Source organism: Indicator indicator, chromosome 10 (assembly GCF_027791375.1).
Source record: "Indicator indicator isolate 239-I01 chromosome 10, UM_Iind_1.1, whole genome shotgun sequence".
NCBI classification, from domain to species: domain Eukaryota; kingdom Metazoa; phylum Chordata; class Aves; order Piciformes; family Indicatoridae; genus Indicator; species Indicator indicator.
In genome coordinates, this window is record NC_072019.1 from 34,866,077 (window position 1) to 34,980,805 (window position 114,729).

The 114,729-nt window shown below is 47.7% G+C and overlaps 2 protein-coding genes across 4 annotated transcripts; one reads left to right on the forward strand and one right to left on the reverse strand.

The window, feature by feature from the left end:
* Positions 1-23,398: 23,398 nt before the first annotated feature.
* On the forward strand, positions 23,399-71,097 carry ZFYVE9 (zinc finger FYVE-type containing 9). Of its 2 annotated transcripts, XM_054384031.1 has the most exons (17): positions 23,399-23,468; positions 24,203-26,265; positions 33,928-34,027; positions 37,480-37,656; positions 37,960-38,129; positions 38,768-38,891; positions 40,940-41,062; positions 42,080-42,235; positions 53,746-53,970; positions 58,046-58,128; positions 58,822-58,926; positions 63,938-64,088; positions 65,398-65,478; positions 66,703-66,865; positions 67,692-67,797; positions 69,158-69,334; positions 70,157-71,097. In XM_054384031.1, exons 1-17 carry the CDS (start codon positions 23,399-23,401, stop codon positions 70,316-70,318), a joined length of 4,236 nt encoding a protein of 1,411 aa, XP_054240006.1. In that variant the 3' UTR covers positions 70,319-71,097. The 2 variants fall into 2 exon arrangements, with proteins under 2 accessions (XP_054240006.1, XP_054240007.1); XM_054384032.1 differs by lacking the exon at positions 37,480-37,656.
* Positions 71,098-73,034: 1,937 nt separating this feature from the next.
* Positions 73,035-113,413, reverse strand: CC2D1B (coiled-coil and C2 domain containing 1B). 2 transcript variants are annotated; one of them, XM_054384624.1, is made up of 24 exons: positions 113,325-113,413; positions 110,171-110,312; positions 105,924-106,039; positions 105,071-105,190; positions 103,835-103,972; positions 100,528-100,807; positions 99,453-99,574; positions 99,220-99,295; positions 97,048-97,158; positions 94,990-95,120; positions 92,808-92,880; positions 89,692-89,804; positions 88,778-88,964; positions 86,336-86,508; positions 85,574-85,699; positions 84,994-85,052; positions 84,644-84,760; positions 84,086-84,159; positions 83,383-83,441; positions 81,302-81,353; positions 79,859-79,958; positions 75,585-75,675; positions 74,624-74,754; positions 73,035-73,497 (listed from the first exon to the last, which is right to left on the reverse strand). In XM_054384624.1, exons 1-23 carry the CDS (start codon positions 113,388-113,390, stop codon positions 74,635-74,637), a joined length of 2,646 nt encoding a protein of 881 aa, XP_054240599.1. In that variant the 5' UTR covers positions 113,391-113,413; the 3' UTR covers positions 73,035-73,497; positions 74,624-74,634. The 2 variants fall into 2 exon arrangements, with proteins under 2 accessions (XP_054240599.1, XP_054240600.1); XM_054384625.1 differs by lacking the exons at positions 73,035-73,497; positions 74,624-74,754; positions 75,585-75,675; positions 81,302-81,353 and having other exon boundaries at positions 79,884-79,958.
* Between the last annotated feature and the right edge of the window lie 1,316 nt (positions 113,414-114,729).

Sequence of the window (114,729 nt, forward strand, 5' to 3'; positions counted from 1 at the left end):
CCGTTAGAGTTAGAGGCATTTAGGCATGATCAGAGATACTGGAGCCTTTGCTTGTGGTGAGAAAATCCCTGTTAAGAGAAGAAATTCTGTCTACCAAATTCTCACTATCTGTCCTCATCATGTTTAATTGTGTGTCTTGCTGACTTCTTGTACTTCAGTTTTACCAAAGAGCCATTATGGGCCTGCTTAAAGTGGCAAATGTTAAGTGTATGTCTTGAGTGCCTCTTCTTATGTTTGTGAAGTGGGAGCAGGGAGGAACCTGTATTCCTTCTTCCCAGTGTGCAAAGCATCCAGAGCTCATTTCCTCTCAGGTGATAGTTTGAAATCAGGCCATGCTTCCGTCAGAGATCCACGTGAGCTCTGTCAATGACAGGTGCTGTAGCAGCCCAGTAATACTCATCAGCCTTACTTCTGGATTCTTCCTGTTTGTAAAATTGCTGCAATAGGCAGCAAGGTTTGGGTTACCTCTGTGATCTACTGGTGCCTCTGTCTATAAATAATGGAGCTCAGCCTGCTCCCAGTACAACACCCATATTTGACTCTAAGTTTGAAATTGTATCTGGGCAAGTACTGCAGGTGAAACATGAGGCAGAATTTGCTGAAGCTGATCAGCAGAGGAACATACACTGGTACATCCTTCTGAAAAAAGCATGATGAACTTGAAAGGAGTGGGTAACGTTCAGTGTAAGAAGCAGATCAAAGAGCTTTCTAAACCACATAATAGCTTCTTTATCTGTGAGTGACGTTGCTTATTAGAGGAGCTTTGCTGTCTCCAGATGCAGTTTTGTAGTGTCAAAACTCTACTTTGAACTCGGTGTACATGTTGACTTACCTGCTTGCACTCCCAAGCGTGATCTGGATTCAGTCAGGATGACTGAACTAAAGGCAGAGCCAGCTGAAACTGTGGATTTCTGATGCATGTGTTGTTATAAATATGTATGGCTGGCTCAGACAGCCAAATGTATCCTGGGTTGCATCAAGAGAAGTGTGGCCAGCAGGCCAAGAGAGGTGATGTTCCCCCTCTACACCACTCTGGTGAGACCCCTCCTGGAGTGTTGTGTCCAGTTGTGGAGCCACTATTACAGGAAGGATCTGGAGGTGCTGGAAGGTGTCCAGGGAAGGGCCATGAGGATGAGCAGAGGGCTGGAGCTGCTCTGCTATGGAGACAGACTGAGAGAGTTGGGGTTGTTCAGTCTGGAGAAGAGAAGGCTCTGAGGGGACCTTCTTGTGGCCTTCCAGCATATTAAGGGGGCTACAAGAAAGCTGGGGAGGGACTTTTTAGGGTGTCAGGTAGTGATGGGACTAGGGGGAATGGATCCAGGCTAGAGGAGGGGAGATTTAGATTAGACTTTAGGAGGAAATTCTTCCTCATGAGAGTGGTGAGACACTGGAAGAAGTTGCCCAGGGAAGTGGTGGAATCCTGGAGGATTTTGCAGCCAGGCTGGATGTGGCTCTGAGCAACCTGATTTTGTGTGAGGTGTTCCTGGCCATGGCAGGGGGGTTGGAACTAGACAATCCTTGAGGTCCCTTCCAACCCTGACAGTTCTGTGATTCTGTGCTAAACTCAAGAGGAATTGGCAAATCATGTAAATATACATAAGATGTACTGCTTCATCGTTGGCCAGTCAGATTATTGGAACTTTGGGAGATACTAGAGGACAAACAATGCAGATTGAGATTTTTGTTTCTTAGTTGCTATTTGCTGTTCTTTGCTTGCATTTCTTTTAGCCCAGGCAGTGAAGCTGTTCTCTCATCTGTTTCCTTTGCTTCTTCAACAGCTTTATTTTTTTCATTTTGTTTACTCTCTCTTTTTTTCAGAATTGTTGGATTTTAAGGGGAAGGTTTAAGAATGGTGTCATTAGCAGTAAAATAGGGGGCCCAATTTCAAACTAGAGCAGATTTAGATTGGATGTTATTTCCTATGAGGGTGGTGGAACACTGGAACAAGTTGCCCAGGGAGGTGGTTGAGGCCCATCCCTGGAGATATTCAAGGTAAGACTTGATGAGGTTCTGGGCAACCTGATCTAGCTGGGCATGCCCCTGCTGACTGTGGGGAGGTCAGACTGGATGACCTTTGGAGGTCGCTTCTGGCCTGGACCATTCTGTGAGTCTAGTGATAGAGATTCTGGTCTGTGTTGTGCTCAGACCTCATTCTGATCTTGGGTGTGTTGCACACACACCCAGTGTCTGAAGTAGACTGGTGATGTGCATGGGGGTGACTTTGGGTAATCCCTGCCCCACTGATCTGCTGAAGATGCCTGGCAGAATTAAATGTGTATTCCTGCTTCAAGTCCTGCAGCTCTGAGCTTTGCATATCAGTTTAAACATAATCAAATTATTTTTGTTACTACACCAAATTGGGAAGGGCAGTAACCAAAGAGGGAGCACGTTTGCTTTCCCTGCAGGTGTTGCAGAGGAGGAAGGGCAAATGTGGTTCAGTAATCTCTCACAGAAGGAGGGTAAGCTATGAAAGAGAAGGGCATCCTGGATCTCTCTGTGTGTCACTTCCACTGAGTGTTGAATAGGGATAATGCTTGCTTGTGTTTTTGGGACATCACGTACCCAAGGAGTGTTTTGCTTGAAGTCATGCAAGACAGGACCAAGAACAGGGCTCAGTTAAGTCCCTGCTCAAAAGAGCTGAGTGGTTCTGGGACAAGATCAGTGCAGCCTGCTCTTCTGCTAGTAGAGGAGCTCCCATTGCTCTATCTTGAAGCAGTGGGAGTCTAAATCCAAATCCATTTCTGATGGCCAGGACTTACTTTCCACACATTTCTTTAGAATTTGTGAAAGGTTTTGCATAGTAGCAGGGAAATTCTTACCAGATCTGGAGATGGAGTAAATTATTTTGTTTTGAATTAGAGATGGGTTGACTAAGTTCTTCAGTGTGAATTCTATCTGATACTACATGTGCCCAAGTCCTTTAAGATACTTGACTGGTAAGCATGCTGTTCTACCATCAGTAAAATGAAAGAAGCTTGTTTTTCTGTAGATTTAAATCCTTTTTATCCCACAGTATCTCTCTCCTTCCTCTCCACCCTGCAACAATCCCACCTTTCCCACATAACACCATAATTCTGTTTCTTTTTTTTTTTCCCAGAACTATGTCTTTGTTGCTTGCCCAGCATGTTGCTGCCAGAAGTACACATAACAGCTTGCTTTTACCTCAGAAGACAGTCGTGGGGATTTGGTTTTACTCTGCTGATATAATTTTCATGAATGCTTATTTTCTTGAAAAGGTGAGCATAAAGAATAGTATGTAACTCCTCTTCTTACTTGTCTTATGGAGGCTCTGAATACTGAGTTTTCTTTGAAGAGTGGAGGAGACTCAAAAGTTACATGGTTAAAATATAGCCAGCAAACCAATCATGTCAGTGTCATTTTTAAAAATTCCCTGTCTGCAGTGGAATGCAGATAAATGAACATTTAATATGAAAGTTCCCTCTTTGCCTATTATTTTTTTTTCATTTATCTGGCAGTCTTTTTCAATTGATTGTTCTTCTTCAGTACTGTAGAAATCACAGAATTATTGAGACTGGAAAAGACCTTTGAGGTCATCAAGTCCAGCCTGTGACCTAACAGCACCACATCAGCTAAACCATGCCAGCAAGTGCCACATCCAAGCTTTTCTTAAAGACCTCCAGTGGTGGTGACTCTACCACCTCCCTGGGCAGTCCATCCCAGTGCCTAATCAGCCTTTCTGTCAGGAAGTGCTTCCTGATATCCAACCTAAACCTCCCCTGGCACAGCTTCAGGCCATGCCCTCTTGTCCTGTCACAAGTTGCCTGGGAGAAGAGCCTGACCCCCACCTGACTACAGTTTCCTTTTAGGTAGTTGTAGAGAGTGATAAGGTCCCCCCTGAGTCTCCTCTTCTGCAGGCTGAACACCCCCAGCTCCCTCAGCCTCTCCTCATCAGACTTTCCCTCCAGTCCCTCCCCAGTCTGGTTGCTCTCCTCTGGACCTGCTCCAGCACCTCAAGACCTTTCCTGCAGTGAAGGGCCCAGAGCTGCAGACAGTGCTGGAGGTGAGGCCTCAGCAGTGCTGAGCACAGGGCAGAATTCCATCCCTGCTCCTGCTGGCCACACCATTCCTGATCCAGCCCAGGATGCCATTGGCCTTCTGTGCCCCCTGGGCACACTGCTGGCTCATGTTCAGCTGCTGTCACCCAGCACTGCCAGGTCCCTCTCAAGGTGCTTGTCAGGGATTACCCAAGCTAGAAATAGCTTGCTTGTCATATTTTGTAGAGGAAAGCACAGGGATCTGGTTTACACCTTTTGGGGGTTTATACTTCACCATACAGCAGCTGTTTATTTGCTGGCTGATGCGACGGTTCAGCATCTTGGTTGTCACCATGGTACAGAGTTAAGTTGGAGTGATTCAAAGTGAGTGTTGTAATGACCTCTTCTGTAGTGAATGTGCAAGTAGTGCGAAGCTTACCACTTAGGTGGTATTCTGAACAGATCAGAAAATCATAGAATTGTTACGGTTGGAAGGGACCTCAAGGATCCAGTTCCGACACCCCTGCAATGGGCAGGGACACCTCACACTACAGCAGGTTGCTCAGGGCTTCTACCACCTCCCTGGGCAACTTGTTCCAGTGTCTCATGGTGAAGAATTTCTTCATAACATCCAATCTATCTGAATCTACCCATTTCTAGTTTTGCTCCATTCCCCCCAGTCCTACCACTCCCTGACACCCTAAAAAGTTCCTCTCCAGCTTTCTTGTAGGTCCCCTTCAGATACCGAAAGGCCACAATAAGGTCTCCTTGGAGCTGTCTCTTCTCCAGGCTGAATAGCCTCAGCTCTCTCTGTCTTCATAGGAGAGGAGCTCCAGGCCTCTGATCATCCTCATGCCCCTTCTGTGGACATATTCCAGCACATCATATCCTTCTTGTAATAGGGGCTCCAGAGCTGGATGGAGTACTCCAGGTGGGGTCTCACCAGAGTGGATTGCTTTAAACAGTGCGTGTGTTAAAACAGGCTCTTCACTCTTCATCAGGTTGTGTGCATCCTGTGTTTTTGTATGAATGATGAGGGCTGAGTAAGGCCTCAGCATACTTTGTGTGTTTCACACTTCTTTCTTGTTTCTTTTATAAATGTAAGAGGCCATTCCTTACTTTTAAGCATTAGTCTGTGCACTTTTGTGTGTGTCTATTGTATTTGACTTGTAGTTAACAAGTCACCTGTAAAGAGCACTTCAACATATTGCTGGAATGTGCAATAGTTTGGTTTTTTTTTTTTTCCCACCTGCATAGTCTGGTAGAATAAACGTGGGGTTTTGTGGTTATATTTAATCCTTTTTTTTTTTTCCCTTTTTTTGGCATTAAGCTCTACTTCTGTGCAGATGGCTTGTAGATGCACTTGTACTTTCTTCTGCTTTGAGGAAAGGCAGAACTAGTGGCTCCTATGTAGTTAATAAAAATTGTTTTCACTAGAGGTGCTCTTGTGGCCAAGAAGGCCAATGCTATTCTGGGGTGTATTAGAAGGAAGGACCTCAGGGAGCTGCTTGAAAGAGTCCAGTGCAGAGCCACAAAGATGATGGAGTGGAACATCTTCCTTATGAGGAGAGATTGAGGGACCTGAGGGCTCCTTAGCTTGGAGAGGAGGAGCCTGAGAGGTGACCTCATTGCTGTTGATCAAGATGTGCAGGGTGAGTGCCAAGAGGCTGGAGCCAGGCTCTGCTGGGTGATGCCCAATGACAGCAGAAGGGGCAATGGTGGAAGCTGAGGCACAGGAAGTTCCATGGAAACAGGAGGAATTTTTTTTTTCCCTGTGAGTGTGACAGAAGACTGGAAGAGGCTGCCCAGGGGGGTTGTGGAGTCTCCCTCTCTGGAGATATGCAAAACCTGCCAGGATGCCTTCCTGTGTGATCTGCTCTGGGTGCTCCTGCTCTGGCAGGGGGGTTGGACTGGATGATCTTCTGTGGTCCTTTCCAATGCCTAACATTTTGTGATTCTGTGGGGTTTCAAATATGTAGATGCTTGAGGGAAGCTAATAGCTGTGCTAGTCCTGAATGATGAATGCCTGGTGTGTGTACCTGAAGTGGTATTTCAGTCTGAAAGGTGAGGGTCTAAATGAATTTGTGAAGAGCCATGGTAACAGTAAATATTGACTGGGATAGGCAGAAGGCAGGTGGACAATTGCGGTGATGTCTTATCATTTGACTGTTACTTTGGCCACATTTTTTCCTGATTTGTCTTGAGGCTTTCATTGATGTTTGTGAAGTGTATTTGCTATTGGTTTTGTTCCCACCGTTCCCAGAAGTGAGGAATAAAACTGCATGGTTAATAAGGTTGTTTACACAGGTTTGTACCAGCGGTCTGAGAACAGTGATGTTGAAATATGAGCCTTCTCTCTCTCTCTCTTTTTTTTTTTTTTTCCTTTTGGTCTGAGAAGAAAGGAAGCATGAGTAGAGAGAAAGAAAACGGATGCAGGAGGAGGTTAATGAGGAAGGAATATGTTTGAGAGGGCAAAAGAAGACTGACAGATGAAGAAAACAGAGCATGAGAGCATACTGCAGTCTAAGAATCACAGAAACATCCAGGTTGGAAAAGCCCCTCAGGATCACCAAGTCCAACCCAGAACCCTACTCTACAAGTTCACCCCTAAACCATATTCCCAAGTACCACATCCAAACCACCTTGAAACACATCTAGGGGAGGATGAGAAGAAAGAGAGGTAGAGAATAGAGGCTCAGCAGAACTAACCACCTTATCAGTGGACAGAGGAAGTGACAGATATTTCTCACTTTTGGGCTATCTGAGCAACCTTGCATCTGAGCTGAGTAGGATTTGGTGTTCATAGAGCTCCATAAGATTTCTGAAAACTGTTTTTGACTCCTTAATAAGGAATGCTTCCAAATTTTTAATTTATTGTTTTCTTTTTTAATCTGTTAAGCCTTTATTTCCTGTGAATGCCAACAATTATATGCAATTATAGGCGCTTAGTTTTCTGTCTAAAAATTTTTTGGAGTCTTCCATAAGTGTTAAGTAAACACCCTGATCATTATATTGCACCACTGGAGTGATGGGACAAAAAAAAAAAGCTTTCCAGTTACTGAGAATTTCTGTTGGCTATCACTTAGTCCACTCAGCACTGTTAGAGGGAGCTGAGCATCCATCAGGACCATACTCCCAAGCAGTAGTTTCAATAGATGCTGTTGCCATGGATGTGCTGAGTTAGTAGTTACAGGTAACTTGAGACACAATGCACTGTGAGCATCAGCAGCGTGGTTAGATCATGGTCACAAAGGTGGGAGTGAACCTTGCTACATTTGACCAGACAGCAGTATTCTATAATGTATTGGTGGGGTGTGTGTGTGTATATGTGTAATAAAAGTTGAATTTTGGTTTGGTGAGAACAGAAAGATCAACACAAAATGGGAATTAGAAGTTACTTCCTTTGAGGTAATTGCAGGTTGAAGGGAGTGAGAGATCCAAATTCATGTGTCTCTGACTTTTTCAGGGACGCAAGATAATCTAGCTGTAGATAATTTAGGCTATGAGAAGTGGCATGAAATGTCTTAAAAATGCATATGTGTAAGATTTTAGAGCGCTTATTATGTCTCCTGGCTGTCAGATGAGCAGTGCTGGAAAGAGGGTGTACCCCAGGGTGTTGATAAAGGGAGCTGTAGTAGCTGCCTGCCTGTAGACATTTCAGAGTTTTGTCCTTTCTCTAAAGAGCAGTGCATAAATTGTGTTGCTTCTAGCAGCTTCTCTCCCCAGTGGCTACAACTCAGATTTGATGGGCTACTAAATGGTACCAAGGGGGTGGTTTCCCTCTATGCCTGTTGTGCTTTTCATCTGGCCCATTCTGGTTGCATGACAATTGTGGCTTTTAGAATGAGATGCAAATATTGCTCATGTCACTTGTAAGTATCAGGCCTCTGTGGGTTTCATAATCATAGAATTGTCAGGATTGGAAGGGACCTCAAGGATCATCTAGTTCCAGCCCCGTGCTCTGGGCAGGGACACCTCACACTAGATCAGGTTGCTCAGAGCCACATCCAGCCTGGCCTTAAAAACCTCCAGGGATGAGGCTTCCACCACCGTCCTGAGCAACCTGTGCCAGTGTCTCACCACCCTCATGGGGAAGAATTTCTTCCTAAGGTCTAATCTAAATCTCCCCTCCTCTAGCTTGGGTCCATTCCCCCCAGTCCTATCAGTACCTGACATCTAAACAGTCCCTCCCCAGCTTTCTTGTAGCCCCCTTTAATATGCTGGAAGGTCACAAGAAGGTCTCCTCAGAGCCTTCTCTTCTCCAGACTGAACAACCCCAACTCTCTCAGCCTGTCTCCATAGCAGAGCAGCTCCAGCCCTCTGATCACCCTCGTGCCCCTTCTCTGGAAACATTCCAGCACCTCCAGATCCTTGTAATAGGGGTTCCAGAACTGGATGCAGTACTCCAGGAGGGGTCTCACCAGAGTGGACAGTTCCTTGGCAGTTGTAGGAATTAATTCTAGGGGACCCTAGTCAGTTTTTCCCTCATTGCCTAAATCTAAGGAACATGTGGAGTGATGATCAGTGTATCTGGGATTTGTTCTTCTTTCTACCTTACATTAGAAAGTAGAAAACCCCATAAAGTATTAGAATACAGCATTAACCCATTCTGAGATACATAGTGTATGATTTTATGTAATTTTATTCTTCATATCTGTTAAACATTAACTTCTAATGGTCAAACCTTTATATCTTGGATACAGAAACATAAAAATTCATGTCATAAATCTAGGTATTCTGTATTCAGATGTAGAGTAACAGCTTCAGGATGTTCAATGTAGTGATTTTCTTTTTTAGTGTTACACTGGTGATGCAGAAATTAAGAAACTTGATTTCATATAAAGTTTATGTTTAATGCACTGTGCTTTTATATTTATGTGGTTTACAATGATTAAAATTTGGGAGTTGTGTGAAACAAAGTGTTGTCAGAGGATGTTAGGAGTTGGAAGGTACTTCTGAAGATCTTTGAGTCCAACCCCCCTGCCAGACCATGACCATAGAATCCAGCACAGGTTGTACAGGAACACATCCAGATTAGTCTGGAAAGTCTCCAGAGAAGGAGACTCCACAACCTCTCAGGGGAGCCTGTTCCAATGCTCTGTGGCCCTTACAGTAAAGAAGTTCTTCCTCATGTTGAGGTGGAATCTCCTGTGCTGTAGTTTCCATCCATTGCCCTTTGTCCTACCACAGTGCACCGTGAGCAGAGGCTGTCCCTTCCTTCCTGACCCCCAGCCCTTAGATATTTATAAACATTAATTAAATCCCCTCTCAGTCTTCTCCAGACTAAAAAGCCCCAGGTCTCCAATCCTTTCCTCAATGTAATGTTATAAAACATTAAACTTTGAAGTGAGATCTGTGAGCATAGGAGTAAGCTCAGGACAGGATTTTCTCTTTTTTTTTTTTTTCCTTTTTTTTTTTTTCCTTTTTCTTTTTTTCCCCCAGCTCTACTCCTCTGGAAACACTTGCAGGGAAGGCAGCACTGCAGTTTAAGCCTATCTGTTTGTTCTTCCAGGGAGCTGGGGATGGACACTTCCAGGCAGTTATATAAGCAGGACGCGTGGTTCCTGTCTTCAGGTGCTGAGGGCCCTGCCTCTGCAGCCTGCTGAGGAAGCACTGGCTTTTTGTCAAGACTCTTACTTGTGTCAGGAAAAGAAATACATTTCTTTCTCTTTGAAATAGTAAAAAGGGTAGGAAGTAGAATTGATTCACTCCTGTAAACTGTGCTAAAGCAGGTGGGATGCTTTATCTTATTCCCTAGAGGACAAAGGCTGAGAACCCTCCTATACTTTTCCTTGCCTCCTTGGTACTTTTGACTGTGATACTTTCTATAATGCTTCTTTGAAGTTGCTGCTCTTTTGACTGCCATGCTGCTGCTCTGGCATGTGTGAATGTCTCCTTATGGAAACTTGGCTGGAGACAGAAGTGAAATAATAGCTTTAAAATGGCACGGGCAAAAGTCAAGGGAAGAGATGCAAATACTGGTGAAGTAATTAGAGAGACCATATTCTGTCTGGGTGTTGTCCATCTCTGTTCACTTGACTGGAAAGAAAGACAAAACAAAGCAACATTGGAATATTTGCCTTTTGTCAGCATTCACAGCTAGTGAGCTGGTTGTGATGGTTTGAAACTGTCTTTTTAATTTTTCCTTGCAAAGTTCAGAACAGAGAAAGTGAAAGAATGTAAATAAGTCACTATTGGGTGTAAGAAAGCAAAATAACGATTGTTTTAAACACTTCCATTGGATAGAGAGAAATGTTTAAGAACTATTACCCAAAACAAAGTAGGCATTCTGCACATTCTGCGTTCGGCAGTGGGGGCAGTTGCTGGGCTGTCTGGCTGCTGTTTCTTCTTCTCTTCTGGCTGAAGATAACACACTGACCTTGGCAGCTAAGTTAACAAATTTCTGCTTAACTAACTCTGCTTCTCTGTCCAGGGGGGTCTGGGGGGGGAAGCTCCTGGGAGAGAGAGGCCCCTTTGGGAGGGTCCCCTTGGGGGGAAGCAAAGGGAGATCGATTGTGCTTTTTCTGTTGATTGTATATATTTGTGAATGTTGTATATTTGTACATATTCATTGCATTTCATTGTAGATTTTAGACTCTGCTTGTAAATACAGCTTTTCATTTGCTTCCAGACTGAGCTAGCCTGGTTATTGTTGGTGGGGGGGGAATTTCAGCTCACACCGACACACTGGTACAAAGTGTTGTATTACACAGAAGCAGCCTCTCTACTTTTTGATTGGTTTACTTGGAGTAGTAGGAACATCAGTGAACTATGGGAGATAAACCCAAAGGATACCTGGTCCTCTTGAGCTTTGGGTGCAGGAAGAGGGTTAGCAGCAACTGTGTCTTGTTTGTATGTGTTACATTTAATCTCTTGCTGCTGTGTTTAGTGTTGGTTGTTAAAGAATTTTCTGGTTTTAATGAGATTTTCTAATCCTGAACTGATTCTTAGGCAAAGCATTTTTGAAAAATTCTGTTCTTATTTGATGAGTCTGCTTTCAATAAATAGTTGAAATACTGGTTTAATTTATTAATAGAACAACCTATGTCCAAGTGTTTAATTGAGGCCCAATCCCAAGAGCTTGCCATTGCAGGCATTTTCATGTGTGTGACACAGATACTGCTCCTGTGGTGTCACAACCACTTTAAAATGCCTGCTCTTCCCTTCTTGTGGCACACAGGAGGGAAAAGGAGTCCTGTGCTTTACCTTTGCAGAGAGTGAAGAGTGGTCTGAAAGTCAGTGCAGTGCTCAGGAGAGGCAGGAGCAATGGAGAGTGAAGCTTTCATTCAGGTGGTGTGCAGGACATACCCAATCCATACACATCATGGGTGCTGTGTCCTGAGAGGGGTCTGGAGGGGCAGGAGCAATGGAGAGTGAAGCTTTCATTCAGGTGGTGTGCAGGACAAACCCTGTCCATACAGTTCATGGATCTGGTGTGTGCTGTGTCCTGAGAGGGGTCTGGAGGGCTGCCTTTGTGGCAGGAGCCTTCCTGCATAGCATTTGGGCTTTCTGCTTACATTAATTGTCACAAGATGATACAAACACTTGTTCATGTGAAAATTGACTGAAAGCTGTGAGAGAGGCAAAGAAGGCAGTAGTATAGTGTGACAAAATTGTTGGTCACATTGTCAGATACCATTATTCCAGGTGTTTCCTCACCCCAGTGAAGAGACCTCTACCTTTTCCACTTTGGGAAGATTTAGCTTCAACTGATCAGATAAAATAATTCATTTTGTATGACTGCTGTGTGTCCTGAAACTTTCTACCTGTTCAAGGCCACTTTTTCACTCTTAATGTAGCCTCCTGCTTGTAGTATTTCTTATTGTAGTTCTTAATGCTGTGAAGCTGGGACCTGTCTGTGTCCCACCAATAGCCTCTCTCAATCTCCTATCTGATAGTTGCAGAGTGCAGACAAGCCAGGAAGTTCAGATGCTAGCACTGAAGTCTGGGCTTGCATTTAAGGTAATGCCTGGTTCAACTAATCTAGCAGTAATAAAGTGCCTTAAAATGGCTGCAGATGTATTCCTGCCTACTCAAAGACATCTTCTCACTGATAGCACATTACAGAGGATCTGTAGTGTAGTTAAGTGTTGGACCCTTGCCAGTAGATGGAAGCATTTTTTAGCATCTCTTCATGCTTCGAGCTTTTTCCTCAGTTTTTTAACATAGTATCAAAATTGCTTCTTTTTCAGTCTCTTTCCATTTCTTATTCCAGTTAGTACTAGTTCAGATTACTTCCATTTGACATTGTAAACATTTTTTACATTCTTTCTTTCTTTTTTTTTGTTGGTGGAAGATATTTCTAATTTTTTTTTTTATTTGGAGCTCTTTCCCTCTGTTCTTCCTCCTCTCTTTATTCTGGGCACATCTGTGCCTGACAAATTTCTCTTCCATTTCTGTTTTGCTTTTGCAATAATTGGCAGTTGCCCTCTCAGAACTCCTGAGGGAAATCAGGCATGTAGGGTATAACCGAAGCAGCACCTGAGTGACACCACTGTAGGGGAGGAGGCAGAAGAGCTCAGCCAGCCATCACCAGAAGAGATAAGAACCTGAAGTGCTCCAAGTGAGCACATCGGAACAGCAGAGCCACTGGGCCTCCCTCGGTTACAATGCTCTTAGGTCTCAGTGGGCACGTAAGGTTTAGGTGGAAGTGTATGCACTTTGTGCAGGTGCCTTGGAAGCCTTTTTTAGCAATGTGCTCTTGTGTCCAAGAAGGCAAATGCCATTCTGGGGAGGATTAGAAGGGGTGTGACCAGTAGGTCGAGAGAGATTCTCCTCCCCCTCTACTCTGCACTGGAAGGGCTGCATCTGGAATATTGCGTCCAGTTCTGGGCCCCTCAGTTCAAGAAAGACAGGGAGCTTCTTGAAAAAGTCCAGCACAGAGCCATGAGGATGATGGAGTGGAACATCTTCCTTGTGAGGAGAAACTGAGGGAGCTGGGGCTCTGTAGCTCAGAGAAGAGGAGACTGAGAGGTGACCTCATCAATGTTTATAAAGATGTGCAGGGTGAGTGCCAAGAGGCTCTGCTGGGTGATGCCCAATGACAGCACAAGGGGCAGTGGTGGAAGTTGAGGCATAGGAAGTTCCATCGAAAGATGAGGAAAAATTTTTTCCCTGTGAGGGTGACAGAACACTGGAGCAGGCTGCCCAGGGGGGTTGTGGAGTCTTCCTATCTGGAGATATTCAAAACCCACCTGGATGTGTTCCTGTGTAATCTGGTGTAGGTGACCCTGGTTTGGCAGGGGGGTTGGACTGGATGAGCTTTTGAGGTCCATTCCAGCCCCTGAAATCCTGTGATTCTGTGATGTATATGAGTTGTGCAAAACCTAAGAACCACGAGGTTGTCCATGGCTGTGAATACTCTTGGCTCTTCTTTGGAGTTCCTCTTTTTGGGCTCGATGTTTGGTTTAATACAGTTCTCTTACATTCACTTCTTATTGGAAAAATAACTTGACTCTGTTGCTTTTGTCAGGAAACTCAGACCTTATAACTTACTTTTTGATAATTGCTCTTTACTTCAGGATGTTACATCCATATCTGTAAGCATGCTTTGATTTTTGCATTGAACTTTGTAAGGGGAAATGGCTGCCAAGAGTAAATGTTGAACTGTAAACAGAAAGCCCCAGGACCTGCAGGTGATACCTCTGCAGAGCTTTCGCTAGAGACGGGCAGCAATTGATTGGATCTCTGTTCTTCTGAGCTGAATGGCTACCAACAAAAAGTTATTGCCTGGGAGGAATGGAACCAGGAGAGGGGATAAATGCAATGCATAATAAAGCTGTGCTGTTGCCCTGAATATCCCTTGTTGGCCCAGAGCACTGGTAACAGTACAGCACATCTCAGCCGGAGGGTGCTAGGTCTGGGCCGTTTCCGAAGGGTGAAGACTGAACTTTGCGGTTAATGTATGAGTGAGTGGGTCATGGGAACTGTGTTTGATGTTCATGATGCAGTTGACAGGCTTTGTCATAAATCACAGACAGAGCTGCCATCAATTGATCTACCTTTGCCAAGGGCTCACTGAAACTTCATCACTTTCCTTCACTGAAGGCTGAGAAGGGACATAGTGGTGGTACAGATAACCTCGCCCTGCTGCCACATGTCCTGCACATTCCTTTGAAAAAGCTCTTAAGACTGAAGCCTTTCCGTGGAATTAAATTTCCCTCACCTCCACTTTTGCATACATATGAAGCATCTCTGAAGAACTCTGTAGTATAATAATTTTTACTGTTTCAAAATACCCCAAAGTCCTCTGAACTTGTAGAGGTAGAAATAGACATTGCATCAGAAATTCTGCTTGTGTACAGGAACAGCTCTGTTGGCATGCAAAGCTGTAGGATTTTATTCTGAGTTTGGAAATAGTACCACCAAGAGTCCTACTGTTCAGTTCATTAGTTTCCTGGAATTATTACTATAGCTGATTTCTGAAAAGAATAATAAACAACTCTGGGAAAATGGTAGTGTAGCACTGAGTATGGCTTTCAGGCATGGAGAACTGGTATTTATTTATTTTTTTTTTAGCTCTATTCATTTTGCTCAAATGTTAAGATTCTTTTCTTTGTCTAAAATATGCTGCTGCTTCCTTCAAAATACCACTGAGTATCTCAACAGGTCAAATACCTTAAAACATGAATTTAGCTTACCTCACTCCTTGATCTTGCTGCACTGTTTGTCATAAACTAGTCTCTCTTCTCATGGCTGTGGTGGATTTTTTTGAGCTGTGTTAGGTGCTGGGATGCAGCCTGTGGAAATGAGCCACCTGACCTATAGAAGTGCTGTAATTAGAGGAAGACAATTTCTTCCTATGTTTTTTTATTTTTTTCCTTGGGTCCTGCCAGCTGTTGAAGGTTATGCTATTGTGGTTGTTGAGGAATTGAAAGGAGCCCAGGACTGTAGGGGAAATAATTAAAAGACAAACCCAGTTGTTTAGCTATAACAAAATCAGTGGGAAGCTGCTGAATGCAGTTTACAGAATGCAGAAGGCTGTGAGTTTTTGTTGATTATTAAAGCTGCTAGCTCTTCCTTTTTGAAAGTCTTGTTGTAGTGTAATATAATTAACTTCAGAGGCTAGTTTTATAAATGAAGTGTTACAGTCAAGGTCATCAGGAATACAAGGACAGCTGGAGTTGCTGCCTTACTCTGTGGGTTTACAGTTACATGAAGAATAATAGTAGGTAGTTAGCAATGTTTTGTTAATCAGCTTCTTCTCACCAGAGTATTGTTGTTGTGCACAGATCCCCAAATTTAAAGCTGCAAATGCAGTCCAAATGGTTTGAAGTCTTGCAGAGTTTGCCAAATGTGCCTGTGCTAGCTGCAGTCATGTGCTGAAAAAAACTCCATGGTTTGTGGCAGGATTATCAATCATAAAATACATGTTTATATTTTCTTTCTAGGATCAAGTAGAACACTCTGATTCAGCAGAACTGGCTGGTTGTGCTGCAGTCATCATGAGTAGGCACAGGGTCATTCGTTTCTTAACATATGTGTAAGAGAAAAAGGTAAGAGGCAAGTTCTGCTTTAGAATGTAATGATTCAGGGGTATGCACTTGCAATGCATGGACTGTTATGTGTGCTTGTGGATATGCCAGCTGTGTTCATACACCTAGGGATGCAGATGTGTGGGAGCTGGTGGAGTATTTTGAGCATTTTGGTGGTTTGATTTTTATAGAGAGCAATTGCCTTGTTTTAGAGCAAAGATGTCTTATTTTGTTTGAGGGCGAGGGGGAAGTGCAGACTCTCCTCCTCAGTCTGTGCTGTAGGCAGATCTCATCAGTTGACAACACAACCACTGCTGTGCTCTGAACAAACTGGTCATTGCAGCAGAGGTGCTGGACGTCTTCCTCCCAGGGGCAAATAGTACAAAGATCTCTAAAAGAAGCTGGAACTGTATGTGGACTTGACCATTGTTCCATGAGGTTGAAGGAGGTCCTCAGGAGCACCAGAACCAATACATTAATTTGACCAGTTGATAGGTAATTCCACGTTGTCATGGTATGGGAAGATGGCATTTTCTGGATGTCTGATTTTTATCAGGATGAATGAGCAATATTTGGTTTCAGTTTGATCATGCCCCCTTGTGACCTTCATCTTAGGAGTCTTTCACATCTATTTTTGGTGGTACTACTTGAGTGTTTTGTTCAGTGAGACTTCACTGATGTGTTTCTCTTTGCAGTTTCATACTGAGAAAACAGTCTGCATGGGACAACATGACAGAAAGTCCTGAGACCTTAATGCTGTTTTTTAGGCCTTTGCTATGAGGCTAATAGTTTTATGTTGGTGCTATTTCCTTTTTGTGCATTTTTTTTATTAGAGTGTTTTAATTAGAGCACTTTATGTATTAGTATAACCTTTTAGTGGTCACCCACTGTAGGGGGATTTGAAAGACTTCAAGCTGTCAGTTCAAGTGAAAAAATTATGAGGATGCTTTAGGATGGGCAGTGCAGAAGATCATGGGTGTCCTAGTTTTGCTGGGACAGTATCCTAGGCCAGCCATGGGCTGCAGGACATTGGTCAGCCAAGGCAGCTGACCTGAGCTGGCTACAGGTGTGTATCCCACTCATACTCATTGCAGAGGCAGAGGTTTGCTGAGGATGAGGAGCCTCCTGCCTGGGGTTTCCTGCTTGGGCTCCTCCTGGCTCTGCCCCTCTGCTCTGAACTGCTGTTTCCTGTGACCACAGTACCTTTGCTGGGCTGACTATAACTTTGGATGCTTCATGTTGGCATTGGTGTTAGTCTGGCTGCTTCATTAAATCTGTTTCATTTCAACCCAGGGGTCTTTTCTCCTTTTCCCCATTCCTCTTCTCAGCTGGGGAGGGGTCTCCAAGGTTAAGACTGTTCAGAATAGCATCTAATTCTGAGGAAGGCTTTTCCCACCCTGTACTTCTTCTGTCTCCTACTGTCAAGTTTGTCTTATGTCTGAATGCAGTGATGACTGGGATAGTAATTCTGGATGCACGTGACACACACGTTCTGGTACATGGACCTTTGTATGTAGACATCAGGGGAAAAGGGAGTGTGTAAGCTTGATGAAACATAAGTTCTTAAGATTTAGAGATGAAGATCATAAGTCTGTGCTGTTGTATGAAGAAACTGATAAGTAAACCACAGTTTCTGGATGACACACAGTCACATATGAGAACAATCTGACTGACAGGCTGCATGTTTTCAATAGCTTTTGGCCATGAAAGACAGGAGGGGACTCTGCAATGGCTAACAGGGTTCTGGGCTTACTGTACCAGTGAGAGCCATTGTGTGTTCTTTTCTTTTCCTTTTTTTAATCAGACAAACCATTTGCTATTTAATGTGGGCTTAATTGGTCTTTTCTGCCAAATCTTTGCAGGGAGAATTGCATTTTTAAAAAAGTATCCTATGCTTTTTGCTGGATTGGTGATTTATGTCTCCTTTTCATTGCACTGGCACAATGTCCTCTTCTTCATGCTGTTCATCCCATTATAATAATGTGGAGAGGATTTCCTTTTTGGCAGCATGCAGCTGAACTCACCACTGAAATACGTTCCTCATTTACTTGTGGTTATATTTTCACTTTTTCAGAGTTTTAAGTTGTGTGCTTCTTCGTCAGCTTCTCTCCAGGCCATGACATGAAAGACTCAAGCAATACTAAAAAATTTCACCAATATTGAGGATCCTTTAAAAATGTCTTTTCAACATTTATACCAAGAACAAGTTTGGGACTAGAATAATTAATTCTAAAAGCTATTTGAAGCTTTTATAGTGGTACCTGTGAGTTCCTATCTAACCTTCCAGAGTCCTATAAAGGAGTCATGGAAATGTTCAGGTCAGAAAAGACCCTCAGGATCACCAAGTCCAACCTCTACAAGGTTCACCCCTAAACCATATCCCCAAAGACCACGTCCAAACCCCCTTTAAACACATCCAGGGTTAGTGACTCAGCTTCCTCCCTGGGCAGCACATTCCAATGCCTGACCACTCTTGCTGGGAAAAAATTCTTCCTACTGTCCAGTCTAAATCTACCCAGTGGTAGTTTGAGGCCATTCCCTCTTGTTCTATCACTAATTACCTGTGAGAAGAGATCAGCACCAGCCTCTCCACAATGTCCTTTCAGGTAGTTGTAGAGAGCCATGAGGTCTCCCCTCATCCTCCTCTTCTCCAAACTAAACAGCCCCAGCTCCTTCAGTCACTCTTCATAAGATTTATTCTTCAGAATGTTGCTTTTCATGTTGGGTGTGTCACAAAATACTTAAAATTAACTTCTAAACCACAGGGAAAGCAGCTACCTGATTATTGCAGCATGCTGTGTCAGAGCATTTTGTGTTTTCTGTTTTGATCTTGAGCTGCTGGCTATGCAAAGCTGAAGAATTACATCAAACTGGCAAAAAATAGGAGTTGCTGACAACGTACTGGTCAAGAAGCGTTGCAGGCATCTCCATCAGGGAGAGGGCAGCAAGGACTTCTGTGCGTTTGGCCAGAAGCTTCTGGAAGAGCTTGGGCAAGTTATTGTGTGCTTTTATAGAATGCTGGTAATAATTTGAGATGTTAGACCTGAAGAGTTGCAGCTGACCTGCAAGAGGCAACTGCAAAGTCAGTGAGATCTCCTTTGGAGTGGCTGTAGGCTTAGTGACAGTGTGTTAAAAGATGCTCTGTGAACCTGGTGCATCAGTGAGTGACACAACAGCAACGTCATAAAAGGTCTTCTCTGCCCTCTGCTTAGGTTGTGAACATCCCTTGGTCTGTGTGTTTGTGCACCAGGAGTGGAGCTGCAGAATCCCTATGGGTACATACATTTGCTGACACATAATTTCTCTCTACTCAAAGTTTTAAAGAATATAAGAAAAAAAAGCCTTCTTTCATATTGGACCAAATTTTAACTCACATATACAGGCTCACAGGATGTTAGGGGTTGGAGGGGACCTCCGAGATCATTAAGTCCAATCCCCCAGCCAGAGCAGGACCAGAGAATCTAGCTCAGGTGGGACAGGAACACCTCCAGATCGGTCTTGAAAGTCTCCAGAGAGACTAGATAATACTAGATAAGACAGATGTTAATAAAATAATTATTTCCTAGAGATGCTACATTGGAACTCTAAGGGAGTAGGTCTTTGTGTGCCCTGGTTACTTTTAAACATGTGGTCTCCTAAATCTGAATATTAGTATTTTTCTAATGTTATAAAATGATAGTTAATACCAGATTTCAAAGCCAAACTCTGTCTAAAGTCAATCCAAGTGCTTCTGTTTATTTTGAGCTTCTCACACTGCTGTCTTTGGGTGGTCATGTTTCAGCAGCGATATAATCAGCACAGTATTCCTTCCCCATCAGCTTGCTTGTCAGTAATCATTATCCTCTCTAAAATAAGCAAACTAAAAAAAATCAATGCTTGTAGCCTATTTCTTTGGGGCCAGCCATGCTGCAGAGCCTGTATTTATGTCCTAGGGAGTGCCTTGAATGGATGCCCTTTTCCACTGTGATAGTGCACGGAAATCTGAGCATGGTGCCTTGTGTGACACTTTCCAGTCTTGCAGGGCTCCACTGAAAAATACTCTTTGCATCATTAACCTTAGTAGTAGGAACTTGCCTAGGAATGGTAATATTCACAGCAGCATCAATTGTGTGTTTGATTGGAATGTGATCATTATAATATAAATTAAGTGCATGATAGATGGATGTTGGAATTTTGTACAAAAGAGGCTTAGTGTGGTGACTTAGTTGTGGTTGATGTTTAGAACTCTGAGTGGAAAAAAATGGAAGTGAAATACGAAGTGACCAGGCTGGTGAGGGGGCTGGAGGGAAAGTCTAATGAGGAAAGGCTGAGGGAGCTGGGGGTGTTCAGCCTGGAGAAGAGGAGGCTCAGAGGGGACCTTATCACTCTCTACAGCTACCTAGAAGGAAGTTGTAGTCAGGTGGGGGTCAGGCTCTTCTCCCAGGCAACTTGTGACAGGACAAGAGGGCATGGCCTGAAGCTGTGCCAGGGGAGGGTTAGGTTGGATATTAGGAAGCACTTCCTGACAGAAAGGCTGAGTAGGCACTGGGATGGACTGCCCAGGGAGGTGGTGGAGTCACTACCACTGGAGGTCTTTAAGCAAAGCTTGGATGTGGCACTTGGTGGCATGGTTTAACTGATGTGGTGATGTTAGGTCATAGGCTGGACTTAGTCTCAGAGGTCTTTTCCAGCCTCAATAATTCTGTGATTAATTGGGACAGATGCTAATGAATTTTTCAATATTTTTATTTACTAAGCTGGTAAAGATGCTTCCTATTGAGAAGTTGAAGTGAGGTGGAGAGAAAGGGACAAGAGAACCTCCAAACTCTCACGGTTTGGATGTAGTTGGAATTACTTTAGTATTTGGATTTCTGAGGAGAAGCATCTGCCTGTGAAATCCTTTGGTTTAACTGCAGTATGTGTGTTAAGTGCAATGGCTTCACTTAACAAGGGATGAAAGGTTTTTAATACAGTGACTTGGTGGGCATGTTGGGTAACTGAGGAAGACTCTGCAGTAGGTATCTAAGGGATCAAAGAATATGCTGACACAGAGGTCAGGAGCTGCCTTTTGGTAGAGTATGTCAAGTGTTTGGCTTGTTTAGCTTTCTGAAATGCATCCTTTGCTCAAGCTGGGCAGCTCTTCCATTGCCTATGTTACCATCTCTGTACAGAGGCAGCTGTGTGGCCAGTCATGGGTATCCTTGCAGAAAGAGTTACACTAAAGCTGCGTGCTGAATGGAGGACAAACCTGGGGGTTTGTAAGGTGGCAAATGGACTTCCTTTGGGTGGTACTTCCTGCAGTTTCTGAGTTGCTGTTACACTGTCGTTCACATTTGTGTTATTATGTATCTTTAAAACACAATTTAGTTGATTCTATTAAATAGCAATGTATTTATGTTGTAACATGATCACATTTTAAAAACCATCTGTCAAGTTCAAGGTCAGGCTCAAAAACTTGGAACTCTCCATTTTGTAATACTTCCTTGCATGACTTTTTTGTGCCAGTGATCTAGTTGTAGTGATTGCCCACCCTGACTGTGTCTGAGGTGGTAGTGATTGCCCTCCCTGACTGTGTCTGAGGTGGTAGTGATTGCCCTCTCTGACTGTGTCTATGGTGGTAGTGATTTCCTACCCTGACTGTGTCTGAGGTGGTAGTGATTTCCTACCCTGACTGTGTCTATGGTGGTAGTGATTTCCTACCCTGACTGTGTCTATGGTGGTAGTGATTTCCTACCCTGACTGTGTCTGAGGTGGTAGTGATTGCCCACCCTGACTGTGTCGAGGGTGATAGTCATTGAAATAAAGCTGGTTGGTGTTCTCCTTAGGCCTATGCACTGTGGGGGTAATGTTAAAATAGTTTGAAACTGGAAACTTCCTCCAATGGCTTTGTTTCTTGTGCCTGTTGTCTCTGCAGTGTAAAGGATCCAGTTCTTACCTGAGCTGGAGTCTAGCTGTCAGGTCTAACACTACAGGTTCCCTACAAAGGTACAAAGTTCTCACCCTCTTCTCCCTCATTTTCTTATTTCTCAGCTCTGAAAAGAATGAAGCTGCTTTGGGTAGTGTTCAGAGAGCAGCTCAAGTCAAGGTGTCCCTGTATGGTGCTTGGGTTATGGCACATGTTCCTCAGTGAAAATGTCTCCACTGGTAGGGACTGCTTCTGAAAAAATAATCAAGGTATCTTGTTAGGCTAAGCCTTTGGGAGCAAGAAGACCATATACTGCTGGGGGGAAAATGTTGCTCATTATGTGAAGTTTAAGAAGTTACTTAATGACTTCAGTTGTTCGGTTTTGTTTGTTTTTTTCCTGCCTTGCAATCTTTTTTTCCTAGCCTGAGACTATTATCTTTTGCTGAGACTCTTTCCTTCTGTGCCCTTTGCTAGATTTCCAGTGGCTGCCTTTCAGGGAAACAAGGGTTATTAAAGCAGGGATCTTAAGCGCTAGCACAATTCAAGTAACACCCATTAAGTCCCTTAACAATTTCACAAGTATGAATCTTTGAAGCATCTCTGGGAAATGAGGAGTGACACAGTCCTGCTAGCCTAGTATACATTAAAAATTCAGAAGCGTGGAGAGTTTAAACTACTTGTTCAAAGCTGCACGAGCTAATTGTTGGGAGCATGGAACTGAAAGCCAGACCTTTGGATCACCAGTTGGCCTGCACAGAATCACAGAAACGTTCAGGTTGGAAAAGACCCTCAGGATCACCAAGTCCAATCCAGAACCCTACTCTACAAGGGTCACCCCTAAACCATATCCACAAATACTACATCCAAACCACCTTGAAACACATCCAGACTTGGTGACTCAACTAACTCCCTGTGCAATTCATTCCAGTGCCTGACCACTATTGCCATGAAAAAATTTTTCCTACTGTCCAGTCTAAACCTACCCAGTGGCAGCTTGAGGCCATTCCCTCTTGTTCTATCACTAATTACCTGTGAGAAGAGACCAGCAACAGCCTCTCCACAATGTCCTTTCAGGGAGTTGTAGAGAGCTATCAGGTCTCCCCTCAGCCTCCTCTTTTTCAAACTAAGCAGCCCCAGTTCCTTCAGTTGCTCTTCTTCAGATTTATTCTCCAGGCCCTTCACTGCTTCCTTGCCCTCCTCTGCACTGCCTCCAACACCTCCACATCTCTCTGGGATTGAGGTGCCCAAAACTGGACACGATACTTCAAGGTGTGGCCTCACCAGAGTTGAGTCCCAAGGGACAATCCCCTCCCTGCTCCTACTGGACACAGCATTTCTGATCCCAGCCAGGATGCCTTTGGCTTTCTTGGGCACCTGGGCACACTGCTGGCTCCTATTCAGCTGCTTGTCCATTAGAACCCTCAGACAGCTTTGCAGCCACACTGCCCCAAGCCTGTAGCATTGCTTGGGGTTGTTGTGACCCAAGCGCAGGACTTGGCATTTGGCCTTGTTGAAGCTCATTCCATTAATGCTGGCCATGGATCCAATCTGTCCAAGTCCCTCTGCAGAGCCTCCCTCCCCTGGTGCAGATCAACACTGCACCTAACTTGGTGTCATCTGCACACTTACTGCTGACACACTCTGTGTCTTCATCGAGGTCATCAACACAGATGTTAAGTAGAAGTCTCAATACTGAGTTTTCTGGTCTTCTAGAATGTTATTTTCTGCCTGGTGTTTGAGCAGTTTTGCCCTTAGTTATGTTGATCACATGGTTAGGCTCATCAGTGTGGGAGACTGGTGGTAATATAATGCAAAGAAAGTTTGGGGATGTTTTTAACTCCAAATGGAGCAGGCAGTTTTTATTCCTGGAAAGGACTCTGTGATTTATGTGTGTAATGTATCTACAATCTGATTTACAAGGGCCTGCTTGTCCCCTTAAACCAGGGAAATATGGAGTAGAAAGCTGTGGACTGAAAGGTAGATAACTGCTTGTAATTTGTTCTCTGGCAGGTTCAGACAAGAATCTGGTGGGCTCTCCCTGACAAATGGAGAACTATTTCCAAGCAGAGGCATATAACCTCGACAAGGTTTTAGATGAATTTGAGCAAAACGAAGGTGAGTCATTTGGAACAAGCTCCTAGCTGCACATTAGGTGTGTTCTGCACAGAACACCATTGGAGAGGGAGTCCTGTGCTACCTTCTGGGTTTTGAGTTGCAGATTAACTTCACAACTTGCAAACAAACATCTGTTAATTTTGCATGGCGTGTCTTCACTATTTGTCAGCAGTGTTCTCCTCTGGTTCCATTCATCTTGTTTACTGATTTAACATTTCTCACTCTTTTAATAGAAAATTCTTCATGCGCTTTTTAAGGAAAGGTTTTAAGGGAGCTTGATCTCAGTGGCAATATTTTAATCATTTATTTTGAACAAACCAAGCACAAACTTATTTTAAGCTTCTTTTGCAATTTGGCCAGGCTCAGGCATAGAAATGTTTTGTTAGGCCACAAGTGAGTGAGATAACAAAAATTTACTGTATTTGAAGTATTAAACATTTTCTGTTAGTGGGCATCTTTCTAGGCATTTCTAGCTGTCTAAAGTATATTAATCAATAATTGAAAGTTGCTTGTTGTAAATTCAATCTGATACTACTTGTATCTCTGATCTTAAGTTCCAGAAGCATTGTGCACTGACTCTGTGACTGATGAAAGATGTGGCAGATGTGTTTTACTCTTCTGCCCATATTTGAACATTTCTCTGTATGTATATTTGGGGCATTCAATCCAACAGAGTTAGCAGAACCTGTGACTTGACTAGGGCAGTAAATTCTCTTCTTTAATCCCTTTTTCAGATGCTGCTGTCTCACCTACGCTGTTGGGTGCAAAGTGGAGTCAGATGCTAGACCCACCTTCTTGTCGCCTGCCATTTAACCCGGCCGTGGGCAGTGTGAATGAAGCTACAGCTGCTAATGAATGTCAACAGAGAGGAAAGTCTTTCTCCTTGTCTCCTTCAGTGACTACACCAACAACAGGCGGAGATCACTGTGCTAATGGCAAGGATTTTAGCATAAGCCCAGAGACCCCAGTCATGTGGATTGATGATCAGGCAGCAGCAGACGAGCAGTTGATGAAAAGAAATAGTGATGGGGATGAGCAGTGTAACACTGTGCAAGTGGGAGAAAAGGGGTGTGGGAGCATAGCTTGTTTGCCAGAGGAGAAGAATGTGCTGGTGGTGGCAGTCATGCATAACTGTGACAGCAGAGCACTACAGAGCGGCGACCTGCTGGGTTGTAAGGACTGCACCAGTCAGTCCCTGATGGACAATGTTAGCTTTACACTGGATGCTGAACACCAACAGAGTAACCAGTTTGGCGTTACTGTAAATGGAGCCACAGAAAGGGATGGAGCTCCGGAGAAGCAAGTGCCCAGGCCGTGTGCTGACGGTGACTCTGTAGGTCCTTTGATGAATGCTTCGTCTGAAAGCCTGCCCCTTGCATGCCCCTCCTTGCACTTAAAGGATGATTTTAATGTCAGCAACAATTCACTGTTTTCAGAAGCTCCAGCTGCAGGGATTAATGCAGTGACTCTCTTGCAGAGACCAGTTCCAATGGAAGAAGATTGTGTATCGGTTGAGAATGTTCCTAGCAAAGCCATTCCTCCCAGGATGGAGCCAGAACCTAACAACTCCCCTGCTTCAAGTAATGGAAGCTTCAACGTAGAGCAGGAAACAACCCCACAGTTACAGTGCAGGCTGTCTGGGCTCCCTGAAACCTGCCAGCCTGACGTGGCTGGAGGTGGCAGTTACAGGGAAGGTGGTGCAGAACATTGTGCCCCTGAGGACGCTGGTGCCACCCAAAGCGAAGGCATCGAATGGGATAAAAGTCCTGGCACGACAGAAGCGCTCGGCCTGTCGGAGCGTTGCCCTGAGTCTCAGGAGATGGCTGACTGGGAGCTGCCACAGCTGAATGAGATGAATAATAAGCAAACTCTGGGAGAGAATGAAAGCCGCCTGCAAACAACGCAGCCTGCTGAGGCATGTAGTAATAGTAAAGAAGGTGGAAATGGGGTGATGGAAGTAGGCATAGACTTAAAAGGGATTGGTATAGATGAGCTTGAAGGGTCCAATCTCTCTGATGTAATGGCTACATCAGCAGTAAGCTCTCTGTCTAATGGTTGTGATTCCTATGGAATGCAGAACCCGGCTGTTGCTCACGTTCCAAAGACTTTACCCTCCAAGGAAGACTCAGTAACAGAGGAGAAGGAGATAGAGGAGAGCAAGTCAGAATGTTACCTGAATGTTTATGAACAGAGAGGAAATGAGACCACTGATGGCAGTGGGCTGATTTTAAACAGCACTGGTGACCACATCAAGAAAAATTATTTACACAATCTTTGTAGTCAGGTTTCATCCACGCAAGGGCAAAACTCACCCAAGCCAGTGACTAATCTGCAGTCTCTGAGCGTTCCTTTTGGTGGTGCGAGACCTAAGCAGCCTACCAATCTTAAACTGCAGATTCCCAAGCCATTGTCGGACCACTTACAAAATGATCTCGTTCCCCCAAACTGTGGAGGTAGCAGCAAAAACAAAAACGTCTTTGGTAAGACATTAGGAAATGCAGCAGATGCATTCCCTGGAGATATATCTTCGAATGCCTCTGTTACTGGTACTAATGGGGAACATTTGGAAGAGTATGAATCTGGAGTCTCTAGTAGTCCGTGCCTTGCAGTAGCCCCAGATAGTCCAGATAATGATCTCAGAGCTGGTCAGTTCGGAGCTCCAGCTAGAAAGCCTTTTACGACTTTGGGTGAGGTGGCTCCAGTTTGGGTTCCAGATTCTCAAGCACCAAATTGTATGAAATGTGAGGCCAGATTTACGTTCACCAAAAGAAGGCATCATTGCAGAGCTTGTGGGAAGGTAAGTTCAGCCTTTGTGAGTAAGCTCAAAACACCTTTTGCCATTTTTTCCTTTTTTTTTTTTTTCTTGTTTGATGCTGTGCAAAACCTAACCAGAGAACTCCCTAAGCCAGTGGTTGTACTTACCTGTGACATCCCTTCCTGGCTGATTTGTGAGGGATAAAAAAAATGCAGCTTCTCAGCTCTAATCCATTTAGAGTTCTAGTAGAGAATAATTAATTGTTATGTATAACAGAATGAATTACAAGCCTGTGCTGGCAGTGTGTGTGTTGACTGCAGCAGTCACCAGCACTGGATTCCTGTTGAACTGCTGTACAATGGCTAAGTGCAGAAAAGCAGTTTGCAGAAATCACGGAATCACAGAGTTGTCAGGGTTGGAAGGGACCTCAAGGATCTTCCAGTTCCAACTCCCCTGCCATGGCCAGGGACACCTCACACTATGTCAGGTTGCTCAGAGCCACATCCAGCCTGGCTTGAAAAACCTCCAGGGATGCCCACCTCCCTGGGCAAGCTATTCCAGTGTCTCACCACCCTCATGGGGAAGATCTTCTTCCTAGCATCTAATCTAAATCTCCCTTCCTCTAGCTTGGATCCATTCCCCCTAGTTCTATCACTACCTGACACTGTAATAAGTCTCTCCCCAGCTTTCCTGTAGGTCCACTTCAGATACTGGAAGGCCACAAGAAGGTCTCCTTGGAGCCTTATCTTCTCCAAACTGAACAGCCCTAACTCTCTCAGCCTGTCATAACAGAGGAGCTCCAGCCCTCTACTCATCCTCGTGGCCCTTTTCTGGACAAGTTCCAGCACGTCCAGATCTTTCTTGTAATAAGGATCAATATTGCCATTAAAGATACTGAAGCATACTGGTGTGAGCTGCAAGTGTGCTGCTGAGTTGCTGCTGTTCCTGCTGCTTTAGGTGCCTTTGAGTCTTCTTTTGTCACATTGCTTACATTATTTTAAAGAAGATAACATTTTGCTTCTTGAAACACCTCACCTGTAATAATTACCTGCAGCCTGCTGGACAGACACACGGCGAGAAGCTTCGTAACAAAGACGACTCAAACCTAATTTCTCTATCACCTTGTGGGGTGTCAGAAATACTTTATTGTTGGCTCTTATTGCAGTTTTATTTACATACGCATGTTCTTCTGTGGCAAGTTTATGGTCAATTATCAGCTTCTGAAGTGTTGCTAAGTACCTTGTTACTGAAATGCAAGTTAGTGGCACATGGCAAGTAGGAACTTAGGAGAAAATAGATTGGGCAAGGGGCAGTGGGTGCAAACTACAGCACAGCAAGTGCCACCTCAACATGAGGAAGAACTTCCTTACTGTGAGGGTCTCAGAGCACTGGAACAGGCTCCCCAGAAGTTGTGGAGCCTCCTTCTCTGAAGACTTTCAAGCCCTGTCTGGATGCATTCCTGTGTGACCTGTGCTAAATTCTGTGGTCCTGCTCTGCCAGGGGGGTTGAGCTGGAAGATCTCCAGAGGTCCCTTCCAACCCCTAACGTACTGTCATCCTGTGAACACTCTTGCCAAGTAGATATCCATGAATATTTTTCAGATGAAAAGAAACACTAAACTCCACTAAAAACTAGAATAAAAATAACTTTGGTTCATTTGGAATCATGGAATGCATTGTGTTGGAAGGGGCCTTTAAAGGTCATCTTGTCCAAACCCCTGAAGTAAGCAGGGACATCCCCAACTAGATCAGGTGCCCATCCAGCTTGACCTTGAATGTCTCCTGGGATGGGGCATCCCACCTCCTTGGACAACCTGATCCAGTGTTCCCCCATTTAGGCCCTGTCCAAAGGTTTCTAAAGTTGATTTGAAAGATCCCCTGAGTTCTGCCAGAAGAGTTCAGGGAAGAAAGGACCCAAAAGAAGCAAATGTATCTGGAAAGCTCAAACACTTACACCACTTGGTAGCACCCTGGCAGAAACAGCAGGCTGTAGTGAACCATCTGTGTGTCCTACTTGTCCCTGTAGCAACCAACATGCACAGCGCTCAGCGGCTTCACTGCCACACCAGGTGAGTAGATTTGATTCCAGTGTGATTTTGAGACATGCAGAAAAGCCTTTCCCAGGACACTTTTAAAAGCTAAGCAGACATTTGTTGTGCACTGGTCCAAGACCTCCAGTTGCTTGCTTCTGCCCATCCTCTTGCAGGTTGGTTGCAGTGGAACTAGTAACCAGAGGTGGTCAATAAGCTTCATATGAGGGACTTGTCTACCCTTTGTGTACCTTTTGGTTCAGAGCAAAGGGCTCCATCTTTTTCCCATTGCAGTTGAGGAGAATCTCTAAGGCATGTAAGGTAAAGGAATGTCCTCTGCTTTTAGCTTTGATCCATTAACTTACACCTGCAGTTATTTGCGTCATTCTTTTGGGGTGTTTAGGAGTTCAGCAAATCTGACCAGTTTCCATTTACAGTAATGTTTTCCACTTATTTTTGTCTTTCCAGCAAGTTCATTGCTTGGATTTAATTGCTTCCCTGTAATGACTGAAGCCTTCAATTACACCAGTGAGAAGCATAAAATGAAAATGTGTGTAAACAAAATGGATAAACCATGATAGGCAGAAAAAATGGAGGTGTTTCTCTTTTTTAGAACTACAGAATCCAGGCCTTGAGAAGAACAAGCAGCGTTGGTTTGATTGATATGTGGGGAATGGATAGGATAAAAGCTCTTTGCCATGTAGGCAAACAATTCTCCAGTCTGAAAAATACATCACATATTAGTGTGTAATGTTCTCAGAGTGTTAGAACCATTCTCAAATGGCTTGTTTCTAGAAGCTTTTGGTAGCTAGCTTTTGGCTAATTGGGCCAAATTTGCACATGATTGTGCAAATTGACCTTATTGTGGCCTTCCAGTATCTGAAGGGGGCATACAAGAAAGCTGGGGAGGGACTTTTCAGGATGTCAGGGAGTGATAGGACTGGAGGGAATGGAATAAAACTAGAAGTAGGTAGATTCAGATTGGATGTCAGGAAAAAGTTCTTCCCCATGAGGGTGGTGAGAGACTGGCACAGGTTGCCCAGGGAGGTGGTGGAAGCCTCATCCGTGGAGGTTTTTGCAGCCAGGCTGGATGTGGCTGTGAGCAACCTGCTGTAGTGTGAGGTGTCCCTGCCCATGGTAGGGGGGTTGGAATTGGATGATCCTTGAGGTCCCTTCCAACCCTGACAATTCTATGATTCTGTGTGCAGTCAAAAGATGTGGCAGAGAATTCTGCTCTTTCATGCTTTGTGGTAGTTTTGTTTTTGTTTTGTTTTGTTTTTAAATAAAAGGTACTTGTTAATAAAAGCTAAGAACCAGTGAAATAATGCTTAGCACTTCCTGCAGCACTTGATTCTTGTCCCAGGTCTGGGAGGAAAGAAGCAAAGGCTTTGACAGGTAAGCTCTGATGAACTGAGCTGCAGTGTCTTGAGTTGTGGCTTTTCTCAGCAGTCTGCTCTTGCTTTCTGGTTAAGATAACTGCCCCCAGATCAAGTCATGCTGGCCATGCCTGTGGTGCAGCTAACTGCTGAGTCCCAGTGGTGCTTCCACTCTGTTTCTACTAAATGAGTCTCACTGAAAGAACTGGGGAGACAGTGTCTTCAGCTCTTGCAATTAATTGCTTCTAGGGGAAGTAATGGGACTAAGTATTTTGGAATGCGTTTTTGATCATGACCATGAGGAATCATTGCAGCAGGGCTAAATGTATCTGCTTCACTTGGGAATGAAAGCTGCACTTAGAAATAGTTGAGTGGCACCTGGGAAGTCTGTCTCAGTTTTTAATTTGAGGGTAATAATTGCAAAATTAATGGAAGATAGGAGCCTCAGGGGAGTGGTAGAAAGTGGTACACTTACAGTAAATTTTGAATTAAAAAACTGAAGAATGTGTGTGAACACTTTCATAAATTCTCATCTTAGGCATTTATCTTTCTTCCATTGTCAGATGAAACAATCATCCTTGAGAGGAAACCCAGCAGATTTGTATGTCCCCTTTTTACCGACAACCCAAACTACATTTTTCTACTCACATACAAAAAAAAAACCCAAACCACCACCCCCCCCTCCCTAGCAACTGCTCCTTTAGCAACTCCCAGTGAACCTGAAATCCCTAGAAACACAAAAAACTCACTTTGACACTGCCATGTTATATTTTTATAGTGTGATACACTGAGAGAATGACTTGGTGATTGGCAATAACAAGTCTGAGTTGTCAGCTGTGCTGGATTGCATTCCTTCTGTGTCCGAAGAAGGGCCACAAGGATGATCAGAGGGCTGGAGCTCCTCTGCTATGGAGACAGACCAAGAGAGTTGGGGTTGTTCAGTCTGGAGAAGAGAAGGCTCCAAGGAGACCTTCTTGTGGCCTTCCAGTATCTGAAGGGGGCTACAAGAAAGCTGGGGAGGGACTTTTGAGGGTGACAGGGAGTGATAGGAGTGGGGGAAATGGAACAAAACTAGAAATGGGTAGATTCAGATTGGATGTTAGAAGAAATTCTTCCCCGTGAGGGTGGTGAGACACTGGCACAGGTTGCCCAGAGAGGTGGTGGAAGCCTCATCCCTGGAGGTTTTTGCAGCCAGGCTGGATGTGGCTCTGAGCAACCTGACACCTGAGGTGTTCCTGGCCATGGCAGAGGAGTTGGAACTAGGTGATCCTTGAGGTCCCTTCCAACCCTGACAGTTCTGTGATTACTGCTGTTGGAAGGCTGATGCAGCCTAAGATAGGAAGTGTGGATGTACTCTCATTGCTATTGTCTTTTAATACTTAGATGGTTGCACTTGGGAGCTTTGCTTGATAAAAGGTCCTAAATTAGATGCTCATTTGTGCTGGTCCTTCAGTCATGGTTGAAGAGATTGATTTATTCATATTCAGTACTGAATACTTCAGACTGGAAGTTTCTCCCAGAGAATGGAAGTGATGTCAGATGTCCCCAAAGTAACAATTCTGTTGTTAATATTCTTTGGAATGTTTATAAATTGGGTTAGGGTGTGAGTACAAAGGGCTTGGGTTTGGTTTTACATGAAAATGCCTGTGTGTGCACTTTTGCATTTTGTTTCTGAAATGCTACATTGACACAACCAGGAAATACTAAAAGTGGTTGAAATCACAGTCTCACAGTATATCAGAGGTTGGAAGGGACCTCAAGAGATCATCAGGTCCAAACCTCTGCCAGAGCAGGATCACTTAGGGTAGTCCACCCAGGAATGCATCCAGGTGGGTTTGGAAAGTCTCCATAGAGAAGGAGACTCCACAACCCCCCTGGGCAGCCTGTTCCAGAGCTCTGTCACCCTCACTGTAAAGTTTCTCCTCGTGTTGAGGTGAAATCTTCTGTGTTCAAGTTTGTATCCATTGTTCCTCGGCTTATCACTGTGAACCCCTGAAAAGAGCCTGGCCCCCTCCACTTGACACCCACCCCTCAGATATTGATAGACATTGATCAGATCCCCTCTCAGCCTTCTCTTCTCCAGACTAAACAGCCCCAGGGCTCTCAGTCTCTCTTCACAGGGGAGATGCTCAAGTCCCCTAAGCATCCTCGTGGCTCTCCCTTGGATTCTCTCCAGCAGGTCTCTGTCTCTCTTGAACTGGGGAGCCCAAAAGTGGACACAGTATTGCAGGTGTGGTCTCACCAGGGCAGAATAGAGAGGTAGAAGAACTTCCCTCAACCTGCTGGACACACCTTTCTTGATACATCCCAGAAATGAGGCAGGGTGAGCTCTTTCTTCACATTCAGTGAACTGAGAGCTTTTTATATGTGTTTATTTTAAAGGCTTGCCTCTAAAAGACTGTAGAGTGGTTGTAATTTGGTGTGATCTTTAACTTGATTGTTCAGTCTGAAGAAGAGAGGGCTCCAAGGAGACCTTATTGTGGCCTTCCAGTATCTGAAGGGAGCCTACAAGAAAGCTGGGGAGGAACATTTTAGGGTGTCAGGTAGTGATAGGACTGGGGGGAATGGAGCAAAACTAGAAATGGGTAGATTCAGATTGGATGTTAGGAAGAAATTCTTTCCCATGAGGGTGGTGAGACACTGGAACAGGTTGCCCAGGGAGGTGGTAGAAGCCTCATCCCTGGAGGCCAGGCTAGATGTGGCTGTGAGCAACCTGATGTAGTGTGAGGTGTCCCTGGCTATGGCAGGGGGGTTGGAATTATGATTCTTGAGGTCCCTTCCAACCTTGACAGTTCTATAATTCTATGATTCTATATTTAGTTATCATTCTCATATCTAAATGGATGTAAGCCTATGCAGTTTCTCATCTGTGTTACAGAAATGCTGCTGTTGCAGTGATGATGGACTAATTTTTTGGATTAAGGAAGCATTACTGATGGTAATAAGGCTCTGCTGGTTTGAGGGCAGTGAATTGTTAGGTATATTACCCTCCTATAATTAAAATTTGAAATCCTCTCTTCCTCTCCAAGCCATTGGATAGCAAGGCAGCTGCTGCTGTTCCTAGCTTTCCTTCCTTCATTGCTGTCTGCACCTCACTTAAACCGCAGCCCTAGGGAAACACTGGAGGGCTTTTAAAACAGAAAACAGAGTTGTGTGAAACAAACGACATCATTAAGGGACCTTGGTTTGTGTGTTCTGCCGGATTTTGAGACTGCTATTGCTCTTGTAGGGTCCTATCTGCATTCACGTGTTTGTTTTGGTGCACAAGCCATGCTCATGTTTTGCTTCTCTGGAGGAAGCTTCATAGAATCATAGTATTGTCAGAATCATAGAACTGTCAAGGTTGGAAGGGACCTCAAGGATCATCCAGTTCCAACCCTCCTACCGTGGGCAGGGACACCTCACACTAGATCAGGTTGCTCAGAGCCCTATCCAGCTCGGCCTTAAAAACTTAAAGAGCGTTTCCTGCCCAGGACTGAGGAATTGTTAGAGCTGGTTCAGATGAGAAGCACTAGAGGTGCAACTTATCTCTGCAGCAGGTTGAACCCCTATGGAATTTGGCGCTGGGCCTCCCTTTAGCAGTTCCTGTGTGTAAAAAGGAGTTCTTGGTTTCTCTTCAGTGTTGTGATGCTGCAGTGTTTGTAATCACCTGGATACAAGTTGGCTTTATACACAGATATGAGAACGGAGCAAGCTTGTCTTGCAGTTCCAGTGCTGTTGAGAAGTTTAGAATGTCTTGGTTTGCATGTTGAACACTTAAAACATTTTGATACATCACTGTTCAGTTGAGTCTCAGCTGAGGAATAGATTCTTGCATATGAAGAGGTTAAATAGCTGTAGTTGGTAATAGAGATGAATTGCCCTGCTGCAAATAGAAGTGACCTGTTGGAATTAATCTGTGCCACAGCAATCTCTTATGTAGAGAGAATTTAAACATAGCTGGGTCTAGAAGGTACTCCTGCTTTTTCCAAGAGTGACATTAATTCTCACATTGTTGATTCTGTGAGGGAGATGAAAATGTGGTAGGAATTCACTCTGTCGTTGTCATTCTTGACAAACAGCTTCTAAGACCGCTCCAGTGCAGTAGCAGGGCAAGATGCCTTCACGTGTTCCACACAACACTGTCTCACCAGGGTTATGGGAAAGGCAGCCTGGGCAGCTGTGGCTTTAATGGGAAAAGGCTGATCACTTATCTCCTGGTTTTGTGTGTCTAGGGCTTTCAGCCAGTCTCTTGCCTGAACTCAGCAGCTCCTCTCACGTTCGTGAACACCACCTAAGCTGTTTCCCCTTTGGCCGCAGGTTTTCTGCGCAGCATGCTGTAGCCTGAAGTGCAAGCTGCTGTACATGGATCGAAAGGAAGCCAGAGTGTGTGTCATCTGCCATTCAGTCCTGATGAATGGTGAGTGGGGAGAGGCTCTGGCCTCCTCTTGAGCTGCAGTGATGCTATAAATACCAAAATCCAAATGCTCCATTTGTATGGGTAAGTACTGCAAGCCAGCAACCGCCCTTGGGAGAGCAGCATGCAATTAACAGCAGGCACAACTGGTAAGGCTGCAAGGCCTTGGGAAGCTTTCATTTGAGTGCTGTACCAGCACTGCAGAAACTGATTGCTTTTGTGGGGATTTTGTGTGTAGATTTGGTTCACTTTTGGGGCTTTTTGTTGTTGGTTTGGGGTTTTTTGGTTTGTTTGCTTTTAATTCAGGAGCCCAGTCTCTGTCCTTTGGTGCTTGATAACCTGTTACACTTCTCTGTTGGATCCCAAAGAGAAGAGTGATGCAGTTGTGCCTCTTGTAGATGGTACACTGTAGGAAACTGGAGAAGTACAGTCCACAAACTAATCCAGCTCTTCTTCCTCCTTAACTCCTTGGTGTTAGAGTAGGAAGTTTTTTCCTGTCCATAAACGTGGGCAGCTGAGCTTGGGTGACTGCTCTGGGAACATTCCTGGAAAGTCTGTCAGACACAGGAGGGTGCTGTGGCTGGAAGCCTGATGTGAAGATAGGACACATGAGAGAGCTTACAAGTGGTTATGAACTTAAATAGAACAAAGAAGAAGGTACCTTACCTTCTGTGTTTTGTTTTAATCCAAGGGCTATGGAAGCTCTTCTGCATTTTGCCCGTTTCTAGAGGTAGCACTGCAGATGTGTGTTATATATGTGGGCAGGTGCAGAGTATTCTTCCCACTGTATCTTGAGACCTCTGAAGGTGTCAATAACTTCCAGTGCTGGCAGTCAACCTTTGGGTCATGATGCTGAGACAGCTGTTGCTGAAAGACTCAGCATTCACTTTTTATGCCTTGAATTGAAGAAGTAGAAAAATCAGATTAGGTTGAGAGAGGATCCTTGTGAGTGCTTAAATCATGAGAAAACCTGTCTCATGGGGAGAATTCCAGACACTTTGCCTTTGGTTTATTAATGGAGAGTTGGCTAGGTGATGAGGTGGTCTTGGGGTATGATATATTACCTGGGTAACTGAAACTCAATGGCAGAGGTAATCTCAGTTGTTGGGGAAGGTCTAACAGGTGAACTCTGACATGGAGTAGGCAGAATGAGACGTCAGAGAAATTCAGGTTTGGAATGCAGACTTTTAACCATTACCATAACTATCCTGATAATTAATTACTGAACAGTTCTCATGGAGTCTCCACTGCTGCAAATGCTGAGTTTAACTTTGGAGGCTTTTCTCTGAGCTTCCTGCTATAAGTTTAAAGCAAGAAACAGGAGATTCTGGTTCAGGCCAGGTCATTGTGACAGTGGAGATTATTTGGGCTGTTGCTTTCAGAAAGGTCTGCTAGTGTATTGAGCAGCTAACTAAGAAGCTCCTAGTTTTATTTTTTTCTTCAAAGTAGTTCAGTGTTGTGCAGGTTTGTTTGAGAGTGACTGAGTGCTTAGTCCTGAGATGAGCACCCCAAATTAGTAGACTGTTTCTGTTATGAAGCAGGAACAATTTTTTAAAAAAAGATTAATTAGTGTGTAGTGTTGTATTTTAATTTATTAATAATTCTTTGCTGTAGGCTAAATGTGTAAGGTGACAGGAAATCGTAGGTTGTAATGCCTAGAAATTAAACCTGGGTCCTGGTGGTGCTGTTGAAGGGGTGCTGAAGCACTGGGGTTTGGGATTGAGAAAGGAGCATGCCTAAGGGTGCAGGAGCAGGGAATTACACTTGGCAAAACACAGCTGGCTCCTTTGGCTGCTGAGGGGGATTTGTTTTCATGGGGGGGAGGGAAGAATCTGAAAACACTGCAGTTGAAACCACAAGTGTTCTTGTAAAAAGGCATCATAAAATGGATTATATTGTCATTACTTCCTTGTAAAAGCCTTTCTGTCCTGTTGCCAGGACAAGGGCACCTTAATAGCAGTGAGCAGGGACACCACTGCTTGGTTTGTTACAGGGCAGTGTTGCCTGCCTGCTTAGGTGGACTTGCCCCAGGCTGTTGTCTGTTTCTCCCCCTGTTGCAGTGCTCTGTGATGATGCTTTTGGTTACTCCTTACTTAACCTGCAGCCTGATCACATACCTGCAGTTTCTTTGTCAGTACAGTTTTGAGTATTCTCCCCTCAGTGCAGCAGGTTCAGCATGTGTCTTGGCACAGCCTGGGAAGGGGGAGTTGCAGTTTAGAGATAGTGAATTCAGGTGGTTGCTTGGTGTCTGGTTTGGGTTTCTTTGGGGGTGGGAGGGACAGTAGTGTATTTTCTGTCACTTTCCCATGGCCCAGCTGTATGTTTAATAAATTCCCAATGCTCTTTTAACTGTCTTTTCAGTTGGTAGATCAGCTCAGTTGGCACTTGGTTTAGAAAAGGCTTTAAAGACGTTCTTTGCCCATGCTATGACTTTTCTACTAAAGAAGTCCTAAAGATCTAACTTCTCTTTGTTAGTGAATACAGAATTACTCTTAAAGTACTTCAGTTTAATTACTCTTCTCAACTGTCAGGCATTTCACTTTCTTGGTTTTGCATGTTGGTGGGAGGAAGCAGGAAGAGTTTATGTTCTGTTGTGTTCTGTTTGGTTTTTTTTTTTTTTTCTGTCTTGTTATTTTTACCTTGTTTTTCTGACAATTATAGCTAAAGGAATCCAAAGCTGGACCTGGTGTGTCCAGGCTTTCTAGCTGCTCTGTGAGCTTAGGTGGCATGATGTTTATGCCTGGCTAGAGAAATGCCTTTATTTGTAACATGCTAATATGGTCAATGGTGCAAACACACACAGGAGTTTTCCAGTGCCTGCAATCCTTCCTTACAGATGAAAAAGGAATAGAGCTGTGGAGAGACAGTCTGTGTCCTGAGCCAGAGGAGAAACTTCCCTGGGAGGGTTAACAAAGAAGTTTGATGTATTATTCTTTGGGCAATTGAATTAAGGCTGAAGTCCTGCCTCCTGAATGAACCGTAGGAAGATTGGTCTGTAGTTAAGAATATAAGTTGTTGATCTGTCCTGAGCTGCCCTGGCTATAAAGACAGACAAGGTGCCTTTTCTCTATACAGAAGATAAATCTGCTTGAATGTCTGTAGGTTATAAACCATCTGTAATAGCAGTGTCCATGCAGTGGGACAGATATGCACACACAGGAAATCTGAGTGTTCTCAGTTGAATCAGGAGGCAACAACATGAAGCATGAGGAACTAAGCATCCCTCAGGTCACAGTGTACTGCCATGATTTTCAGAACACACTTCTCCATGAGCTGGTTTTAGGGAACAGGCCCTGTGCTGTTTCTTTTCTTGCTGAGATGTAAACTGAGGAGGAGAGGTGGTCTGTGGAAGGCAGCATGCTCTGTACCTGCTGTAGCTGAGAGCCTAAGGCAGTGCTTTGGACTGTTAGATACTTTCCCCTGTGCTCATATTTCTTCTTCTTTGTTTGCTTTAGCTCAAGCCTGGGAGAACATGATGAGTGCCTCCAGCCAGAGTCCTAACCCCAACAATCCTGCTGAATACTGCTCTACCATCCCTCCTCTGCAGCAGGCTCAGGCATCAGGTGCCCTGAGCTCCCCACCTCCCACTGTCATGGTACCTGTGGGAGTTCTAAAGCATCCTGGAGCAGAAGGTCAGAGCATTTCTCTTTTCTTTCAGTTTGCATGTAGTGAGCAGTTGGAAAGAATATCTGCACTTCATCCAAGTACTCTCCATAACATGATATTCTTGTCCTCAGCAGGGACATGAGCACAAGTAAACTATTCTCAGCAGGTGTGCTGCTGTAGGGAATGCACTAGGTGATGTCCTAAGTCCCTTTTTAGTCTGCAGTCCTCTGTTTGTTATTTTTTCCACTTCGCTTTTCTTCTGTACTCAGATTTTCCAGTCAATGCTGCTGTGAGATCTTAAATTCTGTTTTTCTTCATGTTCTCTCTAGTGGCTCAACCTAGAGAGCAAAGGCGTGTTTGGTTTGCTGATGGGATATTACCCAATGGAGAAGTTGCTGATGCAGCAAAACTGACAGTGGCTGGGACAACTTCTGCAGGAACCTTAGCAGTGTCCCATGATCCATCAAAGCCTGTGGCCAACAACTCTTTATCAGCAGAGGTAAGGAAGTGTTTCACTGCTCCCCGCTTGCTTTGGTTGTAAATAGTGTGCTAGCTTCTGTGGGTATGTCAGTGAGACCAGCCTGGGAAATCTGGTGAGGCTTGTCTTCCTGTGTTGGGCAGCAAGTGGCCTTGCTTATTTTATGGCTTGCAGGGTGGAACAGCCATGGAGTTGGAACTGAAATGAGCTGTGATGGGGCAGAGCACTAAGCAGTGGTTGAAGTGCAAGGTGGCTTCCATGCATTCAGCTGCCCTGCCTGCGTGTGAAGGATGTCTGTGTGGTGCATCCTTTAAAGAGCTGAATCCTGCTCAGTGTGGAGTCTGAAACACTGAGACTGGCATGGCAAGAAGCATAAAAACACTTTGACATGTCTCATAAATCAATGCATGCAGGAAAGTGCAGGTATCATCTAGCAGTGTTAAATGCACCATGTGAGCAGAGCTGAGGCATCGCCAACAGCGAAGGAAGGGGCAGAGCAGGGAGATGCAGTCCCTACCATCACAGTCAGCTGCTGTTAAAGAGCCAAATTACCTGGTGCTTCTGGTTCTCCAGCAGACACAGGCTCATTGCCTGCCCCTCATTACCTGCATTTTTCTCATTGTTTTGTAATGCTGGCCTCTCCTGTTCGCTTCTCCTAGACTGATAATGCGTCTGTGTTCTCGGGAAACATAACTCAGGTTGGCAGTCCTGTTGGCAGTGCAATCAATCTAATTCCTGAAGATGGTCTTCCTCCAATTCTCATCTCCACTGGAGTAAAAGGAGGTGAGGATATCATTTGGCAGCTAGCTTTTATGCTCCCTGGTTGCAATTAACCTAAGAGTGGCTGTGTTTAGTTTAAAAGTAAGGAGCTGGCAAGATGCTGAGTGCTTGTAGAAATTCACAGGAAGTCCTTGTGGCCAAATGTTGTGACACACATTTGCACCTTTGGTCCTTATTAGTATCCAGGAAGAACCTCATCTTGCAAGGGGATTAACTGCAAGAAGTAAATCATGAAGCAAGAAGAAAATGTCCCTTTGGTCCAGGAATACCTGCTGATGTCTTCACTAATTGGACTGTGGGGAGTGTTTCACACTGAGAGACCTTTTAATTAGCCTCATGAATATTCATGTTTGCCTTCTGAAGCTCTCTTGGAACACCTGCCCAGTGTGAGGCATCCCCAAGCACTGTTGCATCTGCTGGCCCACAGTGAAGCTTTCAGTGGCCAGAGAGGTCAGAAAATGAAGCTCTGCTTTTTACAATTTAGCCACTGTAGATATTTGTTTATCTGCAAGCTGCTCTCCACAGTCAGATCCCTGACATCCTTTAACACACTGCTGGGATTAATTGATTCTGTCATCTTGATTTCCTTTTTTTCCTAGTTTGCTGAAAGAGGGCATTCCTAATGTTAAGATGGAAGTAACCTTTCCTTGCAGGGTAGTGTCAAACCCAAACTGTGAGCAGTGGTAATTTTAGAGCACACGTGCTCCATCCGGTGTTGCTGTTCCTGTAACTCCAGTGCACTGCTTAGCTCTTACATGGAGAACCTCACAGACACCCTGTTCTGTATGCTGGTGATTTTTTTCACAGCATTTTACATCTGATCTTCTAGTTCTAGTTGAAAAGACCCCCACACCCCTTTTTTCACATTAGAAAGACAATTCAGAATCATAGAATCATTAGGGTTGGAAGGGCCCTCAAGGATCATCCAGTTCCAACCCCCCTGCCATGCCCAGGGACACCTCACACTACATCAGGTTGCTCACAGCCACCTCCAGCCTGGCCATAAAAACCTCCAGGGATGAGGCTTCCACCACCTCCCTGAGCAACCTGTTCCAGTGTCTCACCACCCTCATGGTGAAAAACTTCTTCCTAACATCCAATCTAGTTTCTAGTTTTGCTCCATTCCCCCCAGTCCTATCACTACCTGACACCCTAGAAAGTCCCTCCCCAGCTTTTTTGTATTCCCCTTCAGATACTGGAAGGCCACAATACATTCTCCTTGGAGCCTTCTCTTTTGCAGACTGAAGAGTCTCAACTCTCTCAGTCTGTCTTAATAGGAGAGGAGCTCCAGTCCTCTAATTACCCTCATGGCCCTTCTCTGGACATGTTCCAGCACGTCCAGATCCTTCTTGTAATATCAATTTACCTTGCTTCCTAGAGAATTTGGAGCAGGAGAGGTAATGCATTGTTTTCATACTCTTGTTTTCATCAGTTAAAGCATAAGATTTTGGGTGAAGAATGTTAATTTGCTAGATCTGGTCATAGAGGGACAGTGCAGACCTCTTGGGGGTTTCATGTTGGGATCAATTTTATAGTGGCCTTAGACTTTCTAAGGTTGGTTTGTATTGTGTGCCCCTTTTTGTTATTTTTCTTGTAGCTACTGCATGGAAAGTGTAAGATTTGTGACACAGGGACAGGCCATGTGTTGGTGTTTGTAGTCCAGAACTGATGCTCTTGTGCTTTGCTGTGATACAATCATCAAGTGGTGACTGCTTTGTCATTTGGGATTTCAGCTGAAAGCCTGAGACATTTCTCAATTAATTTTACGTTTTCTCCTTCAGCTGATACTGAAAATAATAAAAAAAAAAAAAAAAGTGATTTATGCAACAAGTTGCACTTCTCTAAATAATGTACAGGGGTTATGCCCATCAGTGCTAGTGAGGGTTGAAAAGAGCAGCCTAGGAAACAAAACTGGCAATGCTTGAATAACTTTGGGGTTTTTTTAAAGGTCAGAAAAAGCAGAAAGCATCAGAATTGGGATTATTTGATTATAATGTAGGGTACTGTATCAATGATTCAAAGACTCCAATGTGTGTCTGTTTCTTTTGTAGACTATGCTGTAGAAGAGAGACCTTCTCAGATCTCTGTCATGCAGCAGCTGGAGGATGGTGGCCCTGACCCTCTTGTGTTTGTTTTAAATGCTAATTTGCTGTCCATGGTAAAAATAGTAAATTGTAAGTTTTTATTATTAAATAAGGCTTGGGATATGAGAGGGGAAATGTTATCTCTGTGTATGTGTGGGAACAGCAGCACTTGTGTTTGGTAGGGTAATCTCTGAAAATGTGCATGGAATGAAAACTTTGTACTTGGCCACATTGCATTAAACTACAAGAAGCTCTTTGCAGTCATTTAGGCATCAGTACAGATGATTTTGTGTAGAAAATGTAGTCTGATAGAGCCTGAAGTCTCAGGCTTGGGGATCAGTGTCTCCTTTCCAACCTGGCAGGCAAGATGCTTTATTATTGTTCTTCCTTTGGTTGCTTAACTCCTTCCCTTGTCATCCCATTCTGGGAAAAGCAGATGGGGATCCCATGGTAGCACACAGGTTCTGTTCCACTGTGCATCTCTCCTGTCCCTGTATGCTATTTTGCAGCCCCTGGTTAGATAGCAGTGCAATGTTTACATGTTTAGAACAGTGTCATTAATATGCCTGTATCTGTACCTGTTAGGGGATAGACTTTATTGCAGCAGCTTAGTGTTCTCAGCAAAGGAATTGTCAAGCTTAGAGCATGTGTCATCACTAGTGGTCATGTGAAGCAGAACAACACAGTGACACCTCCTGAAAGCACCTGGCACGTGGCTGTCCATCTTGAGAGAGATCACTGTCTGAACCTGTGTCAGGATCCCCACACACGCAGCCAACAGCCTGGCCTTTTCCCAGCTTCCTTCATTCCCCTTTAATTCCTGTCCTTTAATTTGGGTGCATAAACTGCTCCAAGTCTCTGCTGTTAATCCCAAGATCTGACTGGGAGCTGGACTGCTCTGCCTCAGCTTTAGCTGTAAGCTGGGAATTGAGCTGCTTTAGTTTTGGGTGATGTGCTTGCTTGCAGGGTAAGAGGTGTAGAACCTGGGGTGTCTGCATGGCAGGTATCACAGAAGCCATGCTGTAAAGCTGAGCTGTCTTCCTCTTGTGAAACTGAGGGGAATTCCATGAGGTGCTGATCTCCTGATCTGTTTTTTCCTCCCTGCAGACGTGAACAGGAAGTGCTGGTGTTTCACCTCCAAAGGCATGCATGCCGTGGGGCAGTCAGAAATAGTCATTCTCCTGCAGTGTTTGCCTGATGAGAAATGTTTGCCTAAGGATATCTTTAACCATTTTGTGCAACTCTACCGGGATGCCTTAGCAGGTAGGAATCCTCTGTTAAACATGGGTTGAACAGATGATAGATAGCACCAGCTCAGCTACTCACATTCTGGTCATTTAGCATATGGCTGCTTTTGTATAAAAGAAGGTAAAAGGACAATAAGGATCAAAGCTGACAGGGGGCTGCATTGTTATGGGCTCTTAGCATCCACTGTTACTTTCATCTCACCAAACAGAAGTACTAATTCAGTGCTGGGAAGCTGCTCCAGCCTTCATCTGGGAGCCAATAGGGCAGAGAAGTCTGAGCAATGAGGCCATGCATAGACTGCTACAGCAGTGGAGCAGGAGGACTCTGCCCACGACATCCTTATGCTCAGGAGCCATTGCTGAATGTCCACTCTGGCTGCTTCTGCTGGGTGTTGGGTTAAAAATTTGACTGTAGCAAACATAGAATCATGGGATTGTCAGGGTTGGAAGAGACCTCAAGGCTCATCGAGTTCCAACCCCCCTGCCTTGGGCAGAAACACCTCACACTAGATCAGGTTGCTCAGAGCCACATCCAGCCTGGCCTTAAAAACCTCCAGGGATGAGGCTTCTACCCAGTTGATTGGACAGGGCTGGGTAATGGGTTGACTGGATGATCTTGGAGGTCTCTTCCAACCTGGTTGATTCTATGATTCTACCACCACCCTGGGCAACCTGTTCCAGTGTCTCACCACCCTCATGGTGAAGAATTTCTTTCTAACATCCAATCTGAATATACCTGAAATCTACCTGAAATTAGTGCTGGATGTCATTGAGCAGCGAGTGCAGCAGGATACTTAGCAGGGCTTCTGGGTATGCTAATGACAGTGCTTCTAATAATTGATTTTATTTTATGCAGCTTGAGATCAGGGTAGCTTTTTAAAGACACAGAAATAAAAGGCTGAGAATCCTCATGCATGGTGTGTTAAACAACCCCACAGCAGGCAGTTCAGAGATGGCCACAGTGTGTGTGTCTCTTGCCACATTCTGGAGATCATATTTTACAAACATGCCTGTTTGTGCCTGGAATCAGCTGTGGGGCATTGCAGAGATGATACCTGAATTATGAATGTTAGCAGCTCAGTTGCAGGATTGTGTCATGTAAACCTGTACACAATTTAGATTTGCCAGGTCAATGGGCATTAGTTTAGTTTTGAAGTGATCTGGATGTTTTGGTTTTGTTTCCAACTGGAAAATGCAGCCTTCCCCTTGTGCTTGTTTAACTGAAGGCCCTATCCCTAGCAGTTCAGGTTTGGCATGAGTCACATTTATTTATGAGCTCATTTGGCTGAAGTTTGAATCGTGTGTCTGAGCCCAGAAGCACAAACTTGCATCAGGAAAAATGCAAGTAATCAATTCCACTGATCAGAAAATAAAGCTACTTTTCTAGAGCTCAGATTGGGTCACATCATCACAGAATGTTAGGGGCTGGAAGGGACCTCAGAAGATCATCCGGAACAACCCCCCTGCCAGAGCAGGAGCACCTATACCCATACAGGAACACATCCAGGCAGGTCTTGAGTATCTCCAGAGAGGGAGACTCCACAACCCCCCTGGGCAGCCTCTTCCAGTCTTCTGTCACCCTCACAGGGAAATAATTCTTCCTCATCTTTTGATGGAACTTCCTATGCCTCAAATTCCACCATTGCCTCTTGTGCTGTCATTGGGCATCACCCAGCAGAGCCTGGCTCCAGCCTCTTGGCACTCTGCCTGCACATCTTTATCAACAGCAATGAGGTCACCTCTCAGGCTCCTCCTCTCCAAGCTACAGAGCCCTCAGCTCCCTCAGGCTCTCCTCATAAGGAAGATGTTCCACTCCCTTCAACATTTTTGTGGCTCTGCACTGAACTCTTTCAAGCAGTTCCCTGAGGTCCTCCCTGAACTGAGGGGCCCAGAACTGGACACAATATTCCAGATGTGGCCTCAGCAGGGCAGAGTAGAGGGAGAGGAGAACCTCTCTGACCTACTAACCAAAACCCTTCTAATGCACCCCAGGATGCCATTGTCCTTCTTGGCCACAAGAGCACATTGCTGGCTCATGGTCATCCTTCCATCAGGATGATGGAAGGTCCACCAGGACCCCCAGGTCCTTTTCCCCTTCACTGCTCTCCAGCAGGTCAGTCCCCAACCTATCCTGCTCCATCCTATCTTTCCCAGGTGCAAGACTCTACCCTTGCCCTTGTTGAATTTCATTCCATTCCTCCCTGCCCAGCTCTCAGCCTGTCTAAGCCTGGCTGACTGGCAGCACAACCCTCCTGTGTCAGCCACTCCTCCCAGTTCTGTGTCCTCAGCAAACTTGCTGACAGTGCTCCCTGTGCCCTCATCCAGGTCATTGAGGAATACATGCAATAGCACTGGTCCCAGTACTGACCCCCCCACATGAAGCTTGTGTACTGAAAACACTTTTATGAAAGGTTCTGCATCTCACTTGCAGTGCCTTTGGAGGGACTGAGTCCAGTGCTTTAATAAAACAATGAAGAAGATCTTTGTTTCCTAAAAATGCCCTGATAACCACAAGGGTCAGCTTGTCCAGAGGGGCTGCCAGGTTGAGAGTGTACCATTATCACATCTCAGAGTGGATCTCACCTGCACTGGAAAAATCCCCAACCTTTCCAAACCTCCCTTCATTTGCAATGCTTTATCTTCTGACTATGGTATTGTTCAGAGGGAGATAGGAGAAGCCACTTCTCTGTGTGTGTGTTCATGCTGCAGCTACAGACCCAGCTTGGTGTGTTCAGTGCCACGAAGTTCTGTATAATTACACTACAGAAATCCATAATTTATAGCTCCTCCATAATGGATTTGGAATTCTGTTTTTAGTGCTCTCGTGGTGGTAATTTGATCCCCTCCCATTGCACTGGTGCAGAGATCTGCTTTCTGTGGTGCAGTCTTAGGCAGAAACCAAATGTCACTGGGAAGACATCCACTGTGCAATACTCTCTTGGTAGGATTCGCTGTGTGTAGCGTTTCAGACATGTAGAAGTAGACAGATACCTTGAGCTGCTCTGCAGCACCAAGCTGCACTGAGGTGTTTGCAGAACCTGGCACCTTGATGACTGAGAATTGTAGAATTGTCAGGGTTGGAAGGGACCTCAAGGATCATCCAGTTTCAACCCCCATGCCATGGCCTGGGACACCTCACATAGATCAGGTTGCTCAGAGCCACATCCAGCCTGGCTGCAAAAACCTCCAGGGATGAGACTTCCACCACCTCCCTGGGCAACCTGTGCCAGTGTCTCACCACCCTCATGGGGAAGAATTTCTTCCTAACATCCAATCTGAATCTACCCATTTCTAGTTTTATTCCATTCTCCCCAGTCCTATCACTCCCTGTCACCCTCAAAAGTCCCTCCCCAGCTTTCTTGTAGCCCCCTTCAGACACTGGAAGGCCACAAGAAGGTCTCCTTGGAGCCTTCCCTTCTCCAAACTGAACAGCCCCAACTCTCTCAGTCTGTCTTCATAGCAGAGGAGCTCCAGCCCTCTGCTCATCCTCATGGCCCTTCTCTGGATTTGCCAGAGCATTTTGCACTGCACTCTCTCAATGTTGGTCCTTGTTCTCTTTCCACATCAGGCATGTCTTGGAAGGAGGCTCCATTAACATGTCTGCAGCTCTAACTCTTCTAAACATTATGCAGACAGAGAGACAGGATGTGGTGCTGCAGGGGCTGTTCTCCCTTGGAAGTGGTTAGCAGTTTGCAGGCTGTTGTGGATGGAGCCAGGCTTCCAAAGCTGTTGACTGCAGGGGGTACTGCACCTCCTGGCCATTAGATGGACACCCAGAGTGAAGCAGCATCCCCTGCCTCATGGGTTAGTTTTTCCTTTCTTTAATCTAATAGCTTGGATTTATCCCACCCTCAGGATATTTTTTATTTACCTCCTTTAGAAAGGTTTTCCTAAAAACAGACAGAAAATGACAAGACAGGAACAGAAAAACAAGAATTACTTTTAGTGGTGGTGGTTTTTTTTTGAAGTGATCCTGGATGTTTTGGTTTTGTTTTTGCCTGGGAATTGCAGGCTTCCCCTTGTGCTTTTTTCATTGAAGTCCCTATCCCTAGCAATTCAGGTTTGGCACCAGTCACATTTATTTAGGAGCTCATCTTGCTGAAGTTTGAACTGTGTGTTCCAGCCCAGAAGCACAAATTTGTAGCTACTTGTGCCTCTTCCTAGGTGTTTCTGCTTTCCTCAGGGGATACCTTGTTGCTGAGGCCAAGGCCTGTCCTGTGTTCCAGCCCTTGCTGTCAGCTGTTTGCAGGCTGTGGTTCCGGCGTGCAAGCAGTGGCAGCAGAGCCAGGCCTGTGTGCCACAGGCAGTTGGGGTTTGGTTTGCACTCTCAGCACTTTGCACTTTGTCCTTCAGCTGCATCTCCCCTTTCAGCACGGGTAAGGTGTCAGGCTGGTCCAGCCCCACCCCGAGCCTTCATTCTTTTGTTAGGGGAAGTCAGGCTCAAAGGATGTTAGGGGTTGGAAGGGACCTCTAGGGATCATCCAGTCCAACCCCCCTGCCAGAGCAGGACCATGGAATCTAGTACAAGTCACACAGGATTACATCCAGATGGCTCTTGAAAGTCTCCAGAGAAGGAGACTCCACAACCTCTCTGGGCAGCCTGTTCCAGTGCTCTGGGACCCTCACAGTAAAGAAGTTCCTCCTCATGTTGAGGTGGAACCTCCTGTGCTGTAGTTTATATCCATTGCCCCTTGGCCTATCACAGGGTGCAAGTGAGCAGAGCCTGTCCCCTCCCTCTTGACCCCCAGCCCTCAGATATTTATAAACATTTATTAAATCCCCTCTCAATCTCTAATCTCCAGACTAAACAGCCCCAGGCCTCTCAGCCTCTCTTCATCAGGCAGTGCTCCAGTCCCTTCATCATCCTTGTAGCCCTCCCTTGGACTCTCTCCAGCAGATCCCTGTCCCTCTTGAACTGGGGAGCCCAGAACTGGATGCAATATTCCAGGTGGGGCCTGACCAGGGCAGAGTAGAGGGAGAGGAGAACCTCCTTGGATCTGCTGGACACACTCCTCTGAATGCAGCCCAGGCTCCCATTGGCCTTCTTGGCCACCAGGGCACATTGCTGTCCCATGCAGAACTTGTTGTCCACCAGCACTCCCAGGTCCTTCTCCACAGGGCTGCTCTCCAGCAGATCACCTCCCAGCCTGTCCTGCTGCAGTTTATTCTTCCTTCCCAGGTGCAGGACTCTGCACTTCTCCTTGTTGAACCTCATTTGGTTCCTCTGTGCCCAGCTCTCAGTCTGTCCAAGTCTCTGAATGGCCTCACAGCCTTCAGGTGTCTCAGCCAAGCCTCCCTGTTTGGTATCATCAGCAATCTTGCTGAGCAGACTCTGTCTGTCCCCTTATCAATGTCACTGATAAAGATGCTGAACAGGACCAGACCCAGCACTGATCCCTGGGGGACTCCACTGGTCACAGCACTCCAGCTGGACTTGGCACCATTGACCACCACTCTCTGGACTCTATTTTGTAACCAGTTCCTAATCCCTCTCACTGTCTGTTCTTCCATCCCACACTTCCTGAGCTTGCTCACAAGGATGGTATGGGAGACAGTGTCAAAAGCCTTGCTAAGGTCAAGGTAGACTACATCCACTGCTCTCCCTGCATCTACCCATTCAGTTAGGACATCACAGAATGCTATCAGATCAGTCAAGCATGATTTCCCCTTGGTAAATCCATGCTCTTAGTCTGTCCAGGTCTCACTGAATGGCTGCAACCCCAATGTCCTCAACCCCAAGCTGTGGTCTGGTGTTAGGACTTCATAATTGTAAAGCAGTGGAGGGATTTGGAAGGGAAAATGGTGTTTGGCACTATAGGTTGTAAGCTTGTGAGTTAGGATAAATTGTAAAGGTGTCAATTAAGTATTAATTGGTGTTCAGTTTCCATCACTTCAGTTTTCCTCTGGCCCCTTTGTGATGGAGCTGCCTGCTGTGTGGCTTGATTGAAATGGAAAGCTAATGATTTCTGTTGTGGTTGTAGTAGTTGCGCTGTTGTAGTAGTAATCCCATGATTATCCTTGTCTGTTGGCTATAAGCCCGGCAGGAGGTCTGGTGAATGGGAAAATGAGAACTTCTGTCCATCTGAATGGGAACTCTGAAGCAGCTGAATGTGTTAATACAGAGCTGCCAGATATGCCCCAGTGCATCAGCTCTGGTGCAATACAATAAATGCCACTGTTACTGTTGTAGTGAGAATGCAAATCTGCTGGCAGTGGCTTTGTGATTGCTGTGGTTTTGGGGATACCCTGGGTGTAAGGATGGATCTGTCCCAGGCACAGTTCTGGGTGTTTTTAACCCAGCCTGGTGTTAATTAAATGAGGTGGTAGCTAACACAGAGTAGATCTGTGAAGGCCATGCAGATGTTCTGAGCAGAGAGCAGATGAGCTGAGTGAATAATACACCCCTGCAATGTGATGTGGGATGCCAAATCAAAGGTCATGGAAGAAGGTGTGAGGGTGATTGTCTGGAAGACTGCCACAGGCTAGCCTGAGGAAAGTTTGGATGCTGGTAACTGCAGCTCACAGTGATAATAAGTGAAGCATTGTGGCCCTTGCCAAAATGAGGAAGTCCTTTCTGAATTGTCTGCTGATGGACTTCCATAAAAGAATGCTGAACATGGTCAGAACTCTGGATGTTGAGCTTCTCTGTTTTTTCTCAATGCTGGCATCTGCTGCAGATCTGCAGTGCCATCGAGTTCCATTCATGGCCTTTTCTCTTCTGTGTCTCCTCGTGGCTCTCGGTGTGGTGGTGACTGGGTTTGTGGTGCTTTCCCAAGAGCGTGTGCTCCTGTGCTCTTGAAGGAAATCCAGCTGGCAGGATTGTTCCCAGGTGAATATTGCTTTGCATCTCTGGCTACAGACCTGGGATGCTTGGGTTTTCAGGATGCTGGCTGGCACGGTGTGTAGTACTTGGCAGTTCTTGGTTGTCCCTGATGACGGTGGAAGGGGGTTGGACAGATAGAATCATCACAGAATCATAGAATAGAATCGTAGAATCAACCAGGTTGGAAGAGATCTCCAAGATCATCCAGTCCAACCTATCACCCAGCCCTTTCCAATCAACTAGACCATGGCACTAAGTGCCTCAGCCAGGCTTTTCTTCAACATCTCCAGAGATGACAACTCCACCACCTCTGTGGGCAGCACATTCCAATGGCCAATCTTGCTCTGTGAAGAACTTCCTCCTAACATCCAGCCTAGACCTGCCCTGGCACTGCTTGAGACTGTGTCCCCTCCTTCTGCTGCTGGTTGCCTGGGAGAAGAGACCAACCCCCACCTGGCTACAACCTCCCTTCACCTGACTTCCCCAGGCCACATACCTGTGCCTTCCCTGAGACTGGATGCTAACACCAGCTTTTTGACCTGGCATTAACCAAAAGATAAGAAGCTTACATTGGGAATTTAAACCTCGCTGGTTTCTGTAAAAGCACCTCACTGGCTTCATCAGGGATTGAAGGCAATAAACAAAAGTAGGAATATTTGTTTCTTACCTCTCCTGGTGTAAACTATTTTATTTGAGTTCAGAAGGGATTGTCAAACCAATAGGCAAAGTAAGTTGTTTGTCAGAGGAAGATACTTAAGAGAGGAGTTCAAACCAGCATGGCTCATGACTGAAGAGAAAGTCACCATCAGAGCATGGGTTTTTAAAGGACTTGGTAGATCTGCTTAGAATTTAAAGTCAAGGGTAGCCCAGCATAACTGAGAAGAGAATAAGCACTGACCTTCTGCAGAGCTGCTTTAGATGCCTCGTGCACACCCATGGCACTTCCTAAGAGATAGCAATTGTCTGATGTCAGATGCTGGAACTTCATGTGAGGAAAGGCATCTCTCTGTGCCCCCCTCTCTCTGTGCCCCCCTCTCTCTGTGCCCCCCTCCTACTATGCACTCTGGGATTGCCTCTTTTGAAAGGGGGTTCTGGCACTTGGTGAATTACATTGCATGCTCTTGAGAAGTTTGGTTTGTTTGGAAGGTTCTTCTGGCACCTACCTGTTATCTACAAGGTTCTGAAACACAGTGCTGTGCTTAAAATGCATAATGTCGGAGTGGGTCGGGGTTGACCACATCAGGTTAGTAAAAGCAACTTAGTAGTTGGGCCTTGACTTGGAACCACCTTCCAAGGCAGGTCAGAAAAGGCTGTCAGTCTCTGATCAGAGCAGAAGGGTCTGTGGGACAAGCCCAAAGCGGCTTTTTGACTTGGGTTTGCTGGTTGCAAAGGGCACTGGAGAAGCGGGCAGGAAAACACTTGATTCTTCCCCTGCTCTCCACACAACAGGCTCTTGCATGCTCTTCTGAGTGATGAATTACAGCACAACTGGTTTGTCCTCTTCCTAGTGGTGACCTCCTGGAGCTTGCAGTGCGTGAGCTGCTTGTGTCACAAGGAGCCACTTACGTACAACACTGTGGCTTACGGCAGCAAAGTGCCGAACAGCTGAGTTGCAGATTCTACTCTGAGGGGATTTTTCATGTTCCTGTTGACTGAAAAAAATCTTGTTAAGGCATCCCAAGTGCATGAGCCTTGAAGCTTCACCTCCTGAAGCAGAAAAGAGAAGTAGTTGTCCCCTTCTGCTGCAGCACTTGGGTTCAGTCACAAGTGGAAATGTCTGCTTGCTTTGTCATGCCAGTGGGCAGTAGTAGCACACAACTCAGAACTGTGAGGTATTGTACAGCCCAGCCCCTGTCACACAGAGTGCTTCAGAAAAGGGTGCAGAATTCAGTTCAGTTTAGCAGTTCAAACATTTTGTGCATTTTAAGTTTAGAAAGGATTATTATGGTCATGACGTTGGAACCGAGAAGCTCACCAAGGAATCTTAATATCGGGCCCGTAGCTTCTATTTGGATAAGAACAGATGGGAAGGGAGAAAGGAAGTATAAATGAAGAAGAGATTAGTGAGAGGAGGTGGGAACTGCAAAAGCAAATGAGTGGAGTTGAGATAGAAAGGTGCCAGCAGCTATTTTAGATAAGAGAAAATCTTTTCCATGAGCACAGTTGCTACCTGGGTTTGCAGTTGCTAGCAGGATGCCTGACGGTGCCTTAGCAGTGGACTCCCTGAGCAGGCAGTGGTGTCACACCACAGGCTGGCAGGGAAATGCATTTGCAGATGGGCAGGATCAATGACTCTGAGCAGCTGACATTTGATGTGCCTCTGTTAATCGTGCTGGTGCTTTGATTTAATGAGGAGCTGCTTTCCATCAAGTATGCTCAGCTGAGCATTGCGGAATGCCAGCCCCTGCAAGAGGTGTGCAGATTGATCTGGGGTGATGCTTTCAGCTCTGGCTTGTGTGTGCTTGTAAAATTGCAAATCAGTTTTCTTAGTATAGTGGCAAGCTAGGAGTCACAGAATCACAGAAACATTCAGGTTGGAAAAGCCCCTCAGGATCACCAAGTCCAACCCAGAACCCTACTCTACAAGGTTCACCCTGAAACCAGATCCCCAAGCACCACATCCAAAGCACCTTTAAACACATCCAGGCTTGGTGACTTCACCACTTCCCTGGACAGGACATTCCAGTGCCTGACCACTCTTGCTGGAAAAAAATGTTTCCTAATGTCCAGTCTAAACCTACCCAGTGGCAGAATGAGCTGCACCCTGCCTTGAGGTGCCTGGGCTGCTGAAGCTTGTCACCTTTTACCCAAGAACTTGAGAACTTTGTGCAGCACCTTTTGAGTACAGCAAAAAGAAAAGTTCCACTAAGCTGTCCACAGATTTGAATGGCAAGGAAACACCTGAGCTTATTGGGAGGCTAAAAAGAGCCTTTCTTTAGACCTGCCAGGAGCTATATTTAAAGCTGGAGGTCCCAAGGTCATGTGAAAGAATAAATAGTGGTGATTATGCTGTGGTGGTCTGAAGGGGGGGGTGGAAAGTAGCATGGCCACATATGAGTAGGGGCAGGAATACCTGTGTGATCCTCATGCCAGTGCTCACCTCATGGAGGGTGGCTTGGCTTGAGACTTTCACTGAGGTTCAGTGTAAGAGACAGACTTGAAAGGTCTCATTGCTTAACCTTTCCATTGCTGGCCAGAACTGTACCTGCTGTGTTTATTTTTCTGGCATTTGTAAGTCTTTGTGTATGGCTTTTAGGCTGTTTTGCAGTCTAAAAACGGAGAAAGCTTAACTTGAAGATCACAGTTGCTGAGGATGTCAAAGCTGCAGTTCTGTGACTCATTTTTAGCTGCTGAACACCTGGTGTTGGTGTGTGTGTGTCTTGTGTGTAAAAGGAAGACAGCCTCCCCTGACCATCCCCTCGACATGCATGTTGGAGATGTGCACATCACTGCCTTCAGCTCAAATAAAAATTCCCCATCACAAGGTAGGGCAGGAAGAGCAGAAATTCCTGCTTAGCAGCCTCTCTGTCTGCAGGTGGTAAAGCCTTGGGATTGCTGCAGAAGCCCAGGAGGTCTGCCTGAGTGCCTCAAAGCCATGTGATTCCTCAGGAGTGGTGTGATCAACCCCACTCAGCTCCCTGAAGGTGCTGGGTTGTCTCCCTGAGAGCAAACCAACACTGTTAATATTCACATCTCCCTCTGGAGAGCTGGGGCCAGCTGTTCTGTGCATTGTTTGCCTGCTGCTGTGGCCATTTGCTAGAAGGAATCACACCATGGTTCTTTGCCTCGGTGTTAAATGCTGTGATAATCTAATCAGCATTCATATGCATTCACCCTTTCCAGTGTGAACGTGTTTTGAAATTAAGAGCTTCAAAGAGTGTAAATGGGAGTAAAAACCAGAGATGTTTCTCCCCTGTGTCTTTCTCAGTGGTGTTTTACATGAAGTGTGCTAATTAAATAAACACTCTTTTGTGTAATCCTTAAAGTGACCCAGATTCCAGTGTGCCTGAGCCAGGCAGCCCCGTGCTGTGCCTGATGGAAGGGCAGCCAGCAGGCAGGAGTGGTCAGAGCAGCCACACAGCTCCTTCAGTCAAAGCTGCTTCTGCAAGTTTTGTCCAGTCAACAGCAGCTTCTGCAGTGGAAACCCCTCAGATACCTGAAAGACATTGAAACCAGGCCTAGATTGTCTGCAGGACGCATCATCCCCTCCATTACACTGCCTCTGCTACCTGAGGCAGGCAGATGGCAGGAATGGTTGAGGCTGGGGTCCTCCCTGTGCTCCCCCAGGTCTGTGGTGGTACCGTCCTGCTATCCTTGCAGGCATCTCCCAGTCTGACTGTGATGGTTTTAAAGACTGTTTTTGTAGTTACACTGGGGCAGGAGTGCAGGTACATGTGTGTGTGCCTACAAAACTGAGCTCCTACACTGATGTCACTCATAACAACAGCACTAAAGGTGGCTTGACCAGAGGTACCAAGCCTTGGTGGCTCTGGTCTACAGTGGTTCTTGTGTAGCAGATTCCACACTTCTGCACAAGAGGTAACTCCAGCCCCATGTTTCATTGTTTCTTGTGTGAGGAACAGACCTTAATGCTTCAGGAAGCAAAGTGAGCTGACTATGTTTTGGCTCTACTTGTGAGAAACTCTTCAAGTCCTTGCTCCAGCTGTCAGTCCAGTGAAGTAACGAAGCATTTTCCTTCACAGGCAACGTTGTTGGCAATCTGGGACACTCCTTTTTCAGCCAGAGCTTCCTTGGAAGCAAAGAACATGGAGGGTTCTTGTACGTTGCAGCCACCTACCAGTCCCTGCAAGACCTGGTGCTGCCAACCCCACCCTACCTGTTTGGCATCCTCATTCAGAAGTGGGAGACTCCATGGGCCAAGGTCTTCCCCATCCGCCTGATGCTGAGACTGGGCGCTGAGTACAGACGTAAGTTTTCCAGATGGCTTTACAGATGGTTTTACAGAATCAGCCAGCTTGGAAGAGACCTCCAAGACCATCAAGTCCAACTGATCACCCAACCCTATCTAATCAACCAGACCATGGCACAGAGTGCCTCAGCCAGGCTTTTCTTAAACACCTCCAGAGACCTCGACCTCACCACCTCTCTGGGCAGCCCATTCCAATGGCCAATCTCTCTTTCTGGGAAGAACTTCTTTCTAAGATCAAGCTTAAACTTCCCCCTGCCCAGCTTGAGACTGTGTCCTCTCCTTCTGTCACTGTTGCCTGGGAGAAGAGACCAACCCCCACCTGGCTACAACTTTCCTTCAGGTAGTTGTAGACAGCAATGAGGTCTGCCCTGAGCCTCCTCTTCTCCAGGCTAAACACCCCCAGCTCCCTCAGCCTCTCCTCACAGGGCTGTGCTCCAGAACCCTCCCCAGCCTTATGGCCCTTCTCTGGACATGAATGGAGGGGCCCAGAACTGGACACAGAACTCAAGGTGAGGCCTCACCAGTGCTGAGTACAGGGCAGAATGACTTCCCTGCTCCTGCTGGCCACACTGTTGCTGATGCAGGCCAGGATGCCATTGGCCTTCTTGGGCACCTGGGCACACTGCTGGCTCATGTTCAGCTGCTGTCAACCAGTACCCCCAGACCCTGTACAGACCCAGATCCCGCTGGACAAAGAGCCCAGAGGGCTGTTAGTAGCTAACAAGTTATCTCTGTCCCACTGCTGCTCCTTACCAATAACCCAAACAAGAATGAGCAGACCAAGCAAGCAAGGTCAGGAAAACAAGATGTGCTGCAAACTATGTAGAAGCTCTGCAGGCCAGTGAGATGAGATAAACATAGCTCTGATGTTCTTGTTCAGCCCCACTGGAGTGTCCATCCCCTGGACTCTTTAGAATTCTCTGAGAAAAATTATCTGTAGAATCATAGATACAGGCCAGTAACCTGCCTCTGGTAGCTGCAGCTGCTGCCTAGAACACCCAGCCTTCAGCTGTGAGCTGTGCAGGCCACACAGCAAGCACAGATTGTGTCTCACAACCCTTGTTGTGACCTTCCCACAGCTGTGCTGGTCGATGAGGGATATCTTTGTGGAGACCAATCTAGTTCTGAGCAGCTGTGTGATGCTCACTTTGTGACCTGAGAGCTACCTGCAGAACAAGTCTGATTCAGCAGGTGTAGTTAGGACAGGGGACAGCCTTGGAGATGTTGAGCTCTCTCCATGTGGAAATTAAAGAGCATTTGCTGTGGAGTGTTAAAACCAGGCTGGGTTTCCAGAGGATAACAAGGTGTGTGAAGGCAACTGCTGTGGCAGCTGCTTGAAAGTCCTCTGTTGCAGCTAGTCACAAATAGGCAGGAGAGAGTGCTTCAGCTGAACAGAATAGTAGCAGTTAGCATGAAATTAGCATAAATTTAGGATAATATAGTTTTCCAGAGATGTTTGGCATTGTTGGAACAAAAATGTTATTGGAAGTCTACCCTGGTGTGCCAAAAATGTGGTGTCTTGCTTATCTGCTGTTTTAAACTGGCACACATTGTGAGTCTGAATGGCCAGGAAAGTGGCTGTTGGACGTTGTGCTTGAGAAGTTTTTACCAAAGGAAGGTGCAGAGTCTGTAAATTGGGGTTTGTAAATTGGACTTGGGAGATTTTCATAAAATACAGAATCACACAGAATTGTGAGGGTGGAAGGGACCTCAAGGATCATCCAGTTCCAAGCCCCCTGCCATGGGCAGGGACACCTCACACTAGAGCAGGTTGCTCACAGCCACATCCAGCCTGGCTGCAAAAACCTCCAGGGATGAGGCTTCCACCACCTCCCTGGGCAACCTGTGCCAGTGTCTCACCACCCTCATAGGGAAGAATTTCTTCCTAATGTCTAATCTAAATCTCCCCTCCTCTAGCTTGGATCCATTCCCCCCAGTCCTATCACTCCCTGACACCCTCAAAAGTCCCTCCCCAGCTTTTTTGTAGCCCCCTCCAGATACTGGAAGGCCACAAGAAGGTCTCCTTGGAGCCTTCTCCGCTCCAGACTGAACAACCCCGACTCTCTCAGTCTGTCTCCATATCAGAGGAGCTCCAGCCCTCTGATCATCCTCATGGTCCTTCTCTGGACACCTTCCAGCACCTCCAGATCCTTCTTGTAATAGAGGCTCCAGAACTGGACACAGTACTCCAGGTGGGGTCTCACCAGAGCAGAGTAGAGGAGGAGAATCACCTCCCTGGCCCTGCTGGCCACACTTCTCTTGCTGCAGTCCAGGCTCTGGTTGGCTTTCTGGGCTGCAGGTGTCCACTGGTGGCTCCTGTTGAGCTTCTCACTACCATGAGAGTGGTGAGAGCCTGGAGTGGGTTGCCCAGGGAGGTGGTTGGGGCCCCATCCCTGGAGGTGTTTAAGGCCAGGCTGGGTGAGGCTCTGGCCAGCCTGATTTAGTGTGAGGTGTCTCTGCCCATGGCAGGGGGGTTGGAACTAGATGATCCTTGTGGTCCCTTCCAACCCTGACTGATTCTATGCTTCTCATCCACCAGCACCCCCAAGTCCTTTTGTTCAGGGCTGCTCTCAAGCCAGTCCCTGCCCATCATGTGTGTATACTGCATGTGCACCACATCCAGGAGCATACCTGTGCTACTGCAGAGGAAAAAGAGAAGCTTCCAAACTTGCTTTTGGAGGATGAGGTCTGCAGGTTAGACTTGTCTAAAGAAATGTTGGTCTTGAAACTGTAGAAGTTCTTGTGTGGATCCCTGAGATCCTCAGGTAGTGCGTTTATTCACATCAGCATGTAGGAAAACAAAGATGCTCAAGTTTTGGGTGTGGCATCTGTTTTTGAGCACAGAAACAAGGGTTTTGATAGTGGCCAAGAGAAGGACCAGCTGTGGGTGTGTTGGGAAGCTGGGTTCTGAAGCACTCCTCTAGCAGTTGCTTGGGTTTAAGCATTGTGCTGTGACAGTTGTAGCTGTGGGTCACTCCCTCAGTCCCCTCTGCTGCACTGGTGTCCCAGGTTGCCTTGAATGCTGCATCCACTTGTCTGGTGGAATTGTGAGGCTGTGGGCACTGGTGCTGGGTGTGCAGCAGGTCAGATATGCAGGAGTCACTCTGGGTTGCTGACTGTACAGAAAACATCTGCAGATGAGCTGTACAGCTCTGTGCAGCTGGCACACTGTGCAGGAGCTGCTCAGCCCTGGGGAGCGTGTGTGGGAGCTGTGGAATCACACCAGTGTGCAGAACCTGCAGCTTACTTCTGCCAGGAAGTCCTGATGATGATATTCAAACCTGCTGAGCAGCCCATTCTGCCTGCTCTGGGAGCTGGAGGTGTGCAGCAGTGTGGGAAATGAGCTGAGTGTGTGCCTGAGGATAGTTCAGGAGCCTTCCTTCAAACATGCCTTTAGAAAACCTTGGCATTACACATGGCTGCATGAGTCATGCTCCAGGCACTGCTCTGGCTTCTGCTGCTGCAACAAAGCAATGCAGCCAGATCCACTCACTGCACTTGGAATTGCATCAGAGATGCTCTACCAGTATGGCTGTCAGCCAGGGAATGCAGATCTTTCACATTGCTGACATACTGCCAGTGTCCTCTTAATTGTTTCTGACATCCTCCTGGAGAGAATGTGCCAGGTTCACCTGAACCCAGGAAGTGACAGATCTGAGGTCCTGCCTGAGTGCTGCTGTGGCAGCCACGGCAGCGGAACACTTCTGATGCTGTGCTGGGGAGCAGCAGGACAGCCAGCAGAAGGGAGGAAGCCACTTCCAAGTAGCCTGAGAAGAGCATTGGGAAAGGTGACCTCTGCAGTCAGGATCCAGGTGCCTGGGTTCAGCCTGGCAGTGTGGCACTCACCAGCATCCCACATGGCTCTGGGAATTGCTTCTGGCACGGTAGGCAGGGAGCTGTGGCAGGCATGTGAGGTGCACTGCGACATGAAGCTCTTCTGCCCTCCTGCCTTGTAAAATCAGGTCTCCCTTCCAGGCTCTTCTTTAGCTGCTGCTTACCACACATGAGTCTGGTTTTGCAGGATCTCAGCACAGAAGCTTCCTCCTGACCCCCTCTGTTTTCTTTTGTCCTAGTTTATCCCTGCCCACTCTTCAGTGTCAGATTTCGCAAGCCCCTGTTTGGCGAGACAGGACACACCATCATGAACCTCCTTGCAGTAAGTGCTGAGGCTGGCTTTGCACCTTCCATTGCTGGGTGTGGGGAGAGCTGGGCTCCTGGTGCCCAGAGGAGTTGGCAGGCTTAGAAGATGACAAGAAGAAATAGTGGGCATTTGGGTGAATTTCCCTGCTGTAAGGGCTGCTGGGTGTTAGCTTTCAACAGCAAGGTGCATGCATTGTAACAAGGTACCCAAACCAAGGGCCACCTGAGCACCTTTGGGTGTGTGAAACCAGGGCAGGTTCTTTCCTCAGAAGAGCTTGGGTCATCACTGTGTGCACACAGCTCTGGTAACATGTCATCCTTAGCAGCTGCCAAGTGTTTGCAATACAGAACATTCTTTGTGATGTGTGACTTAATCTCACTGCTAGAAAAACTAACAACTCCATCCAGTAGAGTAAAAGAGCACAGGGAGCAGTTTCCTTCCAGGCAGTGATGACATGCAAGGCTGGAGAATGTTAGTGTAGATGTAAGAAAAGCAGTGCCATGGCTAGCAGCCACGATGATGTCCTTTCATCTGTTGAGTTCAAGCACACAGGGCACAAGCTGTGCCATCTCCATCCCTCCTTGCCTTTCATCACTGCCTCAGTTATTTGAATGGGCTAACTGGCAGTCAGTAGGATGGTTATGAAACCTGCAGTGTTGGTGGTGATCATCACTCCTCTAACTTCTCAAAACTTGTTTTCATTACCAGGACTTCAGAAACTACCAGTACTCACTGCCTGTGGTCCAAGGCTTAGTGGTTGATATGGAAGTCCGAAAAACCAGCATCAAAATTCCCAGCAACAGATACAATGAGGTAAAGCTCATGAGAAATACATCTGGGTACACTCTTCTTGTGCTTGGAGGACCTGGGATCTAAAGGAATTTTATTGCTTCCATGACTGCCTCCAAAGCAAATGATAAATGCATGATGCACACATCCTTGGGAGGTGACTGAGGGTGGCTCACAGGGAGGGAGAACTCTGTTCAGCTTAGTGTTCATTAAATTCTTTAACTCCTTTTCTTCAAGGGTTTTAACTGTTTAGACATAACATAGGAAAACTGGTTTGATTGGAGCAAAGAAGTTGGCAGATTGACATCGGAAGTAAATTGGGAGGCAAAAGTACCTCAGCTTTTCTCATCCATGTTTGTGTGTACTCAAAGCATTTATTGCTGTTTGTTGGACTGCTGCTTGTTTGGTGTAAAACTGCAACATCTCAGTGGTACTCTTGACTTGTGTGAGCAAATCAATGTCTCCAGTGATGTGGAGAGAGCTGGGTGAGAAGATACTTGAACACAGAATCATAGAACTGTCAGGGTTGGGAGGGACCTCAAGAATCATCCAGTTCCAGCCCCCCTGTCATGGCCAGGGACACCTCACACTAGATCAGGTTGCTCAGAGCCACATCCAGCCTGGCTTCCACCACCTCCCCTGGGCAACCTGTGCCAGTGTCTCACCACCTTCATGGTGAAAAATTTCCTAACATCCAATCTGAATCTACCCATTTCTAGTTTTGCTCCATTCCCCCCAGTCCTGTCACTACCTGACACCCTAAAAAGGCCCTCCCCAGCTTTCTTGTAGCCCCCTTCAGATACTGGGAGGCCACAATAAGGTCTCCTTGGAGCCTTCTCTTCTCCAAACTGGACAGGCCCAACTCTCTCTGTCTCCATGGGAGAGAGACTGGAAGAGAGGAATGGAGAAGGTGATTGTTTGGAGCTCTGGCTGAAGAGAAGGAGATAACTTGGTATTTTGAAATCAATCAGCAGCTGGACTGAGGGCAAAATGCTGTTGGTGAAAGTTTTTGCTTACAGCTTTATCTCAAAGACTTGCCCTGCATGCAAGAAGCATTTGAGTAAAATAACAGAATAATGAAGTAAATTGAACAAAAGGAAAAATTGTTCTTAAGTGAAGTTTGGAAAAGGTGAAACTGATGGAGCAAGAATACAGAGGGTTTGTTAAAAGGGTGTAAATTATTGATGTAGTTGTGAGAAAATGGAATGAAGTTTGCATGGATTAGACAGAGCTGGGCAGACATGGTCACTTTAGGCAGTGTTAGCTGGGCCTGCTGCTTGCAGGGCCTCAGCCCTGTGCTGGGCACTGCACCAGGCTGGGCTCTGAGGAAATTCCTGTGCTCTGCAGCTTAGCAAAACCTCTGCATCAGGCTTGGGTTCTCTGCCCAGGGTGAAACAAGGCTTCAGCTTCTCACAGAATCACTCATCTCACAATCATTCAGGTTGGAAAAGTCCCTCAGGATCACCAAGTCCAACCCAGAACCCTACTCTGCAAGGGTCACCCCTAAACCATAGCCCCAAGCACCACATCCAAACCACCTTCAAATACCTCCAGCCTTGGGGACTCCACCACCTCCCTGGGCAGCACAATCCAATCCCTGACCACTCTTGCTGGGAAAAACTTCTTCCTACGGTCCAGTCTAAACCTACCCAGTCACAGCTTGAGGCCATTGCCTCTTGTTCTATCACTAATGATCTGTGAGAAGAGACCAGCACCAACTTCTCCACAATGTCCTTTCAGGTAGTTGTAGAGAGCCATGAGGTCTCCCCTCAGCCTCCTCTTTCCCAAACTAACCATCCCCAGCTCCTTCAGTTGCTCTTCATCAGATTTATTCTCCAGGCCCTTCACAGCTTCCTTGCCCTCCTCTGCCCTGGCTCCAGCACCTCCACATCTCTCTGGGATTGAGGTGCCCAAACTGGACACAATACTCAAGGTGTGACCTCACCAGAGCTGTGTCCCAGAGGACAATCCCTTCCCTGCTCCTACTGGACACAGCATTTCTGATCCCATCCAGGATGCCTTTGGCTTTCTTGGCCACCTGGGCACACTGCTGGCTCCTATTCAGCTGCTTGTCCATTAGAACCCCCAGGTCCCTTTCTGCCAGACAGCTTTGCAGCCACACTGCACCAGGCCTTTTGAAATGAAGACTCTGTCACTTATTAACATAACTGCTGGCAAGGCTGAGTTACTGAAGTTTTTCACCTGCCTTTAGTTTTGAATTAAGATGAATTAAATCACAAGACTTTTTGTGTGCTTTTTTTCCCCCTGTGCAAAGCAGTATATGATTAGAAAAAAAAAAAAAAAAGTGTCATCCCAACTATCTAGAGGGTGAAAAACCTCATTTTAAATCTCCTGCATGGACTCAATGTGGAGAACTCAGTCTGTAATTAACAAACATTAATATGTAGCCTTCCTGCTAAACACACCTTCTTCTTTTCAGGACTCCTTGGCTTTCCCACAGCTGACAGCAGCCCTTAGCTGCTCCTTCCGCCCCTCAGCAGAGGTGGCTGTCACTTGTCAGCCAGTTGCTGTGTCACAGAGCACAGCTGCCACCTCTAGTTGTTTGTTGTTAGCTGAAGGCAGCAGCTGGGCCAGGCTGCTGTGTGGGGCATGCCATGGTTGATGAGACACACTCTGGGCTGGTGGGACACCTCCATTGCATTTGCTCCCCAGACACTGCACCTGTGCTTGTTTGTCACCAGGGAGCCTCAGCTAACACCCCTGACACTGTAGTTAAGGGTTTGGGTTAGACTGAGGCAAAGCTGTTGTGTGTATGGTGCAGGCTGAGCAGCTGCAGGAGGAAGAGGATGGGAGCAGGAGTGGTGATGTCAAATAATGCAGCAGGTGCCCAGGTGGAACAGGAGGCCAATGGCATCCTGGGCTGGATCAGGAATGGTGTGGCCAGCAGGAGCAGGGATGGAATTCTGCCCTGTGCTCAGCACTGCTGAGGCCTCACCTCCAGCACTGTCTGCAGCTCTGGGCCCTCACTTCAGGAAGGATCTTGAGGTGCTGGAGCAGGTCCAGAGGAGAGCAACCAGACTGGGGAGGGGTCTGGAGAGAAAGTCTGATGAGGAGAGGCTGAGGGAGCTGGGGGTGTTCAGCCTGGAGAAGAGGAGGCTCAGAGGGGACCTTATCACTCTCTACAACTACCTAAAAGAAAAGTGTAGTCAGGTGGGGGTCAGGCTCTTCTCCCAGGCAACTTGTGACAGGACAAGAGGGCATGGGATGAAGCTGTGCCAGGGGAGGTTTAGGCTGGATATTAGGAAGCACTTCCTGGCAGAAAGGCTGAGTAGGCACTGGGATGGACTGCCCAGGGAGGTGGTGGAGTCCCCATCACTGGAGGTCTTTAAGCAAAGCTTGGATGTGGCACTTGCTGGCATGGTTTAGCTGATGTGGTGGTGTTGGGTCATAGGCTGGGGTTGGTGATCTCAGAGGTCTTGTCCAGCCTCAATAATTCTGGGATTCTGGGATTCTCCTTCTCGTCAGGGCTTTCACTGGGGGGTTTGTATAATCTGATTTGCCTTTTTCTCTCTGAAACGAACACACCTGTTTTGGTTTTGAAACAAATCCCAGAGATAGCTGGCTCCCTCTGTTTTCTTTGGGATCACAAATATCTGAGAGTCTGAGCCTCCATGAAAAGCAAGAGAGGAGGAAAGAAGCTGCATAGATAATTTGTCCAGGCCTGTACTGAAGTGTCTATTAGGGAGTGGTCAGCAAAACTGAAGTGCAGATAGATCACAAACAGTTTTAGATGGTTTGAGAAGGGTGCAGAGAATTAAAATGATTTCTGGATGCCTGTGATCCAGATCCTTTTATAATGATTTTCCAAATGGAATCATTGATCCCAGTTTCACCAGTTCATGCAGGAGCAGCACAGAGAGACTGAAATTTTGGGTTCTGGTCGTGGCAGAACCAGGATGAAATGCCATGAACCTGAGTGCCAGTCTAGCACTGAACTGGGGACAGTGTTTATGGTTTGTGTCACATGCAGCTCTGGCTGGGTCACCAAGCCAGAGAGTTCCTCCCAGTGTTCTCCTGTGAAATAGTGCTAGAGAGAAGAGCTTCTGCAGCCAGTAGAGCTGTCCCTGACACCAGAGCTTTGCTCAGCTGTGCCTTACACCAAAGGAAGCTGTCTGGCAGAAAGGGACCTGGGGATTCTAATCTACAAGCAGCTGAATAGGAGCCAGCAGTGTGCCCAGGTGCCCAAGAAAGCCAAAGGCATCCTGGCTGGGATCAGAAATGCTGTGTCCAGCAGGAGCAGGGAGGGGATTGTCCTCTGGGACTCAGTGCTCTGGTGAGGCTACACCTTGAGTGTTGTGTCCAGTTTGGAGCACCTCAATCCCAGAGAGATGTGGAGGTGCTGGAGCCAGTGCAGAGGAGGGCAAGGAAGCTGTGGAAGGGCCTGGAGAATAAATCTGATGAAGAGCAACTGAAGGAGCTGGGGATGGTTAGTTTGGGAAAGAGGAGGCTGAGGGGAGACCTCATGGCTCCCTACAGCTACCTGAAAGGACATTGTGGAGAGGCTGCTGCTGGTCTCTTCTCACAGATAATTAGTGATAGAACAAGAGGGAATGGCCTCAAGCTGTGACTGGGTAGGTTTAGACTGGACATTAAGAACATTTTTTTCAGGGTAAGAGTGGTCAGGGATTGGAATGTGCTGCCCAAGGAGGTAGTGGAGTCCCCAAGCCTGGATGTGTTTCAAGGTGGTTTGGATGTGGTGCTTGGGGCTATGGTTTAGGGGTGAACCTTGCAGAGTAAGGTTCTGGCTTGGACTTGGTGATGCTGAGGGTCTTTTCCTACCTGAATGTTTGTGTGATTTATCTCAATCACATGGAAGGTGGCAGCTCAGAGCACCTGGGTGGTGTAAGGCCTGGACCCTCTCTCCAAAGGCAGTTCGTGGTTCTGAGTGCTGGAGCTGGACAGGAGCTTAGAGTGCAGCTGAGAAGCTTGGTGTCTGCTCAGGCTGTTCCAGAACCACCTCTCCCTGGTGGTGGCTGAGCAGCAGGGTGGCAGTGTCCCCTGTGTGTGCTTGCAGATGATGAAAGCCATGAACAAATCCAACGAGCATGTGCTGGCGGGCGGCGCCTGCTTCAACGAGAAGGCAGACTCCCACCTGGTGTGCGTGCAGAACGATGACGGCAACTACCAGACACAGGCCATCAGCATCCACAACCAGCCCAGGAAGGGTGAGAGGGGGCTTCCCCCGGGGCTCTCTCGCCTCCCTGCTGCTCCTGCCAGCACGGCCTTTGACAGTGCCTCACAGCTGGGCTTGCCTGTGTTCCCCCAGAGATGGTGACCCTGCCTGCCCTTTACCCCCCGAGTGTTTCCCACCCCTCGCAGAGTCTGTGTTCTCAGGTGTGAGGGGGCACACTCTGTGGTTTGCATCCTGTCTGCAGCCCACAGCACTCTGCTCAAGGTCAGTGGTGCTGCTCTGAATTAGCCCGAGAGGTGTTGCAGCAGCTTCTCACAGATCAAGCAGACACAGGATGAAGCACACAACCATACTTAGAGGGCAGCAAGCTGGTAATGCTGCCTGCTCGAGACAGCTCAGGCCTGGAGGGGCTGCAGAGCTCCTAGAGCTGGAACTGGCTTAGGCATCAATTCTCCATGGATAGCTTTGGCATTACTGGGGACTGCAGGTGAGGTTAGGGCGGCCTGTGTGTGTGCCCTACACTGTGTGAAAGGAGGAAGATTAGATTTAGTATGAGAGAAAGGTAAATAGGAAGTGCCAAGAGCAGCAGCATTCTAATAGTGCTGCTTCAAGGAGCTCCTTCTCCCCTCAATTAGCCCATCTCATTTCCAGGCTTATTTGTGTTAGAGGAGGCTGAAAGGCTGCAGCAGCACTGTACTGAGAATTTAAATGATGTGGTTTGGGGGAACATCTCCAGCAAAGATACTGATGCTATTTCCAGATGAGAACAAGCAGGACAGAGGCCAACTCTGATGTTTTTCTAAGTGTCCCCAGTCACTCCAGTGAGGCTGGTGGCATGGGATGTGACTCAGCACCCATGGGCTTGTCTGTCTTCTGTTCATTTTACACATGGGACAAGAGGAGGGACTTCCAGCAGGAATCTCATGGTGTTCATCTAAGAGAACTTTACTTCAAATCACTTTGGGTTGTGGCCTTGCCAGTGGGTTGGTGTTACAGCTTGCTCCCAGCATCTGCCAGTTGTGTGAGAACATTTACAAGTTAATGATGTACTTGGTTACCCTAAATGAGTAGTCCTGACACTTAGAGGTGTGTGTGGAGAGAGGGAGGGTGGTGAAATCTGACCATCCATACAGGCTGACAAAACCTATGTGCAGTGACTGGGTGGTTTGCCCTTCCATGTCCAAGCCTGGGATGTGCATTGCAGTCACCTTAGTTCTGAGCAGCACCAGTCCTGATTTAGACTGATGAGCTGTGTGGCTGATGGAGCTTCCACACCTGGTTCTTCTGCAAGGCCCTGCTTGGGTGAAAGCATCACTGAAGCTCTCCTGTTGTTGTTGTTGCAGTGACTGGTGCCAGCTTCTTTGTGTTCAGTGGAGCTTTAAAGTCCTCTTCAGGCTACCTTGCCAAATCCAGCATCGTGGAAGGTAAGCACTCAGGAGCTTCCCTCCTAAGGGCTCAGCAGAGCAGGGGCTCTGCTGCTGTGCCTGGGGCACCTGACTCAGGCTGCTGCTTCAGCTTCATCCTGCTTTGTAGCCAGAAATCCCCAGTTTCCTTCAGTGAGGAGGAGCTGCTCCACATGCCTGAGACAGGGACGCAAGAAAACATGGGTGAGAGATGAACTCCCTGGCTGGTGAGCCTGGGATCAGTGGGATCAGCTTTGGGATGAGTTTAAGCAGCAAGGAATGTGTAATCCACTGAGCAGCAGAGGAAGCCCTGCTCCCAAATAGCTCTGCATTATGCAAGGTTCTGATGTGCATTGTTTGTGTGCTTGCATGTGGGCAGATGAGAACATGACAAGTGGAGATGGCTGAGCTGGTACCTCTCTGATCTGTTCTTCTTTTAGCAGTTGTCATGTCTCAGAAATAAAGGCCAATAAATGTGTTCATGGATGTGGTGCTGCTCCTTAGCTGAGCTGCAGAGCTCCCCACAGCTGTCACAGTACAGACAGCAGTGCTTGCAGGGTGCTCCCTTCAGGCTCAGAGGGCTGCAGGAAGACCAGCAGCAACTCCTTCAGCTGTGCCAGCTCCAGAGCCTGCAGCTGCCTGAGCATGCAGTCCCTGTGTGAGTGGTCCCCAGGGCTGGGGAGCAGCCCTCCCTGTAAGCCAGCAGCTCTAGGTCATAGCACCATTGTCTAAGTGGGGGATTTACTGCCAGGCAGAGGTGCAGGGGGGGTTAGGCAAGGAGGCTGCACACAGGGGAGGGCTCAAGAGTTATTTCTGCAGTCATTTAGACTGACTTAGTCCAAATTCTTCTGCCACTGGCAGACAGGCATTGAATTCTCAAAAGCTGCCACTACTGGGAGTGCTGCTTCCAGTGGCAGGAGTGGTGACACTGAATGGAGGGAGGTCACTTGGGCTTTCTGAGGGCTGCCTAGGGAAAGTGGCAGGGTTTGAAGCAAACTTTGTGTGGCCACTGCTATAGCTGACTGTACCTGGGAGATGGACTTCACCTGAGCCTTGGTTTTCCCTAGTCAAGGCTCATCAGTGCTGCGTTGTAGGAATCTGAGGGCTCAGGAATGGTCTCGTCTGGCCTTGCTGCCATGACTTCTAACCCAGGTCTGATGCACAAAGAGGAAGGATGTGTGATTGGTACAGAGGCTCCCTTCAGCATGGCTTCTCTTGCCTTATGAGGATTTCTTGGTTCCCTAGATGGAGTAATGGTCCAGATAACTGCAGAGAACATGGACTCTTTGAGGCAGGCTTTGAGAGAGATGAAAGACTTCACCATCACTTGTGGCAAAGTAGATGCTGAAGATCCTCAGGAACATGTCCATATTCAGTGGGTGGAAGATGATAAGAACTTCAGTAAGGGGTAAGTAGAGGAGCAATCACTTGACACCATTCAGGTGGCTCTTTGACTGTGCTTGTTAAAAATTTTAATTGATCTTAATAAGGTGCACAAGCCTTCAAATCAATAGGAGTTATGTCTGGGCCTCTCTTTTTTTTGAGTGATAAAATGCAATTAAATAAAATGAAAATAGAATTGAGACACCAGAGCTTTGGGGCATCAATTTAGAAAGCTGTCAGTGCTATGGATTTTTTGCCATTGCTGATAGCCAGTTATGGGAAACCACTAAGCTGTCTCCAAGCTCAGTGCTTGTCATGTCAGTGGTCACTTTGCTCTCTTGGCACCTGGCCTGCAGTAAGCAGTGCTGGAAATAAAACTGCTGGTTTATTTCCAACAACAGTCTGTTGGGGCTCATGGTAGTTCAGCCAAAAGAAAGGTGGATGTGGCAGCTGAGGTATTGATGGCAGTGAAATGCTGTTGTCACAGGTACAACAGGCGGGACTCAGCACCTAGAGGGAAGGCTATCTCTGCAGTTTCAGGGTCTCTAAGTTCTGGGCTAAGCAGTGTCTCAGCATTGCTTGGCCTACACTGACGTTACAGATGAGCGATAATGAGGAGACTTTATTGTGGCCTTCCAGTATCTAAAGGGGGCTACAAGAAAGCTGGTGAGGGACTTTTTAGGGTGTCAGGTAGCTAGGTCCAGCTGCAGAAGACTCACCAACAAAGCTGCAGTAAGACCACTGGAGGATTCAGGTGTCACAGGGAGCTGCCCTTGGAGCCTGAGGTGGTTCTCCTGTGTAGTGGGCTCTGTTCAGCACATAGGACTGATCCTTTTCCCTCCCTTTTCCAGTGTTGTAAGCCCTATTGATGGGAAGTCCATGGAGTCTATCACAAGTGTGAAGATCTTCCATGGCTCAGAGTACAAGGCAAATGGGAAGGTCATCCGCTGGACAGAGGTAAGCAGCCAGATGGAGTGGCAGGGAACTGCTTGAGAGAGTGCAGTGCAGAGCCACAAAACTGGAGTGGAACATCTGCCTTCTGAGGAGAGACTGAGCAGCTGGGGCTTGGTAGCTTGGAGAGGACGAGCCTGAGAGGTGACCTCATTGCTGTTGATAAAAGATGTGCAGGGTGAGTGCCCAGAGGCTGGAGCCAGGCTCTGCTGGGTGATGCCCAATGCCAGCACAAGGGGCAGTGGTGGAAGTTGAGGCAGAGGACGTTCCATGGAAACAGGAGGAAGAATTATTTCCCTATGAGGAAGACAGAACATTGGAACAGGCTGCCCAGGGGGTTGTGGAGTCTCCCTCTCTGGAGATATTCAAGATCTGCCTGGATGTGTTCCTGTGTGATCTGCTCTGGAAGGGGGGGTTGGACTGGATGATCTCTTGAGGTCCCTTCCAGCCCCCTAACCTTCTGTGATTCTGTGAAACTCACATGTGGAATTTTGGCCTTGCAGCTCCTGCCCAGGCTTCTTTCACCCTGCTCTCCCTGCTCACCACAACTAAAGCAGCAGATTCTTCAGGACTAACCTGTTAGCTCTGTTCCCTCCAAGGGAAGATTCAGTTGGGCAGAATGAATCCCCTACTGCTGGTACAGGGCTCTGCAGCCTGCTCTGCACTGACCATCTCTTCTCACACGGGGGTGTGGAAGGTGGAGGGAAGGTGACAGTTGGTGTCACCAGTGGTTGGGTTTAAAAACCAGCCCTGGGAATGGAGACAGACCTTTGAACCATGCAATTTGGAGCCACCTTCCCTCAAGTGTTGCAAATTAAAATGAAAGTGCCATGGCATCAATCATTTGCACAAACTGCTGGCACAGCTGATGGCACCTGGGCCTCTGCCAGCACACAACTGACAATGGCAAACGCTTTCTTCAAGTGTTTCACTTAAGTTGCCCAGGAGGAACCAAGTTACTTGCTGCAGCTTGCCTCCTTAGTGTCCTCTTCTCCCAGGGCTGCTGGGCAGCACAGAGACAAGTTCAGTGACAGCAGCAGTACAGATCTTCAGGCTGTACTAAAAAAAGTAGCTTTTCTGGAGCTAACATCTGTTTGAAAGCAGGTTTTGATTAAAACTCTGGATTTCCATAATGAGGCTTTTGAGCAGAACTGAAAGGTTTTTGAGGCCATGACTGTTTGAAATCTTTATTTTGAAGGTTTAATCCACCCCCCCTCCCCAGGGTGGTTTGTCTTTCAGGGTCTTTGCTGGTCTTCTCCAGCAGCTCTTCTTTACATCCTGACATGTAAAAAGCTTAACTGGCCTCTCCCTAGCCTGATTTTCTTTCAAGTCAGGTAGCACCTCTTGTGCCAACTCTTCCCTTCAGGTGTTTTTCCTGGAAAATGATGAGCAACACAGCAGCCTGAGTGACCCAGCAGATCACAGCAGGCTGACCGAGAACGTGGCTAAGGCTTTCTGCTTGGCTCTTTGTCCTCACCTGAAGCTGCTGAAGGAAGATGGAATGACCAAGCTGGGGCTGCGTGTGACGCTTGACTCAGATCAAGTAAGTCTTGACTAAGCTCGGTTTAACTGGGTGGGGTTTGTCCTGTTGTGGTCACCACAGAGGGCATACACCACTTGAACCACTCGTGCTTGAAGTACCACCAGCAGCAGATGCCAGTGGGGTGCTGCTGGCTGCTGCTTGGAGTTTGGGGCCATCTGTTACAGTAGGCAAGCCTGAATTAACACCATGCCTGACCTCTGTAGGCCATGAGCAGCAGCTGCTCTGTGGTCAGATACCTGTGGGTTGCAAGCCCACCACATGCTCAGAGGAGATTCTAAAGCACTTATCACCAGAGGTGAAAACCAGAAGTGTTTTAAATGTATTCTTGGGGGAGCATCAAACACAACATTCAAAGAGAGTTCCCTGCATGGCCCTTCCTAGAAGATCACACTGTGTATGGGGTAGAGAAACAGATGGGAGGTCTCCTCAAGCCTGCTCTCCAGCCAAAGCTGTAAGAAGAGATAAGGCTCTCTCTTGGCAGGAAAGCTGCCCTTGGAGTGGCGTGTCCTTAGCATCAACCCAGCTTTTCAGCACCATGTGCCTTAATCTGCTAAGGCAGGGTGGGTTCCTGCTCATCTGAATGATCTGCTTTGACAAAGCAGGAGGAAAAAAAAAGAGGGTCTAGGCAGCCACTGGGAACAGGGGAAGAACAAAAACAAGTGGAAAAGCTGCTTAGTGCCTGCTGCAGCCTGTTCAGAGGCCATGGCCTTGTGCTGCTCATCCTCCTGCCCAGCAGCTCCCTTGCTGCCCCTGACTGGAGCCCTATATGCCATGCAGGCCTAGGGGCCACACTCTGTCAAACCCGCTCTGTTTATTTTGTAGGTTGGTTATCAAGCTGGGAGCAATGGACAGCCACTGCCCTCTCAGTACATGAAGGACCTGGACAGTGCCTTAGTGCCAGTGATTCATGGAGGGGCATGTCAGCTGAGTGAGGGGCCGGTCATAATGGAGCTCATCTTTTATATTCTGGAAAACATCTCATAAGAGGACTTCATTTTCTGTTCAGACCTGTTCCAGCAGCAGTTGTATCTGAATCATTTGCACTTTAAAACTGGAAAATTAAGCTTTTGTTAACACTACTGGGGAGGGAGGAAGAGGGAGGGGGAGGGACAGTTGTTCCATAATTCTAAATCTTCTATGCATTGTCAACAACCAGAGGATCAGGGCAGCTTCTATACTGCAACATGGCTACGCTCTCCTTGCAGCTACTCCACTTCTGTTACTGTTTAGACAAATGCTGATGTTAGAGACTTGCAGTCCTGTACTCGCCATGCTCGAAGGGGTGCAAGGGCCCCAGGGGCCTCAATAAAAGGTGAAACTCCACTCTTGTCCTGGTTGTAGATGGACACCTGAGAGACGGCAGCCAAGGCCCCCACGCTGCCCTCCTTGTAGCGCCGGCCCTGGTTCCTCTGTAGCCAGTAAAAGGAAGGATGCCATTGTCTGGGCCAGGTTGGTGGCTGCAGTAGGCTTGGAGTAGTCCCAAGAGACACAGAGGGGTGACCTGGCCCTATCCACAGCAGTGTCTGCAGCCAGGCAAGCAGAGCAGGTGATAGGGTGCAGAGTGCAGCTCTGCCTGGCACAGGCTGCTGTGCTCCTTTCCTCTATGTCCTACCAAACCCATCACTATGACCTCCTACAACAACTCTGCTCTTCTTTCCTTCCTTTACAACTCTGTCTGAAGCACAGGAAAAGTGCAGCTCTGGCTGTTGCCTCTTCCCCAGCAGATCAAACGTCCAGGGTTCTGCCCCTCTCCTTGCTGTATGCTGTCGTGTTCTGTGCTGGAGTCACAGAACACCAGAGCCTGCACTTCCCAGGGACAGCTAGCATCCTGCCAGGGCTCACCTGTGATACAAGCACAGAGGGGCTGGTTCTGCAGTGCTGCTGAAAAAGGCTTTCTGGGCAGCTCTCAACACTTGCACTTGGTCCCAGTGCTCTTGGTCTCACCAGAGAGGGCTTTACTGAGGCAAGCAGCTGCTCCTATCTGCCACGACCTTGTGAAGCTGGAATTGCACTGGCCCAAGGAGATGTGGGTCCACATTCTGACTCTCCATGGAAAGGTGTGAAGCAGTGGGAAGAGCTGTAAGCAGGAGAAGGGGTTTGGTTTGCTTAGCCACAGTCATGCAAAGCAGCAGCTTTGAGTCCCTCCCAGGGAGGGAGGCAGGTAGGAGAATTATTTTCCTGTCTATAGAGAAAAATGGATGTGGGAAGGGAGGCTCAGACCTTGCAGTATCCCTCCTGGCAGCCAGTCTTGGTGGGTGCAGGGGGCACAGCTGTAGTGTTGCTGTAGGTGAGTAATGCAGGCAGCCCTTCACCTGTGGAGCCAGACTGTTGCTGTAGTTAGAGAGGGAGCCTTGGCTGGGCACAGGGCAAGGCTCCTGTCCCCACAACCATGCAGTGTATAGAGAAGCAGAGCACAGCTGTGCATGGGTGCAGAAATGCCTGCTGCTCCTTGAGGGAAAAGCCAAGGCTGACAAATCCAACACTGCACTTACAGCTCCCACCCAACCCTGGGAGAACGCAGCCTGGGCCATCTCCAGCAACAAAAACTGGCAGCACACTGCTGCCTTGGGAGGGGAAGTGCCAGATCCAAGTGAAGCCTTGCCCCTGGCCTTGGGCAAAGCTGCCTGGCTTGCTGTGGCACGGTGAACGCTTGCTGCTGGGCAGAGCTGAGGCTGGCATGCACTCGGCAGCCTCCCTCTGTCTGTGCAGTGCAGCCTCCCAAAGTCTGCTTTCAGACCCCCCCTTGCTGGCAGAGCACCTCTGAACTAAGTGACGATGCCCTTCCTCCAGAGCCTGCACCCAGCTTTGCCACAGCAGCAGCTTTCCAGTTACCTTATTTGCGTCCTTATGCTTGATAATGCAGCAAAAAGAGGTGAAACAAATCTTCTCTGCCTCTGCCCCCAGAGTCTTTGAGGTTTGGGTTAGGTTGTGCAGAACACCACCAGCTGGTGACTGAGGTTTACTTCAACCATAGCCTTGGGGCTGACCTTACCGACCATGTTGTTAAGAGATGAGTGCTTGTTTGAGAAACAAAATGTACTTTTGAACTTCAGTTAGTTAACACTGCAAAAACCAGCATATTATATTTTTATTTCCAACATGTAGTTTTGTATATTAAATTTATTGAAATTCAAACCTGAACACTGTTTTGTCTTCATCTGCTCAGGACGACAGGGGTAGCTCTGCCTCACTCTGCACTCTTCCCTTTCACCCTCAGCCCTGCCCACACAGCTGGGGCAGGAGCTGTCCCCATGCCCCAGCACAGGCACAGCCTCTCCTCTCAGACCAGAGCTTTAGAAGCACAAACAGATTTGCTACCATTTTTGTATGCTGCTGATCAAAAGCATTCCTGGAGACAGTCACAATCCAGTTTTCTAACTGACCGAGTGGCTGCTCTCCCCAGCCCCTGGAAGATCTGCAGAAGCCTCTTTCTCTGAAGACATGAGGAAGGCTAGGAAGCAGCAGAGGCTGATGGACTTTCTTTTTCCCCCCTCCTCTCTTAAATTAAAACCCCACAAAGCCCAGAAGAAAGATGAAGGCACAGTACCAGGCTGCAGCGACCAAGCAGTGCAGCAAGCATGGCAGACAGCTGGCAGCCAGAACAAAAACATCAACACCTCAGAATTTTGCATCCTTTCCTCCTGCCAGGAGCCTGGCGCTGCGCTGGCAGGTGGGGAGGGGGCACAGTGCCACACCCCTGCTGCCCCAGCTCTGCCTCCTCCGCTCGAGGAAACGGCAAAACCCCAAAGAGGCCTTGGTAAGCAAACAGAAAAAGCAGGAGCAGACTCTGCAGGGAGCACACTGGCTGCTCTGCAGGTGAAGAAATGAGTGCCAGGAAAGGCCTTACCTGTGCCAGACTCAAGAGCTGCTGCACTGCCTCGGGAAGCTCCTGAGGGGCTGCCTCTGCACACAGCTCTGCATAGTTCATGGAACATTCACTGGTGCTGCCCCAGCAGCCCCACGTTAAGGCAACGCTGTCTGTTTTGTGTAACCAGTTCCAGTCCCCTGCAGCAGCACAGCTGGGAGCCCTACGCTAGCCTCAGAGCTGGGAGTCAGCAGTGTGGCTCAAGGGGCAGTAGCAGCTTTGAACATCTTTGGTGCTTGCAGCTAGCAGCATCTTCCCGCGTGCGTCCATCCCACCACCCTTCAACCTTCCAAGGGAGCTGTGGGGAAGAATCACACAAAACCCCTCAGGAATGACTTGATGCAGCTCTGGGCAGATGGCCACAGTTCAAGGTCATGTTATGTGTAAAATGCTGACAGGAGTGTTCTGGGTGGACAACAAAACAATGCCCAGGGCACAGTTCTCCAGCTCTACTGATTGGAAGTGCTCAGGTGTGCAGCCATGGCAGACACAGCCATCACACCTGTCCCTCACAGGCCACTCTCTGATCATCCTGACTGCAGCCTCACAGTCCCTGTGGTGATACACTTCCAGAGTTGTGTAGTGAAACAGGCCCTCCATCTAAGGCAACTCAGAAGCAGACAGGTAGCAAGCATGTGCTGTAGGTGTGAAGCTGATGAGCATCAGCTGAACTGCCACTTAAAAGTGAAAAGCACAACAAGAGGCTAAGAAGGGGCACAACAACTGCAGGAGCACTTTGCACTGCTCCATCATCTGCTTTCCATGAGAGGTGGTGAGGTTTGCTCCACACTCTGGTGCCTGAGGAGGGTTCTCCGAGCTGTCACAGCACAGCAAACACCTGCTGGGAAGGGCTCAGCACAGGCAGTGCCCTGCCACTAATGCCCTGTGACTGCAGCAAAGGTGCAGGGTACCACAGGCAGAACTGTCCCTGCAGAGTCCCTGTCCTCTGCCCAGCTCTCTGAACAGAAGCTGTGGGAGAAGTAAGGCTGCAGTTGCTCCTGCCCAGATGTCTCAGGTGCCCAGAAGGAAACCTAGCTCTACATTTTCCTTTCAGATGAAACCAAACAGACTTTACCCTTCTCTAGCTTCTGGTAAGGGTCCTGCTAACTCTGAAAGGTGTTTTGCTAACCTTAGGACAGACAGACATCCTCCCTCCTACCCAGGGCTCAGCAACATTCCAGTGCTGTTCCCGGTAAAGGTGATGCTGGAGGCTCTCCTAGTACCTCAGGGGAGTGTGACCTAAGCACCTTTGATACACAAACTGATCAGAGATCCTGCAGCCTCCTGTCTGCAATGATGCCAACTCCCCACTACCAGGGTAAGGCTGAGTGGTGTCAAAGCCAGAGCTGGGTCATGAGGTCGCTGACAAAGGACGCTGGAGCAGTGAGCTGCAGCCCTGTCCCTCTTCAGATGCAGATCCATACCTCAGCCAGAGCTAATGCTCCAGGACCAGCCAGTTCTCTGTAACTGTCTGAAGATCTTGACCACTGAGGGGCTCCCTGAGTCTCACTTTCACCTCCAGTTTCCCTCCAGTGGGCTTTCTGCCATCAAATATCTGAAAGAACCACAAAGCCAAGAGCAATTAGCACACACAAAAACAAGCTCACACCACAGTGCCTCAGGCAACTACTAACTTTTGCCCCAGGACTAAAAGGTGACAGAAGTCACCTGCAGGTGACTGCAGTGCCACAGCCAGGTGCTTCTCCAGACTCAGAACTGAGCAGACAAGGTTCCCCACACAAACTATGCAAGGCAGCTTGTACCCCTGCCTGCACTTCCCCATGAGGGTGGTCAGACACTGGAACAGGTTGCCCAGGGAGGTGGTAGAAGCCTCATCCCTGGAGGTTTTTAAGGCCAGGCTGGATGTGGCTCTGAGCAACCTGCTGTAGTGTGAGGTGTCCCTGCCCATGGCAGGGGGGTTGGGACTGGATGATCCTTGAGGTCCTTTCCAACCCTGACCATTCCATACCCCTACTTGCTGAGCCCCTCAAGTACAAACAGACTCCACAGGCAGCTCAGAGGACACTAAGGGCAGTGGTGTCCTCAGCATGGCTGTGATGTGTCCATTTCTTATTGAGGTTCCACTTGGTGATGTCCTTTTGGATCTTAGGGCAGCTCTCTATCCACTCCAGCAGTCTTCACTTAGCCCTTTGGTCTGCTAGCTACCAACACAAATAATGTGGGGAGGCACCAACTGGTCCCAACGAAGGAAACTGTCTCGGTACAGAAAAGCTGCAGGAGAGAGTCCCCAGGAAGTTGCCATGACCAGAAATGTTCCAGCTAAGCCAAGCTTCAAGAGCTGAGAAGGCCATGAAGTGCCCTCCTGTATCAGAGCCACCCTGCACACACAGGCACTGCAGCTCCCATGGCAGCCAGGGAACCTACCTCGAGGATCTCTCGGACTTCACATTCAGACTCCAGCCTCTCCAGTTTCAAGTGTGCTGTCCCCACCTGCTTGTCACTTCTGAAGAAGGACCTGTGGGAAAGAAATCTTCCTCAGCTGACTGGGTAAGGCTTTCCAGAACACTGAAGAGAAAGCAAGCTAAGAGGCCACCACTATGTGCACTGCATCCAGGAGAGCCAGGCAAGGGATGCTGCTGGAGCTCTACAGAGCAGGGTGCAAGGGACAAACCCTCGGTGAACTGCACTCTAAGGACAAGGTGCAGAAGACTCCTTTTGGGATGCTTCTCTTGCAGCCCAGTGAAAGGACAGCAGTGAGGACAATCAACTGAACTAGGACAACTAACTAGCACTTGGAATGGCAGCAGCTTTAAACCCTGCACAGCCAACAGAACAGGCTGAGACTTCCCAAGGAAGCTGCTGACATGTCCCAGGCAGCTGCTGACTTTGGCAAAAGGAAAAGCAGAGAAAAGTCAGATCATAGAATTGTTAGGGTTGAAAGGGACCTCAAAGATCATCTAGTTCAGCCTGTTTCATTCTGATAAATCAGAACACAGGGAAACCAACCACCCATGCCTGTCCTGGCTTAGACAGAGAATCTGACAAGAATCCAGAAACTTCCTTTCTTATTTAGGAAAAAAACCAAACAGAAACACCCCAGCCCTGCAGCATCACCCTGCTTCCTGTCAGCATCAGGAGATGCTGAGGTGTTATCAAGCAGGACTTGAGCCATGCAGTGAGCACTCTGAAGAGCCTTAGGCCCATGCCATCTGTGGCAAAGTACTCAGCACAGGAATGCACAGACCTGCTGCTGCCATCAGTGCCTCCAAGTGACCACCTGTGAACCCCAGTGACTGGAACAGGATCTAGGCTGTCTCCTCACATCCATCACCCTGAGGATTGCTTCATTCTCAGACTCCACACAGCTCACATCAGCTGCAGAGTCAGCAACTGATGACATCACCCAGACCTTGACCTCACTCTCTGGCTGTGTTGTGAACAGTGTCAGGAAGGGTGTGGCTCATGGTGCCCAGGCCTCTCTGGGCCAAGAAGACAATGGTGCCATCAGCCCAGGCTGCAGTCAGCTCTCAGGAGGGGGTCAGACACTTCTGGATTCTGAATGCACTGCAGCATGCAGCAAGGAGCACCTCTGCCCACAGCCTGCTGCTGAAGGGCTGGAAAGGCTCCAGCTCAGTTGACATTGCTTTGATTTGGCAGCCTGTCCATCCCAGCACAGAGTGCTGTTAGTAAAGAACAACGTCACAGCTACCTCGGGCATGCTGGCACTGCCTCCCAGCACAGGGCCTGGGAATCTGCCTGACAGAAAGCCTTCCAAAGATGAGGCTGCATTCTGCCTTGAGCAGTCTACAGCAGCCTCACAAAGCCACTTGGGAAGGGTCAGGATTTGTTAGCTTCCATGGTAGGATGCCTCCATTCCCTCACAAGCACCCTAAAATGGAGCTGCGTTACATAAGTGTGCTGCAGCATGCTGGACACTGCTCATCAGCTGAAGAGGAGAATCAGCACTTCTCCTGGCTGCAGGTTTTGAAAGCATTCCTCCACTGCATACCTCTGCAAACACCACAGACTGGGGCAGCCCTGATCGGTTCTAGGGGGCCTGCAGCGAAGAATGGGAACTTGCTCCAGGCCATGGCTTCAGAAACAGCTCTGAGGAAATCTCCTTTTGTCTGCAGAAGCATTTGGGGGAGGTTTAAGGAGAGACTTTTCTTTTGGAAATATACATTGCTGGGATTTTACTTCCAAGTGATTTTAACCTGAAGTGCAATATCTGTGACGTGAAACAAGTCTCCTTTGCTCACTGAGAGAAAATAATTCCTGGGAGATGGTCAGAGAGCTATTAAAGACCCCAAAACTACAACATCTACAACATGCTCAGGGGGTTGGAGCAGCTCTGCTACGAGGACAGGCTGAGGGAGCTGGGGGTGTTCAGCCTGGAGAAGAGAAGGCTCCAGGGAGACCTAATAGCAGACTGCCAGTACCTGAAGGGGGCTACAGGAAGGCTGCAGAGAGACTGTTTGCAAAGGCCTGCAGGGACAGGAGGAGGGACAATGGCTTCAAACTAGAGAAGAGCAGATTTAGATTGGATATCAGGAAGAAGTTCTTCACTATGAGGGTGGTGGAAAACTGGAACAGGTTGATCAGGAAGGTGGTTGAGATTCCTTCCCTGGAGATATTCAAGGTGAAACTCAACGAGGCCCTGGGCAACCTGATCTAGTTGGGGATGTCCCTGCTGACTGCAGGGAGGTCAGACTGGATGACCTCTGGAGGCCCCTCCCAGCCTGGACCATTCTGTGATTCTATGATCTACAAGCATTTCTGAGGTGTTACTCATCTATAGTCTTGAAGACAAGGAGCAGTCAGCCCTCAGAGCCTGGATCACTTCATCCTCCCCTGCAAAGGTGGCTGGGGCAAGGTGATCAGAGGGCATTTCTTCTCTGCTCCTTTCCTGCTGCTGTTTGGCCAGGGGAACTGCCACCCCTCCAACCCAGGCCAGAAGCAAGCATGGTTCCATGGTTCTGTGGTTCCTGGTGTGAGGAAGGTATCCTGGACCCAGAGAACTTGCATTGCATCTTTTGCTCATCTCCAGAAAGGCTTCAAAGGGCAGCTTGGAGCTGACACAGCTCAAGAATCACTGCAGTGTGCTTCCCAATGGAGAACTGAGGCCTGAGTTCAGGCCTTAAAACCAAGCACAGTTCCAGCTGGCAGGAGAAGAGGGTATGCCCCATGTGCACAGTGAAATGCAAAAGAGAGGGAAAACCTCTCACAGAATCCTGGAATTACTAAGGCTGGAAAAGACCTCTGAGATCACCAAGCCCAGCCTATGACCTAACAGCACCACATCAGGTAAACCATGCCCCCATTGCCACATCCAAGCTTTGCTTAAAGACCTCCAGTGGTGGTGACTCCACCACCTCCCTGGGCAGTCCATCCCAGTGCCTAATCAGCCTTTCTGTCAGGAAGCGCTTCCTAGTATCCAACCCAACAGAGTCTAACCCAACAGAGTCTAACCCAACAGAGTCTAACCCAACAGAGTCTAACCCAACAGAGTCTAACCCAACAGAGTCTAACCCATATGTGAACACTTCCCAGGTCCAGGCTGGATCTCTGGTGAGGTCCTGAGCAGCAGAGCAGTGCAGCAGCCAGACTGACAGAGGAGGAGCCAGGAGATCAGCTTTTGCTCCAACAGAGATGAAGATGGAAGATCTGGAGTAAGACCAGTGGGACTTCAAAAACAAAAAAGAACACAAAGAGCCCCCCAGACAGAACTGGGTTATCTAACAACCCATCCAAGTCATGGCTCACAGCCTGCAGAGCAAAGAGAGGCCACTCCGGTTTGGAATAAATGAGCAATGAGCCTGCAGCAGGAGCACTTACCTGAATATTACCAACTGCTAACTCCCACCTCAGCATCATGGGCTCTGAGGCAAGGGGACTCTGTCTCTCCCAAGACAGCCTAACAGTGTGCTAGCAGTGTTCAAGAAATATTGTAAGATCCTCAGAACAAAGAGAAGCACAAACCCATAAGGGTGGTTCTGCCATCACCTGGCACCTGCTTTGCTGCTGGTGGTGTTTTGTTGCCACTTCCTTATTCTAGGAAGTTATCCCATGTGACATTTAAACCTCCTAGTCCTGATGACTAAAGCCAAACTGGAACTTGAAGCCGAATCATCACCTTCTCAGTCTCAGCAATGCCTCTTAACAAACTCATCTGCCAGCCAGGAATCAACTTCACCAAACTTCTGCCCTTTTTCACCCCCCCAGAGCTCAGGCACATTTCATAGAATCGTAGAATTATAGAATCATAGAATGGTCCAGGCCAGGAAGGACCTCCAAAGGTCATTCAGTCCAACCTCCCTGCAGTCAGCAGGGGCATCCCCAACTAGATCAGGCTGCCCAGGGCCTCGTCCAGCCTCACCTTGAATATCTCCAGGGAAGGAGCCTCAACCACCTCCCTGGGCAACCTGTGCCAGTGTTCCACCACCCTCAAAGTGAAGAATTTCTTCTTGATACCCAATCTAAATCTGCTCTGCTCTAGTTTGAAGCCATTGCCCCTTGTCCTGTCACTGCAGGCCCTTGCAAAGTGAAATGGGCCTCTCCAGCCTTCCTGTAGGTCCTCAGATGTGAGAGGCAGACAAGTCTATTGCTAGTTTGGAGACTGTGCTTGATAGCCTTCAGCTCCCAGACTCTTTTCAGCAGCTACTGAAGCAGCACTGAGGGGCAGCAGGCTCTGCACTCACCCTTTATGGAACACCTCAAATTTGATGCCTTTGGAGCGGACGGCTCGCCGGAAGCCTCGGTGATTGCGGTTGATGTTCAGCTTGAACAGCTGGTTGTATTCTACAGTGGTGACAAAGAAATGAGAGCAACTGTGAGAGACAAGCCGTGGCCACTGCTCTGCCACCTGCACCTGCTCAGACCTCTGCTCATCTCCCTGCAGCCCAGTTGTGAAGGGCAAGTCACATCTCTGTGAGCCTTCTTCTCCAGAAGTCATTAGAAGCTGGTGTCCCTGTGTGACAGCACATCTCTGCCCTCCTCCCCTGACAGGGACAGAAACCACAGTGCAGAAAACCCAAGTCATCATCAGGAGGTGACAGCAAGGTACTGCAGAGCTGGAGCCTTTCAGAGACTAAACAGAGTGTCTGCAGCTAACAGAACAAAGCAGTAAGGAAAACCCAGAGGAAGGGTGGTGTGCCTGGGAAGGGTGCTAAGTGACATCATTCATGCTCTTTTAACACCACTCTCACTGCAAGAACTGTGCCCCAGGATACCCTTTGATCAGAAAGTCTCACAGCATTGTACAACTGATGTTCCAACACTTCTGTGGTGTGCCACCCACAACAGCCACCTCTTCTTGGCAGCCTGTGAACCCAAAGCACTCAAGCAAAGTGGCTGCTCAGCAAGTGCTGATCAAGTGATTGGAGGACTTGGAACAAGCTCTCAGCATCTGAGCTTAAGAACTTCCACTAGTAACAGAAAGTAGGTAGAAACTCAGAAGATCAATCTCTCTTTTGAGATGAATTCACAGCTAGCAATTTGGATACTGAATTCAAAGTTGTTTTGATACCAGATGGCTTATTGCAAGAGCTGAAAAAATACTACAGCAATAAACCAGAGTGAATAAGGTGACGAGAGCTGAAACGCACAGCCAGTCTGACACCTGCACTGCATGGCCAGCTGCAAAGGGGCACTCTTCAAAAGCTGCAAATAAAGGATTTTCATCAGTTTCAAGCCACACTCTCTACAAAACCCCAGCCCAAGCTGTGTTTCTGCAGTGCTGCTGTCAGGTTCAGAGATGTTAGGTGGCTCCCAGAAGTCAGGACAGAAGTGGCACTCTCCCAGCACACAGCATCTGGCTGGATTAGAGCTAGCCCATGGGGAGACTCAAATTAACCATTTCACTTAGTCAGTGAAGAAATGTGATTTCTCTGGCCCAGCTCCCAGCAGGGCTGAGAGCTGGAGCATGGTTGGTGGCTCCATCACTCCTCTATTTCATACCACTGTAACTGCCACCACTGTTGGGATGAGGATGAAGGAGCTCTGCCAGTGCAGCTGGACTTGACCCTCCAACAAGCCCTTTCCTAAGAAAGAAGAGGCCCTCTGGCCTAACACACAGTACGAGACTGGCCTGTGCTCTCCAGTGATGCCCAAGTTCTTCCCTCTGTCCCAGAGAAAGTACTAACCTGGACAGTTGTTATTGTTAATGACAGGGGTTTTGCTCTTTTGAGGCTGCTCCTGTTAAGAGAGAGACAGATTGCACAAAGCCATCAGACACTGGTGCAGAACACAGGCAGCAACCATCCCTGGTACCTGTACAGAACAGCAGCAGGCTTTAGGAGGTTATCTGAGAGACAAGAGCAGGGCTCAGCCACCTGCATTTGGCTGTGCTAACAAGTGCAGTCCCAGAGCACACATCAGCCCACACCTTACATTAAACACAGGAGCCACAGAGAAGCTCCACAGGCACTCCCAGCTCAGTCCAGCCACCACTGACTGTGGCTGCTGAACCAGATGCTGCAGCACTCAGCAGTGCTGCTCCTCCTGCAGCACCTGCAATAATAAAGCTACCTGAGGAATTCAGCACAAATCATTCAGGGAATTGCCCTACTATTATTCTGCCTGACAATCAGTCTGATAGCAAAATTAATTAACTTTTAACCTACAGCAAAGTACAAACTACATCTGTGGGGACCAAAGGAGGACAAAGTGACCCAATCTTTGCAGCTACTTTGCCAAAGTGATTGCAGCTAGGGAGGAGCAAGGTGGTGTGGAAGGTGGTGTGCCTGACTGCTGGCTGAACAGCAGAGATCTACCTTTCCCTGGAATAAAGGAAAACAGACAAAAAGCAACGATGCTGATTCTCCCTTATTCCCCAGAAAACCACTCCTGCAGACCAGCTCTGTTTTCAGCCACCCTGATGGAGGGCTGTGGTGTCCTCCATCAAGGCCTTGTGTGACTCAAACCTGATCTGACCATTCCCAGATAATTGAACCTATTTTAGTGGAATTGCTACAAAAGTTATTATCACAGAACCACAGAATGTTAGGGGCTGGAAGGGACCTCAAAAGCTCATCCAGTCCAACCCCCTGCCAGAGCACAAGCACCTGTACCCAAGTCCTACAGGAACACATCCAGGCAGGTCTTGAGTATCTCCAGAGAGGGAGACTCCACAACCCCCCTGGGCAGCCTCTTCCAGTGTTTTGTCACCCTCACAGGGAAATAATTCTTCCTCCTGTTTCCATCGAACTTCCTGTGCCTCAACTTCCACCATTGCCCCTTGTGCTGGCATTGGGCATCACCCAGCAGAGCCTGGCTCCAGCCTCTTGGCACTCACCCTGCACATCTTTATCAACAGCAATGAGGTCACCTCTCAGGCTCCTCCTCTCCAAGCTACAGAGCCCTCAGCTCCCTCAGTCACTCCTCACAAGGAAGATGTTCCACTTCCCTAATCATTTTTGTGGCTCTGTGAGGAGGTATTTGTTACCTCTATTAGGAGGTAAAAATCTGGGCTCTGCAGTCTCACAGGGCTAGGCCTTAGTCCTGTAAGAGCCAGGATTGGGTTTGCCCTAGAAGGCAACAGAAGCCCCAGAACACCTGGTGGAACGGCTGGCGGGGCCTCCTTAGGAACCCTTCTAGCTTTAGGGTTTGGTTCCTTTCAAATCAGGGAGTGCTTCTACAGATGAGGGGAAGAGTAGAGCAGAGGAGACTTTCAAGGGAAGAAGCAACATCTGTCTGTACAAACGCATTTAATGTACACACATAATGGACAACACTGCTCACTAGTAGGGTCAAGAAACTTGGCTGGCCATAGTCCTTCCTCCAGCCATGCACAGCCCAGTCCCTATCCCCTGGTGAGAGCTTTGCCTGCCCTGGTGTTTGGTTAAGTTACCAGTGCAGTTGCACCCCTGAAAGAAATGAACTTCTACCCATTCTGCAAACACTGCAACCACTCTGACTGCTGTCATCGGAGGGCACAGCTGGGCATGGCTTAGCACTGAATGCTGATCAGCAGTAACTGGTAACTGCCAGCCAGTGAACATGCAGGCCTGAAGAAGACACCACACTGCTAAGCGTCAGGTGTGGAGAACAGCAGGAGGAAGGTGCAGTGAAAGGTGCAGCTCTGTTTCTCACAAGAAGTTTCTGTTTTACAAATGAGTTCAGTCAGTGTGCCCAGAAGTGTTTCCCCTTTCTAGAAGCACGCCCAGGCTAATACAGTGACAGGGGTCCCAGACTGAGGGAAGAGAAGACCCAGGAGGACACTCACCGCACTGGGGTACTGAAACTCAAACTTCACAAACGCATCCAAGTCTTTTGGTGACACACCTGGGGGAGACAGCCAGCAGCCAATTCAGACAGACAGACCGCAGCCAACTCAGCCAGCACAGACACTTCCATTGCATTTCAATGCTGAGCACAACTTTCCAGTAGAATTCATTCCCACATATCTCTTGAGAACTGAAAAACCCATCCATCAATCCAAACCCCATGGGAAGCTGGCATCTAAAGGAAGACCTCTGCTCTTCTCAATGCTGCTGCTAGGCCCAAGGCAGTCCAGCACAGGTGCTCTGCAGGCTCCCAGAAACAGGGGACTACAAGCAGCTACAGCAGGAGCAACTCCTGTCTGTTGTTAAGGGTCATTAAGGTGGTGCAAAGTTAAGGCAGGCACTCCTAACAAACCAGGAGATAAACATGAAAGTTAAACTTACCACCCAGATACAAGCAAACCCAAGAGAATTTAAAGTCTTTCCCAGATTCCCTTTGTCTTCTGGGGGGTTTGTTTGCTTAGTTTTTTCAATGCTGTTTAAAGGGGGGGATTTGGGAGCTTGAGCCTGAAACCTGGTTATTTTGGTTTAATGAGTGCTGGCTACAAAAAAGACCCTAAAGTGGTCTTCAGGGTAGAAAGATTTCATTCCCCACTCCCTCCCTTACCTAGGTCAGAGGAGAAGTCCCCTGTGCCTTCTACATACCTGGTGGAGCTGGCAGGTTTATCCCCCTGACAATCAGAAGGTGCATTTCTGTGCTGTTGAGTTCAGAAAATATCCTGGGAAAGAACAAAGACAAAAAGTGTTTTTCTCCCAGTAGGCCACCACCATCTGATCTACTGCCAGGCCAGGCTGCCACTGGCATTGTCAAAGTGACCTCCTAAGCAGATGGTCTTCAGAAAGTGAAAAAAGAACAAGGAAAAAGGTGAGATGAAAACATCTCTGAGGCGTGGTGAAAAAGGCCATGAACAAAGCCCAGAGGCAAACAGGACTGAGGGAAAGGATTGAGACTTACAGAGAGGAAGGAAGAGTGGCTGAAGGAGCAGAACATAAGGGCTGAAGCTTCAGGAATTTTGAAAACCCAGAAGAGAAGTTGGAGAACAACTTCTTTGTATTGCAGTTGTTGAGAGTATGCTCTTGGGAATGGTCAACCTAAGTCTAGGGGCCATCCAAGTGTGCTAAAGCCCACAAGTACTAAACAAAGAGCTAGAGACCAGAAAACTTGTTCCAGCCTGCCTGAGAAATGCCCTTTTTTTACCACACCTTATCATTTTAAAGGTTCTTTCCTCAAAATGATGGCTTGGAGGATCCATCCCTTGTGCTCGTGCCAGCTGTAGGATGTCCATGTCCTTTTTACAACCTTGGGCCAGCTTCTCAAAGCTGCAGAGAAGGCAAACAAATGACACAACCTTACACACCCTGCCACCCCAGAGCGTGCTGCCAGGCACAGGCCTCAGACCAGAGGGCTGAGAGCAAGCTGGAGATGCAGGCCTGCCAGTTACTGAGCTCTTCACATAAAGCTCACCAACCTGAACCCCCCCCAGCTTTAGGGGAGCCAGGCAGACTGAAGCCTGCAGTGCCCACACTGTGGGATGGTGAACAGCAGGGCTTACCGAGTTGTCTCTGCTACATTTCCCAGGTGTGTGAATTGCCTGGAGTACTGCAAACACCTCTGTCAACAGAAACAAACACACAGATGCACTCCAGTGGTCACAGCTGGGGACAACCTCCTTCAAGAAAAGCCAGGAGTTGTCCCAGGTCACCCCAAAACACACACAACTCTCCCCACCGCCTCAGTACTGTGAGCTCCAAGCTGAGCACAGCCTTTTTTTCAGCTGCTCTGCCCTGCTACTTTAGAATCACTTAATTTCTAGATATGAGCTTCACCCAGGGGCTACACTTCATCACCTGGATGCTATTTTCAAACCTGAGTGCTCATATTTAACTAGTGGTAACTTCACAGTCCCAAGCCTCCAAGCACACCCTCTGACTTCAACTTAGCAGAGAATCCAACGCTGAACATTTTCCACTTCAGGACACACAAAACCAGAGGTATTTTAAAAGCCAAGCAAAAGGCCCCACAGAAGCAGTGATGGGATTATAACATTAATAAACTCCAGAGAAATGTGAAAAAAAAACCCCAAAACAACCACAACAACCCCAAAACATTTCTAAAAAGGCTAAAATGGTCACCTCATGTTGGTCCTTCAGCAGTTTTATGAGCTGTGCATACACCTCATCTGCTTTCTGAGACAGCCTGACATCTTCATGGTGTATGAAGATAAAATCACCCTCCTCATCTGTAGGGGGTGATGGCAGCTGCAACACAAGAACATCACATTTCAGAGCCCTTGGAGGAAAAAAAATGACAGAGGAAAAAGTGGTCAGAGTGTATAGAAAGGCCAGGCAGGGGACATGGGCTGGCTTTCCCCTCAAGGCAATTCCAACCCAACCACACTTACACACCACTGTCTCACAACTGCTTAGGTCACAGAAGTGCAGCAGCCTTCCAGGCCTGCTTCCCTGGTTACCAAGGTCAAGAGAGCTCTTAGGGTGCAGTTTGGTTTCTCCACCTACCCAATATCCAGGGAAAAAGCCATCACTGTACCACATGCACCTGATCTGCACCCCACAATGGCCTTCAGACACAGCTCAGAGAACCACTCAGAGCCCAAGCCCAAGGAACACTTCCCAAGTGCATAGTTTAGCTGTGCCATCAAAAACCCAGAAGCAAATGGTCCAGGGAGACTAAATCTTCTCCAAATCTGACACACTTGAGGAGCAGCAGAGGAAAGAAACCAAAAACTAAACCAAAACAGAGAGGGAATTTCAGGGCTCAGTATACAGATTTGTCAGAGGAGGAAGCTAACTTGTGTCAAGAAACATTTATGAAATCATTCACCCTTAGGTGTCTGAGAACATGAAACCAAGCAGAACAGCAGCAGCCCTACTCACCTTGGAAAGATCAACAGGTTTGCCACATCTTGCTTGCTCAATCCTTAGGTCAAGGCTCTTTGCTGTTCTAAGATACATCTTAGCTTGTTCAAGGTTGTTTTCTTTCTTTGCTTTGACAGCTGCCTTCACGTACTGCTTCTTTCTGTTCTCCAGGATTTCCAGCTGCTCTTTAGCTGAAACACAGGTGCATAAAAGCCCTCATTCATGTGACACTGCCCTGCCCCTGGGACAGGTTTCTCACCTTGAGGTTACGCTCACCCAGAGCTCAGTAAGGGTACAGATATCAAATCAGGGCATTTCCTTACTGCCCTGAATTGCTTCTGGGCAAGTCTTGATTGAAATTATCGGAACAAGAACCAAACTTCCTCCTGTCCTTCATCAGAACAGCACTTCACAAGTGTCACCAGAGCAACTACAGACAAGAGACAGACTCCAGTACAGCTGATTGCTCCAAAGCAGAAGCTGAATTCCAACTTCTAGCTTGACATGTTACCTTCCACAAGACAGTGAATATTATCAGCATCTCCTGTACCCCTCTCCCCTCTGCCCTGACCTGTCAGAAATACCCCAGAGGAGCCCATGTGCAGGCACACTCAGACATAACCTCCACTTCTCTGCAATTCCTTGTCATCTTAGTTCCTTACTAATTCCTGAGTGTCCTCTTTCCTTCCCAAAACAGCAAGGACACCCACACAAGTCAAAGAAGATTGCCTTACACTGTAGCAGGTCAGTGCAGCCTGCCTCTTCTGATGACTGCCTCAGGAAAAGGTACAGCAGGAGCTGCTCACAGCCCTTTCCAGATTCGTGGTTACAGCAGCCAAACACCACCAGTGACTCTCACACCACCTTCACTGCTAGCAGGTGACAGTCAAATGATTTCTGTCCCTGCAGAGGAGCCTGCTGTCCTGTCCTGCTGCTGCAAGCAACCTGCCCAATCAGCCACAACCAAATTAATTAGACAAGGCAGCTAAGCCAGACTGCACTGAGACAAAGCCCAAAGCTTGCTCTGTGAGGCTGGGACACAGAGGACAGGTACTGGCACAGAATATGTGAGCAAAGCCACTCATCCCCTGGATCTTGGCTCCCTGGACTTACTGGTACAGGCCTCAAGTGCAACTGCTCCACTCCCACGCCTCTCTACACCCTGCACTCACTCTCCAAGCAGGAAAAGCCAGGTTTTATTACAGCTGATTTATCAGCTGTGGGCAGCTGTAAGCTGCACCTGGTAATTCTGGAGGAGGTAACACTTGGATCACAGAATGCACTTTGGCAAGTGAAACACAGCTCCACAGTAGTGAGGTACTGGCATTTTGTGGTGAAAAATCACAGAATGGCTCAGGTTGGAAGGGACCTCAGAGCTCATCTACTCCAACCTCCCTGCCATGGGCAGGGACACCTCTCAACTAGACTCAGCTGCCCAAGGCCTCATCCAGCCTGGCCTTGAACACCCCCAGGGAGGAGGCAGGCACAACCACCCTGGACAGTCATGCTGGTATCAACCTCTGCAGGTTCTTGTTACATCTATTAGTCTTATGTGAAAAAACACTAAGGAGAGATTCCTGTACCAGCAGAGAGCAGCTATTAGCCATTCCCTCACTGCACAAGTCTAGGGTTAGGGTTAGGGTCACTCAAGTCACTTGAGAGATTTCTAAATCAGCTAAAGCTGCACAAAAGAAAACTGAAGCTTCCTGATTTGCAAAGCCAAAATGGACAATTGCTGTGACTGAGGGGTTCTTATAAAGCAACTAATGGCATTTTCTAGCGAGAAGAGTTATGAGCTGATCACTGATCACAGTGGTACTGTGAAAGGCCTTTGCACTCTGCATCAGCCACTCAGGCAGCTCTGCTCTATCCTGAGGGAATCACCCAGGGCAGAATGGAAGGATGGGATTACAGTCAAGAGATGACAACAGAACCAGTGGAAGCCTGAACAGTGCTCATGTGTGCCCAAATCACACCGAGGTGGGTGCTGTCCTTCACTACCTGTACAATTCATCTTGTATAGACAACTGTTTAGTGACCTTAGCAACAGGAATAGGCCTGTAGAGCAGTTTGAGAGCCCTGGGTAAAGCACAGGGCAGAAACCACTGCTGGATGTAGGAGGCTGCTTTAGACCAATGAATAATTCACCCTGGCAAGCTGTCCACTCTAATGAGAGTTCAACTGTGAGCAGAGTTGAACATGATGAATCAATACACTGGTTACATCAAAATTCATTAGAAACCCAATCACCCTTATAATGACACATGCTGCCTCTGTGAAGTAAAGCTGTGTGGCTGCTCTGGATCTGCCCTCCAGCAGACAGAACCTGAGGCTCCTGTGCCACACACTCACAGCCTCATTTCTAACACCACGAAAAGGAGTCTTTGCCAAGGTGCTGAACTCAGCTAGTGCAAGCCCCTTGCACCTGGATCACTGGGAGTGATGACCCCTTCCCCTTACCAGCTGGAGGCAGCTGATCCATTGACTCTTTGTCCAGGGTGGAGGATGAAGTAGCTGGTTTCACAGGCTCAGGAGAGCTCTCCTCAGCTGCAGCAGATGGCACTGTAATTGGCTTAACAACTTGAGTGGGCTTCCCAGGCAGCTGAGCTGGCTTCTTGGCAAGTGGGGCCTGTGTCGGAGGTTCACTCTAGCACAACAGAAACAATTTCCCATTAGATGCATCCAGACTATTCCAGAGCTGGGGAGAGCATCTCATGCACCAGCAACCATGGTTGTCACTCTATCAGCCTCCTGATACCACTTTTGGAGGGGACATAACATTGCAGCCAGCAGATTTTAACTTGTGGAGGTTTATGGCCCCTGCCATGCCAGCAGGTCCTTGCCCTGTGCAAGCGTCAAACCTCCACTAAAGCAGGACAGGGGGAATGTTTCACAAGGCAGTGACTTCAGCACCACCAGATGCATGCAGAAAACCCACTCTCCAGGAAGTCTCTCCCCTAAAAGTACTCCAGCTGAAAGCACAAAAATCAGCAACCAAATCCAGAGAGACGAAGACATCAAATGAAGGCCTGAAGGCTGCTGCTGCCTGGGTGCTGAACATCACAGGAAAACCCAAACACAGGAGCTACTGGGGTGCAGCATGAGAGTACTCTGAACAATGTAAGGTGTGCCCAGCATCTGAAGTCTGCTTTGAAAAGAACCCCCCCCACAGGGCAGCTCTGAGAGCCAGCCTCTGGATGTAAGGACTCTGCAGTAACATCTGTAATGCAAAGTGAAGTTACTGCTGAGCTCTCCTCAGACTTCTGTTTCGTTTGTTTCCTCTCAGGACCCCTGCTTGACTGTAAATCCAACAGCCTCATCTCTGTATGCCACAAGAGACAGCACTTTGCCACCTCCTCCTAAGCAGTACCAACCTCCTCCTCTTCCTCATTGTCCTCCATGTTTGCCAGCTTGTTGGCACTTTCCAGAACAGCAGCTATTGTGCTGGCACCATCTGCTGCTGCCACCCCAGGGAGAGGAGGAAATCCTGAGGAGAACCCGAAGAGAGAAGCAGAGTTCCATCAGACCTATGTTGTCCCTTCCCCATTCCTTCTTTCCTGTGGAAGACTTCTCCCTCCAGTATCTGTCACCTCACACACCGCCATGCTCAGCCTAACTGGGCTGAGGCCAAGGCCACAAACTCTGGCTAGAGGAAGTCCAAGGGGTGCTCTGACAATCAGATCTCTCACAGACACCCAGGCTTACAGGGATGAAGCTAAAATGATGCAATGCCAGAGCAGTTTTCTAACACGAACAATGGGTAGCCAGTCAGCAAATCTCACAGCCTCAAGACTTTGGTGACAGAGGCACCCCCAAAACCCCCAAAGAATTTAGCCTCCCTCCTCAGCACAAAAGGACAGTGAACTATACCAGAAGTCACTGGCTCTTTCCCCTCTCACTGCTGCCTCACCCAGCTGATAGAGAGACCAGTAGAAAACCAGTGATACCCCCAGAGACACAACCACCACAGCATTGGGTGACACACCAAGCCTCTGCTGCAGACTCACTGCACTGCAGAGGCTGCAAAACAAAGCAGAACCTACCACAGCAGTTAAATGAGAAGTGGATGAAGAACAATTCCTTCCATCATTTCCCCTCTCTACTCCACTCTGGTGAGACCCCACTTGGAGTACTGCATCCAGTTCTGGAGCCCCTATTACAAGAAGGATATGGACATGCTGGAAGGTGTCCAGAGAAGGGCCACCAGGATGAGCAGAGGGCTGGAGCTCCTCTCCTATGAGAGAGTTGGGGCTGTTCAGTCTGGAGAAGAGAAGGCTCTGAGGTGACCTTATTGTGGCCTTCCAGTATCTGAAGGGGGCTCCAAGAAAGCTGGGGAGGGACTTTTTAGGCTATCAGGGAGTGATAGGACTGGGGGGAATGGAATAAAGCTGGAAGTGGGGAGATTCAGGCTGGACATGAGGAAGAAGTTCTTCCCCATGAGAGTGGTGAGAGCCTGGAGTGGGTTGCCCAGGGAGGCGGTTGAGGCCCCATCCCTGGAGGTGTTTAAGGCCAGGCTGGATGTGGCTGTGAGCAACCTGATCTAGTGTGAGGTGTCCCTGCCCATGGCAGGGGCTTGGAACTGGATGATCCTTGAGGTCCCTTCCAACCCTGACTGATTCTATGATTTTAGTGTCCTTTGAAGGATGGGAGGAAGGCCTGATGAGGGAAGATAAGCTCTCATTCTCTCACTTCTACACTACCAGCTCAGTGTCAGCTGCACACAACCCAGACTCAGCCACTGCTGTAACAGGTCTGCTAATGACATTTCTCTCATTAATATGTAGTATCACCGAATCAACCAGGCTGGAAGAGACCTCCAAGATCACCAAGTCCAACCAATCACCCAACCCTAACTAATCAACCAGACCATGGCACTAAGTGCCTCATCCAGGCTTTTCTTAAACACCTCCAGGAACACTTTCCCCAGCACCTCCCTGGGCAGCCCATTCCAAGGGCCAATCTCTCTTTCTCTGAAGAACTTCTTTTCTTGTTTCTAGGCTCAGCAGGAGTGCCAAGAAATGATGACTGAACTGCTCTGAAAGCTAGGGATGGCTGCTAAGGGGAATGAGTTTAAGGTACGCAGGCAAGCAGAACACAGGTCCCTGTGCTGCTGCCCCTGTGTGATGTGCAAGCCACTCCTCAGCAGCATTCCTTGTCTCCAGGGGGGTCAAGGCTGGCACCTCTGAACACAAGTGCACTGCCAGACCACTGGAACCCCACTGCTTGCTTCAGTGACTGCCTGGTGGGTGCCTTCCATGTACACCATGAGGGCCTGACAGACAGGCAGCTAGGGGAGTGAAGGAGTTGTCCCTGTGTTCAGAGGTGCAGCACAGAGACCCTGACTCTAGCACCAACTGCTGCTCACCAAGGAATGGATCACATTCTAGAGCAAGGGATGCTGAACTGCTGTTCAGGGACAGCCTCAAAACAGAGACCCTTCCAAACAGTACATGAGCTGACAGAGCTGGCACTGCCTACTGTACTGCCACAGTGCTTGCCACTGCCACACCTGGCAGTGACAAAAGCCACGAGGCTCCTGTCCTCTCTCTCAGTTACAAAATCCAGGCATCACTTGGCAGGGCTAAGTGCATCTTTCCCAAAGACACATCAGGCACAAGGTAAAAGGAATGATGCTTCCTGGGGGAGAAATGGCATCATGCAAACCAGAGGTGGAGCACTCACAGGGGACGTTGCCCCAGCTTTACAGACACAGCGTTGTATGTTCTGTGCTCTGTAACTGGAGGCAGGTTTGGTTTCTGGCTCTGTCACCATCTCGGTGTGATCAGGGGCATCATTTGCCTCATCTCTGTGGATCCCTTTTATTAGCCACAAGAGCTGCAGTACTCATCTGGCTTGTCAGGGGTTCCAAGGAGATGATTAATTAAGCACAGAGCCCTGAGTCTCCTGCTGGGAGTCAACAGAATGGGAGATATCAGGCAAATCTTTTCAGTTTCAGAAGTCTCCTTCCAACATACAGCAGGTCTGCTCTTTCCTCTGGGAGGGCTGGCACAGAGGACAGGCAGGTGACATTTTCAGCACTTCCCTATGGGTAAGTTGTCTCACTTTACAAACAGCAGTTTTAAGTTGTGATGCTGCCCAACAGGCAGTCAATAGTCAGGACTGCTCACCAGTGTGGAAGTTTGGGAGCATATTAATGAGTAGAATCATAGAATGGTCTCGGTTGGAAGGAACCTCCAAAGGTCATTCAGTCCAACCCCCTCTGCAGGCAGCAGGGACATCCTCAACTAGATCAGGCTGCCCAGAGGCCTGAGGAGCCTCACATTGAGCATCTCCAGGGACGAGGCCCCAACCACATCCCCAGGCAACCTACCTGTTCCAGTGTTCCACAACACCAAACAGCAAGGCCAGCCTACCCAATGAGAAAAGGAGGAGCTGTTCCACTGCAGGAGGAGGCAATACCTGCACAAATCCTCCAGAGCCTAGTAGATATGCTAGAGTTGGTGTTAGGACATTTTATAGTCACGCTTACCAGGAGGAACAGGTAGCTCAGAAAAATTCACTTTCCTCCCTGCTTTATGGGCTCTTATGGCATCCTGGTATTGCTGTAATCAAAGGCACTCAGTAAGACATCAAATGAAGCTGACTACAAATTACCAACCATCTGCATTTAGTCAGGATAGCACTGCAGGACACAGAGCATTTTGCTCTAAGATGTACATTGTCTCTATTTCTCCTTCCTCCAAACACTTTACACATTCCCCACTGGAGCTCTTTTCAAACAGAAGGCCAAGACATAAATGATTTCTGCCTTGCCAGAGAGCTCACTGCAGAGGTTGTGCTGGCTGCAGGAAGCTCACACCCCCACATTTTACTTAGGTCACCCCCCTGTGTTTTACCCTGGCTATCCTCTGGTGCATCCTCACCCCCCTGTGTTTGTTTTACCCTGGCTATCCTCTGGTGCATCCTCACACACTCCTGTGTTTGTTTCACCCTGGCTATCCTCTGGTGCATCCTCACACACTCCTGTGTTTGTTTCACCCTGGCTATCCTCTGGTGCATCCTCACACACTCCTGTGTTTGTTTTACCCTGGCTATCCTCTGGTGCATCCTCACACACTCCTGTGTTTGTTTTACCCTGGCTATCCTCTGGTGCATCCTCACACACTCCTGTGTTTGTTTCACCCTGGCTATCCTCTGGTGCATCCTCACACACTCCTGTGTTTGTTTCACCCTGGCTATCCTCTGGTGCATCCTCACACACTCCTGTGTTTGTTTCACCCTGGCTATCCTCTGGTGCATCCTCACACACTCCTGTGTTTGTTTTACCCTGGCTATCCTCTGGTGCATCCTCATACCCCCCTGTGTTTGTTTTACCCTGGCTATCCTCTGGTGCATCCTCACCCCCCTGTGTTTGTTTTACCCTGGCTATCCTCTGGTGCATCCTCACACACTCCTGTGTTTGTTTTACCCTGGCTATCCTCTGGTGCATCCTCACCCCCCCTGTGTTTGTTTTACCCTGGCTATCCTCTGGTGCATCCTCACCCCCCTGTGTTTGTTTTACCCTGGCTATCCTCTGGTGCATCCTCACCCCCCTGTGTTTGTTTTACCCTGGCTATCCTCTGGTGCATCCTCACACACTCCTGTGTTTGTTTTACCCTGGCTATCCTCTGGTGCATCCTCACACACTCCTGTGTTTGTTTTACCCTGGCTATCCTCTGGTGCATCCTCACCCCCCTGTGTTTGTTTTACCCTGGCTATCCTCTGGTGCATCCTCACCCCCCTGTGTTTGTTTTACCCTGGCTATCCTCTGGTGCATCCTCACACACTCCTGTGTTTGTTTTACCCTGGCTATTCTCTGGTGCATCCTCATACCCCCCTGTGTTTGTTTTACCCTGGCTATCCTCTGGTGCATCCTCACACACTCCTGTGTTTGTTTTACCCTGGCTATCCTCTGGTGCATCCTCACACACTCCTGTGTTTGTTTTACCCTGGCTATCCTCTGGTGCATCCTCACACACTCCTGTGTTTGTTTTTCCCTGGCTATCCTCTGGTGCATCCTCACACACTCCTGTGTTTGTTTTACCCTGGCTATCCTCTGGTGCATCCTCACACACTCCTGTGTTTGTTTTTCCCTGGCTATCCTCTGGTGCATCCTCACACACTCCTGTGTTTGTTTTTCCCTGGCTATCCTCTGGTGCATCCTCACCCCCCTGTGTTTGTTTTACCCTGGCTATCCTCTGGTGCATCCTCACACACTCCTGTGTTTGTTTTTCCCTGGCTATCCTCTGGTGCATCCTCACCCCCCTGTGTTTGTTTTACCCTGGCTATCCTCTGGTGCATCCTCACACACTCCTGTGTTTGTTTTACCCTGGCTATCCTCTGGTGCATCCTCATACACTCCTGTGTTTGTTTTACCCTGGCTATCCTCTGGTGCATCCTCATACCCCCCTGTGTTTGTTTTACCCTGGCTATCCTCTGGTGCATCCTCATACCCCCCTGTGTTTGTTTTACCCTGGCTATCCTCTGGTGCATCCTCACCCCCCTGTGTTTGTTTTACCCTGGCTATCCTCTGGTGCATCCTCACACACTCCTGTGTTTGTTTTACCCTGGCTATCCTCTGGTGCATCCTCATACCCCCCTGTGTTTGTTTTACCCTGGCTATCCTCTGGTGCATCCTCACCCCCCATTTACCTTGGTCACCCCTTCTTTACCTTGGCTATCCTGTCGTGCATCCTGCCCTTCCTCTCCTGCCCGCTGGCTCTGGCCTGTGCTGCTGCCGCCCTGTACTTCTCCAGCCTCTGCTGCAGGGCCTCCAGCATCGTCTTTGGCTGATGTAGGGAAGCTTGGAGACAGACAGACAAGGAAATGACACAGGATTCAGATTTCAGAACATGAAGCTGCTTCTCACCTGCCCTTCTTTGCCTGCTGCAGACACACAAGCATCACTGCAAAGTCTTGCTAGGAAGACAATTCTCCTAGCGGGGGTTATTAACTCCTGCTCCCATTACTGCTGCAGAGCAGAGGAACAGTGTGGTAGTTTTAGGCTGTACCTTGAGAAATTTTCCACCGATCCTGAACAGAAAGTGGTGAAATGTAAATAAGTCACTGTTGGGTGTAAAAAAGGAAAATAATGTTCTAAACAATTCCATTGGAGAGATAAGGGACTTAAACGAGTTGTACAAAACAATCTCTTTTTGCTTCTCCACTCTGGGAGAGACTAACTTGCTTCTGTTGACCTTGGCTGCATTGTTTTGGCTAAGTCTAACAAAATAACAGGATCACACAGGATCACAGGATGTTAGGGGTTAAAAGGGACCTCCAGACATCGAGTCCAACCCCCTTGCCAGAGCAGGGCCACAGAATCCAGCACAGGTCACACAGGAATGCATCCAGATGGGTCTGGAAAGTCTCCAGGGAAGGAGACTCCACAACCTCTCTGGGCAGCCTGTTCCAGTGCTCTGAGACCCTCATAGTGAATAAGTTCCTTCTCATGTTGAGGTGGAACCTCCTCTGCTATAGTTTATATCCATTACCCCTTGTCCTTCCACAGGGTACAGCTGAGCAGAGCCTGTCCCCTCCCTCTTGACCCCCAGCCCTCAGATATTTAGAAACATTTATCAAATCCCCTCTCAGCCTTCTCTTCTCCAGACTAAACAGCCCCAGGGCTCTCGGCCTCTCCTCATGGGGAAGTTCTCCAGTCCCTCAGTCATCCTTGTAGCCCTCCCTTGGACTCTCTCCAGCAGATCCCTGTCCCTCTTGAACTGAGGAGCCCAGAACTGGATGCAATGTTCCAGATGGGCCTCACCAGGGCAGGTTACTGTTTGTGGGAACAGAAGCAGTTTTCTAGACACTGGCATTAGTCTTTTTGTTGTTATTTGTTGATGTCCTCCAAACGCTAAGATGCACTGGCTGGAGTTGGAGGAGAAAAATGAGTTGTAAAAGGACTATCAAGCAGCACAGGAAGACCTGAGATGTCTAATCCATGTGTCCCCTTGGGCAAGGCAGCCATGGAGAAGCAAGAAAAAGCAGCTCTAACCCTGAGCTTAGAAGATGCACAGCCTAAACCAGTGTCCTAAATATCGAGCCAGTAAGGGAAACAGCATTTCTTCTTGGATTTCTTTAGCCTGCACATCCCCTTTCAGTTTCCACATTTCTTGAGCACCACTGGTGAATGGCACCTCGTGAGGTGACAGGTAGAAGGAGTGACATGTGCTGACCATGGGCCTAGCCCAGTGATACCTTTCTGTCCACTCCTGTACCAGCAGTGAACTGGGATCCTCCTCCAGCCACGATGGGGCAGAGAGGGGACAGCAGCTAGTCTTGTGGCCATTGCCTGGCTCTGGGTACAGCCTCTGCTCTTTTCTCTTGTCCCTTTGTGTCCAAGGGGGTAAGGGGTGGGGCGGGGGGAAGGGAGGGAGAAGCTAGCAGCTCCCCTGTTTTTTGGCCAGGGGGGTTCTTGTGCTGTTTATTAATTGTAAAGACCTGTAAATACTGCAAATCCTGTGTATTTTGTACATATACATTGCATTGTAGATTGTAGTTTTACCTGTAAATACAGCTTCATTGGCTTCCACCTGGGCTGGGCTGGCAAATTTAATGTTGGGGGGAATTTTCAACCCATCACACATGGCTGGGACCAGCAGAGGTGCTGAGCAACATGAACTGGGTTTGCTCAAGCCTGCTGCAGTTCAGTGGGATGGGGTAGACTTGGAAGTGCCTTGCAGCCCTGCTACTTTAGATGGCTTGCTACAGAACCCCAGAAATCCTACCTGAAGCTTCTCGGGGCTGAGGTTCAGGTGTTGTGAGATCCTGGGAACTTCCCTCTGGACCTGGTACTGTTTGCTTGGATGCATCTTGCATGTTCCTTAAGCTCTCAAGATCTGCAAAGCAAGGAAAGCAGAAGTTTCACAGCATGCTCCATGAACAGCAAAAGTCAACTGATGTCCCTCAGAAAACCAACTTAATTACATCATCTTCCTGAAAGCTTTCTGCCTTCCAAACAGCATCTATGTGGCTAGGTTAACCCTAAGGCTCCCATTATTCAGAGAAATGCTTTAGAATAGAAAATCTCAGAGGCTGATTTAATTTAGGTTAGTGCTGCCTGAGGAGAGAAGAAAAATAAAGAAAAAAAAAAAAGAAATGGAAAAAAAAAGGCAGTTCAAGCATTCTAAGAACTCTCTCCTCAAAATACAACTTGGTATCTTGGCAGATGGGAAGAGTGAACACCATTGCTAATTGACTAAAATACCCTAGAAACAAAAGGCATAGTTCCAAAGGGAAGCAAGTGACAGCACCCAGTCAGATCCCCCAGTTGCTGACATTGTGTAACTTTGCTTATCTCAGAAAACTACAAAAATTGCCCCTGCAAAAATCCTGCGCTTTTGAAGGCAAGATTGTATCAGGGGTGAAGTTTCTCTCTAATGCCATTTGATGATCAGTTTGTAACTGCTGGAAAGGCAGAGCCATAAATCTCATGTTTATGGAAATAAAATAATCTGTCCTTTAGATCCTGTAACTAAAACTCTACTGAAGGGAATGGTTTTAAACACCGAATTGCAGAGACCAAATACGCCTTGGTGGTGATACTAGATCTGTTTCTAAAAACTTCCTCTCTCACAAGGATCAAAGTGACTTCACAGAATCAATCAGGTTGGAAAAGACCTTTGAGATCAAGCCCAACCTATCACCTAACACCATCTAATCAACTAAACCATGGCACCAAGTGGCTCTTTTTAAATATTTCCAGGGATGGTGACTCCACCACCTCCCTGGGCAGCACATTCCAATGGCCAATCTCTCTTTCCAGGAAGAATTTCTTCCTCCCATCCAGCCCAAACTTCCCCTGGCACAGCTTGAGACTGTGTCCTCTCCTTCTGTTACTGGTTGCCTGGCAGAAGAGACCAACCCCCACCTGGCTACAGCCTCCCTTCAGGGAGTTGTAGACAGCAATGAGGTCTGCCCTGAGCCTCCTCTTCTCCAGGCTAAACACCCCCAGCTCCCTCAGCCTCTCCTCACAGGGCTGTGCTCCAGACTCCTCCCCAGCTTTGTTGCCCTTCTCTGGACACATTTCCAGCATCTCAACATCTTTCTTGAATTGAGTGGCCTAGAACTGGACACAGGACTCAAGGTGTGGCCTAACCAGTGCTGAGTATAAGGGCAGAAGGAGTTCCCTGCTCCTGCTGGCCACACTATTGCTGATGCAGGCCAGGATGCCATTGGCCTTCTTGGCCCCCTGGGCACACTGCTGCCTCATGTTCAGCTGCTGTCAACCAGTACCCCCAGGTCCCTCTGCCTGGCTGCTCTCTGCAGAGCCCTCCTACCCTCCAACAGATCAACACTTGCTCCCAGCTTGGTGTCATCTGCAAACTTACTAATGCTGGACTCAATCCCCTTGTCCAGACCACCAATAAAGATATTAAACAGGACTAGGCCCAACACTGATCCCTGGGGGATATCACTAGTGACTGGCTGCCAACTGGATGTGGCACCATTCACCACCACTCTCTGGGCACAGCCATGCAGCCAGTTCTTAACCCAGCACAATGTCAGTAACTTGTTTTAATATTAGTAACTTGCTTTAAAAATTAGCCTTTGCTGCACTGCAATCTGTTTGGTAACCTCTTCATCTGCCCATCCACACAACCATCAAATATACCAGTGAACTGTCAGCATGGGTCATCACCCTTCTTTCCTTTCCACTTAAACTACTGGCTGGCAATATCTAAAGTTATAGCCCCAGGAGTATCAGCCATCAACACCTACCTGAACTTGAACTTCAGCACATAACCAATGATACCTCATTCTCCTTTGCTAGCCTCGATTCTAATTTGATTATGCAGTTAAACCTCACACCTAAGGGATCTTCAGTTTGCCATCAAAGGCAGAATCATTCCATTACAGCACAGAGATTTCCAAAAGGGTTTCTGTAAGACAAGCCTTACCCTCAGGAGGTGGAGGCATATTCTGGAGGTCTATTGGCTGGCCACTGTCCAGAGCTTCCAAGACCACATTAAATTTCTAACGCAGGGAAAAAAAACAAAAAAACAAAACCAAACAAACCAGAAGATTTATTTTAGTGTGTCCAAGACTTGCTAGTATCACAATGAGTATCTGGCACTCAGTGCACATGGGAGCTGCACAGGCAATGGTCAGCATTCAGGATCTGTGTGCTTACCTTGCCTGCCTTCATGTATTCCTTTGCTTTCTCCAGGTCCCCTTGCTGCTTGGCTTTCAGAGCTGCTAATTTGTACTGCTTCTGCCTCGCAAGCAGGAACGCTCGTGTGCTGCTGCTCTCAGCTGGGAGAACAAAACAAGGCTGAGGCTTGGAGCACACAAGATGTGCACCCCTTGCACATCCCCTGCATCCCACCCTTGCACATCCCCTGTATCCCACCCTTGCAAACCTGCCCTTGTCCCCTTTTGCTCTGAATCACACAGCCATCTTACACAAGTCCTTCTTTCCTCCAGCCTGGACCAGTTTTGCCAGACACAACCATGTAAGCATTCCATGTAAGAGCAGGTAAGAAGCACCAAGAGCTGAAAAGGAAATGTCCTGAAATTGTGCCAGGGGAGGTTTGGGTTGGAGACTGGGAGGGATTTCTTTCCTGCAGGAGTGGTAGGGCGCTGGAGGAGGCTGCCCAGGGAGGTGGTGGGGTCCCCATTCCTGGAGGTGTTCAAGAAACTTGGGGACACAGCACTTGGGAACACGGTTTAATGGTCATGGTGGTGTTTGGTTATGGTTGGATTTGATGATCTTGGAGGTCTCTTCCAAGCCAAACAATTCTATCATATGGAGGTTTTTAAGGCCAGGCTGGATGTGGCTCTGAGCAACACACACTGATGCAGTGTGAGGTGTCCCTGCCCATGGCAGGGGGGTTGGAACTGGATGAGCCTTGAGGTCCCTTCCAACCCTAACAATTCTATGACTTTATCCACCCCATTTTTCCCAGATGAAAGTCTTTTAGTTGGCATCTCAAAAACAGTTTAAAGTTTAGAATTCCAGGTCACAATATTGAAGGAGAAACTGAGACACAGAAAAAGTTAAGTGAAAGATGCTGATGCAGTGAAGATAAGAGCTCTGTGGCAACAACTGATTCCAGTCCCAGAAATTCAGCCTCCCTCTGACAGCTACCTGAAACACCCAGGAGGGGAGTTCCAGCACAAACAGAGCTTTGCTGCACAGTACAAATACCAAGGCAGATACAAATACCAACAGTGCTGCAACTGCTCCTCCTATCACATCATGGTACCTGTTTCCACTGTAGGACTAGGAGCAGCATAACCCTGCAGAGACTCTGATTCCAGATGCTGCACTGGCTCCTCCTGAGAGGTCTTCTGCCTATCATCGGCAGCAGCAGACTCAGCTTTATTCTCTGGTGGGACACTGGCTGAATCTCCTAAATTCTCTAGCTCCACTCCTACAGCTTGAGGTAAGTGAGCAGAACTCTTCCCTGTTGCAACAGGAGGCGGCATTTCTGCCTCATTGATTTTCTTGCCTTTCTTCACTGCTGCCAGCATGGTCTCCAGTGTCTGGCAGAGAGAGAGCAGCAGTCAACAGGCAGTCTCATCAAGCACAGTACTAGTACAAAACAAACAACAATTCATTCCCCTACACATGGTCCTATCTATCACACACATCACTACAGATCACTGCTCTTCAGCCCTTATTTTATTTCAAGGCCAACTTCAGTGCTAGGGAAAAGTGTCCAACTACCAGAGCCACGCAATGAGAAGGGCTTGTGGCCCAAAGAGCATAACTGCAAGCATCTCATCAACCCCATGGAGCAGGATAGGTTGGGGACTGAGCTGTTGGAGAGCAGTGAAGGGGAAAAGGACCTGGGGGTCCTAGTGGATGGAAGGAGGACCATGAGCCAGCAATGTGCTCTTGTGGCCAAGAAGGACAATGGCATCCCGGGGTGGATTAGAAGGGATGTGACTGGTAGGTCAAGAGAGGTTCTCCTCCCCCTCTGCTCTGCCCTGCTGAGGCTGCATCTGGAATATTGTGTCCAGTTCTGGGCCCCTCAGTTCAGGAAGGACCTCAGGGAACTGCTTGAAAGAGTCCAGTGCAGAGCCACAAAAATGATGAAGAGAGTGAAACATCTTCCTTATGAGGAGAGACTGAGGGGCTGAGGGCTCTGTAGCTTGGAGAGGAAAAGCCTGAGAGGTGACCTCATTGCTGTTGATAAAGATGTGCAGGGTGAGTGCCAAGAGGCTGGAGCCAGGCTCTGCTGGGTGATGCCCAATGACAGCACAAGGGGCAATGGTGGAAGCTGAGGCAGAGGAAGTTCCATGACAACATAAGGAAGAATTTTTTCCCTGTGAGAGTGACAAAACACTGGAAGAGGCTGCCCAGGGGGGTTGTGGAGTCTCCTTCTGTGGAGATATTCAAGACCTGCCTGGCTGTGTTCCTGTGTGATCTGCTCTGGGTGATCCTGCTCTGGCAGGGGGGTTGGACTGGATGAGCTTTTGAGGTCCCTTCCAGCCCCTGACATTCTGTGATACAATCACTGGATGGCTGATGTGGTCCACTCAGCTTTGTCACAAAGCCACCAAGGAAGCCAATTTGTGGATGGATTTTGTGTCTTTATAACAAACCACACTGCTGTGGAATGTCACTGCCTATGGATGTGCCTATTTAACACCCACTTCATGCCATGAGGAACCCCATTAACCATCACCACAGGAAATAGAGCTTTACCTGCTGAGCTACAGCAAGAAGCACAGGGTGATAGGGGTTGGAAGGGACCTCTGGAGATCATCCAGACCAAACCCCCTGCCAGAGTAGGGTCACCTAGAGCAGGTTACACAGGACAGCATCCGGGTGGGCTTTGAATGACTCCAGACATGAAGACTCTAACACCTCAAATGTCCAGCCTGTTCCAGTGCTCTACCACTCCTGGAGTAAAGAAATTCCTCCTCATGTTTTGATGGAACTTGCTATGTTCAGATTTGTGCCTGTTACCTCTTGTCCTGTCACTGGGCACCACTGAAAAAAGACTGGCCTCATCTTCCTGAAACCCACCCTTAAAGTATTTATAAGCATTGGTAAGATCCCCTCTCAACCTTCTCCAGGTTAAAATGGTTGAAGTCCCTCAGCCTTTCTTCATAAGAGAAATGTTCTAGTCCCTTAATCATCTTCACGGAGGCTTTCAGTAAGCTCACACACAGGCTACCTGCTGCTCATTCCCCAGCCACAACCAGTACTTTCCTCAGTATTTTCTGCTGTGAGGTCCAGACCAAAGACACCATGCACTAAGCCAAAACCAAAGCTGTGCTTTTGTCATCTTCCACAGAAAGAAGACAACAATAAAATGTCACCAGAGCTGCTGCTATTTCTGGTCAGCCATGACACTGTCTGACCTGAACAGTGGCAGAGATATTTAGGGCTGGCTGCATGTGAGATTGGGGATCAGCCCAGTGCAGGAGCCCACATACAGCTCTTTCCCATGTGCAGGATGGCAAACAACTGGAAATAGAATTAAAGGGTGAGATTAAAGTTCCCAGTTCCAGGAACCAAGCACCAGAGAGACCTGTGCAGTACTTGCTGGCACGTGGCTTTGCTAATTAAGGAACTGTGAGGTCTATTATCCTTGGTTACACCACCCAGGCACAGAGAAACTCCCAGCCCTGAGAAATACAGGGAGGGGCAAACAGCACACTAAGCTTTCTTCCTGGACGAGGTGAGCTGCTTTGCCCATCCCTCTTGCTCTCTGAAAGCTCAGGCAGAGTCACAGCCATTCCTTCCAGAGCCAGCCGGCAGTGGACACATACAAAACATCTCTTTTTCTCATGCACTCCTCCCCTGGGCTTGGCCTCCCCTGCTCCCTTTGTATCCCAAGACACCAGGTAGCCAGTCAAACATCACATTCTTCCCTCAGCAGACCTGCTGAGCTGTAAAGCTTTGCTCAACAAGGCAGAGCTGGCTGCTGTCTGATGCAGGAGACAGCCAAAAGCAGAGGGAAAGGAAGTTAGCCTGCACTGCCAGATAACTACAAGCACACCACCTGGCTGGAAAGGAGACAGCTGAAGGAATGGCTCCTGCCTGCAATTTGTAATTGCCTTCATGAAAAAATCCTCTTCTGGTCATTTCCTAGCACAGCCAGTAGAGTCAGGGAGAGGGTGCCACCTTCCTTTGTCTCACAGAACCAAGTGCAAGGTTAGTGTCTGTGGAAGGCAGCAGTGCTCATCTGGAAGGATGTTAGGAAAGCTCCTAACCTTTGCTTTAACTGAACAGCCACCACAGGTCAAACTCAGATCTAGAGGGAAATGTTCAAAATACTAGCATTTACCACAGCCCCTGCCTCCAGCTGCCACTAACCACATTCAACAGGAACAACCCAAAGGGCATCTGAAGTTAAACTTGATGTGGGTATTTGCTGCAGCAGATTGGCGGTAAGTAACAAGAAATGCTTGTGAAGTAACTCAAGGCAGCACTCCAGAATTTCTTCCCCCTTTCAACAGATGCACACACAGACATCTGGAAAGAATCTGCAGCATACACTTGGGAGAGCTGCCTTAGCCTCCCCCTCACTCACACACCTGATGAAGCCAGCTTACCTTAAGGCCTCTTTGGTATCGGCGTATTCTGGCACCCTCCCCTGACTGCTCTGCATTAGAAATTGCTCTCCTGTAGCTCTCAATCCTCTCCTCTATCCTCTGCTGCAGCTCACTGGTAACAGCAGGAAGTGAGGTGGTCTCAGAAAAAATAATAAAACAAATCAAGAAAGCTGATTTCATCCAACCTCATGAGTTTTCCCACAGCACTGAAACACAAACAGTCCCCTTCCACACACACCCCTGCCCGTGGGCACAAGCAGCAGGCAGGCTGGGAAACAGAGGAGCTCTTGTACCGCCCCAGCAGCCCTGGGACCCACCTCTGGGCTCTCTCTCAGAACTGTAATGGAGAAGAATGGGTGGAGACATCCAGAAACCTCACAGCCACAGGGTGACTGCAGCACAGGGTGACTGCAGCCATGTGGTTAGGGAGTAGGTGAAGAGAACAGTAAAGCCTCTCACACCACACAACAGAGGGTGTGAAGAGGTATTTTGGCAAAACTTTACTTTTTCTTTTTAAAACACGCTAGTTTGCTCCATTCTGGGCTTCTTCAGCCTGGCTTTACCACTCAAGCTCTTTCTCCTCCTCCTCCAGGCTGGAATTGGTTCAGTGACAAAACCAGCCTAGGCAAAGTTATGAGTAGCTACTTGCAAACACTCCCCAGCTACAGAGACCTTTCAGATGGCTGCTGATGCAATCAGTGCCATTACCTCTGCAGAAACACCCTCACACCCAGTTATTAATGGGCCCAGTGCACAGGGGCTCTGCAGTCTGTAACACACAAGTGGCAGTAACCCAACAAAGGATCTGACTGCATGAGGATTGACAAACAAAGCTGAGAAAGCTACTGCTGCTGAGGCAAACTCCACAAAGACATCGAAAATGCTGAGTCACAACAAGTGTCACAACTTCAGCATGCTGCTCAGTACCTTGAGGGGGAAGATACCAACTCTGGGAGCCTGAAATGCAGTCTGCATGCTCCAGGGTAGTGAGAGACAAGGCATTCCAATTGCTCACCTCCTCAGTTCTATGCTAACATTAAAAAATCCCCCCCTGAACAAAGCACAAAACTCACCCAATATTAGTATGGCTCTGGCTTCCACAGAGGAGACAGCACTAGTGCAGCTTGCCCTTCCTCGGAGGGCAAGGATCTCTAGATCCTTGTTGGTGACCCCTATGTAAGCTGCCTGACCACAGTGATTGAGCACAGCTGTCAGGAAGATGGAGCTCTGTCCTACCTGTGGCTGCAGCTCAGGTTGCTCGTTTTCTGGGTCAGCTGTGGATGGCTCCGTCGCTATCGTCTCATCCTCACAGCTTCCCGGCTCTCCCTCCTCCCCCAGAACTTCCTGCAGTTCTGCCTAGAGTGAAAGGAAACGCCAACAAAAGGCTTCTCTACACCTTCTGTTTCCACAAAAGACAAAACAAAATCAAGTCTCGAGCTCGGCAGCCTTTGGGTGGACCTTGAAACCAAACAAAGAGTGGCAACATCTCATATTCTGCTCATTTTGTGTTGCTGGTGTTTGCTTTTCTAAATACTGGTTCTTGTGTTCTCAACAGGAAGCCAGATTCCACTCAACACTGCAACTCCAGGACCACCACAGAAGCGTGAAGCTCAAGTTCTGAAGCACCTTCACAAAGATGATTCAACCCCAAATCTGGAATTTCCCAAGTGCCCCTACTGACACTGGCAGTCAGCAGCACCCCTTCCACAGACCCTGCCCACCAACTCCCTCACTGAATTGAGGAAGGATTTTCTCTCAGGCCAACCACTGCTTGAGGCAGCAGCAAAACAGTGACAGACACCACTCCAAGGATGTCCCTGGCTGTATTTCACCAGCTGACATGGAACAGGGTTCCTGCTGTTCCCATCACCTCTCCAAGACCCTCAAACACAAGAATGTTAGTTAGGAAAGTCTCTTACTCTGGGTGAAGCTGGATCCTGCAAAACCTTTTCCCTACCAGAATACTCCTGCAATATTTTTAGCTTCTCACCACAAAGCTGAAAGACAATTCTGCTAAATGCAGTTTAAAAAATCCCCAGACAAACAGCAAAGACACACCAAACCTTTTTGCTAACGCTATTATGCATACCAGGAGGTCTGTGTCCTTCTCCAAGTCTTCATCATCTGCTTCTTCCTCCTCATCTTCATTCAGGTCCTTCATACATTCTGCAGCCATCTTTTCAATATGATCCATGGGCAGAGGAGCTGCAAAAAGAAAGCACAAGGAGCCATAAACTCCAAGAAACAGTTATGCAGTCACTGGGTCTATATAGATTCTAAAGGAGCTGCTACCAGCTGAACATGAGCAGTGAATTCTCCTCTGGCTTCCCATCTACAGGACAAAGCCACAGGTAAGGAGGGGATATTCATGGAGAAAGGGCAAGGACTGGGGAAATGGACATCCAGGAGAAGAGCAATGCTGGTGTTTCTGAGAGTCACAGGCAAGGCATGAGACAAGGAAAATGAATGCACCCCCAATAACCTAGCTCAGAAATCAGCTCTCACCTACAGCAATAATGTCTGGTTACTCTTGCAAAGAGCCTGAGTGGCAAACCAAAATCACTGTGCTAGACCAGCAGGTATGGTGGGAGCAGGGCCACGGACAGCCTGTGCTAGGTTGGCACAAGAGGACGTTTCAGGCTGTGTAAGGCAGACAAGTGGGACTGGATGCAACAGCTGCTTCAGGGAAAAACTGCAAGCCACCTTAAGCTCCTAGGCTGACTGAAGACACTCCTAAGTATTTGCATGATGTTATTTACAACAACAACTCCTAACAGAAACATTATCAATATGGAAGAGACTTCAATTTTCCAATCACAAACTGCAGAACGCTGCTGTTCTCTGATGTTTTGTCAGAGCTGCATTCCTCAGTTAAAATAACAATCAGTGCTGGCATGAGAGAAAATGAATAGAAGCTGTTGAGGAATAAATCTTTCTATTCATGAAAGGGAACTGCTGGAGCAGCCTCTGCTCCCAGTAGGAATAAACATCTCAACAAGTTTCAAGCTGATGCTAGATATTTATGACATGGTTGTACATATTAACAATGTTTGGACTCAGCACCCTTGTCAGGTATTTCTGTTCTGTGTCCTTTGTCCCCTGTCAGTTTACCCTAACAAAATGTAATTCACTCCTGGTGTGGCCCAAATGGACAGAAAAAATTCTGACTTGATATGGAACACAAGTGGTCCACATCCATCCATCCATCCCTTCCTCAATGCCAACAATTTCCCTTTCCCAGTTCTATCCCTCTTCCTCTCCCCTCACACTGAACTACTGTGAGTTAAAAAGCACTCTAGCTCCTAAAGACATCTCCAAGTTAGCCCCACAGTTCAATACATGAGATGCCAGCACTTGCAGTAAACATCCCAGCACACCTGCTACTGAAACCTCTGTTTACATTCCCTTTCCAAGCCAAAAATATGCTCTAATGTGTGCAGCACACACAGCCACATAACAGAGTTCAAAGCATTCACCATCAACAGTGCTGAATTCAGAGTTCCCAAGCAAACTACAACTGCATCACTGCAGTTTGTATTTGCTGAGATTCCAGCAGTCACTCTAGAGTCTTAAGCACAAGAATCTATCTCATCTTAAACTAGGTCTACATTTATCATTTGAATCTGATGATGATCAACAGCAGTTTTAGAGACCTGCTGCAAAACACAAGCCTTAAGCCAAGCCATTGGCTGTTACCATGACAAGGAAGGAGCACAGCAAACTACCTACGTGTTTGAAGACAGCAAGAAGACACCAAAATCTTTCTGCTCTGATAAACTCTGATTTATGCATCAAACAGCACTGCAAAGTCACACACAGCACATGGAAACAGAACGCTCCAAATCAAGGCACCATCCTTGTCCTGAGCCCAAAAGCAGCAGCAGAACCCTGGCCCAGAGAACTGCGAAGCAAATCAGGAAGAGTGCTGTTTCTTCTGCTTCTCTGACTGCTTTTTAGCACTGCTCTCATGCCATGAGATCCTCCCTTTTCCAACTCTTTCTGGGTTATCAGTATTGCACTTTCTCCTCAAGCCTTTGGTCTTTACCCTGAAAACTCTACTTAACTCCTCCTTGTCAGGTTCTTGTCTCTACTTCACGCTGTGCCAAGCATATCTTCCTTAGCTATCAACTTCTTCCACACTCTCTCAGAGGTGAAATTCTTTGCACACAAATCCCAGCAGTGCCCATAAATGCCTCTGATACTTCCCTGTGCAGACACATGACTGTGACTCACCAGTGGCAGTAAACATGCATAAAAGAGAGATCTGCAGCACAGAGCTTTACAGCCAGGATGAATGGAGCTAAACCCAGATCCCATCTGTTCCCTGCATTTGCTGAGTCAGCTGAAAGTGAACTCAGGTACAAAGCTGATTCTCTTCAAAGGACCTCTTCTACCATATCAGTAATTCAGTACTTCTATCAAACCTGTTACTCATGTCTGACCCTTAGCAACACTCCCCTACCAGGACAGTAGGGCATACCCAAAGATGCACTTCGGGAATTGGTGTGGTCCTTACAAGAACCCTCGTTAGAAGCAAGAAACCTCCTTGACTGGTTGGTTCAACTCCAGTGAGGTAAGATAGCAAGTGCAGGGCTACAATTTCAAACACCTGAGTGGCTGCCCAGCTGGCACTTACCAGGCACAGACAGCAGACACCTCTGTAGTTAAGGTGTTGCAGCTGGACTGCTTCTGCTGCTGCATCTTCAAGCCAGAGGAAAAGATCACTTCAGGAGTGAATTATTGGATGTTGTGCTCAGCCAACAACTGAGCACTGTATATGTTGCACCAGGTCCCTTTTTCCTGTCCTTGTCCACACAGGGGATGTTTCTCCTCTGTCCTTACTGTACCCTTCTCCTTCCCACGAGCTGGCCTGCATCCTGCCCCCAGCATGCAGCATGTCCTCATCACTACACTGTACCGAGTCTCATAGTCCCCAGAGCCAGCTGTTCAGTTGCTCACAAGCTTCTAATCTATAAACTCCCAATTCCAGCAGGGAAACAGAACAGCTGTAAGTGATTCTGGAAAAGAGTTTTATGAGCCATGACACACCTTTAGAAACCTTATTTCCCTCTTATGAATAGAGACTGAAAAAACACAGTGAGTGACATGAAGAGGGCAAGAAGGCAGAAAGAAAAGCTGACAATAGTTCAAGACCTCCAGAGACAGAGACTTATCCTCAAAACACTACAGCACATGTTTAAACCATGAGTAACCTGTGCCCAATGGCAGATGTTGTGCTTACCAGCACAATGATGCTGATCAGCTTTAAGGGTTCACTACAATCTGGAATCTGAAGAGTGGAAATGATTCAGAGTTTAGATTTAGACACAATCTCACTCTGTCATCAATCATGGTGCACTTTTTCTAACTGTTTTTAAAGTCTTTATTTGTCTGCTGCTTTGGGCAAAGTCCCTTCAAATATTACAGGCAATGTATTGCAGAGCTGCAAATAAGGCTGCAGTTGCACTAACTTTTTTCCAGCACCTGCTCCCAAATCTGCAAGCAAGGACAGGTGCTACTCTCCTTGGCCCATCTCAAGCACTTGCAGCCACAGCACCATTCAAACAGACAGGTAGCAAAACCAGATCAAGGACCTGCTTCAGCTGCACACCCAGCAGAGCAACAGCTGTTTTATTTTTACATATCAGTTTGCTGAACCAGTTCATCCTGCAGCTCCACAAAGAGGTAACACCAGCTCACTGGAGACTGTCCCCCTCAGTAGCAGCCTGCATTTGTAGTGCATTACAGCAACCCTGCAGAGTGCTGCACGCAAGCGGTACCAGACACAACTAAAATATCAACAATGCACTGATCCGTTCCAAGGGACACTCTGACCTCCTGCCTAGCACAAGACACAGGATTCAAGTAATTCCATCAGTTCCAGGATTTCCCCCTTAGAAGGGTATTCAGTTTTGGTTACAGACTCCAAGTAACTACAAGGATAATGTTTACTCAGTAAGTTCAGTCTTCAGACAAAATCAGAAGGATCAAACAACAACTACCCTTTCCGTGAGACAATTTCCCCTTTCAATTCATAGGATCACAGGGTGTTAGGGGTTGGAAAGGACCTCTGGAGATCATTGAGTCAAACCCAATTCATCCTACACTTTCCATGTGCTAAACAAGCATGTTTTCACTTAGTCATTAAAGAGAAAACACAGACAAAAGCCTTTTACCCTTTTTGAGTCCTAACAGCCTCAGCCTTTTGCAGTAAAGAGCAGTTGCAATTTCAGATTCTACCAGTAATGGAAAATCATTTCAGATAAATCAGTGAATTTTGAATATCAATAAATCATTTGGGTTGTCAATGAATAAAATCCAGATACTTTGACTTACCTTTCCCTTTTGGTTTTGATTTGCCTTCTTTCACTTTTGCTCCTGTGAGAGCAGCAAGCTCTGCTTCTAGGTCCCCATCATCACCACCATCCTCTGCACCCAGCAGCATCTCTTCAGGATTGAAATCTACAAACAGCCCCAGCTGGAGCCAAGGGAAAATGAAGAATCAAATCAAATCCTGCAGTGAGAACAGCCATGGCACCCAAATCATCACAGTGCCTGCACCACTGAAATGTCTTCATGCATTCTGTGCACTTAAGGGCCACTCTCAAGAGCGCTTTCATCACCAGAACAAGGGACAGCAGCCACCTAGAACCCACATAAGGAAATCTTAATAAGCTACAAATCCTCCCTCTAAAATCCTGCACAATCAATGATTTCTTAAAATCAAGCCTATCTAACAGTCTGAGATAAGGAAGTAAAACAGGATAATGCCTGGCACACGGAGCCTTACACATCAGGGAAGTTCGGGGACGTCTGTAACAGCTCAGCTCCAAAGAATTCACCCATGGCTCACACAGCACAGGCCTGGCATGCACACAGTGCAGGGGTTTCACACTTAGCTGTTGGAGAAAGTGATATTGCCTTGTACAGAACTGTTCTGTACTTCTGGGGGACTGTTTGCAAATCATGAATACACGGAATCATCAGCTCAGTGGCAGCACCTCAGGTAATGCCATTAAAAACAGGAATCAGAACTTGATGAAGCAGTGGGGAGCTATCACCCAGTTGTTGCAAACCATGCCCAAGGCACCAAGTATCAGGGAGATCTCTCAGGTCTGTCTAAAAGGCACTCTAAAACGCCATTTGATCTCAAATTTTATATTGCTAGTCAAGGCACTAACTGCCCCAGGAATAACAATATTCTTATTCAAAGGGTGCTAAGCTCTTTTATAAACATGAATTCACTGAATTAGATTCATCCTCTGGGGTTGGGGGAGTGGCTTTCCTCAGACCTTTCCAAAGCGCAAGCCCCTGTTGGTTTATTGGTCTTCACAAGGCCAAGCAGGCAGCAGTTTAGCTTCTCAAGCAAGGAATAAAAAAAATCAGCTGTTATTTTTACTAGGTTAACAATCTCCCCTTGCCTCCAAGGGTCTGAAGAGCTGCCAGAAGCTTGTCAGTTTATAAACTAGTGTGAATAACAACTTTTTTTTTAAGTCTGTGGGAATAGAGGTGCTGGTGGCTACTACCTTGAAATATTCTGTCCCCCTCTTTAAACTCTTCTATAATCTCACAGGAGAACGTAAAACATAGCCGAGGCACACTGATTGCAGGGACCAGTATTCTAAACCAGTAGGTCTTTGTTTACTTGCCATTCTGCAAGGCCCCAGGCACACCAGTTGGCCACCCTCTCCCTCAGCCACCTCCTTTGCCTAGAACAAAACTAACACATTTGCAGCCTTGGACAGAGCAGAAAGAAGGTCAGGACGAGATTTAATTAGGAAATATTTATAATGGTGAGCCTTTATCAACATACAAGGCAGGTCAGAAGCAGGCAGCAGCTGTTTTTATCTACACTGCAAATAGAGAAAGTGAAGCAAGGGTTGTAAGGAACCAAATCCAGAGCAGAATCCAGTGGTTCCAGCTCCGAGTCTCTTGATCTGTTCAGGGAGGCACATTCCCAATAAATAAACAGCATTAAAGAAATGTTTAGTAAAAGAGAATGAAAGAAACTATAAAAACCTTGCAGTTGATACACTCCATAACACAAAATCAGTTTAGATTGAGTTAATTTGCAAGCGCATCTGTCTCAAGAAACAGTCCTCCCTGCTGTAAGCCAGGCTGAACATCTAAGTGCACTGAATGAGCAAAGTGTGTTAATCAGATCCTTTATTTACACTTCAACTTTTTAGTGTGGGCTTTTTGGGGAAGACATTTTCACTTTTTATCCTTCTCCCTTGTTTAAAGGAACTAAATTGTATACTACCACCTACTGAGGAACGCTGCACACCAGAGCAACTGTGACATGACGAAGCTCTGTTTAAACCACTCTGCCTCAGCAGGAGAATGTTAGTTCCTAAGAAATCACCAAGAGAGGTGATCTTGGCTGTCTTCCCTGCTCTAATATGTTAATCCACCCTCTTTTCTTATTTAGAATCATAGAATGGTCCAGGCCGGAAGAGACCTCCAAAGGTCATCCAGTCTGACCTCCCTGCAGTCAGCAGGGACATCCCCAACTAGATCAGGCTGCCCAGGGTCTTGTTGAGCCTCACCTTGAGGCTCCAGGGAAGGAGTCTCAACCACCTCCCTGCAACCTGTTCCAGTGTTCCCCAGCTCCCTCAGCCTGTCCTCATATCATTTCTCTACACCCTGAACAGCCTTCTGTCTTTTATGTGTAACTTGCTTCTAGTCTACCTTCAAAAGTTTCTGAAGTTCCAGTCTGGTTCTAACTTTCTTCACCTCTCACTCTGCTTTTCTGCCTCTTTTACCCAAAATTTTGCCTTGGCTGTATTTCCGATTTTGATTTCCTATATTTGTCAAAAAACCAAACGCTGTTTGTCTCCTCAAGGCTTATGAAATTACACCAAAAGAGAGAGAGTACAACAAAACCCCAGCATGCAGACACATCTAAGCTCAGTTTTAGCTACAGGAGGGAAGCACTGGCTTATCAGTGTATCTGTTGAAAGAAAAAAATTATACTACCCGTTGGGAAATTAACTGTCTATCTTGTAGCACCTTAATGTTTTCCCACATGTGCCTCTGAAGGTGTTATTTGATATTCTGGAAGATCTTATTTCTGTCTTCTTAAAGGCATAACAAAAGCTTCCATATAGTTATTGAAACTATTATTAAATCTCAACATAGCTAGGCTAGGAAGCTACTATAAGCGTGAGTCACGAGGTCTCATGCCAAGACTACAGCATTGCAACACTGTGGCTTCCTGCAAGACCTCCACTGGTGCAGATCAGATTCTTGCTTTAAGAAAGAATACACTAAAGAAGAAAGCAGCAAAACAGGCAGCATACAATTTCAAGCTTTTTTCACAGTCCTGCAATATCTTATTAACATGGGAGATTCCAGAAGGAAAACAACAGCAAGAACTCCTGCAGTAGGAGCAGGAGGTTTCCCTGCCTGCTTTGCAACCATATGTCCCTAGCCTTTACCTTCATTACTTGCTTTGCAACCACTTGTCCCTGGCGTTTACCTTCCTTACCTGCTTTGCAACTGCAGCTCCCTGGCCCTTTGCCTGAGGGCTTTTTTTAGGTCTTCTGCCAAGCATGCTGGTTCATGAGTTTCAGAGGACTGTCTCTAAGGGACTGAGAGCACACGAAACTGCACGTCAGTATCCCCTCCTGTCTGCACTACCAAGCGCACGCAAGCAGCGGAGCAGGCTGCGCACAGGCCTGCAGCTTTCACCGGCACCCCACCGGTATCGAGTAGTACCGGCGGGAGGGAGGCACACAGCCTGTAATATCACCCCCCACATCCCAGGCCCGCCAGCGCCGCCTTCCCCACAGCCACTCTCCGCCAGCCGCACCCCTCCCTCCCTGGCTCGCTCCCTCCCTCCGCCGGCGGCGGCTGGCACCCGGCTCTCCCCTCCCCCACCGCCCGGCCCGGCGCCCGCAGCCGGACTCCCCCTCCCCGCCGGGCCTGACGCCGCGTGAGGGAGGAGCAGGCCAGGCCAGGCCCGCCCCGCGCCCCCGCGGAGCGCTCCCCGCCCCGGCGCAGGGAGGAGCCGGCGGAAAGGATAGGCTGAGCGCCGTGTAAATAACCACCGCCTGCCGGCGCCGGGCCGCGAACGGTACCGCGACCGGCCGGCCCGTGGCGGGCCAGCCCCGGCTCACCTCTGCCTCCCGCGGCCCCCGCGAAGCCGCCCTCAGCAGCAGCGCCCGCCCGGCCCCGGTACGCCAAGGCCGCGGCTCCAGGCAGCACTGCGCATGCGCAGAGCGCGCTCTGGGCGGGGCGGACCCCCACGCGAGGGCGTGCGCGGGGGCGGGAGATAGCGCGAGCAGGGCTCCAGCGGCGGCCGCGCTGCTCCGGCGTTGAGACGTGCGTCCGACCCGCCACCGCCGCATGGCTGACGCACTGTGGCCAACGACCCGCCAGAGGCAGCTTCTTTGATCACAGCACGGGAGGTTCCACCGCAACATGAGGGGGAACTTCTTCACTGTGCGGGTCACAGAGCACTGGAACAGGCTGCCCAGAGAAGTTGTTCCTTCCCAAGCCCTGGCTGGATGCACTCCTGTGTGACCTGTGCTAGATTCTATGGTCCTACTCTGGCAGGGGCGTTGGACCCGATGATGTCCTGAGGTTCCTTCCAACCCCTAACATCCTGTGATCGATCCTTGGTATCAGTCACTCAAAGAATGGGTCAGGTGAATGACAAATGGCTTCAGTCTTTACTTTTTTTCCTGGTAGCAAAGAGTCTCCTTTCATTCCCCTATTCAGCCTTGACTGTAAACTGAAAGCTCCTTTTCATTTTATCATTAAGATCATGTTTTAATGATGCCTTTGTTACTCAAGTCACTGAAGAAAAGCCCCATAAACTGCTGGTCTTAATGAAAAAGCTCCTTAGCCTGAGTAGTGATGCACCTACTCACTTTCAGGTTCATAGACTC

What these genes read in the sequence shown, in the direction of transcription:
- ZFYVE9 (XM_054384031.1), top strand. Translation starts at nt 23,399, where the DNA reads ATGGAGAACTATTTCCAAGCAGAGGCATATAACCTCGACAAGGTTTTA. An exon ending in CTCCACTGGAGTAAAAGGAG is followed by an intron (nt 38,892 to 40,939) that starts GTGAGGATATCA and finishes TTTCTTTTGTAG; the next exon opens with ACTATGCTGTAGAAGAGAGA. An exon ending in ACTGGGCGCTGAGTACAGAC is followed by an intron (nt 53,971 to 58,045) that starts GTAAGTTTTCCA and finishes CTTTTGTCCTAG; the next exon opens with TTTATCCCTGCCCACTCTTC.
- CC2D1B (XM_054384624.1), bottom strand. Translation starts at nt 113,390, where the DNA reads ATGCTTGGCAGAAGACCTAAAAAAAGCCCTCAGGCAAAGGGCCAGGGA. An exon ending in TGCACGACAGGATAGCCAAG is followed by an intron (nt 92,881 to 94,989) that starts GTAAAGAAGGGG and finishes CTTTGATTACAG; the next exon opens with CAATACCAGGATGCCATAAG. An exon ending in AACCTGTTGATCTTTCCAAG is followed by an intron (nt 85,700 to 86,335) that starts GTGAGTAGGGCT and finishes CTTGTGTTGCAG; the next exon opens with CTGCCATCACCCCCTACAGA.